This window comes from Mercenaria mercenaria, chromosome 7, assembly GCF_021730395.1.
Source record: "Mercenaria mercenaria strain notata chromosome 7, MADL_Memer_1, whole genome shotgun sequence".
Classification (NCBI taxonomy): domain Eukaryota; kingdom Metazoa; phylum Mollusca; class Bivalvia; order Venerida; family Veneridae; genus Mercenaria; species Mercenaria mercenaria.
Window position 1 is genome coordinate 20,078,857 of NC_069367.1, and position 144,179 is coordinate 20,223,035.

The following is a 144,179-nucleotide window of genomic DNA, read 5'->3' on the forward strand; positions in this document are numbered from 1 at the left end:
ACAAGAAAGTAGGTCAGTAGGTCGTGATTAAGACAATTCAAGATGAATATTGAAATCTGTATCAAACATTATGCTTGTGGTCCAAATTTCTTTGCCACTGCTTCAAAAACAGATAAGTCTATGTAACACAAGGGACCGCCCGGGTGTGACCTATACTAACCCCAGGATCATAATTTGAACAATCTTGGTAGAGAGAACCACTAGAGCATAACACATTATAAACATCTAAGCCTTGGGCCTTATGGTTTAAGACAGTTTTAAAGATTTTCTGTATAATTATTAAACATGGCCTGGGTGGGCATATTTGACCCAGGGTATTGAACATTGTATAAACCACTGATGCTACTATAATTAAAGTCTAGCTTGATTGGCAAGAGATTCAATTTTACCATATCTACTAACATGACCCGGCGGGCATTGACCAGGGAATTGAACACTGTAAGACACTAATGTGCTACTACCAATATCAAGTAGGCCCTGTTGGACGAAGATTTTCAAGTATTCCTATAAGTCTATGTAACAGTGACCGACAGGGCAATTGACCTAATATTTGATAATCTGTAAGACACTAGAATGTACTACCAAATATAAAAGCTCTGTGGCCTGTAGTTTTGGACAAGAAGATTGTTAAAGCTTTTCCTTGCGGTTGCCATGGCAACCAGAGTTCTGTATGGAATTCAATTCTTTGAACAAATTTTAAAGAAGACTATCCAAGGAACATCCCTGTGTAGTTTCATCAAAATTTGCTTTGTGGTTTAGGAGATGTTGTTTAAAGGAAAGTGTGGACGGACGACGGACGAACGGACGCCGAAAAACGGAAACGGAAATATACAAACGGCAATAGTAGAGATAGAACACTGTGCAACTCTCAATAAAATGCATCAAAGCATATGGGGAAATCAATTTGTGACTCAATCCAACCTTTTTCAAAACTTTATTACCATTTTCTCTATTATTCTTTCTGCAAAACAATGGTACTGACAGAATGTTTTCAAGGAGTCTGAGGTGAAATTCAAGCAGTTTTTTTTTCAAAATTCAAGTACCTTTCCATGTTTTTTAGGTTACTGAAAATATGAGAAGGGTTAATATACAAGTGTTCAAAGTTTAAAGTAGATACCTTTGATGGTGTACAAGATATTATCATTTCAAAAAAAACTTTAACCAACGCCAATGCCGGGTTGAGTAGTTTAGCTCTCCATATTCTTCAAATAGTCGGGCTAAATATGGTGCCATAGTTACAGACTTTGTGCCATATGATGTGGGAGATGATGTGGAACAAGTATTTTAGGTTTGAATCATATACATTTAAATAGTAAAAGTGAAAGTGCACCAAAACTTTAACCTGAAAATGCTTAGTAAAAGGGGGAGAATTCATGCAATATTGGTGCAAGTTATGGCCCTTGTGTCATATGATGTACATGATGATGTGGAACAACTATTTTAAGTTTGAATCAAATCTTTTCTGTAATTACAGAGATATAGTGAATGCATTAAAATTAACCTAAAATTCTATATGAAAAGAATAAGAATAAGAATAATTTGAACGATCTTGTTAGAGAACCACTAGGCAATGCTGCATACCAAATATCAAAAGCCTAGGCCGTGAACTTTCAGTGAAGAAGATTTTAAAAATGATTTTTCCAGTGTAAGTCTATCTAACACTTTTGACCCCTAGAGCGGGGCCTCTTTTTATCCAAGAGGCATAATTTGTACAAACTTGGTAGAGAAACACTAGGCAATGCAACATGTCAAATATCAAAAGCCTAGACCTTGCAGTTTCAGACAAGAAGATTTTTTTTTTATGTAAAACTTGGGACCCCCTGGGCAGGGCCTCTTTTCACCCAAGGGGCATAATTTGAACAATACAATACAATACAATACAAATTTTATTTATTGTCGGTATGGCATAACAAATCAACATTAGCTATGAATAGCAATTGACCGACTTAAAAGAGAACCAAAAGGCAACGCTACATACCAAACTTCAAAGGCCTAGGTCTTTTGGTTTCAGACAAGAAGAGTTTTAAGTTTTTTCTTTATATAAATATGTAAACTTGGGACCCCGGGACGGGGCCTCTTTTCCCCCCAGGGGCATAATTTGACCAATCTTTACAGAGGACCAGTAGATGATGCCACGTGCCAAATATTGAGGCTCTACGCTTTGTGGTTTGGACAAGAAGATTTTCAATCTTTTTCCTATATAAGTCAATGTAAACCATGTGACCCCCCAGGGCGGTGCCATATTTGTTCCTAGGGGAATAATTTTGTCAATCTTGGTATAGGACCACTAGATGATGCTACATGCCAAATATTAAAGCCCTATGACCTAGGGTTTTGGACAAGAACATTTTTAAAGGTATTCCTTTCGTTTGCCATGGCAACCAGAGTTCTGTATGAAATTCAATTGTTTTAAAAGTTTTTAAAGAAGACCATCCAAGGAACATCCCTGTGAAGTTTCATCAAAATTGGCCAAGTGGTTTATGAGAAGATGTTGTTTAAAGGAAAGTGTGGACGGACGCCGTACGGTGTGTGTGATCACAATAGCTCATCCTGAGCATTTGGCTTATATGAGCTAAAAACAATTGTGGACCACAGATGGAAGATAGACTGGTAGACAACTGACATCTAAAAATTCTTTAACTCACCACGAGTATGGCGTGCTCAGATGAACTTAAACTAGAATGTGTCTGTAGGACACAGGGTGTGCTCCCCACTGGTACATTTGTCACAAATAAGGGGAAATCATTCAAATGTTTGCAGTCTTAATGAGGTATAGCCTAAAAAAAAATTATGAAATGGATTCATTATTCTATACCATATACTTTTTGAGCTGTGAGCATCACAAACAAAAAATCCACTATTTTGGCTATTTCACGGGCCATAACTCTGTAATAAAACACTAAAATTCTCAAGAAGAATGCCAAGTGTGCAAGGTCACATTATGATAAAGGCTCAAACAAGGTTTCATGAATTTACATTAAATACTTTTTGAGTGAGGCACATAATTAGGTGAAAATGTGCATTTTTTGACTATTTCAGGGGCCATAACTCTGGAAATAGGGGGCGGACCCAGATAAAAATAGGAGCTGCGCAAGTTCATATCATGATTAAGATTCATGCAAGGTTTTATCAATTTATATCAAATACTTTTTGAGCTAGGCGGTGTCATAAGGGGAAAATGTGCATTTTTGATTATTTCAGGGGCCATAACTTTAGAAATAAGGGGCGGCCCCAGATGAAAAATATAAGGTGCGCAAGTTCATATCATGATTAAGACTCATGCAAGGTTTCATGAATCTATATCAAATACTTTTTGAGATAGGCGTGTCACAAGGTGAAAATGTGCATATTTTACTATTTCAGGGGCCATAACTCTAAAAATAGGGGGCGGAGCCAGACGAAAAATATAAGGTGCGCAAGTTCATACCATGATAAAGACTCATGCAAGGTTTCATAAATTTATATCAAATACTTTTTGAGCTAGGCGTGTCACAAGGTGAAAATGTGCATTTTTGACTATTTCAGGGGCCATAACTCTAGAAATAGGGGGCGGACCCAGATGAAAAATAGGAGGTGCGCAAGTTTATATCATGATTCAGACTCATGCAAGGTTTGATCAATCTATATCAAATCCTTTTTGAGATAGGCGTGTCACAAGGTGAAAATGTGCATTTTTGACTATTTCAGGGGCCATAACTCTAAAATTAGGGGTCGGAACAAAACGAAAAATAGAAGGTGCGCAAGTTCATATCATGATAAAGACTCATGCAAGGTTTCATTAATTTATATCAAATACTTTTTGAGCTAGGCGTGTCACGATCTTCGGACGGACAGACGGACACACGGATGGACGGACGCATGGACGGTAGGACGCACGGACAAGAGCAAATCTATATGCCCCCTCCACTCATGGGGGGGAACAAAAATAATGCCGGACATCGGACACAGCGCCATCACAACAGCTCATGCTGAACCTTTGGTAAGATAAATAATTATAAAAGTTACAGTTATGGTTCTTGTCTTCTTATTGTACAGGTGAGGGAAGGAAAAATCAATATTTTTAGATAAAGCTGTGAAGGTCTTCCCTTATTGTCATCTATCATTTCATGTTATAGATATTAAAGAGGTAGGTTACTTTGTTACCAGGATAAATTCAAATTAGTTGAACCGCAGTGATGTTTTGTATTTCGTGTAATTTAATGTTTTAACTGCTACAATTTCAGTTCCGTTTATCTCTGTCCCTTCAAGTACAGTTTTTATCCAGGTTTGAAGTACATGACCCTCTTAAGGTATTTTATATAGAAAGAAGAAGGAAAATACGGATATTTAACACTTTTCAGTTTATTTTGGTTTCATTGTTATCCGTAGAAGTCTGCATAATTAATAATTTTACTAGTATGCGCATTAGCTTTTTAATAAAAGCTTAAAATGTATATGTCGCGGGGCTCGTGTTTCCATGGTAACGCATTTTCTCTCATTTTTCAACAATTATGTATGAAAACGGGTTTTTCGACGGCTTCAGTGCCATTCTGTTATTGACCAACATGGAATATTTGGGTAATATGATTAGCAAAATACCAAGAACTTTACATGGTACTATGTTTTTCTTAAAGTTTAGAGTAACCATGGCAACAGAGATGTTTAAAATAGCTTATATGTTGCTTTTTATCGTAATTTCTTATAAAAAAATATTATATAAAATTATCTTTCTTGTTAATGTAGCTTTAAAACATCTTATTTCTAACGTTAGTAATATTTTCGTGTGAATTGCAGTTAATTTAACAAATTTCACAGCTTAAAATACTTACAGCAGTGCCCGTCGTCTGACATTTCTATTGAAAAATCGTTCTGCATGCTGCTATTATTCTCATGGGTATTGTTGAAATGAAAATAAAAAGCCGAAGCTGTGTTCCTTAAATGGACCAGTGTCAACGCTTTTGAATTTTACAATTAGACATATAGGTCACGGGCTTCGTTTCCATGGTAACATCAATTTAATTCAAGACATCACAATTTTATACTGAAATTTGAACAATTTTAGAGCTTAGTTTTAGTATTTAAGTAACAAATCATCAACGGAAACTTGGAAATAGGTATAACAAATCAAACTGCCCAATTTGTATTTGTAAATGACCGTAATAAGTTACATTTCAGCCAACTATATTCCCAATCACATCAGTTACCATCATCTATTTTCTTACATTCCGCATAACATTTCAATATAATTACATAAAAGAAGCAAAATATTGATCATTTTTCCGAGCAAAAGACTAATAAAAAGTATTTCAGCAAATAATGGCTGTTTAAAAATAGTTCAAATAAAGAAAAAGCACAGAATAACGTACTTTCAAAATAAAAGCTATTAATTTTGCGCGGTAACTGACACGTAACGTCATGACGTCAATGACGTCATTTTAAGGCAACAATGTTTTGAAGCGTTTCTGCGGCAATTCATTCATTATTTCTGCATTATTAAACCATTAAACATAAGATTGGAGGCAGGTTCAAGATTTATTTCCAGAAGAATGGATATACAAACACATTTAGTTTGTCGTAAACGTCGTCGTAAATCGTCACGTTAGCTTCCGGTTGGACATGCGCACTTACAAATATCAAGGTAACCTACCGCCTTAAGAAAAAAGAAAACAAGAGGGCCTAGGTCGCTCACCTGAGAAACACACCATAACAGTGTAAACATGTTTGACCTAGTGATTTCATAAAAACGAATATTCTGACCAAGTTTCATTAAGATTGGACCAAAATTTGGTCTCAAACAAGTATTTTCTTTGATTTGACCTACTGACCTAGTTTTTTGGCCACACGTCACCTAGATTTCATCAAGGCAGCCATTCTGACTAAGATCAATTGAAAAATACAATCTCTATCGCATACACAAGGTTTTTCTTTGATTTGACCTAGTGACCTATTTTTTGACCACAGATGACCCATATTCGAACGTGACCTAGATTTTATCAAGGAAATCATGCTGGCTAAATTTTATGAATATCCAGTAGAAGAAGCAGCCCCTATTGCGTACACAAGGTTTTTCTTTATTTTAATCGGGTGGCCTAGTTTTTGACCATAGATAAACCTTGTTCATAATCGACCTAGATTTTATCCAGACAAATATTCTGATAAAATTTCATGAAGATCTAGTGCAAAATGCAGCCCCAATTGCATACACAAGGTTTTTCTTTGATTTGACCTAGTTTTTAACCACAGATAACCCATATTCGAAACTGACCTATATTTCATCAAGACAATCATTCTGACTAAATTCTATGAATATCCAGTGTAACAAGAGCTGTCCGTAATGCAGCGCGCTCAACTTTTCTCTTGACTCTGAATTAGAGCTTTGCCAGTAAAAAAAAATCCAAGTTAAAATTCAAATCAGAGTTATGGGGATTGTTTTTCCTGGTGTAGACTTTGATGGTAAATAAGTATTTTTTAGTTTCAAGTCAATAGCTTTGATAGTAACAGCGATATTTGACTTTATCAAAAACTATAACCAAAAATTCTAAGTAAAAAAGGGGCATACTTCTGTCAAAACTCAAATCAGAGTTATGGGGATTGTTTCTCCTGTTGTAAAATTTGATAGTAAATAATATTTTAAGTTTCAAGTCAATAGCTTTGATAGTAACAGAGATATTTGACTTTATCAAAAATTTTAACCAACGGCGACGCCGGGGCGAGTACAATAGTTCTACTTTTTCTTCGAAAAGTCGAGCTAAAAAGGAGCCCCTATTGTGTACAAAATGTTTTTCTTTAATTTGACTTGGTGACCTTGGTTTTGACCCTAGATGACCCATATTCAAACTCGACCTAGATTTCATCCAGACAAAGATTCTGATCAAATTTCTTGAAGATCCGGTGTAAAATGCAGCCCCTATTGCATACACAAGGTTTCTCTTTGATTTGACCTAGTGACCTAGTTTTTGACCACAGATGACCCATTTTCAAACTAGGCCTAGATTTCACCAAGGCAATCATTCTGACAAAAAATCATGAAGGTCAATTGAAATATACAGCCTCTATCGCATACACAAGGTTTTACTTTGGTTTGACCTAGTGACATAGTTTTTGACCCGAGATGACCCATTTTCAATCTTGACCTAGATTTCATCATTTCTGACAAAATTTCATGAAGACCAGTTGAAAAATACACCCTCTATCGCATGCAAAATGTTTTTCTTTGATTTGACCTAGTGACCTAGTTTTTTACCCCAGATGATCTATTTTCGAAATTGGCTTATTTTTTTTTCAGGGCAATCATTCTCACTAAAATTCATGAAGATCAATGGAAAAATACAGCCTCTAACGCATACACAAGGTTTTCTTTGATTTGACCTAGTGACCTAGTTTTTGATTCCAGATAACCCATTTTCAAACTTGGCCTAGATTTTATCAAGGTTATCATTCTGACAAAACTTCATGAAGTTCGGTTGAAAAATACAGCATCTATCGCATACACAAGCTAACTGTTGACGGACGGCAGACAACAGACAGACAGACGACGGACGCCGGACATCGAGCGATCACAATAACTCACATCAGGTGAGCTAAAATCGTTTTTTTTTTTTTAATCATTTACCTTTAGCCATAATCTTGACAATAAAGATACACAGTACTAAGCAGATGTTGAATGGTGACTTTTAGAATCAACCTAATAAACCAATTACAATATAAAAGTTCCAGGCATTTAAAAGAGAAGACATAATGTTATGGATGGAAATAAGGATGAATTATAGACAGATGGATGGACAAAAAGATGGATAAACAACTTTCTTAAAGTCTCCCATCCACTTCATTGCATGAAATAGATATTAAATGTATACACTGCAAATGGTTAAGACAAGATGTCCAAGTATAAAAGGGGATAATTAAACAATGACAGCAAGAGTTATGTGATTGAAGACACCATTCCTGATTTTATTTCTGGAATTTGAAGTCTGGTAGAACCGTTAACTACCATAAAAGCAAGCTAGTAGATTGGAACTATGCTTCAAAGAATTGGATCTTAGACTAAGACTGAAAACCTCAAGCAGTTTAAAGTCAGATACCAGACAGCTACCATTTCCACCACTATTTCTTACCCTCTCTTTAATTTATCTCTGCCAAGGCCTTAAACATGATATTCTGCCTTGTCTCAAACGTCGTTCTGCCATTCCTCTAACATGACATTCTCCTGTTCATCTAATAGGATATTCTGACATGACATCCTGACATTTCTCCTACATGACATTCTACTGAGTCTCTAACATGGCATTCTGCTGAGTCTCTTACATAGCATTCTGCTGTCAGAGGCCCAAACATGACAATTTCAGACACCCCATCTGCCTCTGATAAATAATCATCATCTCTACCACTACAAAACATAGACCAAACTATTAGAACCATCTTTTTTCTCTAGATTTGGAACATGTACCTGAAAAAGAAAACATTGCTTTTTAAGATGAAATAATTTTGATCTATTTAAACTGTGAGTTGTTGCAAGAGCATGAGTAAATTTCCTGTTATTTCATTTTGAAAGGTAATAAATGTAAATCTAAACTTAAACTTATTTCGGGTACAATGGTTTTCCGGGGGTTTGTTGGTCATAGTATGTACCGTAATGCTACTACCCATTAAGAAGACGTTTCCCGTTTACCCGAGTTTGCAGCGGTTTACTTGTGAATCACTTCAAACACCTATTTGCCCACCATGACCTCTGTACATGTCTTTGAAGCTTACCCGACATGTCATCGAGAGTTGTGAGTGTACATTTCAGTATGGGCGGAGTTTATCGATAGACATGTTTCAACACTGGGCTAAGCCCAAATCAATTTTTTTTTATTTCTATTCATTGCTATATTCGGCAAAAAGCTTTACGTGAATTCTGTTTTCTCAATACATTTTCTGGAATAAAAGATGTAATAGATATGTGTTATCGGTTTAGTTAAGTGTGCCATGCACTAATGTAATAGTCGGCCAAGTCTGTGTATTTGACTTGGGCATGCCTACTCATGTACAATAATTGTGCATATGTCTAGAGATGGTACCTACCCAAATAAATCAAAGGGGGACAACTCTGAATTGACCAATAAACTGAAGCCAACATTAAACATTGGTCAAAAGTGAAAGAAAAATCAGATAGGTCCTTTTTCAAACAACTTATCAGGCAGACAAAATATGACCTACATTTGTTTAAATCCCTTTGTATTCAATATACAATATGCACGCTTTTCTCATGACTTACACAGACAGTTATTTTGTAAGTTGTAGTGAGGCCCAGATAGAAAGTTTAGTAATGCATGAAGATGATATAAAATAATGCATAAATTCCTTTGAGGAAAATTAACGACATTAAGAAACGTTATTAAGCCAAAGTTATTTATTTATTGTTCTCAATGGTGATACATTGGTTTACACAACATTTATATATCAAAATGTAAAATGTATATATCCAACAATGAGAAATAACAAAAAAAGTTAAATTGGTAACACAAAAATTCATTGTCATCAAATATAATTACAATGTTTTAAGGTAGTGGTTGTAATTACTACATTTTAAGGTAGTTGATAGGTAAAGACTCTATGTAATGTATCTTAAGCAATTCTCAATTTAAACATTCTCTGGTGGGAACTAGCACGAACACTTGCTTTCCTTGAAAAACGAATAAATGCTGAAAAAGCATATGGAGATTACTCTATTTGATGATTTTCGTTACAGGTCAACTACCCTAATCAAACTAAACGGTGTTTTAATTATGTTGAAAACAAAGGAACCGGGTAACTTCAGATATCAACGTTAATTTACAACTTAAACTGTTTACACAACTTGAAAGAGGTTTTTGTTGGGGCCTCACATTTACAAATATATCAACAATTATCACCTGAATTGAGTGCATTCATGAGTGGAAAATATTGATGGGTAAAATGGTGTAGGGGTTTGTTTACAATATAAAATCTTTAATAACTTCTTTAAGGTACATTTTTGGTATGGTTTTGGTAAGCTTATAATAAAGAGCATGTCATTCTCTTTCACTCAGAATTTTTTCATGCGTTTCAGACTCTTGGCTAGTCTTGGAATTTGACTTTATTAAAAGACAAAAGGAAATTCAGTATAGGCTCTTTCAAAATGTTGAAAGTAGTGTAAACTTACTTTATACTCTATTGAATTTATTTAGCTGTGGGAGCTTTTGATATAGACTATAATTGGGGAAGTCCTACAATCTTTGAAAAACGGTCAGTACAAGAGTTGTCCATTTTGCTTCAGATATTTTGAGAAAGTCATTTTTTAGATATTAAATATTTCTATTTTTGACATGGAGAAGAGGAAAACCATAAATATATTTAGAAAATTGGTGCACTTAGCTATCATTTCACTCTGAAAAAACCCTGTAAAGACGAATTTGAATTTTTTAGGTACCATCTCTAATATGTCATGTATAGAAGAGCTCTTTATTGAAAACATTCGTCTATTGAAAGAATGCCTTGAAATAACATCTACTTTTTATTATTATTGTGATTTTATTTCATTGTATCCTGCAATAGAAACAACAAAAACTAAATCTGAATTTAATTTAATGTAAATCAAGTCTGCCAGTTTGCGCTATGTCGAAAAGGTCCTGTTTGAAAATATAGCAGCGAAATTGAGAGAAAAAATAACACACTGTCGGAAATATTGCCAATTTTAATCTGTGAAAATTATATTGTTACAGTCCGTTGAAAAATGAGGGGAGGTGCATTCTACCATAAACGAGGGAAACATAATATGCTTTACATGTTTACTTTGCAAAGACTTTAAGAACAAATTGGATGTAACTATTGCGCACTGGAAATTGTACCTATTTTTCAGTCGAATCATCTCGTCGCCAAAGTCAGTTTGCATCTCGAACTGTTTCTTTTAAGTTGCTAAACATGTCATACAGACTATTTTCCTAGTGAGCTTATTTAAAGTAATCAGTTGATAAATGACTGCAGAGATATTCCTTTTTCCTCATTCGAAATACTTTTGACAAGATCAGTGTGCAAAGAAAACTGACAATTGTCAAAAATTCAAATTATACTTTAATCAAAACAAAAGTAAGACTACCTGTGGAATATTTCATATGCTTTTCTAAACAGTTTCTGTCTTATAACAATCGTCAATATTAGAAATCGTATATCCAAAATAGTGGTAATTTTCACATTATAACCATCTAATATAAAGTTTATTTAAAACCTATTTTGCCGAGACATGCACCAAACGATATCCTAATCCAAAGTGTTATGGAAGTAACGTAATCGGGAATATTTTCAGCGTCATGACACACATGTACCATTTTTTAAAATTAAGATGGAAAATTGTATTTTATTGAAACAGTGCCATATACATTATCTACAATAATGCCATTCCGCTAGTTATTATTAAGAACGATAAATTTTCTGAATGTCTCGTAAAACAAGAGCTAGTTTATACGTATTTTGGTGGGAAAGCTGAACCTGACTTCCATGATGTGCCTCCAGTAGACTGCATGTACATAAGGTTATATGTTGACATTACACTTTCGTGTAAATATAGGAATATTGAACTTTCATACTGAATTGGAACAGTTATCTTAAATAAGAAACCAAAACATAAATTAAACACACACAAATAATTTTTGATTGGCCTACACAATCGTCATTGTAAGAGTAAACGGCAACTTCTGGTGACTGTGACGTATATATATTGCAGTGATATCAAACTATCGGTTGTTCGAAGTGAAAACGCGGACAACGCGTCAAACGGGAAAGATGTTCTTAAGGTTTAGCCGTATATCCCAAAACAACAGATTTTTTTAACGAATGAACAGCATCTTGACACACAACTTATCTGTCCAGTACATGTTTTACTGTTCTGTCCCACAGAGTTGGATACTTAAAATATTCTTAATGAGTTGTCCCCCTTTAAATAAGAATGCCATTTGTAAAGAAAAAATGTAAACAATTGTCAAAAACGATGTTTTACCTAGTTATGTAAAGTTTAAACACTCGCACGATGTTGCAAATGCATCAAACATGTGAAAACAGCTTTTAAAAAATGGTGAGTTTTTAAAGGCGCTGAACTGTCCAGAAGTGTGGCCCCTTCATGCAGTCCCTTTCTGGAATTCAAATCATATATCAGTAAATTGATAATGGTTTTGTAGAATAATATAAATGTTTTATATGCTGTCAAATTTTCAAGTAAAACAATGCTTTCTTTCCATGATTTGATGACGTTCGAACTTTTTTCTCTGAAACATGGACCTATACCTTAACGGGTAGTAACTGTTTGTGTACAAGTACATTTGTGATGTTATTAAAAATATGTAACAGGAGTTATGAATTATTCAAATATTATATGGAGAAATACTTTAATAAACATTGTAAAACTGTTCCGTTTGTTGCTGAAAAATAACAATTTGCCAAGTTTGTGTAATTTCTTTCAAACATTGCCATCATAAAGTTAACACAGATCTACTTTCTGCAGCTACATGGAATTAATAAAACTTTATATAAGACGACTCTATTCCTGTTTTATAGACTCAGATCAAAAAAATATCGTGGTACTCTTTCAACAGTAAATGCTATACATGTATACAAGGTGGTTTGTTTTTTTTGCTAGACCCAAGATCCCCCTCCAGACATTAGTTTTTGACAGGATGACACCTGGGTAGAGCAACCAACCTTCCTAAACCCTTATCCTGCTAAATTTCTGAACTTGTCCATCAATTTGGACAGTACCATTAACTGTTAAAAGGGGTGCATACCAAAAGGATACCGACGGAATGCTGAATGGCGAACAGTGCAGATCATGATCAGACTGCACGGACATGCAGGCTGATGTCGCAAAGGCAGAATCAATCTCGTCTAGCATGATAAGGGTTAAGTTGGCTGGATGGCTTCCCCCCACTTGAAAGAATTCTTAATCCAAAGTGAATTTTTGACCCGCAGCGGCGGCGAATGCGGCAAGTGATTCAAAGTTAGCAAGTTATCCACTTGACCACCTAAAATATAACGATATACCTAAGTAAGAATAAAGGTCGTCATACCTTAAACCCTTAAATTATATACACATACACTTTATGGAAATGATCATTCTATAGGAAATGAATAATTTGTAATTTACGGTAATAACTGTATCTTGTCTTTTTTTCAGCATATTTACACTGCTAATAAATATGTTACACATGGATGAAAAAAAATGTGTACCTGTTTTACCATCATTACTACCATGGTCGCTACACAACAAAGAACTATCTACCAAGCAACCATCTTCTCTGCCTCTGCTACAGTTAAACAAAGAAGTGTCTACAAGGCGACCTGAGCTTCGCTGCTTAAATGCCTGAAAAGAGACAAAGTGAAAATGTTTTCCACAAAACCTGTTTTCTTGACTTAGTGTATGTGTTAAAATTCCACATGCACATTTCATGAAAGCTGGTACACCATGCTAAATGCCAAAATATTGACTGTCAAATGGTAATTTGTCAAATGATAAATGTCCAATTGTTAACTGCAAAATGTGAAAGTCAATAAATGCCAAATGCTTATTGCTAAGAGCTTATTCCAATTATTAGCTGAACATAACAAGGGGTGAATGCATCTTTTAAATAGTCATTTGCCATTGTTTCATCACGTTGGCTCTATTTTAAACACTTTTTTCAAAATATTTTAAACAGTTTAGGTGCCATGCACCCAAAACCAGTTGAACATCATCAGGTATTGGTTTAAGTCAGACCAGTACAACATTATATCTTTTGAAATAACTAAAAGTTTCAGATCATTTCCTCATAAAGTTGGCATTTATCATATAACATTAAGTGTATGGCATAAAACATTTTGTGTGTAGCAATTATTTTAAAGCATTGTGCATTTGGCATCAGCATTAAGTAATAGGCATTAAACATTTGTCATTTTAGCATTAATGGTAATTTGCGTGTATTGAAAGCAGGCTAAGCTAATTGCCAAATTCTAAATGACAACTATTTTATGCTAAATGCAAGGTATCATACTAAATAGCAAATACTTAATGATATACTCAACAACTTTTTTAACTCCACACCTGGCTTTTTGTTTTTATCTCCGCTAAATTTTGACAGTGACAGATTTGAATGAAATTTGTACAGAATGTTTAATGATTATTTTATTATAATAAAACATAACAAAGGTAATAGCCTGAATTAAATTCATTTAACCGTAAAGGTAACAATAAGGTAACCCTTAAATCAAAAGTCACATAATTAAAGTAAATTCCAAATCACAGCAATACCCACTGAACCTATGATTTTGATGAAAATCAATTTATTATAATTATACTGAATGTTTAACTCTGCTCAGTTAATACTAGATTCTAATTGTCGATGTCTTTAAACTCTCTTATACTAATGAATGTAACTAAAATGCATACTGTTCCAATTACAGGTTCTACTATCTTGAGACCATCCTAAGGACTGGAACCTGGTCAGTTTTTAATCTAAAATGTTTAGAAAAAAAAAGCTTTTAACAGAGAAAGTTTTGTAATGAAGGTCAATGACTATTTAAAGGAGATCAAAAACCTGAACAGTTACTAAATCATAGTTTAATATGTAAACATAAAATTAACAAGTTTATGCATATTAAAAGTACCGGTACTATTTATTAGGTTTAAAGAAAAAAGAACACAATGTATACATGTATATAGCCAGTGGTTTCTTTTTGCTATTTTTTACAGCCGAATACGACTGTTTCCCCAAGCCAAAAATAGCCATATTTCCCCTAAACTTGTTATATTTTCCCTCAAAGGTAATATTTTCCCCTTGGATAAAAGAAAATGTTCCGTAATAGTTTTTATAGAGAATAGCTGTACCGAAGTCAGCGTTTATGTATTTTTCAACCCCAATTACCCTTATGCTGCTTCAAATTTACAATTTGTGCAGCTGTTAATTGGACTGATAATTATGTCGCACTATAAATGTTTACTTCTCATCAGACGCCAAATTCAAAAGACATTGGAATCAGTTCTTACATATATTATCATGAAAATCAAATGATTTGTATTTACCCTTTTTGGGGGTTTATCAGGCTATATTTCCCCTTCAGAGAGCCACAGGTTGTTAAAACAAGAGCACCACCTTGCGATTTTTTGTCTTTGTATAATAGAAATATTGTCCTACCCATGATTTTCTAAGTCCAAAAGGGGCAATAATTCTTGCAAAAAGCAGGATGGAGTTATGGTACTTGCTGTGCAGAGTCAGCTTTTAATGGTGAATAACTGCTTCAAGTTTTGAAGCAATAGCTCTGACCATTAAGGAGAAATGTTGACCTAAATGCAAAACTTTATCAAGAAATCTGATATTTTCTAAATACGAAAGGGGCCATAATTCTTGCAAAAAGCTTGCTGGGTGGAGTATGTTTCTTGCTGTACAGAGTTAGCTTTTGATGTTGAACAAATGTTGCAAGTTTCAAAGCAATATCTTTGACAGTTTAAGAGAAAAGCAGACCTAAACATAAAATTTAACCAGACAACGCCGACACTAGCCTAAATAATGAGACCTCCGTGGTAGACCAATTTTACATTCTGATATTTCACATTGTCTAGCTCGGAGAAGGATATCAACCAGATGAGTAAAAAATATAATGATATTCAGCTCTCCAGTACAGTTATTTGGACTACGCCGACACCAAACAAGTGATGACATTTTATCTTTTTTTTTTCTCAAAAAAATCAGATTAGCTAAAAATGAAAAATCAACAAAAATCACTGATTATTAGCTATAAAATATGTATTTTATACTTCGTTTGTAACACTTTCAACTCCCGGAGTACCTGGAGAAATATGTAAGACACACGATTATAAAAGTAATTACAAAATACTTTTGAAAAAGAAACTTGATATCTTCTACAAAACAGAACATGAACAGTTAAAGCACATGTGATATAAGTCAAAATGTGTTGTTCAAAAGGGATAACCTGTCTTGAAAGTTTCTTCTACTTATTATGAACAACTTGGTGTATACTTTATGATTATTATGAACAACTTGGTGTATTCTATATGATAGACTAAGGTCCATGTGGCGTAAAAAGCTAAAACAAAAATTCATCCGAGGGGTGGTTTCAAAAGACTTTACATGAACCTTAATGTCTTCGTTTTCCTAACAGTAAAATGCAGATACGGGTAAGGCTTAGCGGGATGACAACTATAAAATATCAGATAATAAAATAAGTCATCCCGATAAGCCAAATGAGTAAGGCTACGTTTTAACGTGCTGTTACCTACTGCTTCCATATATACCATCGCTGAAAAGTAAAATCTGTGATGCCTGTTTACTTACCTAACGTTTCCAATCAGGTCCGACTCGACTTTTACCATCTGTCCTTTTCCCTCAAACAACATAAAACAGTAATGGCGTCAACTGGGTGAACACATTTATAATTAACGTAACATGGTCATGCACGAACTGCATATGTGTACGAAGATCAGGCGTGATTGCCTCGGGCATTAACCAGTGTTGTTTGCGAGACCGTTAGGTCACCATGGCCACATTACTTGAACTCGTGTATTGAATAATCTGCAATATCGTTTGCGCATTTAGCACGCTGTGTATTCAAGCATATTTCATGACATGACTTTTTTTTCGAAAATAATATAATAGATCTGTCTAGAACATGCGGTGGCATAAAGGTGACATGTGAATTTTTAGTTTTTTTCTAAACACAAACAAAATTGTGAAACTAACCAAGGTTTCTGTGATCTGCGCAGAAAAAAAAAATGAAACCAAGTCGGCCGTGTCAATTTCTTTAAAAAAGAACCTATATAAAAATATCTAAAAATACCAATTCTACACTAATTCTATTCCAGTGAAATAGATCTAATTATCAATAGAGAATAGTGTTTAATCATAATGCAACATTTTATGCTTTTATGCAAAAAAGAAACAGTATCGAATTGATTTTTCATTACGCGGCAACTGTTGGGGGTTTTTTGTGTGTGTGTGTTTTTTTTTAAGTCAGTTTATTCGAGTGTCTGCCCGACTGTGACCGTGAGGCCATCATAACTGGCGTGACCCTGGCTGCAACTGTTGGTACCAGATGAAAAGCACAAAATTCAGGCCCGGATCCAGGGCCTGACCGGGGATGGGATGGGGTACAGTTAGCTGAGAAGTGACCTATACTTATCAAAGTTGCACTAAAATTCTAGACTCAAAAATGCGCCAGAGGCCACAATAATATATCTATGTTTAAAAATAATATCCAGGGAGAGACTCCCCCTACCGCTCCTAACCCGTAACCACCCCCACTCGCTGCTATGAGCCTCACCGATGACACCTTCGTTCAAAACTGCATGCATGGTACCCCCATACTAAATATTTCTGGTCCGTGCCTAGACTTGTTTCGAATGCTGATGTACGATTGCAGATTTGGTAACAACGAAGTATTATTGGCAGATAATTTAATTTCACTCTACGACACATACATAACTGGGTCTACACTAAATGTTAATCTACGACTTGAACAATTTTCAAATATTGATCTACGACCTGGACTTTTTCCAATGTCGATCTACGACCTAAAATAGTTTATTTACTTATTTCGATATCAAAATAACGGCAAAACGTAGTCAAAATATTTGTCCGGCTACTGGTTTACCTCACGGGGAAAATAACTTCTTTTTGTGACCCCATCTGAGGCCCCATGGAACCCATATTTAACGTCACAACGCGATGTTGATTACAACATCGGATGCAGAAGGAGCTGAAGTTCGTGCAGTGTGGGCTTCATTTATGACAATTTTTTTTAAGGAAATAATAGAGCCGAAATAATGAAAATTTGTCCGGCTACTGGTTTCCAACCAATAAAGATGTAAATATTCACAAATTTAAGTTTGTTACGAAAACTCTGATGCTTACCCCCTATCATAAATTTGAATAAGGTTTATAACAGACTAAATATTTCCAATATATTTTTGTTAAATACAATGGCATGACTAACATTTCTAAAAATTGTTGATATCCGTTCAGTACTTTCTGAGATATTCAAAGAAGTGTAAGTTATCCGTAATGTCTGTCCCCGTAATGTCCGTCGACATATAATATTTAATCATTTTACTCTATTCACGATTTGTATTCTCTTTATTTCACATAAAATAAGTGTCAGTGTTAGTGTTTTAAAAACTCCGATAAAATATTTATGTTTTTTCGTATATTTTAACCCTTAGCTTGCTGGCGGCAAGTGATTCTACCTTTGCGACCAGTGCAGACCAAGATCAGCCTGTACATCCGTGCAGTCTGATCATGGTCTGCACTGTTCGCTATTCAGTCAGTAAATTTTAAGTAAACACCCCTTCAGATGATAAATGGTACTACCCAAATTGGAAGATGGACCAGTCCATTATAGAAATTTAGCAGGGTAAGGGTTAAACAATCAGGTATAACAAGTTCCGATCGAAATTCTCCCAGAATGTATGAAGAGTTTTACGTAATCATAATTTTATGTAATATATTAGTTGAATACAACGTTCTGGCCAGCAATTTAAAATCAAGGCCTTGAAAGGACTGGTAGCCAATGCTTATTGAGTGATATTTCAACCTATACAGTTTCATTGTGCCGGTCAGGCTTTGAACAATTGTACGAGTCCACTAGACAATGCTACATGCCAGATATCTAAGCTCTTTGCATTGTGGTCCAAGACAAGGTTTTAAAGATTGTCCCGATACAACTCTAACCTAACCCTTTCTTGAATCCTTTGCAGCTTGTTTTTGTTGTTTAAAACAGTAGTCCTCAGTTGCTCACACACTCACCTCATACCAAGATTATCAGGAGAGGTTGCAGTCTTTATATTCATCGAATGACATTATTCTGGGAAAGTGACTTTTACATGATCAAATAATAGTTACTGAAGTATTAAATACATATGTGTCTTGCCACTATTGATAAAGCATTGTTATATCCGTCCCATTTAGGCAGTACTTTATTTTGCTCTTTTCTGCTCAGATAAAAAAGATGAAAGCATACATTTACAACCTCTCCAGAGCAACCTTCTCTTCTGCAAAAACACCCCTATATAACAACACCGTAGAAATTTTCCTAAGCTGAAATATACTATCAAATTTACCTCTCCAGAACAACAACCTCCACATAATAGTCAATATATGTATCTCCCAAAAGGTGTTGCTCTACGGAGGTTGCACTGTATTTGATTTCATTTTGTGAGCTACATTGTTGATATACGCATGTGATGTTTTTTTCTGTTAGATAAATGTGAACTTTCGAAAACTAAATAAAAATGCAGTGTTTTGTAAACAAAAGTTTATTTTGATAAGGAAATTTAAACGATTTAGTGTCAATTTTTTAATCTGATGTGAACATGTCAGGTAGGAAGAGAATAAAGTAAAAAACAGCTCTTATAAAATGTGAAATTATTTTCAATATGAGGCTAACTCATTGATATTATAATGTCCGTTCCCGACTCCACCTAGTCACCATATTTCTTTAAAAAATAAGGGATAAAATAAACTGTTATCTAACCCTGGTCCAAGTCATATCAGACGAAAAAATTAACCAGATGTTTTACTTTGACGCTAATTGAATTGTACACTTTACTGTGCAGTAGGCGATTTGTTTTAGTCCGGTTTCAGCGTCAAACTGAAAGTCCCTGGCATTTTCTAAGACTATGATAGATATGCAGATATATATATATCAGATTTTTGCTGGCTTTCATTCAAGGGTCTGGAAGGCAGATAGTGTATTAATGAAATACTAGTATACTAATAGGATATTTGATATCCTTAGGACTACGGGCACATTTTTATGCAATCTCGCCAGGCATACGTGTATTTTTGACAACACAGAAAATGACTTTAGACGACCTTCATCTTTTTCCTGAAGTAAAGAAGGCTAAAGTCGCATTTGCATTGGTCTATAGTCAGGGGTCTGGTGGGTCAATTTTCAGCACTTTCTAATGATTTAAAAATACATGGGCTTATATCAGCTTTTCATGTTGAATTATTCTGAACAGCTGTGTTCGAACCTGCATAGGATTAAATTTAATGGCGATATAATGTTAGGTGATCGACAGTCGTAAAATTCATTCCATGCAGGTTAATGCTATATATATTTTATTGCTTGTTATGAAACAAACTAGACGAGTTTATCGATCGAACGATATAACGCCTTGTTATATCAAACAGACGTGCGTCGCGTCATACCGTCGCGCGATGAGGGTGGCAAACAAAATATTATGATTCCACACCGGTGTAACATGAGAATTTATTCTTTTGAAAAAAATGACTCCCACAAGTTATTTTAACCGTTGAAAATAGACACGTGTTTAACACAAAGAAGATTAAAAACGTTGAAAAAGGGATCGCTGTAGGGTAATTTCATACAGGGTCAAATCAACAAATCAACTCAATATCACCTATGTCATGTATGTTGTTTTGAACGTGTAAGAAAATGATGATAACGAAGGCGATGATAATGGTGATGGTGATGATGTTAATGACGACGATGATGACGATATTTTGCACGAGTTTATTTAATTAAAATGATATGTTGATCACGATCGAGATAGGGAGCTTTAAAAGTAGCATGTACATGTTTTTCTTCCGTATACCCCTATTGGGCAACTATGTACGCATAAATATCTTGGTTGAGCTTTATGCTGATTAGTCGAACTATTCCGACGCATACAGTTCGTTTTATATTGTGACGGTCAAACTGTAACGTCGCGGAGGCTGCACATGTCAGAAAATTAAAAAGCAGCAACTCAGCGACAGTAAGCTTGTCTATATGCTGATGTGAGGTACTGATATTGCTCCTTGGGGACAGTTATCCATAGGGAGCGTGGTACGGACTGAGAATTATATGGCTCGTTCTACTGCATTTTTACTGGATTTTATTACAAGTAACTGTAATTTGTATTGACAAAAGGATATAATTCAGTCGAAAAAGAAAAACAAACCACGGCAGCCTATGTATTTTTCGTATTTGTAATAAACATAATCAGTAATTTATACGTTTCCAGAAAATGATGAAGATCTCGACGCAAGATATTTAATTATAGAGGAAATTAAAGTTGTTTCCCTTCTGGTGACATTTACTAACTCAATTTGATTTCCATGTTTTGCCTGAAAACAATGAACAGTTTCTTTATAATTTCATTTTGTTCTAAGAAATGTAATATTATGAAACACCTATATATGTTTCGTACAAAATGAAATAAACAGTTACGTAGTTACGTTCTGGTGTGTTTTTTTCTTCAGTTTTTCTGTTATGTTGTAAGTTGTGTCACAAATAAAAATTTCTAAAACTCCCTAGTAAAATACTTATATAGAAATATTGCTTAAACATATGTGCCGAATTTGAAAAAGAAATACTCAAAAGTCTCATTGGAAATTTCTTGCTAATGTATTTACGAAATCATCAGTACATGTGATCGATACCACTGAGTTTAGGGATGTAATGGGTTTCTCTACGAACATCAATGTGTGTAATTACTGTTTCCTTAATAACATTTTCAAAAAGTCTGAATCTTCCAAAGTCTCTAGATAATGTCTCCAATACTGTTGACTCTATTATTTTGTTTTACGATTTGATTCAGAACAACTTACTCAATTGCGATTTAAAAATATTCAGCTTCACCTTTAACAATACTTTTGATTATGCTCCTAAGTATTGGCGCCCCAGTAACCTTTCTTGATCTTTGTCCCCATCCCACTCCATCCTACCCCCACCATAAAATAAAAATAATGATAATAACAGACGAGATTATTACCAACTCAACAGTATTCAATAGTCGTCACGTCTTGTAAAAATTATTTGAATCTACCCGACCGCCTGTTCCTGATAGCCATGATATATGGAAGGGCAACTGTCTTCTTTCTCCAACATTTAAAATTGGAAAGTCGACATAGGAAATAGAATAAATACGAACAAAATAATGTCGATAAACACTTCCCTTTGTCTTATTTGTACGAAAGATCACAATGTTAGAGGTGCAACAATCTATCACTTTGCTGTTTTCGTTCAGTATCAGATACGTTGTAGTCGCTTATATGCATCGTAGAATTATACGCATACATGTCGATGTTTGAGTGGAAACTACTTCTTATACAAAAATATCTAGGGTAATGAAAGTTCGTGTAAGAGAATGTTACGATCCATTAACTCAAAAGCTATAGGAGATATTGAGGTACACTTCTAAATTTTTTCCTGCATCATTTATCAATTAATACAGTAAAGGCCGTTTGGCAAGGAGGTCAGGTTGGGCGATTTGTATTGAAGAAATTATGCAGATGCGAAGCAATATGTCCTATTGCTACCTTTAAAATATGGGTCTGTGATTGTTCATTTCCTCCTTAAATCGGAAATATTTTAGTTTTTGAAGTATCCCTTTACTGTATGATACTGTTAATGATGTTAGAATTTGCAACAGTTGCAGTTTTGGAGCAAAGTTCCAGAATTCTCGGTCCAATACCCTCTGAGCCGGTTCAGAGACCCAGCTATTATAGACCAGCTAGCTACTAGTCCGAGGATAACTGTATGTCTATATATCCATATATCTTTGTTATATCCATATTAAAGTTTCCAGCGAGCTTTCACATTTAGATTGCAACCTGTTGAATATTTGACTGTACTTAAGTTTTCCTTCAAAGCTAGTATGGAAAAATATTATTGACACAAGTATTTTATTAGTAGAATAACGATTACTAGTAATAATAAACAGACTTAAGTTAGAACCAATTCTTACTGCAGGAAAACAGCAAAAACTATGGTTGTTGGCCAGAAAAACGCCAAAACTGTTATATAATAATTATGTTTTTGTATTTCTTACGAACTACGTAGGCTCTATGCTATCAGCAGACTATATACAGAGATGTAGTAAGTGCACATAGTAACCGCACTTTTGTCCCCGAAATGAATATCGGTACGTGCTCAGTTGTGGGACTCGGTCATAGACTCTTGCGGAGTAGAAAGGTTAAAAGCTTTTGTTCCAATTGTCTCCGAAAGATCAATCCTGGTTTTTTTTATACAGCTCGCTACAGATAGCAATGGAATACTGCTTTAACCTCTACAACATAATTAAACATATACTGTTAAACTTAATTATACAGCTATATTTTCTTATAGTTAGAGTAATATACAGCTCATTTAGAATGTATTAATCGTTAACATTTCTTTGATTTTTAAACGGGAAATGCATAAACTCCTCGTAATATTTTTTTCTCAAAGCACTTGGTATCCATGGCGTTCAACTTTGATTTCGTTTATTTTCGATTTTCACTTTATTCAGCCCATGAATACTAATGCTTTTTATTTGAAATAATCGTGTAAATAATTGTTCTTTTTTATGTATATCATTGTGCATATGTTGTTCATGTATATACGTTAAGTTCTCCATTATTGGAGGAAATAAAGAAATATATCTAACTTTATCTATTTAACATACTTTCCAGTAGCTCAAAAACTGACTGTTGATGGGTATATTAGAAACAGCATTTGCAATGTTAATGAAATGATCGTTTAAAGCTTTTCTAGTTTATTCGACGCCGCCCTGAAGGCGGTGTCGAATATATGGGATACACTTTTATTTCGGACCCTGTAAAGATGGTAATGAATAGTTTCGGAGTGATAAACTGAACACAGTGAATAGTTTGTAAAAGGATCAACGATATTGCACAATACATTTTAGTGAATAAACAAACAATGGCAAAAAGAAAACATAAAAAATGTATGTAATGCAACTTATTATGTGATTTAAAACAATGCTATCTGTCTTTCCTCTCCTTATTTGTAGAGCAGAACATATTTTTTTATTTACAATTTCGTCAAAAATGTTGATCCGATTTATTGATAAGGGAGGTTACTCTGTAAGTCAAGTTTTCTATTTCTATTCTTAGCATGACCTACTTACCTATCTCATTTTCTATAAATAGAACACACCGCAGATATACCATACTGTATAACGCGTGAATCGCCTCGACAAGGGAGCGTTCGTGTATTTTACAACTTCGAAGAGAATATTTAAAAAAAAAATTATGGAAAATTACAATTTGCCTGCATAAAAATTCCTTGGAAAAAAAACGTATTTACAAAGTAAATAAAGGAATCAATAAGCATAGATATGTTAAAATGAACGAAGGAAGTGCCGCTGTTAACTTATTTTTAACCTTTTTGTCTTATTTTCTTTGTTGATAGGTACAGTGATGTAATTTCAGAATGCGCACACTTTTGCAAATTCCTATTTCTAATTGGTTTTTTTTGTTTGTTTGTTTTTTTTCTTTTTTCTTTCTTTTTTTTTTTTTTTGCTTATGTGTCATATAGATCTACTCATTGTTTACAGATATACACTGTCAACTAAGGTGTGCAATAGGCTAAAGAGCATTTGGCTGAATTTGTCAGTGACAAGTTAATACTTCTTTAAATGTGGTTAGCGTGGCCGAGTGGTTAGAGTCGTTGACTTCAAACCATTTGCCCCTCATCGATGTGGGTTCGAAACCTCATTTGGGGCATAGAATTCTTCACGTGAGGAAGCCATCCAGCTGGCTTACGGAAGGTCGGTGGTTCTACCCAGGTGCCCGCTCGTGATGAAATAGTGCACGGAGGGGCACCTGGGGTCTTCCTCCACCATTAAAGCTGGAAAGTCGCCATATGACCTAAAATTGTGTCGGTGCGACGTTAAACCCAACAAAATAAATAAATAAATTAAATGTGGTTAGATCGAAATATCAAAAGCCACGGGACCATAACTTATCAAAGCATCAGTGACTTTAAAATAGAATTCCTTGTTGAATTTATATGTTCATTGATCTTATATGACTAGTCAGTTGCTCTGGTTTTATTATATCTTGTTACTTGCTTCTTTTTTTCTTTTTTGTTTTTAATTTAATAGATAGTTTTTGTATTTGTCCGTTCCTGACAAAAAAAAAAACAACAAAAAAACATTTTCATTGAAATATTTTCTACACTTTGGCATGGGTTATTATGCTTGCTTGTAATATTAGATTTGAACTGACACTGACATACTCCTAGTACCTTAAGTTCTACAGAACTAGTTGAAAATATTCTTCAAAAAAAGTATTTATATAGAATAACATAAAGTAATAATAAAAGATTAGTTTGAACAATTATGGGGCAAAAAGATTAAACTATGTTGTTGGCCAGATAAGCCATAACTTTTATGAAAATATGTTTTGTTTTTTAGATGTAGGCTTATGGTATCAGCAGACTATTGCGGATAGTAAGTACATGTAACGCACTTTGTCGAAATGATACGGTAGTGCTCAGTGATGGGACTCGTCATAGACTCTTGCGAGTAAAAGGTTAAAAGCTTTTTTCCAATTGTCTCGAAAACAATACTGGTTTTTTTATACCAGCTCGCACAGATGCATGGAATACTGCTTTACCTCTACAACATATTACATATACTGTTAAACTAATATACGCTATATTTTCTTTAGTAAGTATACACGCCTCATTATAGAATGTATTAATCGGTTAACCTTCTGTTTTTAAGGGAAATGCATAAACTCTGTAATTTTTTTTTGCAACACTGTATCCATGGCTTCAATTGTATTCAGTTTATTTTCGATTTTGCATGTATCACCATGATACTAATCATTTTTATTTGAATATGTTAAAAATTGTCTTTTATATGTATATCTTTGTGCTATGTGTTCATGTATATACGTTAGTTCCCATTCATTGGAGAAATAAAGAAATAATTACTTTTATTTAACTACTTTCAGTAGCAATAATGATGTTGATGTATTAGAAAACACATTGCAGTTTGAATGATCGTTCTAAAGCTTTTCTAGTTTCCTTTAATGTGATGTACCCTTTCAAATTCTGTTACTATGGAAAGATACAGCTTTGTTTATCATGCATTGTAATTTCGTTTGTTTAAAGAAACGTGTAATGACCTGCTGTAAATTGCTATATTTCTTTCTCAATTGGTATTATATATCATGCGACTGCCTTCAAGCGAAGTTGAATACAAACAAGCGTGATAAGTGCGACTGGACACTCTCCTGAGATTTAATGTCTGCCACGAGAAATTACCGGCGGGAAATTACATGAGAAAAATATGTATCAGGATTCATGATTAACGTCTTTCTTTGCATGTATATTATGGGTTCTACATTACACGGGAACTTATTTGAATGAACGAGTGTTCCAGAAAATAAATGCAGAATATTGCCAAGTGAAACATTATTGTATTGTATCAGTCCTCCGTTCAATGTTCACAGTTTCACAACAGGAAGACGTAGATTCCACATTCTATTTATTTTGTTAAAATGTAAACTACTAGTTTATTACAAATATGTTATCCATCTACTAGTGTGTGTGTGTGTATATATATATACATTGTATATATATATGTACGAATTTCAAGGATTTTCTTAAAGGTCCAATACTAAGGAAAGTGAACATTTTAATTTCTTTTAAAAAGCACAGAAACTATTTCATTTTATTGGAAAATGAAAGTTGGTATGTAGAAATTCGAAATAAATCGCAGTATATGTACAATATTTTTTCTATGAAGTATGAAGAAAGTTAAAAAGACCTGGGGGGTCATTCTGTCGATTCATTGAAATTTCAACATAATACACATACATTTCTTTGAGTTCCAAAGACCTTCTGTAAATTTTGACCTGCCAATCTTCATTATTTAGTGTCTTGCAGAAGTCTATGCACTGGCTATGAAAAAAATTGCCAACTCACTTTCCCTTAGTAATGGACCTTTAATTAAAAGCCATAGTATTAACGTATTACATCGGAAGTGTTAAGTTTCAAGATTTTTGAATGAATAAATACTTCCGTTTAATAGCAATGCGGACAGTAGCAATGTATTTAAACGAATAATGCCAAGTTTCAAGATTTTTTGATTGTATAAATACTTCCGTTTAATAGCAATGCGGGTAGTAGCAATGTATTTAAACGAATAATGCCAATCTTATAAATAAATATGACATTACTGAACGATTGAATGTTACAAAACAATCGTGAACAAGCGTAACTCGTAGTAGGTAGATCTATTAGCAGAAGGAAAAAAAAGAGTCATTAAACGTGTCACATGAAGAAGTATGATCACGATGAACGGTACATGCTTCATTTTCTTACTAATAAATGTCATAGAGGATATTTGTTTGTTTCAGTGGAAGATTGTTCAAAAGAACACCAGATGCAATATTTTCACGAGTGTCATAGCAACGAGTGAAAGTTATTTTGATCTTACATTAAAAACAAACAAATGTTCTTTTTATTTCATGGTTTGACTAAATTTACCCATTTTATATTTTCTTACTAGTGAAACATATATTTGATGTGCTCGTGTTTGACTGTAATATTTCCATAATTCACTGAAAAGCATGTAATATTAGTTACACTGCTTGTTGGTGACAGGATACGGGATATACGATGTATCGAAAATCCATATCAGGCTCGAGCTTCGCTCTCACTTGATATGGATTTCCTCGACAGCGTCACCAACAAGCTGTGTATTGATTTTATCTTGTCAACTATACCCTTTACTTACACGCTATAATCACCATATTTTGTAAATTAACAAAGGTACTTACAGTGCAGACTGGAATCCTACAATCGATTTGTTTGGTCATCATGTTTTGTTTATAGTTGATTTACACCAGCCATAAAATGCACAATGACCTGTATTTTGGTTAAATCACAAAACATAAAACTTATTTACACAGGTTATGAACTGGTTTAGATCAGAAACACTAAAAACGCTTCTTGTTCAATCCCTTCGAAAGTCACCAGATTTCACGATTTCACAAATGTCTTGATACTTCGACTTTCATCCCGTTTCCTGTTAAATCATTTATCTTGCACGTAGATTAATTAAATGATCCTACAACAAACTACTGAGTAGCAAATATGTCAACGATGATTTAACTTAAAACAAGATTTCAACGTCCGTGTATCCCATACAGAGTTGTTCCGCTTTTACGGCTAACTTTTGTCAAACTTCATGATACTATCGCTGGAGCTAATAAATAATCTAACTTGATTCAATTACGCTCGCAGTGTGGCAGCCATTTTGTTTTAATCAAAATTCATATGGCCCCAAAGTACAATTAATTTCCCATAGGGTTACATACAAATATATCAATGCAAGGCGTTGACACAATGTTCTGAAGACAAATGCAAATACCTTCTCCTTAGAAATCTATCCAAGAGAAACACAAAAATCACTTTGAAGTGACCTGTTGACCTGCTACTTTTCTCCTCACATCTGTCAGAAGGAATACTGTATTGCATTTTTACAAAGTGAAGCGGTCCAGCCTACTTTTTGTACAAATCCGCAGACAGTCATTTGCACAAGAAACCATGATTTTCCAGATTTTTTTTACCCCTTTCTCTTCTTCATTTACATCAGATCTATAAAATTTGGCTACTTTCAGAAGCTCAGAATATCTATTTACAATCAAATCCATCATGAAATGAGGGACCTCTTTTCTCTCGGATACACTTCCTTTAGTTGGGTAACGAAGGGCAGGTAACTGTACCTTGTTACCATATCAGGATATGAAATATATCCTGTCTCCACGTGACGTCTATTCACCAATAGAAATGCAAGAAACTTGTAGCAGGCAAGATAATAAATGTTCTCAATACAGTTTAACACCTTTAACAAACATACCCATATTTTGAATGCGCAATTTTGATATGTTGATACATGACTTCCGCCCGTAGATCTTTTAGAATGAAAATTCGCCGGGTATTGAGTTATGTTTTCCATAGGTTAGACGGAATTTACATACTAACAAATTATGAATAAGACATTAAAAAGTATGTGGATGTCTTACGCTTCAATTTTGAAGATTTAGAGCTCAGAAAAATGCCGAGAGTGTGATATAAGAAAAACACTTCAATTACACTCTGGCGCATTCGTCAAAATTAAAAGTGTTTCAGTATGGTCAATTACTAACTACATCCAAAGATTACAGTTTAAAGTTTATTTTATACTCTCAGTACAAATACAATTGTGACATAAGCAGTGCTCGCGCTGCCAATCGACCATATCGCCAAATGGCGATTATAGTTCCTTCTCAAGAGAAGGAACACTTATGGTGAACATGTCACACTTGACTGAGCATGTAATGGATACAAGGGTATATTCAAAGGAATCCGATTTCCCGTAGGGCGCCGCCATCTTGGACTCATGCATATGGCATGAAGGGGGCAATTAGCCGGATTGCCTCCGTGGTCCACTCGAATGTAGTCCATATCAATATATAGTGCAATTTTCCCGCCTAGTAAAGGCCATTTTCATGCCAGATATAAGCTTTATTGATGCTTGATTGTAAAAAGGAATGTCCGCAGATGATTTTAAGCTACGTTATATGCTTCAAAAGTTGATTTGAAGCTGCCTTGTAAAATGAAAGTGAAAGTAGGTATTTCCTGATGTCTACCTACGCAATATTAGCGTTTTCATCACGTGTCTCAGTCACTGCATTATGGTCAACACCATATTTTTTGAGTATATTTTGATTGCCTAAAGACGGACCTTCAAGACAAGGGTAGTCTCGCAGGAAGTGAAAGGCTAGAAATCTTGATAAAAATATGTTATAAGTTGTTAATTTTATATAGAAAATAGTAGCGGAGGCATTTAATACCTTCATACCATATTCATTACAAGTAGCATCAATCTTTATTACAGTCTTTAGTGCAATACAACTACGTAAAATAACAGAGCAACAAGACACAATAATAAAGTTTAAATCATATATCTCCTCGATTGAATATATCATAGTAAAGAATCGAGATTAATTAAATGAATATGCATCATCTAAAAATAGACTCCTGCCAAAAAATTTACGTAATGAAATTGTCCCTGGTCACGTGATTTTTTTAGCTTCTGCAAGTGCTTTCTTTTGCGTACTTTTTTACTCTTCCTGATTTTTTTTTCGAATCGTAAAAGCATGTATGCAATTTCTTTGTGTTAAGTGTGCAGGTACTCACTGGTGTAGTCGCGTGATGAAAATATCCGGAAGTGAAATACAGACTGCAAGACAAATACTTCCAAATAGCATAATATGCACTGCACTTGCTAAAACTTTGGGTTATGATAAAACTGTTATAATACTTAGATTAGTTCTTAAATAGTTAAGTTTGTTCCAAAAATGACAAAACATATTTTTCTCATTGCATTATTAAACATTTGTAACATTATGCTAAAACAATATCCCGTAAAAAGAATATTTTATATGCGCTAGATGGAACCTTTAGGTAAGCTAAATCTTGTTTTATTCAAAAGTCGATTAAAACGCAATTTTTGGCGATAGAAAATGGCGATTAATTAATAAAAATGCTACAAAAATACTGCAAAAAATTGTCCATAAATAGTTTTATCAACAAAAACGTGCGAAGTCGTTAGCAGGAAGTGTATTTGCCCCCTCAAAACGTGACTTTGACAAGCTTAATTGCGCTTAAGTGTCGGATTCGACCATGTTTCATCTTCGGCGAAGTGTCATATTCGACCAAGTGTCATATTCGACCAAGTGTCGTGCATCGAATTGAACACAGTCTGCTGTTTATTAAATGGCCAGTAATTATCGGCAATTAGCGTGACACCTCACACACAAAAGAAAACATTTATACACAAATACATCAATTTGCCAGGCTGTGTGTACGAACAAACACACAAAAATGAGAATTTGAGATGCACAAAAAAACAAAAAACAACATAAAATATCACTTAAAGGCTGAACATATAAAATACTGCGGTTTCATTTATGCTTTTTTTTATATACAAACTGTCATAACAGGAAGTTGATACTGATTAATGAACCCACATCGAGAAATCATGACAAGACACATGGTTGTTCTATTCTGTTCCGTTCTGTTCTGTTCTGTTAATGCATTTTGTATATCTTTATCGCGATGGTTCTCGGGATGGCAAACGACACGCAAGCTAGATCGCATAACGGGACCACAAATACACTTACAAACAGTTTATCATGTCTGCATGTTAGATATTTTCACTAAATTCTAGAAAAATAAAGGATAAATAATGACAAACTTAACCGAGTGTGAAAACAAGACACACTGTCTCACACTTGCATGATGCGTTTTTAGATGTAGGAGGTGCTGCATATACTATTTGTATCTCAAGATGTAAGCCAAATATTGTTTTAATTAGCGGTTGCTACACAAAATGTATACAGGGTACCGACAACATTTTAATTTACAACTCTGTTTTTGAGTCTATGCTATAATTTGAGCATGATACGCATTGACAATTGTATCTCGCGCCGTTATAACAAATCATATTTCCTGGCCAGGCTGTATCCCTGCCTTCCTATACATTTTCCTATAAGCTCTTTATTTCGATGATGAGGTATGGCTGACACTGTGCCAAGCTAACAGTTTTTATCGAGTGCATATCGGAAAATATATCGTATTGCAGGGAACCACAATGTTACAGTAGAAGCAGCAATTTTGCCGATATTTCAAGGAAATGTACACGTGCGGATACCTAAAACTCACTATTGTGAATAGTCGTTGGATAAAATAAACTGTTATGTGTATCGTGTGTCTCTCTATTATGGATTATTATGGATTTTACAGTTATTCTACAGTTAATATATTCCGACGATAAACACAAACATTCTGCGAAAATAACAGGTTGTGGTTCACAGAGATGGATTTTATGAATGAAAAACAGAGCTGTGTACTGTAACACGCCTGTAGAAGTATGCTTCCAGTCTGAGAGAGTTTTATAATTAATTTTACAAGATAGGTACGATAGTGCACATTCATGTATAACACTATGACAGACAACAACGTATCTGACCTATTGGATACAAACTCTTCCTTCTTTTGGACGTAAAATGTCGTAGAAACAAAATAGTGAGGGCATAACGGTGGAATTTTAAAGAACACAATATCGACCAATGATACAGATAAGGTTAAACCGATTGACTACAACATGTTTAGCAACATCTGGCGAGAGATGATGTTGATTTAGATGTACAGCCTGATAATAATTATACAGGTAGGTAAACCATTTCTTATATGTTTTATATGATATATGCTGATACAGATGTTAATAATGCTAGTAACGATAAAATAGCGATAAATATTCTCTCAAAGTTTGATCATGTTTACATGCATATCTCTTTAAATCACATTATGGTGATATGTAAATCCCTTCAATACATAACGTTTGAATATTATCACTTCTCTTAAAAAGAAGGGGTTGCCATGACTGTGGTTAAGGTTCCTCACTTCGAATCACTTGTCCCTCACCGCTGTGGATTCGAAACATTGCGGGACTGTGACGTTAAACCCACCGAAACATTGCGGGACTGTGACGTTAAACCCACCGAAACATTGCGGGACTGTGACGTTAAACCCACCGAAAACGCCTTTACAAAGTTTTGAAATACTGCACATTTTTGTTGTGTGAGAAAACACTTTATATTTTGATTTCTAGAATCTATCAAAATGATTAATGGCAAATCTTTTTTCAATACCTTTAGTGACTTTAAAGTTGTCATTGTATGTAGTTTTCATATGTATATTACATTTCTGATTGAGATTTTGGGCTACATTCGCGTCACTGGCAGGTTAAAATAATATTATTAAATATATCAACTTAATAAAATGATGTTCGTGAAGTTAACAGCCTAGCAGTCTAGGTACATGTATTTTTGAAAATGTATCACCTTAGTAATACATAGATGTTCATGAATGTAAACGTTACACATTTGATATACATTTTAAGAGAGTTAAAATGCGTACTAACAGACAAAATATTGCTAACTTCTAGGTGTAAACGGTAAAACTTCGTATATTTTAACAGTAAAACTAAATAACTTGTACGCAATTTACTGTGAACTTTGATAATATAGGGCAAAATAGCCTAAAACAGGAAATGAGCTTACAAAACAAACTACGACAGCTATTTTGGAGGAAATTTAAGGGCTGACATGCATTACTAAATAAAAGCCTTAAAAATTAAAAACAGTAATCGAGCTGGAACATGGTATTTTGCTCATGCCTTTACGGGTACAATTTAAGTAAAATACAATTCATAGAAAGAAGGTTTTCCTGAAAGGACAATTTTCACCAAATAGGAAATGACTGTTCAGTGTTACGAGTGAAGTAGTCCAAAATGTAGTTCCGTACGTAATTGATGAAATATGGTGTAATGAACCATATGAGGATACGCGATTATATTTTTTTTGCTTAGTGTTATTGTTGATTGTATTGAAAAAAAACATGTGGATCACTTTCATTTCTAAATTCCAGTTTTTATTTTACGTAAAGTTTGTTCGTTTATTTAAGTCTCATCATTGTACAACATTGCATTATACATTTTATAAAAGTACAATAAAAAAAAAAATGATGACTTCACATTTATGCCCAATAATCAAATTAACCGGTTATGCAAGGAAACATTCTGGATTCATAAGTTAAAAACACTCGATCCTGATGGACTTAATTCAAAAACATTGTTTAATGTGTAATGAATTTTACATGTATATGTGTTTGTTTAGTACTATTGCGTTTTTTCCTATTTATGGTTTTTTTATATATACTGCTATAGGAAATCCTGTATTCTTATATCCGTAATGTACTAAACTTGCTATTTATTATTCACATTAATTTATGTAATATTTTAAAAAAACAGTAGATCTATACGTTTTTCCGCCATTCAACGTAACGTTTACTCCATGACGTCACGTCCGTTGTTTTATTATGTATTTATCCTGATGAAGGCGTAAGCGCCGAAACGTTGATAAAAGATAAATATTCACGTATTGTTGTTGAATTTTACCATCGTATAAAAGTACAATGTCATTCAATATTTGAATTATAAGAGACTGTTTACAATGTAAAATAACAAGTCTTACAATCTTGACAAAATGTACAAAACTTAAAGTTTAGAGACAATCATTATTCAGGAATATTAATAACTTTCAGAGTGTAGTTATGCCTGAAAGTTATCTAAAACTAAAACCTGTAAATGGTTATTTCTTTTTTAAAATATGCACATAATTAAGAAATGATTTCATCTACAATAAAGACAGACTTAGAAATAACTGAATATTTCATTTATAAACATGTTTAGCATAATGTGCATATTAAATCTAAACAGTTTAAAAACCAACCTGTCTGCTAAATATATAAATGTTCATACCTTCGTCTTAAAATATTAAAGCAGGTTTTGGCTAGTATACGAATATGATTTTGACTAGAAAACAAGTACTTATTAAATTGGTCAGAGTTAGACAACCTTGAAAAACTTTCATTTGATGAACATATGTTATCAAATAAACTAGATCTATTTCTTATGTCATCATATAACTGACATTTCATATTTATGAAACTCAGATTAAGCCTTGTTAATACAGAATGGACACAATCGTTCATGCAACAGGAGTCTTTCATATCTACCAGTCACGATTCTAATTGACGCTACATCGCATCTAAATTTTGCTAGAGCAGATCTATGTGCTCTAGACATAATCGTTTTACACTATTCTTCAACCTTAAATTCAGTTTTAAAAAGTTTATATGTTCTCAGTTTACTTCCACCAACATTACTACTTCCAATATCTGAGTTTACTTTATTTTTTCCAGTCTTTAACAATTTTTTCCATTGAAGTTTTCTTTACCTTTTCAAAAATACTTTGTTTAGATGCTACAACGTTCAGAGTACACAATTCATTACATTTGATTTCTGGTACCATTGCTTGACTCTGTAACACCTGTTGTTACATCTGTTACTACTTGTATGAAAAGTATAAACAAATATTCTATGGTTTATTCTAGTAGCTGACATTTAACAAAGCCTGAACCCATAAATTAGTAATTGATGACAACTGTCTTATTGTTGTTAGTTGTCAACCCATATCCCCAATTAAAGCAGCTGAAGGAGTGTACATTTTGGTACTCCTTAAAATAAACGTATTGCTATATTCTGAATGGCATCTATGCCTGGAAACTGACTTGTACCCCAAATGGCAGTTACAGACCAAACTAAAGAGTCGAAGAGTTTAGAAAACACATTGTAAGGCATTCCATTAACTAACTTGTATTTGGCGGTCAGCAATCCTAGTGCTGTACTGGCAGACTGTGCCACAAACTTGGCCGTTGTATTATAATTTAAGAATTCATCCAAGGTTAAACCTAGATAAACTTATTTATCAACAATAAATATATAATGATGTTTCCCCACACTTGGAATTTAAATTAGTTCTTTCAACACTCCTTGTTCTAAAGTAAACAATATTACTTTTTGTAACATTAATACTTAACCCATTATTTGTTATCCATTCATAAAGATGGTCTAACATTTTTTGTAAATCGTTTTCACTTTTGCTACTAAAACCACACCATCTATATATAACAAATCATCTATATATAACAAAAAAAAAATATCTTCTCACATACGCGTGATTACTCAACAGCAATTTTCATTGTTGCGTTTTCAGAGGGTGCTCAATAGCAATTTTCATGGTTGCGTTTTCAGAGAGTGCTCAATAGCAAATTTCATGGTTGCATTTTCAGTGTTGTTTTACAAAACGTATTATTTTCTTTATGTCAGTTTTTTTTCCATCTTTGGTAAGGAAGTGTAATAAACTTTATGGCTATACACAGTTTTCACATCACTGAAATTCTCTCTCTTTTATATTACATATGTTTGAATGTGTCGCAATAACTGCATCTTGAAATGGATCTGTTTCTGTTAAAACATATTTTATAATATAAGTTCTTTATCTACATGATTGGCGCTTTATCAAGTCATTGAATGGTTGATATTTCCAATGAGAAAAGAATACATTAGACCACTGTCATCTGTAATCCCTGAAGCTGATTTTGGAGCATGTGAAATTTGATATAATTCGATTTGGGAATGCCAGCTTAAATTCGATGGCATCCGGTCGATGCATACGCATGCTGCACAGTTTTTCAAATATAACTTTAATAATATAATAATAGTGTTGTGAGTTTCTAGCTCACCTGAACCAAAGGTTGAGGCTGAGCTATTGTGATGGGGCTGTGTCCGTCGTCTGGCGTAAACTTTTCACCTTTAAACAGCTTCTTCTCTTGAACCGTCGGTAGCATCCTTATAAAAGGTAAAAGGTAAGGGTATATTTCCCGGAAGCACAGATCACCCCTAACACGGCCATATAAGGTCCTCTCTCAGTTTTATTCAAATGGTTCTGCTTGAATGATTTTAGGGTCCCAAGAGCTAAAAATAGAAATAAAACCTTTAAATGAATTGTTCCCAAGAACAGTTTGTTGGGCCATCATTAAAATTGGTCTTTAATATCCTTGTAACGTCTTTTCAAGTTTTATTGAAATGGTCACGCCTGACGGATTTTAGGGACCGCCAGAGGTAAAAATTGAAAAAAAAACAACAACTTTAAACGAATTGTTCTCATGAACTGTCCAAATTTGGTCTGTAGCATCCCTCTAAGACCCTCTCCTACATTTGTTCAAATAGTTTTGTTTGACTGATTTTAGGGTCCACCAACAGCTTAAAGTATAAAAACATTTAAACAATTTCTTCTCATGAACCGCTTTATGGATTACTCCTATTTTTTGTCTGTATCATCCTTGTACTCCCAGTTTTGTTATAAAGTTCCGCTTTAGGGGCTGCCAGAGCTAAAAATAAGGAAAAAAACACACGACTTCTTATGGAACGTTTGATGGGTGTCTACATAAGGTCTTCTCCTATATTTGTTCAAATTATTACCTTTTATTGAATTAAGCCGGGGCTGCCAGAGCTAAAAATATAGAAAAAAACACATTTAAACAAATTCATTTCATGAACTACTTGATGGATATTCACCAAACTTGGTTTGCATCATCGTATAAGGCCATTTTTCAAATTTATTGAAATTATTCTGATTGACTGATTTCAGGGACTGTCAGAATTTAAAATAGAAACATTTTTAAATGACTTCCTATCATGAAGCATAGGATGGATCATCACCAAATTTGGTTTGTAGCATCCTTATAAGGAATTCTCTCAAATTTTTTCAAATGGTTCCAACTGACTGATGATGTTAGGGCCCCTAGAGCTAAAAGTAGAAAAGCCTTAAGCAATTTCTCATTAGGGGCTGCTAGAACTAAAAATAGAAAAACCTTTTGTACTAAATACAGTTATTACCATTCATGATTTAGTGTGTTATATATTCAAGGTCAAATTGTCAGTTTGTACCTCTGTAAATGTTAACAATTTTCACAGAGATATTACCAAAAATTAAAATACACAGTGGCATTTCTTTGATATCTGGAACACGTGTCGTGGCATTATATTGTTTGACAGAAATACTCTGTTATTACTATTTCTTTATATTTATAATTGATGTTAAAAGTCATATTTGTTTAATCGGTTTAAATGGGTTAAGAATTTTCTCTTTGCAAGTTCAGCTTAAAAATGATAAAAGTATACTTTCTAGCATATTCTTTTAAAGCTGAACATGGAAAAAGGCCCAAAGGCGTAAATCCATATTTGCTAGAAAACGCTCAGGTTTACCATGATATGATTTATGTACAGTGTAAATGCAGACAGACACAATGTTCGAGAAACAATGAGCTACAGACTTGGTAATTTGTTAGTTCTCGGTAAAAGAATTATTGTTTATGCTCCCACGTAAAGAATGAAGAAGTGTTTTAGCACTGGGTCCATAAATATTGGCATTAAAACTAAATTACTGTGCCTGATAGCGCAGAGAAAGTAGCAAAAGGTATTAATAATAAATACACGATTTCTATAAAAGTATGTAACCGTCAAAATTTATAGCCATATACTAGTTCTATATCAACAACAGATAATTTCTTCTGAACTCCCAGCCAATGCGTAATACATGTCTGTCGTGAGAAATGCATAATTAGTGCAGTTATAGAGGCAAAACAATCAAGTTTTTGTTTTACTGAATCGGTAGTAGGCCAGTTTATTCTTTTACGATTAAATGTGTTTGGTTATCAACCATACTATAACAGTGAAATGCTACAAAATGTATAGGATCAAAGCCATCCTTACATGTTCTTTTCGGTAGAAAGAAAACAGTCTCGATAAAATGGTTAAATCAAAGCACTGAGAGTACTGATGGGGCGGTGCATTTCAGCTGTTTTTGTAACATTCTTAGATGAAAGTCAAATATTGAGATAGGAACCTGTGGTTTGCGCAAGAGACTTCGTCTGACTGACGATGACACTCATGCCAAATATAAGATAGATTGCATGATAAAATGTGAAACACCACATTTTATCAATTATATTCAAAGAGTTTAATAAATTCAACGTGGATAGTCACAAATGTAAGATGAATTCTTTATATCACATGTTAGCCTTTCTTGTCGAAAACACCAAATATTCGACTTTATTCTGCTATATAAACAAGTCAATTTGACCGACGTCGCCTATACTATAAATGACGTCAATATCAAAGCTTTATTACAATAGTGTAGTAACGTTTTTTTTAATGGCTGTATTACACTCCTGCAACGTCAAATATGTAATAAATAGAGAATATTAGGTTACTGTCATATAAATTTAAATTTATTAAGCAAGTCAGAGAAAATGTAAACAAGAGGGCCATGAAGGCCCTGTATCGCTCACCTGAGCTATTGACTTAAAGATTATCAAAATTAACATTCTGACCAAGTTTTATTAAGATATGGTCATAAATGTGGTCTCTAAAGTGTAAACTAGCTTTTCCTTTGATTTGACCCGGTGACCCAGTTTTTGACCCGACATGACCCAAGTTCGAGCCTGACCTAAAGATCACCAAGATTAACATTCCGACTAAGTTTCATGAACATACAGTCATAAATGTGGCCTCAACAAGCTTTTCCTTTGATTTGACCTAGTGACCAAGTTTTTTACCCCACCTGACCCAAACTTGCACTTGACATAAAGATCATCAAAATTAATATTCTGACCAAGTTTCATTTAGATATCTTTATAAATGTGGCCTCTTTAGTGTAAATTAGCTTTTCCTTTGATTTGACCTGGTGACCTAGTTTTTTTTATTCTAGATGACCTAGATACAAACTGGACCTTACGATCTTTAAGATCAACATTCTGACCAAGTTTCATGAAGATATAGCCATGGATGTGGCCTCTACAGTGTTAACAAGCTTTTCCTTTAATTTGAACTGGTGACCTAGTTTTGACCCAAGATAACCTGATATCAAACTCGTCAAAGACTTTATTGAGGGTAACATACTGGCCAAGTTTCATTAAGATTGGGCCCAAATTGTGACCTCTGGAGTGTAAACAAGCTTTTCCTTTAATTTGAACTGGTGACCAAGATTTTGACCCCAGATGACCCAATGTCAAACTCTTCCAAGATTTTATTGAGGGTTCCATTCTGCCCAAGTTTCATTAAGATTGGGTCAAACATTTGACCTCTAGAGTGTTTACAAGCTTTCCCTTTGATTTGACCTGGTGACCTAGTTTTAGAGCTAAGATGACCCAATCAAGAACTCATCAAAAGTTTTATTAAGGGTAACATTCTGACAAGTTTCATTGAGACTTGCTCAAAAGTGTGAAAATTTCTGCGTGATAACTGTTCAGATTGGGAAAAAATTCCATTTATGGAAAGATGTTGTTAGTGTAAAATAACTTACGTAGTTTTCCTAAAAGTTGAGGGCATCTACGGCGCTATTTAAATCATATGACATTTAAAACGGTTATTCATTTTCAAAAGATATTTGAATAACGAGACATGAATATCGTTAGCATTTCGAAACATTTTTGATTTTTTAATATCTAAAAATGAACGAAATTATTAAGAATTAAAAATTCTAATCCCATACACAAACAATGTAAAATTATTTTTTGCCCACCACTAGATAAACAGGTGTTGATGCGTGACGTCAGGGTGATCTATCCTATTTGATAAGAAAAAACTGTGGCTACAAACAACAGTTGATTTCTTTCTTAATTAAGATTTAATTCGACATGGAAAAGGTTGTGAAACCAAAAATCGGTCATGTGGTTTACGGAATACCTAAGTTATTATCGATTCCGAAAATGGAAAATCGACAGGATACAGTTAATTGGAGTGGTATTTGTTGCACAAACAATTTGTTTTTCAGTGTACACTAATAGAATGAGGTCCAATTGATTGGATACCAATTTGTAAAAATGTGCGTTTTGTAATATTATTAAACCGAATGCGACTGGAGCCGTACACCTGTTGACTTTCAAAGAACAACTATCTTTGACAATGTAATTTAATGCTCGTTCATGATCATCATCAAATACATTCGACTATGGTACCTTGCATAGAAATCTGAAGATTAATACGTCAAACCGTTATCTATCTATTTATACTGCATTACCCCTCTTTACGAGTATTATGTGCAGCTGCGCGCCTGTACAAGAAATTTAAAAGTAGAATTGACAGTAGAATACTAGAATACACAAAAAGCTAAATTATTGAATAGAGCCTTTGAAATAAATCAAAAATATTATAAAATCAGAGTAGTCCAAAATATTAGATGTGTACATGTACATGCTCATTTTACTTTCAACATTCATTATTTTATATTTCATTTTTAATCTGCATTGTAACATCTAAAACGGCCCTAATATGTAGAATGTAGCATTTCTCAAACGTAAAATATACGATGTACGCAGATTTAAACAGTTTAGCCTACCGTTATTTATCATATTCTAGTAATATATCATTTAAATTTACCTTTAAAAACCCTTATATCCAATATATGTCAATTGTGTACAGTTTTCAATACACATTCCGCCATTTTTCAAGCATATGCAGCAGGTTATAATATATTTAGATGCGACTTAGACGACAAACAGCGTGAACTATTTGCCAAGTGATTTAGAGCGAAAATATTTCGTCTAAAATTGATTCTCAAAATAAATTGTATTTACACAACATTCGGAATAGACCGGCAATGTTGCACAACATAACACAGATACACAGCGATACATACAGTGGAAAGAAACAACTCGATATTTATACATGAAAAGTAACTTTTATTTTGTAATTATTCACATATGCAGTTGAAAAAAGGATTATTTTCGGTGTAAGTAGTGTTCTTTCACATAGGATTGGGTTATGTTGTTCGTAATTTGAAGAATAAAGGCGACATGATGTGTGTTCACTTCTGACTACATGTTATAAATGGCGATCCGATAAGACCTGACATAACCGACCTGACATAACCGATAGACGTCAAAATGTTAAAATATGTTATGTCAGGTCTTATTGATAGGACTAAAAATATGAGCTGATAAACAAACGCTAACCTTGTTTAACTTTGTGCCCGACCTCTCTGTTCTGCTTAACATTCTTGAATAATTTTGATTTGCTGCCATGCAAAATTTTGTCCGAAGTTCAGTTGTTTACCGAATTACCCATCTTCACCAAACAAACGAATGACGTGACTTATACACACGCCATAACGCCGCTTGATAAAACAAATAGGCAACCCTTATCCTCGATGATTTTATTCAATAACACTCCATTCCAGATGCAATATCTTCCTAGATTGAATTGCAGAAAGCTAAAATCCTGAACAAATGCTAACATGAGTCACTTTCCGTTTCCTCAAGCGTTTCCGTTATAAAAACTTTTATGTAGTAATTGCAAATACGGTATGCATACACTATACATTTGTACCATGGTCTCAAGAACCTAATAAAAGTCCAGTTTATAATAATAATCGCGTAGATATGTTTTTTTGCAGTTATTCGAAAGAACAAGATGGTGTCGTTTTAAGAAAAAAATTAAAAATGTAGTCCGCCAGGCTACAAGTCACTGACCTGTATATATTTTTAGACAATTCAGATTAAAACCAAGTGGGGTTTTCCCTCATGACGTCAGAGTGTAAAAATAGTCTAAAATAGCCGCAATATAGGTCATATTCATCCGCTTTGTTTTAGGTGCTCTTCTTTATGAGAGGATGTAGAAAGTGGATGCGCTTTGCCGTTTTGCACTAAGAAGTGACGGGCTTTCATTTTCCCGTCTTAATTCCATTGGAGGCGGAGCTTACGCACCGCCCCAAAAACGTATTCAGAGAGAATGTGCTAACTTATGGCTGTTTCATTTGAAAAGGCGAACTTTAACTTCAAATTTAGTCGACCGGTTTCTAATAATAGCTTTAGAATATGGAATGTTGACAAAAAATAAAGAGAAAAATATGTAGGATTATGCAATAATGCGGTCTTTCAGTGAATATAATTATTTTTTCCTTCCATCTTTGAGATGAGAAAACACGGGTGAAAGAATAAGTATCATGTCTGTGAACGTAGCTGAACTTCCATCTGTCTTCATAGGCTTAATTACCAAGAAGACGGAAATCAATGTCTGGTCAATTGTTAAAACCTTCTAATTCCATAGCAGAGTAGTCTCTAATAACTTTCATTGTCTTTCTATCTATGTTTCTAGAGAATTAACTGAGAGAAAAATAAAAGAAAATAAAGATGCCGTACAGTGTTAGCTGTTATAGCGACCCGTGATGTCAAATGGGCAAACATTTAAATTTGTGCAAACGTCAAAAGAGAAATAACAGTACAACAGAGCATAACACAGTACAGCAGAGCATAACACAGTACAACAGAGCATAACACTGTACAACAGAGCATTAACATAACCTTAACTTATTAGCAATTAGGAGTGACCTGTCGCTTTTATTTTTAGATTTGTATTTTCCAGACTGTTCCATTTATTAAATAAGGGATTGAAAGATATTTGACGTTTTTAAAACTATAAATACATTTCAAATAATGTACAAACTAAAACTGCATCGGTAGCTCAGTTGGTACAATTGAGGAATTTTGTTAGTTAGTGATTTAACTTTTGCGATTAGGAGGCTGTGGGTTCGAATCCCACACTGTGGGATTTGTTTTATGATTAAATTTGTTTTATTTACATTTTCATGTTGTTTTTTATTACAATTTATTTTATCATTTCAATTTCATTTTTTATTTCATTCGTACAATTTCAATATATTCAATACATTTCAAACACACGCGTCCAATGGAGCATCTTCACACTTGCTGTTGGTGTAACTGTTAGTTTCCTCCGAATCAGCGTCATCAGCTAATTGAGTGACCAAATTGTTAAGAGCTTTGTCAACCATGCTGAATAATTCACAATCAAGAAGATATTTGAAAAACCTATATTATATTCGAAAATAGCAAAAGGATACAAGTAATGCGATTCAAATACATGTTTAACATTATCATCATTTTAAAACGTATGTTAGCAAAATATAAAATGAAAAAAAAATATAAAATGAAAAAATAAAATTGATCTCCGTCGGAATTCGAACTCACATAAGTTAGATTCTAAAGCCATCACGCTTACCACTGCACCAATGCGTCTTATTGTCGAAGAAGACAGTCATTTAAATATCTATTATAAAAGTAAGTTATAAAAAAGTAGGGTACCCCTTTACTGAAGTGGTTTATTCCAGTAACCTTTCAAATCTATTAATAAAAGCGACAGGTCACTCCTAAATGCTAGTATGTGTCATTGTATTTGTAAATAAAGCTGTAGTTCTATTGTCCCTAAATATTGACCTGGCACTCATTAGTCTACGCCAATATTTTCGGGCGTTTTCGTTAATTTACGCAATATTACTATCCTGAAAGTATCTACATTACTAAAGTAACATGTAAAGTTAATCGATGACACGGTGGCGTAGAGGTAAGCTGACTGACTTCCACGCACGTTCACACGGGTTCGAAATCACTTAATGAATAGATCTTCTTTTTTTCCAATTTATTGTATTGTAATTTTATCGTTTACATTATTTTATGTGTCATATTTCATGAATTTTAATTGTTTTCTCTTGTAGTATTTATTTTCTGGAACGCTGGTGATAGATAATTTGACATTTAAAACAGTTTTATTCCACTTTTTTACAACGGGTAAATATCTTTATTTATATGATTACTCTTAATAAATGAACCATAAATATCACGATACCTTTGATCAAATGAGTGGTATGTCTGCATAAAAAAAACTGGTGGAAAAAAGATATGGTCAGACGTAGGACTCGAACCTACAATCCTGATATTGGCAGGTAAACGTTTTGTCCGCACAGCTACCTGCACATGCGAAAGTATATCAATTAAGATCGATATATGTAATATTATACAATTATCGACTTTTTCATAGGTTGATAAAGCCTGATATATACCTATGAAAAAGTCAATAATTGTTTTATTACATGAATAAATGTATAGTCAGTCTTGTTATTACAATTGTATCTTTAATAAAGAAATAAGGAATACATTTAGACCAAATCAGGTTGATATTGCTTTTCCAAGCACCTACTTCGATCAATTTTTATTTTTGTACTATTCATAACCGAAGATAAATTGATATGATCTGTACTCATTACTTTTTCGAATCGTTTTCAGCCAATCAGAGAATTCAGTCATGTAATAATTAGTTATATCGCTATTTATGTTCGGACACCGAAAATTAATTTATGGAAATATACGGAATATTCATGAGTGCCAGGTCAATACTTACGGACAATAACAGTGAAAATCTGTCTGCTTAACCTATAACAATAATCAGTTAACGGTTCTTTTATATATTAAACATTTCATTTGAAATATAAACAATTATGCTCTTTGAATCACTTAACAAATCACACACACACACACGCACGCACGCACGCACGCGCAAATTCATGCGTTATTGTTTATCTACTGGTCTATTATAATTTTGGCATTCCTAACTTACAGAATAGCTAATGTTTTGTCAAAAAAATGTTCATGTTGCAACTGATGGGAATGACGGAATGATGATGACACCGACAGCAAAGGTGCTTATCCAATAATCACGAAGTACGAATAGGTATCAGCAAATGGTCAGCTTTTTCGGCGTGCCGTATTAAGCACGATTTTATGACATCGTATGACCTTATGCCGCCTAAATAATATACCAATCGGATTGCTTGTTAAGGTATTCTCGGTATTTTCAGCCATAATGAGAGATTTTGTAAGAGGGGCGCTGATTGGAGGAAAGGCTGAAAATGCTTCACTCTGAGTCATGTGTGACACTGAGTGAAATGACAACGCGTTTGTCATCTATAACCTCTATAAGTAAAGCACCATCGGGTTGTGTGCGTACCACTTGAACAGGTGTGCGTAAGCTCATCCGGACATATTTCTGTTTTGTTAAGTTTTCTTGTTAAGTTATTTCTGTTTTGTTAAGTTTCCTTTCCTTAAGTTTTGTTTTTACAAAAAGGTTATTTGTTTTATACAGTCATTAACTCTTATCCTGCATTACAGCAACAATATCTAACCAGTGTAAATCATTACTAACCTGCAACAACATGTCCGATACTGTTAAACTTTAGACTCTAAATTTTAAATTAATCTTTCCGGTGAAAACAGTACTGTACATATTCTGAATGATAGACGAATTTGATAATAAGCTGAAGTAGGTTAAGGGTTCATGTTGCTTCCAACAATTCCAGAAATAAAGTATAGAACGTATTTCAATATTGTTTGCTTACTGTTAAGCCTAAAAAATTCTTTGTTTCCGGTAATATGCTCAAAAAATTAGGGTAAGTAGGTCGGAAACAATTTTTTTTGGATTTTTTTTTTATTAAGGGAGACTTTTCGGAAATTATTTTTGTGTCAAAAAATGAATACAAATAAGGGGGTAATGCCTTTAGAGCATCAGTAAGTTGATTTCTAACATCACTTGCCATGTTTAAAGCATAAAAAGTGCAGTTTTGCAACTTTTTGTTAAAAAGTTGAAAAAAAATATTCTCCAAGGCCATAAAAACATATAGGGTCGGGCCAAAAATTTAGGGTAGGTCGGATACCGGAAACAAACAATTTTTTTAAGCCTTACCACATTTTAAGCACCAAAGGCTCAAAGTGAGATTTTGTGATTGTTTGGTGTCCGTCGTGTGTCCCTACACAATTTCTAAACACAGTTCTTCAGAACTACTGTCCTCATTTGTACAAAACTCCACAGAGGCCCCTTTCAACATTGCCAAAAGATTTCAAATACAGGTTTCTGCCCATTTATAACTTGTGCTTCAGTTACATCACGCCGACGATCTTTTTTAAAAATATTTCTTGTTGACAATTACTGACAAATCTTTTCATCGTGCGTTTCATTTTCACAAATGAAATAGTTGATAAAATAGTTAAAAGTGTCATCTTTATGACATAGTTACGATACTTCACAACTTGTCTATCTTCACACTACATCTTTTTATTGTAATGTCTGCCAAATATTGAATATTGCAGACTTGTGCACAGTATTTAAATATGAAAACGTAACAACGATAACAATCGGGCTTAAACTCAGATAACCGCCACTGTTACAATAACGTAACCATAAAATAAAAAGTCATATAATTAATGCAACTTGCCGCTTTCTGGGAAGTATGCCATCCACAGTAGTCAATTTTCCGGCCAATCCCCTTACTTAGATATGTAAACGATTCTGCAAGTGTATATTTATAGATTCTCAGATTAGTAAAGTTCTGATGCGCAGACATTGCGCGATATAATGGGAGCATTATTAGTCCGCAAAAGAACGAGTGCATACTTCTTAAGTTAAAGTTTATGACTCTTTTTTTTTAACTATAAATGATATACAATTGTTATTTTGGCTGAGTAAATTATATATTTTAACCCCTCGAAAAATATTAAAATAAAATATTTAGGTAATATTGATGTTTGAAACAATATAAATTAATCAATTCAACCTGCAATCTTAAGAGATTTACTCATTATGTGAATTTGATTACTTTACTTTTAATATAAGTAATAAATTTCCGATGTGTTATTATTGTTTTTTTTATGTTTTATCAACGAACGTTTGAAATTTGTCCAATATTAAATTAAATTTGTCAAAAATTGGCACAACAATAAACTGAGTGTGAGTAAGAAAAGTTGTTAGTAAAGTTACACATTAAATATTGCAGTAAGTTGAAAGTTTTAGGAAACTCGGTCGATTTATTGCAAAATAACGGAACAAATACCCGAGTATTACTTTCTTAGTTTCTACCTGGCGCGCGTAAAATCTGACCTCTGTGTATTTCTGCATTTGATTTGGACGCGTGATGCCGTATCAAATTTAGTCAATATTTACACGTTTTCAATAAAATGAAATGCTTCAACACATTTCCGGTAAGTGTTTGTTAAATATACAATGGATTGCTTCTTTATAATATATGTAACTTATCTAAATTACGAAGTGTTGTTTCAATATGCATAAGTGTAAATTTATATTCAGATGAATCTCTATGATAATGGTCACGGATGGAAAACCAACAGGAGAACTGATTTTCTTACCGATGTGCTAAGCTAGATAATCTCAGAGTCTCTGGGCAGCTTCAGAAATTGAAATACAAAAAAAGATATAGATCTTCAAGCATGTCCTTGATTATAATTATGTCACGTATGTAAATTTATGCATACGATTCTGGCCAGTCTGATATAGACTGATTGGCACTGCGTGTCACTTAACAGAACTGTTCTTTTTTGGACACCATAGCTTGTAATACAAGGAATCTTTGCCGCCACACAGTTTGTACAAGTGTTGGCAATAAAAGCCATTTATTCTTCTACAAGAAACATATATTTGAGTTATTACCCTCTGTCAATTTCTAAGCTGCGTAGATGGAAAGCCGTAAAGACTGCCAAAAAGCTAAAACATTATTAAAGTTCAATTTCCGGACATTGAGCATCACCTCCAACAATGATTGAGATATTGCGAATTGAATTTATAGCAATTTTATGATGATGATGTGCAACTGTCCCGATACTGAGAAAGCATCAGTGTATAATATGAACACAAAATCCCATAAAATTCTCTGATTATACAATAAACTTGTCTGACTTTTCTCCATCTCCGTCTACATGTGATAACTCAAAGCCTTATTTGTTTAAAAAGTACTGTGATGCCAGTAAATTTTGGTGAACTACCATTTGTCTTCTCATGCTTAATTATAGGGAATTGAGAAATCAATGTCTGGACAAATGGCGTTAATCTAGTACGACAGCGGTGTTCTCAAGTTACACACTTATTACTTTGATTGTCTCAAGATCAATGCTGTTGAGCAATTAGTTAGAGTAACTGCCTAGCTGTCCTAATATACAGACTGCGCTCTCTTTGGAATTTGTACAGTGTACTCGGGTATGCCGAACCAAGTTTTTGACAATATAATCAACTTTTGCCAATAAAGAGACATCTCATTTATGAGATACCGCTTACATTGCCGTATGATTGAATTTTCTCGACCTCCATGAACGCAGCTATTTCGAGTCGTTTGTTCCGAATTCCGAATCCCTAATTCTGTTGTAGATGTCTACCTACGGACATTGTACCAACTTTGTGATCGATAAAATAAGTTTGAATAAAAACGTAAGACCACAAAGAACGCTATCACATTTTACTTTTATAATTTCAACATAAAGAAACAAAACATGTAATGTAACATAGAAGTATATGACACTGTGCAGACTACTGACATTTTCAAATGGATAATGTAGTGTTGGTGAACTGAACGAGATAACGGAGAATATAACTGAAGCACATGTTATGAATAAACAACTGTTTGGTACAACATACAGAAAAATGTGTGGTAATTCTTACTACCCTATATTTAATGAATTTTATTTGAAGTAAAGAAATTCATCAACCAATATTTCAAAATTATAGTATATAAAAATTAGTTTGCTTGTTTTGAGTTTAACACAGTTTTTCACTTACTTAACGGCGGCATTAACTTTACCAGTGTTACAAGATTCTATACCAGTACAAACCTGTTCTCCGCAAGTAACTGCCAACTTTCCCAGCTTCATTTAACTTTCTTGAATCAGACGAATAATTTCAGCCACAATTTCTTTTATCAATTCGTCACGGAGGACATTCGCCCGTGGATCGAACTCTCGGCCCCGGGGTCCGCAGATCTGCGCTCTCCCTACTGAGATAAGTATATGGGCAGTATATAAACATATATGATATATTTAATGTTCATACCTCATCATTACATTTTCACGGTATGTATTATCATCTCGAGTCAGTCAATACACGACATTCTCAAATGAAACAAACAATACGGTTGTTGAGTGCCCGGTTACAAAAATTACTGTTTTCTATATTGGTTGTCATCAGCTTTTTAAAGAATTATCCGCATTTTAGACTGATTCAGTTCACCCTAGTAGACTTTTTATAGATTTTATCAAACTATACGTTTCCATTTGGTAGTAGATCTATAGCATAATGTTTTGGTTCTATTTCGTATTTCAGGAATCGGGTTTCGTTGAATTCTAAAAGATTTAATTTAAACTTCTTGATGAAAGGAAAGGTTTTATCAAATATTAATCCATGACACCAACATTTTAAATTGTAATAAGTCAAATTCTTTATAAAATCCATAAAATGTGCTTCATTGGCTACAGAATGTGCACAAATACATGCACTTCTATCACAAGCAACAGTACAACACCAAGCTTGCTATGATAAAGAAAAAAATGTTTACAAACACTTTATCCTCATTTATAGAAATAATTGAAAACAGGCGATCCAGCGTTTTGCAATTCCAATGAGCTTTAGTATTTAATCTTTTGAAACAGAAAACATCTAATTTCAGCTGTAAGTCAACCAGGTATTGTACCCTACTCTCCAAATCCAAATAATACGGCATGTTGATTTTGAGGTTATATAATTTTCCAGCAAAATTGAATGCAGATGAAATTTAGCAATTATTGTAACTACGGTATTTTTGATTGACATTCCTATGCTGTACTAAAATACATGAGTTATTTGTAAAAAAAACTCTGACACAGAGCATAAACAATAAGAATTTGAATTAAAATGAAAAAGTTAAAGAAAATTAAAACGTTAAACTTTTGAATAAATTTATTATATGATAACATCTGATTGACAACCTTCAGCGAAACATTGTTATAAAATATTGAATGGACAAAACAGAAATAAGGCCAACACTGATTCTAAACACACTACTCAGATTAGTAGATAGTTGATCACATGTGGCCGGCAAAGCTTTGATTTTCTGTCAGTACTATCAGTTTAAATTTTCATGTTAACACATTAGTAAACGCAAGTTCAATAAAAATTAACTTGTTTATTTGTGAAGTAAATTAAACAAGAATATCTTTAAAAAAAAGACACTGGGCGTTGGTGGGATTTAATGTATTGAAAATGGTGGATCGCATTACAGGTAAAGAACAGTCTCCCGCGTGGATCGCATTACAGGTAAAGAACAGTCTCCCGCGAGTTGTTTACATAAGAAATACATTACTTCTTGACAAAATTATGACGCTTAATAATAATAACTTTATTTTCTGAAGGTTACATACTAAGTGTACAAATACAGTTATTATACAACTTATTTCCAGTATGGCCTTCAACTGATATACATTCACACATACACACAATCATACAATCAATTTATAATTAAACATTTAAATACACATATCAGAATAACTTAAATTTTCTCGACAAACACATCTCAAATTAAAGAAGTCTTAAAAAAACGTAATGTAACAATAACTACGTTTTAAAAGAATTACCATGCGTCACAAAGATTATACATGACAATTAAGATGTACAAAAAAGGAAGTCTGTCCCATAAAATAATAAATAGTTCCAGATTTGAATAATAAGGTAATATGAATATCATTATTATTGGAAACGAATTCAGTAACATCAATTCAACAAAATTCTTCTAATTACTATTAGGTTATTTAACATTGTTCTGTACAATACGGAGATATATTTGGACGAGTGCTAGGCGAGTTCAATATGGTTTCCTCAGCTGGGTACGAGTCCAAATATATCTCGTATTGTACAGTACAATGTTAAATAACCTTTTTTATTCTATATCTATTTTATCTTACTATAATAATAGTTTAAATTAAAAATGTTTCACTGAATATTGTATTCCTGCCTTTTCTAGTTTTTCCCAGCTTGGTATGAGTGCAAATATATATTATACAGAACAATGTAAGACCTTAAATAACCTTTTTATTCTATATTTATTTCACTTCATACGTAATATACGTAATTCATTGAATGTTGTTTTTTCTGCGTATCATCATTAAAAAAAAGTACATGATGCAACCTCCCTACAACAGCCATTTGGCGATTTGGGTGGTAATAATACTTGGCTGAGATATTATGCCCACAAGCATTGTCAGCGTGTTTGGTGAAGATCGGATGAAAACTGTTCGACTTAAAAGAGCGGACAAGGCTAAATTCCCCGTTTTTCGAGTAATTCAAGGACTATAATCAAAGAGTGCCTGGTACAATCTGGCTGGTTATCGAAATTGGCCGAGATCTAATGCCCACAAACATTGTCAGCAAGTTTGGTGAAGATCCGACGAAAACTGAATTATAGAGCAGACATGTTTTGGATGCTGACCGCCCGTCCGCTGCCATTCATAATCTTCTCCATTTTGTTTCTTAAACGTTAAATAAAAACTGCTGAGGTAGCTATTCAGACAGTCAGGGCTGATATTAATTTCTAGGTTTCGTCCGGAACGGCTTCTTTTAGCGACTTTTCAAATATTCCAACATCTGATGATCCTTTTTACTGTATTTTTAAGTTTTTGATTATTAACGAACGTTTTAATATCTAAATCAGGTAGCATTGTTTTCCCTTGAATTGTTTTTGTGTGTTGTAAACAAAAAAAAAAAAACTCAAATTAAATACAGAAAATACAGGATTTTTGTACGCACGTGCAGCCAAATACCGTAATATATTGTACGGTCACATGTTGCAAATGAAAGTTCGCGATTGGATAGATAAAATAGGTATAGAATAAAAGTAATTAATTGCTAAAAACTATTGTAACAAGAGAAAAATTCTTTAAATTATGCTTGAAAGTAGTTATATTATTATTATGAAGTTTAATGTAAGAAGGAAGTGATTTCTGTGCAGCTTCGTAGCTAAATGTTTGTTTCAGGTAGTTCGTTTTAGGTTTAACAATAGAAAGATTCGGTTGAGCGCAGACTATAATGATCATTACGAACAAAATGTAGTAAATCTGAAATGTATTTAGGACAATCTCCTGTTTTACTTTTGTACACTAATAATGAAATATGGTATTTGCACCTGTTCTCAAAAGATAGATAGTTTTGAATTTCTTAATACTTCATCAAAGTTGCTACACTTTGATTTTGTAATTATTTTTATAGCGCGTCTCTGCAAAGATGTAATTTTATCAGTGTCCGATTTGTGACAAAGTCCCCAGACATTGCAACAATATTCCATGGTTGACATAATATATGCATAATATGTGCATTGTAATACAATAGTTTCATCTCGGTTTATTGGCCACGGTACTAACGTTGGAATGCCAAGACAGAGTTTCATCGATATATACACCTAGAACTTTCTGACACTTCACGTTTTCAATGACCGAACCGTCTAAAATTAACTCAAGTTTTTTAGTACAAAAAAGTTCGGATATTTCTAAGATTTTAAATAAATACTGCATTTCTGACATTTTTCCGTTGATATATCAGCAAATAGATGGCATTTGTTGATTCAAAGTCATATCAAACACTTGCAGTTATTACTTAGCGGCGGGAATCAATCCGCAAGTACATTACGGAGATCATGGAGACACTTTCACCGTCAACTACACTATGCTTAAATAGTTACGCAAATTCGGAATTCCAAGATAGATTCGTGTACTAAAAACCAATGGTGATAAGGTGAAACTCCAATATTACGTGTATAGTAATCTCTTGTGCTTCTCCGATGAACGTCATTAGCGACATTATCTTCTTTTCTTTGTAATACTCTGATGAAATGTAATGAAACTTTTTAAGAAACAGTATATTAATTTCAGCCAATTAAAAGTTTCTATCTAGTCATGCTGTTTTTATTGGTGGAAGGATTAAAAATTTACAACTTTCATTGTGTCTTTTAAGTACAAATGTAGGTCATAAGTTGACCGAAAAAATGCACATCGCTGATTTGAAGACTACCCGTAAATAGGCCTCAGTTTCACCAAAAGCGTACATATAACTTGATAATGTAAGCTTTGAAAATGTCAAATGATAGAAATAAGGTGCATATTGACAAGTTATATAGTGACAGAAGTTCTCAAAAAATTCCTTTAGATTACCTACCCTGATAATTTTGGCTTTTCGTGAGTTATCTCCCCTGAAAACTAGAAAAAAAAATTTTTTCTCCTTTCCCTACCGCAAAATTTTCTCGAAACTCTAGTTCAGATTCTTATAATCAAAGAAATTATATATTTATCCAAAGGTACCAATGTTAACTTCAATAACGATTATCTCCCCCAAAAAATGACAAAATTTGAAAAACCTCTCGGTGAAACGTTTTTAATTTTGAATGTCTTTAAAATGACCAAATTTCATTTAAATATTACCATCCAGTTACAAGATATGAAATATGGCTATTACACCATGTTATCCTTAATGTCAGTTATATAGATAGTATTGGTACGCATAGAAGTCCTACATAGTTAAATAATGTGAATCCGAGTCTCAGAATACATTTATGAAAATTGGGCTCTTCGCATTAAATATCTGTTATTAGATTTATAACCTGCAGGGGAAAACAGACTGGATCATCTACCGGATCAAGTGCATTCTAGGACGGTTACTGCAGTAAAGAATCATTATATTATATCTTAAAGTGGTCATTTCAGTTATCTAAGAAAGAGTTCTGCAATAGGATAAAACGCAGTCATTGTATGTTGCAAGTAGATACAGTGTCTGCTTGAACATTTTACCGAAAAAGTAAAAAAAAAAAAACATTTATCCGGTATAAATCAAACATTATAATTAACGTTTATTAGTATCTTACTGTAGAAAGTTATCACAGAGGCTTCCATGCCAGAGTGGTTACGGTCGCTGACTTCGAATCACTACCCGCTCACTGTGGTGGGTTCGAGTGAAACCTCGCTCTTTGTGTGACGAAGTATTCCAACTGGCTTACGGAAGGTCGGTGGTTCTACCAAGGTACCCACTCGTGATGAAATAATGCATGGGCGGCACCTGGGGTCTTCCTAGAACATCAAAAGCTGGAAAATTGCCATATGACCGATAGACGTTAACACTTCCACCAACCTCCAACAAATAAAAAAGTTAAGTCAACACAACCTGTACCTTGCAGGACTGCATTTCAGAGGCCCATTTCAAAAACTGCATCGTCAGTATTTTCACATGAAACCTTACAAAAATCTTACAACGTCTTGAATTCTGACATCCGATAATACATCAAGTAATAATTATTCAGGACTTTGTAACCACATACCAATGCCCAAGAGAAATGACAAAATTATGCAAATTTTATGCATACACTTCTGGCTCTGGCCAATTCTTCAGATTTAATTATTGATATAGATGAATTGACAGGGCTGGTCACTTAACAAAACTGTCTTGTTTCAGCATTATGGCGCGAAAGACGTATGGATTCGGTCCAGAGTGTATATGTATAATTTCATAACTAAAGGCATCTTATACTGATAGATCTACAAAAAGCATCAACGTTATTATACGGTAATGCTCTTCGTCCGTCCGTCTTACCGTCCGTCCGTCACACATTTTGTTCTGAGCTAAACTTAAAATATTGATTTGTTAAAACCCCACTATTAACAAAGTACATTTTCAGATCATTTTATTCTAATGTAGAATTTGATTAAAATGGCCTCCTCCGTTGCCAAGTGGATAAGGTTGGTGGCTTCAAATCACTTGCCCCTAACCGATGTGGGTTCAAGCCTCACATGGGGCGTAGAATTCTTCATGCGAGGAAGACATCCATCTAGCTTAGGAAGATCGGTGGTTTTATCAAGGAGCCAGCCCGTGATGAAATAATGTTTGGAGAAGTACCTGGGTCATCTTCCACCATTAAAAGCTGGAAAGTCTCCATAAGACCTCAAATGTGCCGGTGTGACGTAAAATTCAAAAAGAAATAAAAAAGAATTTGAGTAAAAATCAAAAGATAGAGATTATAAAAAGGTAGGTCGTACGCTAATTTTTTTGCAAGATTGATTTGAAAAATTTATACCTCAGTCAAATTTTCATAATGGGAGTTTATGGGAAAATCACAGTTTTGATGATATTTTCGCGTACAGAAAAAATCTACAATGCAGATTTTTCTGATTTTTTCAATATTGTAAGTTGACGTATTGTCTTTCGTTTTGTCAACTAGAATATATATAGGTATACGCGCTTTTTATACGCCCGTTTGAAAAACGGGACGTATTATGGGAACGCCCCTGGCGGGCGGGCGGCGTCCACAGACTTTGTCCGGAGCATATCTTTTACATGCATGAAGGGATTTTGATGAAACTTGGCACAGTTGTTCACCATCATGAGACGGAGTGTCACGCGCAAAAACCAGGTCCCTAGGTCTAAGGTCAAGGTCACACTTAGAGGTCAAAGGTCAAATTCAAGAATGACTTTGTCCGGAGCATATCTTCTTCATGCATGGAGGGATTTTAATGAAAGTTGGCACAATTGTTCATCATCATGAGACGGAGTGTCATGCGCAAGAACCAGGTCCCTAGCTCTAAGGTCAAGGTCACACTTAGAGGTCAAAGGATACAAGAAAGAAAACTTTGTCCGGAGCATATCTTCTTCATGCATGCAGGGATTTTGATATAACTTGGCACAAATGTTCATCACCACGAGGCGGAGTGTCATGCGCAAGAACCAGGTCCCTAGGTCTAAGGTCAAGGTCACACTTAGAGGTCAAAGGATACAAGAATGAAAACCTTGTCCGGAGCATTTCTTCTTCATGCATAGAGGGATTTTGATATAACTTTGCACAAATGTTCACCCCCACAAGGCGGAGTGTCATGCGCAAGAACCAGGTCCCTAGGTCAAAGGTCAAGGTCACACTTAGAGGCCAAAGGTCAGATACAATAATGACTTTGGCCGAAGCATTTCTTCTTCATGCATGGAGGGATTTTGATATACACCATCATGAGACGAAGTGTCATGCGCAATTCCCTTCTTTAGAATTACTTCCCTTTGTTGTTACTATAAATAGCTTATATTGTAACTTTTCATTACTAGTCATAGGGAAAAATCGAGACCACTTTTCTGTAGTCCACATGCATGCTACATCCAATTATGAGGTGTATTTTGACTAATCTCTACCTGGTAAAGATTTTTGTGTGGACTTACAATTTTTTTTGGGATTTTTTTTTTTTTTTTTTTTTTTTTTTTTTAAGATTATCTTCCCTTAGTTGTTACTATAAATATCTTATATTGTAACTTTTTTATAATTGACCGTAGGGAAAAAACAAGACCACTTTTCTGTGGTACAACATGGATGTTACTTTCAAATTTTAGGTGTATTTTAAGGTATCTCTACCTGGTAAGGAGTTTTTTTGTGGACTTAGAAAAACAAATGAAGTTACAATGATTACTAAACAACCACAAAATTAAAATTCCATTTGCAAATACAGGTGCTAGAGTAAAGAAATTTGCTGTGATGGGCGTATATTGTGACATTCTGGCACTCTTGTTTATGATATATTTGCTCTTGATCCCTTAATTTCACACTGATGTTATATCCTTATATATTACTTAAACTTTTGACAATAATCAAAAGTTTAAGTAATATATTTAACCTTGAGAAACCTTGCCAGTTTTACCAGTATTTACAACAGGTGTCATTTAGTTGTGAACTGATGTACGTTTTTATCTGCCGGTTCTAGGCTATATTATATGTGTTGCGGATAGATGAGGTTACACCTTTTCAAATATGTTTGAATTCAGTGTACAAGGACCAAAACTCTACCATTCTTACTTTTTAAATACTGCTTCCTTTCCATGGTTTCCTCATAATCGTTTTGTCCCGAGCATGAATTAAAACCTATCTAATGAATATTTTAAAGCTTTAGAGAGACTTTTGAGAGAAAGTGCATTGTGCAAAAACCATAACTCTATCTTACTTACTTTCTGAATTATCTCCTTTTTTAGTCTTACTTACTTTCTGAATTATCTCCTTTTTTAGTCTGGTATTGAACACTTTTCTACTCCGAATATCTCCAATTCTATGCTGCAAGCTAATGTGGTCTGGTGGTGTTTACTTTTATATCTTGTAGTGTGAATAAGGTTTAACATATGTTACATAGTACTGAAACTAAATCTTTCAAGCAAAAACGATTATCTGTTGTTTAACTGTCTAGGTTGAAATAAATAATGTTGTCGATTTCTAAGTAGAGTTTATTTTAAAGAATCTGTAAGATTGGACCAACAGACACGCAACCATAAAATGATGAATCATTAACTGTAATGGATGTAACATCAATAATTTATCAGACCCAGAGCTATTCCCTAAGTAACTATTTGAAAGATGAATATATCATTTACTTTAATGTGATGATAGATTGACTAACACGGTAGTGGTATAATAAAACAGCTGATACAAATGAAAATCTAGTCTGAAAGTAATGAATATATTGGAATAACGTTATAACAGGGTATATGAATATTATGTCCATTTCGAAGAATATCTACATAACATAAAGTTTTAAAGATGTAGCTTTTAACATTTTTTAACCGAGAAGCCTATACTAAACCTCCGCAAGTTTAACTCCAATGTGCTTAATCGTTGATGTTTCAGCTATCAAGAGTCAAATTAGCCAACTATTTTACAGTCATAAGAACGTTAGAAAATAGAACTTTGAAAAGAAATTGAAATGTAGGATTATGCAACAGTGAATATAGCTATTTTCCTTCCATCTTTGGGATGAGAAAACACGATTGAAAGAGTAAGTATCATGTCTGTGAACGTAGCTGAACTTCCATCTGTCTTCATAGACTTAATCACCAAGAAGACGGAAATCAATGTCTGGTCAATTGTTAAAACCTTCTAATTCCACAGCAGTAGTTTCTAATAACGTTCATTGTCTTTGTATCTATGTTTCTAGAAAATAACTGAGAGACAAATAAAAAATATAAAGACAGTGTTACCATTTTAGGTAATGGCTGTTATAGCGACAGAGTAAGAAAATCCTGTCAATATATTTGGTGTGATGCAGCGTGGGCAATCATTTATGTTAATGTGCACATCAGAAAATGGCATATGTAAGAATGTCACGGCCTCGCACCATTTACACTGGCACGAGCCTGATATATCTGAGTTCCAGGGGTTTACAATTGGACTATTCAATAAACTCGTTAAGTCTTTTATTAGTACCACAAACAATATCGTACATCAACAACGGTTATCTAAAATTAACAATAACATATAATAAGTAATAGTACAGAATTAACAAATACAAATAAACATGTTTAATATAACGAAAGGTGAAAAGTTTAAGAAACAATGTGAAAAATGAAAATCAGTTCTAAATTCTAACAAAGGACTTCGTGAACTTGTCAAAAACAATAAGTGAAAAATGTTGTTTGCTCATTACCGTATTTCTTTACTAAAACTATGCAAAAATAATTCTAAAATTATTAGAAATAAAAAGTTAAACAAAATTCAAACTTACTGAACAATGCCACGTATTTCCCTCGTAAACTCAGAAAAACAAATCTATTTTAACAGACTAAAAAGTATGTCTTTCGCTTTCAGTGTATAAATTCTTAATGTCCGTTTGGACGATTTTTTGTACATGCGCGATGGCTATTGTTTTCAAAAATATATATTTGCGTAATAAGCAACCAATGAAAACTTGAAAAATACCCTTGGATACAAACCTAAGAATAGATTCCACCAAATATGGACAGTGCTTAGTTAACATTTTTGACAAATTCCAAACAACAATGAAAATATTTTAGCAATTACGCCTGCCAGATGCAATATTATACTAGAGATAAATTCAACCAACATTATCAGCCACTTCCCTTGTTAAAGATAGAAAGGTCAGCAGGTCTCCTTACAGCATGAAACGTAAGAGATAAAAGACGAAAGTCAGACAGTTAATTGTTTATTCAGATTCTATCAATGTTTCAATAGATTTAGCTGTTAGGAAATAATACAGCATATGGACTGAAATTTAAACAATAACAATATCCATAATAACAGACATTAAAATGTAGTGGTAGAAATGTAATTACGATAAGATTCAATGATATAAACAGTGCATGTAGCAAGATCTGTGCTAGTGTAAGAGTAAACAGTGCATGTAGCAAGCTCTGTGCTAGTGTAAGAGTAAACAGTGCATGTAGCAAGCTCTGTACTAGTGTAAGAGTAAACAGTGCATGTAGCAAGCTCTGTACTAGTGTAAAAGTAAACAGTGCATGTAGCAAGCTCTGTACTAGTGTAAGAGTAAACAATGCATGAAGCAAGCTCTGCTCTGTGCTAGTGTAAGAGTTAACAATGCATGTAGCAATCTCTGTGCTAGTGTAAGAGTAAACAGTGCATGTAGCAAGCTCTGTGCTAGTGTAAGAGTTAACAGTGCATGTAGCAAGCTCTGTGCTAGTGTAAGAGTAAACAGTGCATGTAGCAAGCTCTGTGCTAGTGTAAGAGTAAACAGTGCATGTAGCAAGCTCTAAGCTCTGTGCTAGTGTAAGAGTAAACAGTGCATGTAGCAAGCTCTGTGCTAGTGTAAAAGTAAACAGTGCATGTAGCAAGCTCTGTACTAGTGTAAAAGTAGACAGTGCATGTAGCAGGTTCTGTACTAGTGTAAGAGTAAACAGTGCATGAAGCAATCTCTGCTCTGTGCTAGTGTAAGAGTTAACAGTGCATGTAGCAAGCTCTGTGCTAGTGTAAAACAGTGCATGTAGCAAGCTCTGTGCTAGTGTAAGAATAAACAGTGCATGTAGCAAGCCCTGTGCTAGTGTAAGAGTAAATAGTGCATGTAGCAAGCCCTGTGCTAGTGTAAGAGTAAACAGTGCATGTAGCAAGCTCTGTGCTAGTGTAAGAGTAAACAGTGCATGTAGCAAGCTCTGTGCTAGTGTAAGAGTTTACAGTGCATGTAGCAAGCTCTGTGCTAGTGTAAGAGACACTGTGCGTATATCTAACGTTTAAAATTATTATAAACATATAAGTCCGCCGTAATTGTGAAAAAGTTATTTATTTTGGCAGTTATCGTTTTTAAAAGAAATACAACTTTGTCTCTCGCGCGCGAGCGTGTCCGTTTTAAATTATTTTATTTTTTACTCTTAAAAGGAACGTAGTTGTAACTAAAAGGGGATTGGCAAAGATATCCAGACATTTGTTTTATTCTAATGGATTATTTCGAAGTTGATGCATCATTTAGTTTTGACATTCAACCTTTTTCTGTATATTAATTTATTGCTTCTTTCAAAGCAGTCTCAAGAAAGATTTCAATTTTGTCTTTTAAAATAGCAATAACCAGTGACAGACAAAGTTTAATAACGTTCCTTTATGCAATATATACATTGTTCACGTGTTTGTAGTATCAATGCATTCGAAAACCGTTCTATCATTAGTATTAATGTATTCGTTATCCTCGTGTCATTAGTATTAATGTATTTGTTATCCTTCTGTTATTAGTATGAGTGTACTAGTATTCCTACGCTTTTACTCTTGTATCAATATTATCAACATGTTCATTACCCTAGTGTCCACTCGTTACCCTTCTTTCAGTAGTATCAATGTACTCGTTAGTTCGCCTGTAAATCGTATTAACCTTTCGTACTTTGTAGAAAGAACCGTTAATTTTCACATTTTCTAACTGATGTATTCAAATAGAACAGTTGGGTCTGTGAGCTTAAACAAGCTTTTTTCAGTAAAGACATTTCAGGAGAATTTTGCATCGAATCAACCAACAAGTATTCCATATTATATGTTTTCGGATTTAACAATTCTACAAATAGCGCACATCAACGACGTTTTATCCTTTTATTCTGCTAAATAAATATAATTTGTTTGAAACCGTAATAGAAAATGAAGTTTATTTATCGCCACATTTATATTTTGTTCTACTTTGTATGAAAAAAATCTACTAGAACCTTAGACATATACGAAGACGCATGCAACAGTTATAAATGGAATGCTATATATGGTTAAAAACGATCCTTGTAAAATACATAGGAGGAGCAAAGAAGTATAAATACATATGATCATAATTTGTTCTTTTACTGGTTTTCCAATAAAATTAAAGCTCCGAAACGATTACGGGTTTTCTTGAACGGGTGATAAACAATGCTTTCATGGTTTTTAAAGCGTGGCAATCAATGCTTGCAATGTATATACAATGTATTCCTGCGCGAGGTAAACAAATAGCTCTATGTTGCAGATGTGTATTTAGTCATCTTTTGCTAGTAGACGATAAATAAAAAAAGTAAACAGTACATAATGAAAGGGTTATTATTACAGTAGCTTGATCTGGGATACTGTATTCGGCTCTCGTGAATTTTGTGAGCCAGATCACACTTAGCGCTCCCGCGCCTCGTGATCCGACCTGATAAAATCCACTCGAATCGAATACAACTTCCCAGATCTAGCTACTATATAATAACCCTACTATATACTTGCGGATATATAAAAAAGAAGCTATAACATATCTAACAAGAAAATAGAGGAGCAAAATACAAAAAGTAGGTTATACTGTATCTTGAGCATACCTTTGACACACGACTCAGCCTGGAAAGAATATGTATGCACTTCTGCCCAGTCCTTCAGATTTAACTATTGACATAGATGAATCGACATGGCTTGTCACTGAACAGAGGGCTCAGTAGAACGGTACATACTAAGAATTACTCCTTTCCACAGAGGACTCAATAGATCGCTATACACTTAGACTTTTGTACGTTGTGACTCAATTCTAGCTAGCTGACACTACTAGCGGGAGGGTTTATTACGTATATGATACAGTTTCTTTTTGTAATATATAGATCTACATCATTGCTGTTACGAACACTTGAGGGGCCCCGGGAGTGAATTTCAGATTGCTATGTATCATTTGTGTCCTAGCCATACAGAATCATGCTTCATATAAGTTTGCAGACAGCTGGGACAATTAGCACCTATTTTTACAGTCTCAAACTACATAATGCAGATCTATGTCATAGCAGGTCAATATAGACACTAAAGGGCAAATGTGCTGTTTGCAATAAAAAAGTTTTTATTCATGCTCAGGCATTTAGTGGGAAAGATTAAAATCTGAATTTTATCTCTTTAATACAGATCTAGTCTGTTTTCCATTTAGAATAGGAAGATGATATATGATGACATTGGTATCTCTTTTCTTTTTCTATGATAAAATTATCAGCAAAACTACTACTTCTGTTCTTCAGTATTGTAAAGAAATTTAAAGACATTTTCAGGCGACAGACAATGTATCAAATGGCTTCTATTTTAGACCAGCTACGAAGTAATAACTGTCCCATAACATCGGAGAACCATATCATCGGAGAAAGTATAGACATGATTGAAGAAATACGCCAAAAAACCACTGAGCATACAAGTTTTGTATAAATGACGTCAGTAAACTGAAAACTGATTAAATTTCAGGAAGATTAAGTCAGTCTCTTGTCACATAGACTTTAGAAATAGTTTTCTTTGTGTAGCGACAAAGTCTTATTTTGAAACAAGAGCTCTGTGATAACCGTACGTCATTCGCCTGAGTTTCCCTGCACGTACAGGTTTAATCTAAGCCTTTTTTATCAGTTAATTTTGACAACATGCCTTTAGGTTCTTAGGAGATTTTCAGTTTTACGTTGAATCTGATTATCATATAGGGAAAATAAGACCCATCACTAGTAGTCACACTTCTTGGACGAATCAAGGGGTTTTTAACAATAATTCAAAGAACACTTTTTAAGTATATAGACCAATGGTAAAGGCGGAGATGACGTTTAAAGCCTTCTGTTTTTAGCTCGGCTGTCAGGTTTTTAGACTAATCAAAGTATTTTGAAAACGCTCTTAGTACATGCTTACGGAAGAAAAGTTTCTGTGATAATATTTCAAAATCAAACCAACAGTTTCTGATAAGCAGATTTTAATGTTCCCGCAATATACATATAGGATAACTAGCGGCCATGCTTTTTGACGAATCAGAAAAATTTCAAGGCACTTCGAGGTGGGGGGTGGGGGGCACCCAAAAGACATCAAAGGGTCATTTGTGTGAAAGCATCGTAAAGCAGAACAGCGATTTAAGTGAATTCGTTGAAGAATTTCTGCTTTTAGCTCAGGCGGCAATGTTATTAATGAATGAATCGAAATAATTTGAATACCATCTGTAGATAGTCACCAAAAGATCAATTTTTCAATAATATTTTTGAATTGGGTTACATGTTTCTGACAAGAAGATCCTTAAATTTCCTACTATATATACTCTTAGGATAAGTGAAATTATTTTAAAATCGAGCCAGCATGTTTTGTCATCAAACTTGATCACGCCCACTGGAGGCCATGTTTCTGACAATATTGAATTATTTTTTCAGACTTTAAACACAAAATTTTGTTATTATTAAAAATTAAATCATTGGGTTGTCACAGGGTTGATAGTTCATGTCAATAATACCGATAGTAGTGCAACTATTATTTTGAAATTTATTCACATTGGTTCGTTATTTTACTTATTCCTTCTAGATCTGAAAATTGATCACATAACCACTACTGCTTGACTTAAACAAATTTTCATTGCACACACAGACTTTACTCTTTGAAAGCACGGAAATGTCTTTCTTCATATTTTTATTTTTCAATTTATCCCTGATTGTAAAATAGAGAGTTGGAATTTTGCGTCAGTGGGATGAAGTCTAAATTTACTGCTGCTTGTTTTCGGACGAGTTCTCTTTGATTAATTCTAGGAATTCAAGGACGCAGTAATTGAAATCATTAACTTCTTCTATGAGATATTACCCAATTTAAGACGGTCGGAGTACTTGAAATATCAGATATTAATTTTCTCTGCTTAAAGGTATAGAAAGGTGGTGTAATGGATAAATAGGTGCTTTTAATTACAGATAGATGTTTTAGATAGATGTTTCTTATATTTTTATGCCCCCGAAGGGAGGCATATAGTTTTTGAACCGTCTGTCTGTCTGTCGGTCTGTCAGTCTGTCAGTCTGTCGGTCTGTCCGCAATTTTCGTGTCCGGTCCATATCTTTGTCATCGATGGATGGATTTTCAAATAACTTGGCATGAATGTGTACCACAGTAAGACGACGTGCAGTGCGCAAGACCCAGGTCCGTAGCTCAAAGGTCAAGGTCACACTTAGACGTTAAAGGATAGTGCATTGATGGGCGTGTCCGGTCCATATCTTTGTCATCGATGGATGGATTTTCAAATAACTTGGCATGAATGTGTACCACAGTAAGACGACGTGCAGTGCGCAAGACCCAGGTCCGTAGCTCAAAGGTCAAGGTCACACTTAGACGTTAAAGGATAGTGCATTGATGGGCGTGTCCGGTCCATATCTTTGTCATCGATGAATGGATTTTCAAATAACTTGGCATGAATGTGTACCACAGTAAGACGACGTGCAGTGCGCAAGACCCAGGTCCGTAGCTCAAAGGTCAAGGTCACACTTAGACGTTAAAGGATAGTGCATTGATGGGCATGTCCGGTCCATATCTTTGTCATCGATGGATGGATTTTCAAATAACTTGGCATGAATGTGTACCACAGTAAGACGACGTGCAGTGCGCAAGACCCAGGTCCGTAGCTCAAAGGTCAAGGTCACACTTAGACGTTAAAGGATAGTGCATTGATGGGCGTGTCCGGTCCATATCTTTGTCATCGATGAATGGATTTTCAAATAACTTGGCATGAATGTGTACCACAGTAAGACGACGTGCAGGGCATAAGACCCAGGTCCGTAGCTCAAAGGTCAAGGTCACACTTAGACGTTAAAGGATAGTGCATTGATGGGCGTGTCCGGTCCATATCTTTGTCATCGATGGATGGATTTTCAAATAACTTGGCATGAATGTGTACCACATTAAGACGACGTGCAGTGCGCAAGACCCAGGTCCGTAGCTCAAAGGTCAAGGTCACACTTAGACGTTAAAGATCATTTTTCATGATAGTGCATTGATGGGCATGTCCGGTCCTTATCTTTGTCATTCATGCATGGATTTTAAAATAACTATGCATGAATGTGTGACACAGTAAGACGATGTGTCGCGCGCAAGACCCAGCTCCGTAGGTCAAAGGTCCTAAACTCTAACATTGGCCATAACTATTCATTCAAAGTGCCATCGGGGGCATGTGTCATCCTACGGAGACAGCTTTTGTTTATGATATGCTTTTTTAAAAATTTTGTTGTGGGAGGAAGTACTTAGAGCTGCCCTTGTCAGTCCGTCCGAATTTGTGTCGTGCATATCTCAAAAGGTGTTTAACGCAAGGTCATCAAATCTTACAGGATTATCATTCAGCATGTGAAGTTGTGCACCTGGTGCTTTAATTGGAATATCACACAGCCTGATCAGAGTTATGGCCATTTACTGCGTCACAAATATGCATAAAAGGGGCCAAAAAGTTTGTGTCACATGTATTTCAGAAATTATTTGGCCTAAGATTAGAAAGCATTTAATTTATAGGAATACTATTTAGCATGTGACGTTTTGCACCTGGGGCTTTGTTTGCGATTTCACCCAGTCATAAAGGGCTTAAAAGTTTGTGTCGCATGAATTTTAAAATGGATTTGACATAGGGTCATGGAGCAATACAGAATTATTATTCGGCATGTGAAGTTGTGCACACGGGGTTTTTCTGTGGGATTTCTGTCTGTCAGACTAGAGTTATGGTCCTTGATTTAGTCAAAAATATGCATAAAGGGCATACTAGTTTGTATCGCATGTATCTCAAAAAGAATTTGACTTAGAATCATAAAACGTTAGAAGTTTGTTATACAGCATGTGAAGTTGTGCACCTGGTTTTCTGTTCAGGATTTCACTCAGCACGACCAGAGTTATGGTCCTTGACTTAGTGAAAAATACAAAAAGTGCTTCAAAGTTTTTGTTGCATATATCTTAAACCATATTAGAAAATTATTCAGCAAGTGAATTTGTGCATCTGAGTTTTTTTTATTTCACTATGCAAGACCAGAGTAGTCAAAATACTTGTATGCATAAATGGCATTTATCTAAAAACAGTATAAACCTAGCGACATAAAATATAATAAAATTGTTTATATATCATGTGACATTGTGCTTTGCAATTTCACTCGGCCAGACCAAAGTTATGATCCTTGACTTAGTGGAAACATACACATAAAGTGCTCGAACGTTTCAGTTGCATAATTATATCTCACAAAATATTTCACATAAGAGTCATAAAACCATATACAGTGGCGACACCAATGTCATGAACATTGCAATAAAATGGATTTTTCTCCGCTTTTTAAATGTAATTTATTTTCAGTATGGACAAGGTAAAATGATTTTAGAGTTTCAAGTTCAGATTATTGACAATTTATCACATGTTTTCACGACTTCACCTGTAGTCATACAGAGACTACAGTGACTATTGTAGCAAGATTTAATTTGACAAAACAACTTCTTTCTGTTTCCTTCAATTGACTAATTAATTTCGTAGATCTATGCCTGAGTATTCCTTTACATTCCTTGGTAAATGTTTTCTCATGAACGAGAATGGCAAGCCAATTGTAACACAAAGTAGAACATTACCAGAATATTTCTTGATTAATTACGATCTCTTATGTCAATAGGTTACATATATAGCAAAATAATGGAATTGTTTTGTTTGTTTTAGTTTCATTTTTTTATTAGCTCACCTGTCACATAGTGACAAGGTGAGCTTTTGTGATCACCCTTCGTCCATCCGTCCGTCCACAATTTCTTGTGAACACGATAGAGACCACATTTTGCAACTGATTTTAATCAAACCTGCATACAACTTTCATTGACATAAAATCTCGATTCTTTCCGAAAACTGACCAGATCCCATTATTGGTTCCAGAGTTATAGCCCTTTAAAGGGCCAAAATGTGCTATTTTGGCTTTTGCAGCCATATAGAGACTTCATTTATGGTTTGATATGATGCAAACTTGCAAAATATCATGGGTTCCAGAGTTATGGCTCCTTACAGGGCCAAACTGTGCTATTTTGGCTTCTGAACACGATAGAGACCACATTTTGCAATCAACTTTAATGAAACTTGCACAGAACTTGTATTGGCATAATATTTCAGTTTCTTTTGAAAACTGGCCAGATCCCATCATTGGTTCCAGAGTTATGGTCCTTTAAAGGGCAAATGTGCTATTTTGGCTTTTGCAGCCATATAGAGACTTCATTTATGGTTTGATTTGATACAAACTTGCAAAAATATCTTTAACAATAATAGATCTTGGATTATGGCCCCTGATTGACCACTGAAAGAGCCAAAATTTGTTAATTTTTACAAAAAAACTAGGTCTGGTATCAGGACAGATTAAATGCCAGTTTAAAATAAATGAACACATATGAATAACAGAGGATCAGATCTTTTCTATAGGCTTCAATAAAGGATAAGTAGTACCACTAATACCATGAAATATTTTATACCAAGAGAGGAGCTAGATAACATTCTTTCATCCTACTCCATTTATTACTATTTCGACGAAAAGATATATTTAAACTAAATTTGACTATGAACGACTCCATAATTAATGGATTGAACCTCTTTATACCTTTACTCAGTTACATCTTTTCAAACTCATACAGTATTTACTTCACTTTAAGCAATCATTTCAAACGCTTATGTTTAAAAGAAGCAAATCTTGTATACCTTTTATACAAATCCTTTGCTATTTCTCTGTACCATCGGTCCAAACACAAAAAGAACCATAGGAAAGCTAACTTGGGGTTTGTGTGATATGTTAATTACGAGCAACATGCCACTAACTCGTCTAAAATAGAGCTGCAGTGACATCTTTGATTGTTTTTTTTTCAGGATCTAGTTGCCTACAGTGTTAACAGAGATATTAAAAATAAAGTTTAACAGACTACTAGTACTTTTTTACAGAATTATAATTAATACATTTATATTTCGTGAAATCAATGAAAGGTGCAAAAATGTTTCATAATTATCTCCACAAATTATAAACATTGTATATTGCTGATTTCACTCGATTTCAATTACATTAAAGTTTATCTGAAGTTAGAACCGCAAGTGAAAACTAGTAACTAATAGTACAACCATGCGCGTCTGAATTCTCCATTTTATAGCCATTCATCACAAGCACAAAATAATATGTTTCCTCCTACGTACAAAATGATTGAGCAAGCCGATCACACTGACGTATTTCGTGCGGGCTATATATCAAGTTGTGGCTTCCATTTCTCAGTAATCAACATATAAGGCGTAACTATAAATATTCTGCTTTATTTTCTAAAACGTCCGAACTAGCATATCCTTACCTTTTACTCATTAACTTGCTGCGTACGATTTCCTTGTTTTTATTGTCGAAATTTTGATTAGAATTACTTTTCTGTCTTCGGAACAACTGCTAATTTTACTGAACCATAGTGCGTCATCAACAATAATTGAATGACCTTGACGACGAAAAATTCAAGATTGGTGCCATGCAATAATCATGTGTTGTAAAGAATCTTTCCTTCCTTCGAGAGACTTAAATAATAATAAAAGCATAGAACGTACAATTTTATCAGAGTCGGTTTCACTGAGACTGTCCACGAAAGGCAATAAATTGTCCAAACGTCTTACAACACTAGCACCGACTTAACATACTGCATGTTTGTTTGTTTTGGGTTTAACGCCGTTTTTCAACAGTATTTCAGTCATGTAACCTAACCAGTGTTCCTGGATTCTGTACCAGTACAAACCTGTTCTCCGCAAGAAACTACCAACTTCCGCACATGAATTATCAGAGGTGGAGGACGAATAATTTCAGACGCAATGTCTTTCATCAAATCGTCACGGAGAACATACGCCCCGCCCGAGGATCGAACTCGCGACCCCGCGATCCGTAGACCAACGCTCTCCCTACTGAGCTGAGCGGGTGAGTTAAGATACTGCATGATCCCAAGGGACCAATAAATATAACCTCAGTGTCCAAGTCCGAGGAGATATTTTACAGCCGGTGCACAACACTTAAATACTGGTGTTGTGGTAGTTAATAAGTTAAAACAAGGAACTCATTTGAAACGGCAAGTCAAATATTAGCAGATGACTCGGTTTAATTGAGCCTTCTAAAATTGTTTAAAGTGATTATTACTAAATCTGAAACGTATTTAAATGGTTTAAAAATCTGTAGACGATTCCTTGGAAGCATACAACGCTGGCTGACTGGTACAAAAAATCAGAACAAGGCGCATTCAGTACTTTAGGACAGCCTAGTCGATTACTCTGACTAATTACCCAACTACATTCATCTTGAGACAATCACGCGAAGACACAAATGGTAATTCAAATACCTGTATTGGTTTCACGGCAAGGTTTTGAACTATAAAAATACCATCAAAGAGAAAGAAATGCAGAGTTTGTAGCCAGACAAGTTCTAAACATAGTGTATAATCTTAAAGTTATATGCGATACATACACCATACAGGCAATTTCTCAAGGATAATTACATATTTGTATCATTATAAGATTGCTATAAACCTCCATTAATTAACAATATCCTTGAAGCATTGCCTTAACATATGATTATGCCTTGAAAACAAATGACACAATTAGGGCAATTTTATAAATACACACTGCAAGTCGCAGCTTTAAATAGTGATAGAGATAGATTGACATGGGTTGTCACTTAACATGTTTAACAGAACTGTTCTATTTTGGACACAATAGATCGTGATATGCAAGACTTTCCACGCTTTTCATTCAAGTATTGACGATCAAAGCAATTTATTCTTTTACAAGATATATACATTAGCGTTATTGTCTCTGGCAGTTTGGTAACTGTAAAGATGGTAAGTTGTTAATGTGGCCGTCTAACTGGCAACACAATAAACTTGTATGGCAACAAATCTCTGCTTTTCTTTTTCTTTGACTCTTTAGTAACACAACGCCATATATAGGAGAAAAAGTCTAGTAGGACAGCGTGGTTGCTGTGTACCAGGGTTGTTCATGCAATACGTTGGCTGATGCCATAACTTCAAAACTAGCCAATAAAAACGTCATAAGTTTGCATCATTTTGAAAAATGATATATCTGCTACAAATGTGCCAGATTAAATTGTCACCTTGCATTATATCTGTTTTGTGGTCATTTGATCGAGTAAGGAGTATGCATCGCGGACCATGTCAGCGGCGTCTTCATAACGTCAACTTTGTTAACAATATTTTTCGTAATCAAATTGATTATTTCTTAACCTGTAAAAATATACTAATACCTTTTCTTTTTTAAAATAGTGTATCTTTCGAAGAATAAGAACTAGGTATAAATTTCTGTTAATGTAAAAACTATATTTAACTTAAGCATGTAGATATTAGACTTTTTGTCATTATTTCTGTAGAAATCATAAACAACCTATTTATAGGTGTATTCTACATTATCTGTTTTAAAAAAAAAAAAAAAAAAAAAAAAACTATTGTTAATTGGTGAATGGGCTATCGCTAAGTTCAGGTCAACTAAAGTTTTTTACAGTAATTCAGAAGTGTCTGTTGTTGATTGATTATATCAGACTCGAATGACCGATTCACGTTAAATTTTGGAAAGAAAACGTAATGTGTTAGAAAATATATTCATTGAGTTGGGGTTATTTTCTACTGCAGACATTTAAGTTATTTTATTTGCAGTTATTGGGGATTCTACATATAAGATATGAAAACGTCGACTGTGCCGCTAGGGCGGGACAATGATGGTTGTTAAATAACCTCTAATTCTGTACTTTTTGTGCCATGGCCTCTTTTACTGAGTTAAGTACAGTTGCTAGCGGACATGTTACTAGTCATATTAACTTACATGCAGAAATAAAGCTGTAGAATCAGTCTACGTAGTTATTGAAAACTCCTTGTATTATACCGACTATACTTTATATCATGAATACATCAGAATGTGTCTCTAAATTGTATTCTGATACTTACAACATGTGTCAATGTTGAGTTCTGCTCAACCCGGGACTAGAGGGTGCGGACGGTAGCTCAATCAAACCGAGCCAGCAACATTTTCATTTATGTCGTGTTGGCCGGCATGTGGTTTTCCACTTTTTCTATTTTATTATAAGTTATGTTTAATCTGAGTAAGCAAAATTTCTTGGTCATTTTCATTGTCGAGAACTCCTGATAAGACTAAATCAGAAGAAAGTGTATATAAAAACATAATTATCTCAACTAACATGCTATTTGAGTTTGCCTTATACACTCTGCATAATACCCCATTTTTCTTATCATTTACTCCACAGTATTTATCACTTATTTAGGTCCATCATATCATTTCATGAATACTCACGACATACATGCAGACCAGAAAGCGGTCCTGTAAAACAACCGGTTTTCCTTACACAGAGTGAGAATAATCATTGCGCAATTGACAAATAAAAGAACGACCGGAAGAAAAGGATAAGAAATTTAAAAATATCCAATGAACGGTAGCGACTATACTTACCCGTATGTCTTTGAGCTGTTGATTACTAAGCACTGGATATTGTATGACACAGCTTGATTTGTAGCCCGCATAAAACACGTCAGGGCTTGTTCAAACAATGTGTACATAGTAATTCTTTTACGAAATGGGGGAAATTTTGTATTAAATAATTTGTTTATACTATTTTCTAAGTCAGTTCAAAGAAACAGAGCTTTTTATCGACTTTAATTTTGCTGCAACATTCACTCCATGGACCGTTTTATGTGAAGTTGCAAAAACCATGTTATGACAAATCGTCAAATTAATAATATGATACGGTGGTATGTTTAGGACATGCATTTTCTTTTAAGATTAAATTATCTCGTGCTCACGACATCTTATCTCAAGCGAACGACATCTTATCTCGAGTTATTTCGTGCGCATGACATCTTATCTCGTGCGCTCGACATCTTATCCAGGCCCGTGTGCAGGATTTGTTTGCTGGGGGGGGGGGGGGGGGGGGGGGGGGGGGGGGGGGGGGGGGGGGGGGGGGGGGGGGGTTCGGGAGGGATATCCCCTCCCGATTGCGAATTTTTTTTAATATGGCACATGAATAGATGCATTTTCCTGCTACCTGAAACACCTTTAAGGATGCATGAATGTATCATATATTTAAGGAAAAGTCTACTTTTTAATCATTTCATCAAGCCTTTTTCAATATATGTATGATTGTACAGTCACAGTGTATGGACTTATTTTTCTGTATGATACCCAGTTGAAAAAAATGTTGAAGTTTTAAGATGATTATTAAGAAGACTAGCTCCTAGACTATGATAATTTTTTTTCCACATTTCTATGATTTCATGTAGTGAACTGAGCCAGTCTATATACTATGTCCAACATCAGTCCTCTTAGAAAATCTCTAGAATAGACTGGCTTTTGTCTCTATGATTATTTAAGATGATTATTAAGAAGACTAGCTCCTAGACTATGATAATTTTTTTTCCACATTTTTATGATTTCATGTAGTGAACTGAGCCAGTCTATATACTATGTCCAACATCAGTCCTCTTAGAAAATCTCTAGAATAGACTGGCTTTTGTCTCTATGAACATAAAAAAGAGAAAAAAATCATAGAAACTAGTGGCTAGTCTAATTATTAAGGGTATCCTATTTGCAAAATGGCCAAATGTTTTTAGATTTCCAACAAAACAAACGAAGTATTATGACAATTACTATTTACATCATAGATTTCAAATGACAATGAACTCTTAACTGTACCAAAGATCTATAAAAATAAATAGATGTGTATTTTATACTTCTTTGACTGTACAAACTATAACATCACAGCACATATTATTACATGATATTTTTATGTATAAACCCCTCATAAGTAACGAGTTTTAGATGCGTTTTGTGAGATTTACTGAGAAACTACTTTTAAAACTATGAGAGTTTTTAAGTAAGGTTATTAGACCCAAAAGAGTAAAATTGATACAGTAGTTTCAAATTCATAATTGTTGTAAAATAAAAAGATAGGATAAATATCTATCAATTTAATAAATTTGGGGAATGTGCCTTAATGTAGAAACAAAATTCAACCATCATAATGTTTCAATTTTCAGATTCATTTTAAGATTTACTTAACAAAACCAACAATGTTCTGATCATTTTATAACACTTCCAAAAGAGTAAAAAACATAATAGTTTCTCCACTACCCAATCAAGTACATGTACCGATCAAGCAATCAATGAAGCATGCACAGATAAACTTTTACCTGTGACATGCCTGGGGCTAATTTCCACTACCTGACACGGTTTTATGGCTCTTTAGCCTGTGTATTGCTGTCAAATCAAGCCAGTTGCGCTGGTGTATAAATTTGTTAATTGAGGGGCCCATAGTAATAAAAATCGTAACTAGGCAGCCAGCTGGGGGGGCCCGGGCCCCCTGGCCCCCCACCTGGACACGTGCCTGTTATCTCATGCACACGACATCTTATCTCGAGCGCACGGCATCTTTTAATGTTCATATAGATATAATTGATACCTTTATTATCCGTCTAGTCGCTAGTCTACTTAACAAATAATCAAGGCCTTCGAGTGGTTTAACGTCTGATTTACCACGGTTCAGAGTTCAGATGCGTAGGAATTGAACCACGAGGGCGTTACTGAAGCATTTGAACGATGAACCGTGGTAAATTAGACGATAAATCACAAGAAGGCCTTGATTGTTTTCATTCTGACATGCTCATTGATAGATTTTAATAAATCTTATGCTGGGCTTCATTTACGCGAGGAGTAATGTATCGGACGTCATGAAAAAAACATTACAGAATAGCTCTAGTGCATTTTGATGTATATTTGGGTTTTCTTTAGATAAGAAAAATGAAAACACTCATGAAACTTCAAAAATGACTTTCTCTTAAAACTCAGCAGATTGCATGATTTAGTGTTTAAAATACCAAGTCAGATTTTTTAAAAATGATTCCATTACTCTGAAAGCCATATTCTTTGCTTTGAAATTACTTTTAGATTTAATATCTTGTAATTAAAACATAAGGTAAGTATGTATATTTTACCCTTTTACACCCCCTTCCCCACCCCCACCCCCACCCCCAAAATATCCAATAGTCGGCCCCTTACTTTATCTAACTTAAAAGGTGAACAATTTTTGTCTTTTTGGACATCCTTCATACTGTTCAATTAAACGCTTTGAAAGACAGTAATTATTCTTGTAAAATGTCCGTCTGTTTTCTGCTATTGTTATAGGCTATTTATCTACGTCCCTATAGCATAAATATGATATTTAGTCATGCATTCTTCCGATATCTATTGTAAAACATTTAAACTAAACCGATAATGGTGTGCCAATACATTAATTCCTAAGTATCTAAAAAGAATAATACATAAACTTATATAAGTCTGAAGGAAAGAAGCGAATGTCAAATAATGTACTGTGTTTTTCTATTCTTTTTTTTTTAAATTGACAAAAATTAAGTGAAAAACTTTACTTCTTGAAAGACTTTAGAATCTTTGGACTCATTTCTTTCAAAACTTAAAAATTTACAAAGAAAGAAATGAATCTTCGGATGTGATATCTGCATAAACATAAATTAAATATGAAAGATAAAAGGTAAAGGTAGATTTCCCAGAAGCACAGAGCACCCCAAACACAGCCATGAAGTTTCAAAATACTTTATGAGTTTTTGACATCTATTACATTCGTCCGATTTCAGAAACTGATAAAAACAGTTTGAGTACCAAAATAAAACATTTAGCCCCGTGTTCGCTTTACTAAGACAAATCGATACCAGATCATTCAAGTTTCCCTAATACTTCTTTAATGGGACATGATTGCCTGGAAGAAGTTGAACCACTTAATTGCTGCGTCCTTAAATTTCTAATTACGTAAACAGAGAGAGAAAAAAACGCTCGAAGAAACGCAATAAATATAAACTTTCACCCACTGACGCAAAACTCTAACTCCGAATTTAACCCTGTAATTTTACTATCAGAGATAATGTGAAGAATAAATTTTAAAAAGAATGTTCCCATCACTAAACATGAGCGTTGTAAAAGTTTTATTCAAGGTAAGAACCGATGTGTATGGACTTTTTTCAGATTGAAATCGCACGTCAAAATAACAGTCGCGAATTAACGTTAAAAATCAAAACAATAGTTACACTAGCATTGGCATTACTAACAAAAGCTAGCATGCTAGGTGTCTATGGCAAGGTAATTTGTCTTTAATGTCTGTTAATTTGGTATATGTTTAATTTTCAATTTACCTTTTATAGAGAAACAAAGCAGGTTTGTATTATTATAGTTTGCCAAGGGAGATACCCTAATAATTAGTCGGAACTTTAAGTTAAGAAATTAAATAAGAAGCGACGCTTTTTGGAAGACTACAGCAACCTTTATCTGGATACAAGAAGATTGCGACAAAATTTCTCTAATATTAATCAGTTTACTGGCGTCGTAAGTACAGTTTGTTCGGTTTTTAGCCGTATTTCTTCAATCATGTCTATTGTTTTTCTGTTGTTATGAGACAGAAATTACTCTGTAGCTAGTCTAAAATAGAACTCATTTCACATACTGTCTTCTTAAAAGTTATTACCGTCTGGAAAAGTATTTAATTTGGTTTATCATGATTGTGGTTTTCTAACAAATGAGACGCATGATACTTGATATGTACTCGTAGGAATTAACAGGCAATCTAGAAAGCTTTTTACCCTGAAACTGTTTATGTAATAACAATATTATTGTATCGATGTGTACCTCCGCCCAGGCATGTATTTATATATACGCCTATACAATATTTGACAAGTAGATAATTAGTAGTTGTCACATTCAATAATATTTCGTTTTATCATTTTATCTTCCCGACGTCTTAATCAATACTTTAAGCTATACTTTGCGACATTGAATATGACAGCAGTGGTGCAGATATAGTTTCAGGGCATTTCTTAACGAAATTTAGTGTGTTCGTCCATACGCAATGAATTTTTTTATAGACTGCATTATGTAACGCATCAAGTAAAACGGATCGTCAACAAAAACGGTATATCTATGGTGGCTGATTTCTGCCATTTCGCGTTTTCGCCCCGCGACCCCGCCGAACGAAAACACGAGAATTAACAGGTTAAAATGGCGGGGGCGCGGGGCGAAAACTCGCTATTTAGCGTGGGCGCGGAGCGAAAACTCGCTGTTTAGCGGGGTCGCGGGGCGAGATTTAGTAACTGGTATGTCGGGGGCGCGGGACGAAAACACGATAATCAGCGCTGCTTAAACGTCGATTTTTCGCACCGCGCCCCGACATCCAGTTACTAAATCTCGCCCCGCGCCCCCGCTAATTATCGTGTTTTCGCCCCGCGCCCCCGCTAATTAATTTTCGTGTTTTCGCTCGGCGAGGTCGCGGGGCGAAATCTCGCTATTTAGTAGGGGCGCGAAGCGAAAACACGATAATTAGCGGTGTCGAAGGGCGAGATTTAGGAACTGGAATGTCGGGGGTGCGGTGCGAAAACTCGGAGTTTAAGCAGCGCTAATTATCGTGTTTTCGCCACGCGCCCCCGACATACCAGTTACTAACTCTCGCCCCGCGACCCCGCTAATTATCGTGTTTTCGCTCCGCGCCCCCGCTAAATAGCGAGTTTTCGCCCCGCGCCCCCGCCATTTTAACTTGTAAATTCTCATGTTTTCGCTTGGCGGGGTCGCGGGGCGAAAACGCGAAATGGCAGAAATCAGCCACCATATATATCTAAATTCGGTATTGACAAAAGAAAATCGCCAGAATTACTTTCAGTTCCATCTTATGTATCAAATAGGTCTGACGGTTACAACATTTTTGGAGTCCTGACTCATCGTAAAATTCAAGCTTTGTCTACAGTGGATCTCCTGTGAGAAATCTGAGATGACCAGCGCTTGTATCTTTCCAGGACAGTCTTCTCTCCAGTACGTGTTATCACGAGGTGGCTTCTATTCTGCCAGACTTAATTATTGTCCGCTAAATCGGATTCCTGTCTTCTCTTTCTATATTCAGTATTTTTTTTGCCCGGCGAGCTCATAACGGTCACAGAAAAGTCGTGCAGTGCTCCATATATATTATTTGAGCGTCTGATTACATGTAGTTAAGACAGAGAAGGACTTTGAATTAATTATGTCAAAGTAAGAGACTAAGAACATGATAATAATAATAATAATAAGGAATCGGTAAAACCGAATGATTCTCCCCGATGCATGTGCTTGTCCCAACATGGGGAATAACGTATTAGAAAAAAATAGCCTCTATCATGTTGTGAAGTTTCAATGAAATGCCATAAAAAGGTAAGGTAGAGTTATGGTTCTTTGACACTGCACTTCCATCAATGGTTCTATCATTCTGTGAAGTTTCAATGAAATGCCATTAATACTTTTTCAAGTAATGCTCCGGACAAGCCTTATGTTGTATAATAAAGGGAGATAATTCAAAAACTAGGTAAAGTAGAGTGAGATTCTCGCGCTCACGTGCTGTTATAACACATTTTTATATAAGCGCGTTCCGTGGCAAAGCGTAAACGCATTACGGGCCCCAAAACGAAAAATTCAATATGAAACGAAGTCATCGTGACAAAACAACGTAGACTTTACCGCACATTTCATGGAAATTCAATGACGTTGAGGGACAACATATTAATTCACATGTTTTTAGCGCGTTTTCTGCTAGAATAGCGTTAGCGCATTTCTTTTCGTATTATAAAATCTTCAGAATCCCTCGGGAATCGTTGATACCCTTGCCCGTTCAGGTACCAACCAATCCCTCGGGATTCTGCAGATGTAATAACACGAAAAAACATGCGTTATCCCTACATTATAACATCTGCAGAATCCCTCGGGTACAAACGATTCCCGAGGCATTCTGAAGATGTTATAACACGAAAAGAACATGCGTTAACGCTATTCTAGCATAAAACGCGTAAAAACAGGTAAATGAATATATTATCCCTCAACGTCATTAAATTGCATGGAAGTGCGGTAAAGTTTACGTTGTTTTTTCACGTTGACGTTATTTCCTTTTGAATTATCCGTTTTGGGGCCGTGATACGTTTACGCTTTACCACGGAACGCGCTTATATAAAAGGTGTTATAACAGCACGAGAATCTCTCTGTTAACACACGTTTTCTCTCCTGTTAAAACACCCTCGAAAAGTGACAATAACAGCAGTTTTATGCTAGAATACAGTCTTATTATTCTAATGAGGGTCTTCTATAACATTGACATTTTCTGAAACTTGGTAGTCTTCTGGATAGAAAAATGAAATTGCGGTTTAATATGTTTTTCAAAACGTTTTGAAAGAGTTGGAAAAAATAAAAATAGATGTTCCTATGTATATTGTGCAGGAGATATTCCTTTTCAGTCTTTCAGTTAACATATCTCTTTGAATAAAATGTTTGTGTAATTCCATTGTCACCCTAAGCTCAAGTTCAATACCTAGAGTTCAGGAATCATATTCAAATACTGTCATTATAGCACATTTTTATGCTGTCTGGCGCCGTGAGAAAATACTGTCTCATAATGCATTGCTCTTTTTTGCCAATCAAATTCATTAGAGGAGTTATTTGCATTTTTCTCCAAAAGCGTTAAATTGTGTAAACTTCACATATCCATGCTATCAAAGGCTAAGACATCCATGCTATTAAAGGCTCACACAGACATGCTTTCAAAAGCTCGCAAGTCCGTGCTTTCAAAGACTCAAACATCCATGCTATCAAAGCAAATCCAATGTCGGTTGTCTTAGAGAAAGATCACGAAAGATTTTATGAGAGAATTCTATCTTAAATTGTTTTACGGCTGCCTGTATGACACAAGATCGTGCATCAGATCTAGAAATCTATTCCTAAAGCAAACAGTCACGGCAATTTCTTGTTATAAACTTCAGAATCAATTCCCATCGCAGCAGTATATCAAATTTGTGTTTATATAATGCTGCTTTATGGAGATATATTTCTTGAAATTCTAAGCATACACATTTCAATGAATGTTGAACCCTAAAAACTATTTTATTCAATATATTGATATTGCGGTACTTGAAAGGGTTAGGGTTTACGGATGGTGTTGGGAATTATAGTGGTGACTTAGTGTAGAGTTTCGGATTTTTCATCTCAAGATGTGAACCCATCTACCGTATTGTATATGTAGATAGAAACAAATCCTTGATATGTCTGCTACTGATGTAGATATAAATTTATACATACCGATATAGCAGGCTCAGTTTAACTAAAAGTTATAAAACACACGCACACGCACACGCACACACAAACGCATGCACGCACTCACAAACAAACACATGTATACAAGATTTTAAAGGACATCATCCTTTGGACATTTTGAAATTTTCCAAGGAGCCTTTCATGTTGAATCAGTTGTACCTTATACAAAGTGATAACATTTAAGTAGCAAGTTTGTCCAAGTAGAGAAACTTAGCGCAGGTATTCAACGTTTTATATCCTTGTAAGAAAGGCATCTTTCAACGAGATAATTTTCCCAAAGTTAAATGTATATAATTAGATGGACGGAGAACAAAATATCTATTCCCTAGACTGAATTGTTGTGTAACAGAATCAATGATTTTTCATATCGAGACGCTCACATTGTTGGTATTATATTATGTTCTAGCACTGCAGAAGGAAACATTATGAGAGTGTCGATGATACCATGGACGGTAGAGAATGAACACGTGCATCAACAAAGCATCATTTGGTTGTTTAATAAGATAAATGAATAACAACTGAAGAAAACTTCACTTAAACCTTTTTAAAATCATGAATATTTTCTTCTTTAAATATTGAAACTTGCGCTGTAATGACTTGAAACTTGCGCTGTAACTTTTAAAGGCATGCTGTAAGCTGAAATCAAAAGGGCGACTTCCTTTTTCTTCCCATTATTAAATATACTGTATATAATATATCGAGAGAGCAGACTGTAGATTTTCTCGAGTAGCTTCACTTTTCACTGTCTATGTCCAGGGAGCGGAATCTAATTTGTCCTTAGCTTTCGTCATAATTGTTGACTAAATATCTTGAGAAATATATAATTACCTCGGGAGCGGATGTAGACCGGCTCTATCTTGGGAGAAGACTTTAGATTGTCTTTATTGTGGAAACGAATTTCAGACTGCCTTTATGCTGGCAGAGGATTTAGAGTTGCCTAAAATTATACTGGCCGCGGACTCTAGACTGTCTATACGCGTGTAGTAAAGTTTTAACAAGCGGACTATAGATTGCAGCTTTCGTCGCAGACGATATATTGTCGCTTTCGTCACAAGATCGAACAAGCGGAATATATGTTGTCTTGGAACCATGTATCTTCTCTTTTTGTAAACTTGTGCTCACTCTACCCTAATTAACATTTAAACATTAAAGAAACTAACAGAGAATGTCAAAACAAAATTTTAAGGTCTTGAAATTAAGGTAGGTCAGTTAAAAATATGATAATAGAAAATACCGGTAATCAAACAGTATTCTCGTAACTTTTATCATGGCAGAAAAAAAAACTTTGAAAAAAGTAATTGATATATTTCGTTTTGAATTTGAGGCAAAGAGCCTTAGGGATCAAATTTAGGTCTGGAATATATTCGTCCAATTCATGCATAATCGTTAATTGTTAAATATACGTGTTTTGCTGTTAGGATAAGGAACAAAATAAATTGTCATCTTACGAAAAAAAATACTTTTGACAACTTTCCAATTACGTTTATTGGATATATAGCGTGTTTATAGCCAGTTTGTCATTTATGTGACAATTGTATTGAAGAAAAAACATATTGATGTCAAGTAACTATGGCGTTCCCTCGGGGGATTCCGATATCGTACTGGTATACCATCGGAAATAAGTCTAAATGAAAGTTGGAATACTTGAAGATTTTATGCTAAATCTGTTAGGCAATGTACTTTATGTAGTGAAAAAATACGGAAGAATGAAACCACGATTTTTTTTCGTAGTGGAACTTACAAATGACCGCTTCGAAGAAAATTTGTATCTATATTAGATGCTTTTGCCAATCTAGATTTTCTTGTACAAGGTGTGACTTCAAATGAAAGAGCATGATAAAATGTTATTATCAAACGACGGCATACTTATAACCTATAGGAACTACTTTTTGAAGTGAAGATGTTTAAAATAAGTTCACAAGTTACGTGTATATGAATAATTATTGCACGCCAATGTGACTGTAGCGTGCAACAATAAATCATGTAACAAGTGTAGACAAGTGTACACATGATAAGAGAGCTTACCTCATGTACATGTCACTTGTAAGGCGATTTAAGTTTTCCTACCGAGATAATTAGAATAAGAAGTGAACTAACTTTGTTTGAAAGGGATTTTTATGAGTTTATAACTAAGGGATCTTGTATCAAAGACTGTAGACGATTATTTTCTGGACTAAACTCGTAAAGGTATGTTAACCACTGTTTAGACGTGAATGTTTATTTTTGTACTTTAACTTTATATCGACAGTATCAATTTATCACATTTCACCTTTAACGGACGCTATGAACAGAAATCATTTTTAATTTTAGCATGCGTAAACATGTTTATCATATGAATATGACCTACATGTCAGCAAACGTTGAGAGAAAAACTTTCTTACGTCAATATGCATAAAACACTGATACATGTATAGAATTTTCTTTTTGTATAAATATGCTAGACATTCCTTTCGAAATATATACAGTAACGGTATGTTTTTAAAAGAAAACAGAATTCATATTTGCAAAAATGTTGCTTAACCTGTGTTTCTTATCCATATGAAGTAGAGTAATGCAACTTAAGATAAGTTTTATACCGTAAATTCATATTACTTACACCGGACTTCTGATAAAGTGTTTTAAGTTGCTTTTTGTGCATTCAAACTTTTTGAGTTTCTGAGCTATGTTTGAAAGTAGAATCATTTGAATATCGAAGACACTCTGTCCTTGTTCACGAATTTTCCTTTTCTAGAATATATGAACATTACAATATTACGTTGAACTTTAGTGTTGTTATATTTTCTGGTCCTTTGGGATCATGGAGTCCATTCAACATACGTGTAATAGAGTTCCGCCTTTAAGTCAGTGCTAGGGGGCATGAGAGGTGTTGCACATTTCATTACCTGTCATGAACAGACTCGATCAAACCGAGTCTGCTATTATTCTTCTTGGTTTCATTCTTTGCTTTCAAAGAATCTTTTTACAGATCTGGTGGCAAATAAATATAATATCTTTGTCTAGGAACTTGAGCAGTTTGTTTTAAATCCGTGCCACCCGAATCATACATGTACTGCACCTGTAATAAAGTCCATAAAAATATCATTTATACCAAGCAAAATAATAACCAAGCTGAGTCGTGAGCTGTTCGTGAGAGATAACCGTCACCCCACGTCCCTTAGCAATTACTTGGACGAAATTGTAATACTTTCACTGTGAATGGCCTCCAAATATCATTCTATGTAGTTTTATCTGGTGATCCTTGTTATTTTCTACTTTATCAACTGAAATTCTCTCCTGTCTGAATCATTGGGTTTATCTCAATTAGTAGCCTCTTATATTGACAGCCGTGGCGTGTTTTCTTGGTGATCCGGGCACTTCAGTGGAAAGTCTCATTAGTTACCGCCGTCTTGCTGTCTTTTTTCAGTAACAAACGATCTTTGTATTACAACTGTAATTTTTCTCGGTATCTGCACATTTTTGTCGAGCAGAGATAAGTTTTTGTAATTAATAAATGATATAAAAATTGAAATATTGGTCAATGTATCAAGGATATTGTAATGGTATCTGCCGTTGATATTCTGGCTATCATGTATTTGAATATGTGGTGAAAATGATGCATCTCTCCAAAATGTTTACAATGTGTAAATCGTAATTTATTCACAAGACTATCTGATAGATTAAGCCAGAAAATTATACCTTAATTTAACAAAAAGGATATGATTATTTTTTTATATTAAATGATAACACAGCTATTGATATTTTCAGACTTCTCTATATTACAGTCAAAGGAAGGAGAGAAAATGAACAAAAACAGCAATATCGTCAAGAAAAAAATTAAAATTTCATTGGTAACAAAATGTGCTGGCAAAATGGTAAAAACAGATAGTTTTACAAAAGTTAAATTGAATTTCAAACATAATTTCAAACATAGGCCCTTTCCAAGTTGTTAAAATAGTCCCTCCTTTAGTAAAGAAATCTGGAAAGAAATTTCATTTTTGCACAGATTGTGAAAATTGACTTAGTTTTCATACCTTGTAACTTAAACAGCAATTGCTTTTGTCTTTTAAGTATCAAATAGCACCAAACACTGTGTTATAGCGATACTTTTGAGTTTAAACAGCGATTTTTTGACAAAATCTAATGGTACATTTTTGATATACAAAACGTGGTAATATAGCAAGAAATGGATTATATATTTGTAGCATATCTAACTGGAGACTTTATCTGCTTTGAAATATTCTCAACAAACGCTATGATAAACGAGCACTTTTCCAAGTTGAACCCTAGTTTCTTTATTTCCTAAAGCAAACACAGTTTTCCTCAGAAAAAATATTCCCCGTGGAAATATTATCATTTTCGTTGACAACTTCAGCCCTTCGCTAGAAAGCTCTTTTTAGCATCAGATTCTCTTGAGTTGAATAAAGAATGAAACAGAATCACTTTCATTAAGTCACTTTTTTTCTGCTTGAAACGCTTCTAATCTGACAAGAAATATGCAAATATTTCGAATTATCCCGCGAAACTATATAGTAAAAGCGTATGAACTTGCAGTCACAATGTACTTATGAACACTTCTACCCCCTCTAAGACCGAGTATTAAAACCGAAACGATGATGTGCGGAATTCCGCAGTCTCTACTGATTTTTTTTGTCATTTTATCCAGGCATTACTTTGAACCTTTAACATAATTATGTCTCCCCCAGGAGACATATTGCTTTTGCCCTGTCCGTCCGTCCGTCTGTCCGTCCGTCCGTACGTCACACTTCATTTCCGAGCAATAACTGGAGAACCATTTGACCTAGAACCTTCAAACTTTATAGGGTTGTAGGGCTGCTGGAGTAGACGACCCCTATTGTTTTTTTGGGGTCACTCTGTCAAAGGTCAAGGTCACAGGGGCCTGAACATTGAAAACCATTTCCGATCAATAACTAGAGAACCACTTGACTCAGAATGTTGAAACTTCATAGGATGATTGGTCATGAAGAGTAGATGATCCCTTTTGATTTTGGGGTCACTCCGTCAAAGGTCAAGGTCACAGGGGCCTGAACATTGAAAACCATTTCCGATCAATAACTAGAGAACCACTTGACCCAGAATGTTGAAACTTCATAGGATGATTGGTCATGAAGAGTAGATGACCCCTTTTGATTTTGGGGTCACTCCGTCAAAGGTCAAGGTCACAGGGGCCTGAACATTGAAAACCATTTCCGATCAATAGCTAGAGAACCACTGTACCCAGAATGTTGAAACTTCATAGGATGATTGATCATGAAGAGTAGATGACCCCTATTGATTTTAGGGTCACTCCATCAAAGGTCAAGGTCACAGGGGCCTGAACATGGAAAACCATTTCTGATCAATAACTGGAGAACCACTTTACCCAGAATGTTGAAACTTCATAGGATGATTGTACATGCAAAGTAGATGACCCCTATCGATTTTGGGGTCACTCCATTAAAGGTCAAGGTCACAGGGGCCCGAACATTGAAAACCATTTCCGGTCAGTAACTTGAGAACCACTGGACCCAGAATGTTGAAACTTAATAGGATGATTGGTCATGTAGAGTAGATGACCCCTAACGATTTTGGGGTCACTCTGTGAAAGGTCAAGGCCACAGGGGTCCGAACATTGAAAACCATTTCCGGTCAGTAACTTGAGAACCACTTGACCCAGAATGATGAAACTTCATAGGATGATTGGTCATGCAGAGTAGATGACCCTTAACGATTTTGGGGTCACTCTATTAAAGGTCAAGGCCACAGGGGCCTGAACATGGAAAACCATTTCCAATCAATAACTTGAGAACCTCTCAACCCAGAATGTTGAAACATCATAGGATGATTGTTCATACAGAGTAAATGACCCCTATTGTTTTTGGGGTCACTCCGTTAAAGGTCAAGGTCACAGGGGCCTGAACATTGATAACCAGTTCCGATCAATAACTTGGGAACCACTTGACCCAGAATGTTGAAACTTCATAGGATGATTGAACATGCAGAGTAGATGACCCCTATTGATTTTGGAGTCAGTCAATTAAAGGTCAAGGTCACAGTGGCCTGTTCATGTAAAATCATTTTTTGGAAATAACTTGAGAACCACTTGACCTACAATGTTGAAACTTAATAGGATGATTGGACATTCAGAGTAGATGACCCCTATTTATTTTGAGGTCACTTGATCAAAGGTCAAGGTCACAGGAGCCTTGAGAACCACTAGGCCCAGAGTGTTGAAATTTAGCGGGATGACTGGACATGCCAAGTAGATAATCCCCATTGCAGCCAACCATCAGTGTCTCTTTGACTTTCGCTCCTGACCCCTATTGACTTCTTGTCTATAGGACTTTGCATTTGGGGAGACATGTGCTTTGTTATAAAAGCATTTTCTAGTTTACTCGATGTTTGAGACATAAACCCATATTATCTTATATTATATCAGGAAACCCGTTTTCAACAACCTCTAATTTTGAATTCATTGGAATATCAAATTATCAAATTAATATATAAATACTAGCGGCATTGTCGAATATTTTTGGCATATTTTATGAGGTGTTCAAGTAAACTAGATAATTGCCCGCGCAAGTTTTTATCAAACTATATACAATGTCAAACAGCCATAAATATATGCACGGTGTCCTTCCTATTCAATGTCTGAAACATTGCAGCATTCGAAACTGGAAATTCTATATTATATGATTATATATAATATTCTATCTATTCCATGTACTATTGTAGCAATGATTTATTAACCAAATGCCGAGTTCTAATTTTTTACCTTAAGTAATCAAAATTTTTAAAAACGTTTCAAAGCGTACCACATACAAACAATTTCTTCATAAAAATAACATGTGTGGCAACGTTAAATGTCGCAACGCCGCTAAATGTCGCAACCACCGTTAAATGTCGCAAGGTTGACGTTAAATGTCGCAACCACCGCTAAATGTCGCAAAATCGTCTGCCGCTAAATGTCGCACCTTTAACGTTAAATGTCGCAGAAATTTGCCCACCGTTATATGTCGCAACACCAACGCTAAACGTCGCACTTCCTATTTGACACTATGACTATCAATTCCTTGTGTATATTTACTTGTTTGAGGGAAGAAAAATTAACAGGTTTATGTAATACAAATAATTATCTTAATGATAAGTGCTGTTACGTATAGCAACAAGAGGACCTTGTTGACCCTAGATCGCTCACCTGAGTTCCAAACCTTGCTTGAACATTCACGCAAGAAAAATATTTGTGAAATTATTTTGTAATAGGGCCAGATTTAGGACAGAAATATTCTGAGGTTTCTTCTAACTAAATACGATTTTGTAATAGTGTTGTATGTTTGTGGGGGTTTGGTATGGGTGGGAAAAGGGGTGAATAACGACACAGAAATCTAAGACACAAACACACATCACCAAGATAATTAATAGAAAATATAAATATTTACATTTTTTGAAGTGGGAGGGGAGGAGAGGGGGTTATGTGTTGGTAGGCGGAAAAGTAGGATAATGAGGGGAATGAGACTAAACCAAACAATTTTAAGAGACTAAATGTAAAATAATATCAAAATTCCCGCTTTATCTAAAAGAATGTACAGAGGGCCACATAGGACCTTTCTCCGCCTTTGAAGATTGATAGTTACCTTAGAAAATCTTCGTTTTCTACAGCTGGTACATATCACAGTATTCGTGTCGCGTAGTTAAACATCCTGTTGTGAAACAGGCCTGGATTGTTGCGCGAGCCGATTCCCCATCACCCCAAACTCCACCCTTGTTGGCTTACTAGTGACTTATACTCAAAGTTGCACCCAGCTATTTTGGAAATAATATTTTCTCAAAATGTAGACCCAAAACGCCCCTGAGGCGTTTATACTTATATTTCAAAATTCCCCACGGGGAAGAACCGTTGATCCCTTAAAATGGGGGAGTACCCCTCCAGTACCTTAAAATTAAGAAATTTTGAACAAAAAATGCAATAAAAATCCAGCATTCCATACTTGTATTTCAACATTGTCAATGGGAAAAGGCCCTAACCACCTAAAATAAGGGGAGTGCCCCTCTAGTACGTACCTAAAAAATAGACAAAAATGCACCACAGGCAATCATACCTGTATATAAAAAACATTCCCACAAATACGGACAGAGAAACCCCGTACCTACCGCACGTCGCCGGTGACGCTTTTGTTTTAAACTGGTGCCCACCCCCACCACCCCCCTCCCCACTCCCATCCTCCATCAACAATTTCTGGCCCCCGGCCTGTTGTGTAACGAAATTCAGGTCGACTGAAGGCATGCGATACAACGCGCGACAATACGGAGCGCGAGCTTAATGTCTCATGAGCTAAACAGGACTCCATAGAATTACATAGTTCAGACCTGAAATAAATCTAGTACTGTGGCGAGTACCACGTTAGCGCTCAAACCTTTAGATATGAAATATATAACGTATGTATGGTGCGGAACCACTGAAAAGCAAACGTGCAGATTAGAGTGAAAGGTCAATTCATCCCTTCCCAAATTAAGCATACATTACCTAGTCTTATCTCTAAGTTGTGAAGACTGTTTAACTTACCTTATTTTGCTGTGCGACATTTAGCGTTGGTGTTGCGACATATAACGGTGGGCAAATTTTTGCTACATTTAACGTTAAAGGTGCGACATTTAGCGGCAGACGATTTTGCGACATTTAGCGGTGGTTGTGACATTTAACGTCAACCTTGCGACATTTAACGGTGGTTGCGACATTTAGCGGCGTTGCGACATTTAACGTTGCCACAAACATGTTTATGTGTATTTACAGCACTATACATTAAGTTTAAAATAGTTAACACACTAAATACATGAACAACTAAACACAATATAGATGTGTACTACCACTAAATATCTGGATGATTTTTTTTTAACTACTGCGTGACATTTAATTAAAAAGAGTAGTTCATACAGAATTTATATTTTTAATAAAGTCTATTACATTTGAAGGGGCTTTTTCTACATTTTGGTAAGTAAAATATCTAAAAAGAGCAGTTAGTGAAAAAGTTGAGCATTGGATAACTGTATTCATGAAGGTATTTTCTTCAGACAACACCTGCAATAAGTTTAGTCATCAAATTTTGGTTTCATATAATTATAATCGAAAATATTAAAACTTATTTATAATTCTACATTTTTTCAATAGTTTCTTCTGAAATTGATTTCGCAAACTTAAGAAGCGTCAATATTGTAACAAATGTCTAACAGCACGTGAGATAATGTCTATTCTGCACAATTTTCTCGTGGATACCTTATACAACAAGGAAGTAATCATCATAAATCACTCTCATTGCATCCGCTTGATAAAACGTCTTCTATTTTGTTCTATAATTTTCTGATCTCAGCTGTCTGATGCAAATTAATGATGATCTACAAACATTTCATCTGCATATGATCTGATACACTAATTATAAAGAAAAACATGCCACTCCTAGTGCTGACGTTTTAAATAAGATAGTAGGAATAAAGCTTCAATATTGCAAAGGAAATGCAGCTCTTGAAATTCGAAATGTAATGGTAGCCTTATATTGATATTTTCGTTTTCTTCTAAAGGCTATCTTTCTCTACCTTATATACATTTGTCAAATTTGACAATTTTCAATGTTAGTTCAAAGAAGAAATATTTTATAGGAGAATATATTTCCCAAGAGTCGCATACCAAGACTAATCATATTCGTATTCATCGGAAAACATTTTATGTTTTCATTTTCATCTAGGAGTCAATAACCTTATTCTTAAACTTTTCCAGTACTGAGTTGTTGCACGTTTGACTGGTAAAACAGTGATTTGTATGTCGTTATTGCGACAGATTATAAGAACACGAGTATTTTCTTCGTTTTATCTAAATTTAATCAGTCGGTCCGTTCTATTTTGGACAAATGACACGATTGAAGGTACTTCGTAAGGTCATATCGATAAAAGTATGGCGTTATTCAGGTTCAGTTGGAAATGGAGTTAGGATGTGTATTGAACAGTGCCAGCGATTCTAGCGAGACCATTGAGTCAGGCAGTCATAATTTCAGCATCGTTGGATTGTTATAGACTCTAGTTGGATTACTTTCCAATATATTTACCGGCTCTCTACTATCAGAGCTTCAATAATCAATACAATCGGAATTAAACTTGTTGCTAGCGTATTAATTTGTCATTTGTTTAGTGATTATTCTTGGCGACCATGAGACACTTAAATAACTAGAATATTGGATTTCTTTATGGTGAGATAAGATAGAAGCATTGTTTCTAGAAGAAGACGTTGCTTTTGTAGTTTTAGACTATTCTGATGTGTGTAGAACAAAAAAGGAAATTTACCTTTCTACTTCCTTAGGTTAAGTTTAAGATAACACCAAGTATGATATTAAATTATATACTTGAATACTACCAGAGCATGTTTCCTATACATTTATGGATTTATTAAAAGAGATATTTAATGATATATTAAATGACATATTCAAGTACAACAGATGACTTCTCAATTGACTCGAGGGGAACACTAAGGTGTTTAATGGAACAGAATAATAAGGGATAACAAAATGTACCTGTAACGCTTGGTGGTTCGTATTATTTTCCATATTATAATTATAATATTGTTGTTCTATTCTGTTTAAAATTCTATTGCAGCTGTCTGATATCACTTGTGTGGCATGTCCCCTTTATATCCCTTCGTTTACAAGAGGCAAGATATGGTTTTACCCCTATTTAAACGATCGTGCTGTTTTCCATCTTTTTGCTGTAGCTAATTGTTTCCTATCCAAAAACAGTTGGTACTTGTCACATTCATTTGATACTTTTCCTTGTTATTTATTATCATATTGAAAATTGTGCTTTGTCAGTTAGAAGTACGTAGATCTGCAAGAAAAGTATTGAAATAGTGCTCTGTCGGTAAGTAGTGCGTAGATCTGCAAGAAAAGTATTGAAATAGTGCTCTGTCGGTAAGCAGTGCGTAGATCTGCAAGAAAAGTATTGAAATAGTGCTCTGTCGGTAAGCAGTGCGTAGATCTGCAAGAAAAGTATTGAAATAGTGCTCTGTCAGTAAGCAGTGCGTATATCTGCAAGAAAAGTATTGAAGTAGTGCTCTGTTGAAAGCTCCAGGTCTTAGAAATAATTCATAATTCTTTTCAAGCTTTGTTTTAGATTTCATATTTTTTCATATTGTTTCAGTATGAGGTTTTAGCATATAATTAAACAGAATACTGAAGTTTTAGTGTACCCGCCTACCAAAATTGTCCGGGTTAATCTTCGTCTTTACATTCTTTCCAGTTTTGTCTATTTTCGTACTCTCAACTTTTCTGCTTTATATCCGGAGTAAAGGATATCTCTTCTATATTTTTGACTTCAGAGAATGTATTATTACATTATGTTTCCTTACTACTGTGCGTAACCAAGGCAACGTATGACAGTTTATCTAATACAGTTTTACCATTTTGAAATCATTTTTTGTCTACAGCGTATTCAGGTGTACCTTGATCAAAAACATAGGCAAAAATTACTAATGACATCGTGAAATCTTTAAATCGAGAAATCGTGAAATTCTGAAGTTGAAATCGTGAAGTTGACAATTCATGAAGTGGAAATCGTGAAAAGTTTCATTTGAAATGTCACTACCGGTCTTTCGTAAAATACTGTTGTGCTTCAGTGTTTTCTTATTACGACAAAAATTCTATTAATATATTATTTGTAACATCTATTTGTGAGCGGGATTTAGCGAACCTTTAATGTGTTTACGAAATATATGTGACCTACTCAAATAATGCACTTTGTTATTTTAACTCAGACTGTGGCTCTGTATAAGACAGAAAATATGCCTTCATTAGTGAACAATACTACACCCTGTCGTGTAAGAGATCATTTCAATACCATAAAGCTTTAATCACGTAACATGTTTATTTGAATCAATGTTGTGTATTATAAAAAAAAAGACTGCTTAACTGAAGTATTTACTCAATGCAGTATAATGAAGTGTATCGTATGTATTTACCAACTTGTTATACATGCTATAATATGGTTGAATAAATTACAGTGATGAATAAAACTTTATGCTTATGAATGGTAGGATTTATACTTTGGAAGGACTTGAAACATTTATATTACCGCTTTTAGTAAGTTTCGAAATGTGTTACTGGAAAATGAGACGGATAAAGGAGTGACCTTAAATTTATACAGCGTTGATGTAAATTGTGTAACCATTGCGAAATCATGTACAAAACTTTTTATATAAAGGAACATTAATCAGCTTGAAAATCAGATTCATATCTATTATCAACACAACGCTGTAATATAAATGGTGGATGTATATGGAATAAATTGAAAGGTAAAAGTGTCACACATATTTTCTGACTGAGAAGTTCAATACTAACATTTCTTTTAAGACGATCTTTTGTTTGATAACCTCCCCTCAAATTTATTTTCATTTCGGAATTTCATGCGGAGTATAAGTAAATTCAGTTACTGTTAAGACAATGAAGCTTTATAATTTTAATGACATGTCAGAGACTGTTTCAAAGGTGCTTGCTGTTCCGCAAACCACTATACATGTATATGAAAATAATATATTTTTTGTTTCGATGAAAGTTTGCCTTTTCTATCTTTAAAATGGTAGGAAAGTTGGTATGTAAAAATTCGAAATAAATCGCAGTATATGTACAATTATTTTTCTATGAAGTATGAAGAAAGTTAAAAAGACCTGGGGGGTCATTCTGTCGATTCATTGAAATTTCAACATAATACACATACATTTCACAATATTTTAGTTTACTAGCTGTTGTTTTCTTTACCTTTCTTATACAGTAGTTTGGAATTTATTACACGTAAGGATCTGACAAAAATTGTTGATCTATGAATGCATAATACTTGTTGACCTGTTCTGTGTTTAGCAGAATCATTTGCATTTTGCCAATAGAAATTCTTGAATTAAACAAACTTTTGTGTCAGTTATATGCCAACATTTATACGACTGAAAAACAATGCATATCTTTCTCTCCATGTTATTGTTACACCGTTTTTCATTCAATGTATTTAGATTTTTTCTACATTCTTTAATCTTCAAAATATAGGTGTTATAAAGTTATATACTTGTTATATGATTTTAAATATATACTTTGGCAATAATCTGTATTTGTAGAGAACACAAGAAAACAGAGCTGACAAATATACTTAGCACTTTTATATTTCAAGTAAGTGTTTTTCATTCTTCAGCCGGGGTACATACGTAGGTTTGTCAGACAAACTTTGTGAAGCAAATGCTTTAGAAAACAGTTTTCTGTTTGCTTATAAAATGCAATGTTTATATTGATCTTAGAATAATTCGTATATATATATATTGAATATCAAAGGTCTATGAAATTTAAATAAAAAGTCAGAATTCATTTTAGGGAAGGTAACTAAAGAAATGCGGTTGCATTTCAGTACAAAATAAGCTTTAAGGTATTTATTTTCGTATTTTATTCCTGTGATTACTTGGAAGGTGCTCTTTTAACCTGCAGGGTATTTTTTTTCATGCCACTTCTGTAGTCTTCATCATATTGCATAGACTCTTCCTTATTTTTCGATATATCCCTTTGTCCTATCCGTATTAAGTAAACTAAGTTTTTACATAGCACTTCAGGTGAGAAAGACGATTACATTTAGTTTTCATCATTAATAACTCAAACTTCTTCATGAATAATCCATGGACACTAGATCGATATAAAAAGATTGGCATTGATAAACTTCTATTCTCTTGAACAAAATAAAAACTGTTTATAGATTTACTGAAATAGCACGTGGTCTACGCCAACTCTCATCATGTGACCATATCAGATCGACATTGAACTCGCTCACTCTGCATTTTTATTTTTACGAGTTCAGCAATACTTTATATAGACATGTAAATCTTCAGGGGAATAGACGGACAAAATTATGGAAGAATAAGACAAATTAAACAACATGGTACAAACGAATTACAAGTTTAAAAAATGCCACCGACTAGAACGGTCAGGTTGTATTGAAGGAAAGCACTAATCCAATCACTGTTGCGTAGGTGCCAGAGGTTTGACATGCTCGTCCATCCATCTTAATGTACGATACAGAATTAACTTTACTTCTTTGCCTAATGATCGTTGCGAATGAGTAAATCAATCATTCGTGTACAATTTGGTAACAGAAAAAAAGTGAGGGAGTGTTTTAGCAATTTCGTAAATCAGATTTGCTGGATTGCTGATAATAACCTACCAGACTTGATATAATAACTTATCTCCGTGAATGTATAATTTGATTCGCTTTTAGCCATAAAAATCACGTTTCTTCTCAAGACGGCATGGAAACATTTTTATGGAAACTGAACAGGAATAGCTAAACGTTTTTCTTTAATTTATTACTAAAATTATGAAATTTCTGTGTGTTGTCTCAAGGATATACTGCCTCGTGGCAACATTTATGCTTTGCTATTATTTGCATCTTGCCAGTAACTATGTTTCGTACTTTTACGGGACCTACAATGGCCAAGGGCTCACGTACGGAAAACACGAATGCATTGATACTTTTGGATGGTATGCTTGTTTGTGGTGGTCGGATAAAAATGGAATGCACGAATCACAAAATAAGGAAACAAACATCCATAACATCCTTCAACATTTAAGATCTAGTTTACAATTGTATAACGTAATTAATCTGCATGAAAATATGCGTAAACAAGCATGTTAATTACAAAGTAAACATGACAACTGGTGATAACAAATGATTCATGTCCTGTTGACATCAGAAGGGAGGTCATGTATTGTTGTTAGGTATTGTAATGACCGACAATATAAGTCTGGGTAAACTTAATATCAATTTAAGTAACACTACCAGATAAGAAGATGTAACGGGACAAAAGGGGGCTCGGCGGCAGCAACAGTTTCCACATTACTTATCCATAAAGGCACTTCACATTAATTTCAAGCGAAAACAAGCAAAAACAGTATTAATGTATAACGAGTCGTGAAGTAACTTCTTTTTCGTTTTGCTTTTAAATTTTATGTCATGATTATTTATCACTTACTTTTTCATTTACGTTAATTCAGTTTTGCAGGACAAGATTCCGAGGAAGCAAGTCAGTTTATATGTTGTGCTAATTATGAACATTGTTAACGCGCATTTTGTCTGGTGCAAAAAAGGATAGCTATCGCTTATTTTGAAATACTTTCTAAATTAATGTTTTGAAAAGAAAGGTTCGTACAAATATCTTTCGGAAAAAATTATGACGAGTTGAAGCTCGTTTGTAATTTATATAATGTCCTCTATTTAGCATAGCGTTTTCCCAGGAAAATGTTTTGCAAACCGCATAACCTATGATGTCACAATTCATCAGAAAATGTTATCCGAGAACATTAAGTTAAGAAATGTCGTTCTAAATATTTAGCTGAAATAAGGAATAGAACAAAGTTGTTTAACGTGCATGTGTGAATCACAACCGGTACTTATTGCTCAAATGTGTTTTATGAGTTTGACGAAATACTAACATTTGTGTTTGTGAAGAAATACCTCGTGATTAATTTTTTTTTGCATGGAACTGTATGGAAACGTGCTTTATATGTAATAAGTTTGGTGTTCTTTCGCTCTAAAATGTTTTAATTGATAAGATCCCCGGTTGAGAGGTAGTATGTAATGAATAACTGATGCGTATTTTCATTTATTGGATTATTCTTATTTTCTGCAACCAACGCGTACAACTTAAGTAATTATTTACTACAAATACCAAACAAGATCATTGGAAACGATCTTCGACAGTTACGTCATAGAGAGCTAGTTTGCAGCTTCACACTCTGTTAAAACAAAATTTTTGTTATTGTCTTTTTTTTTTCAGTTTTTATCATATTGCACGCATAGAAATACAAAAGCTACGAATGATAAGAAAAGTACAGTGTTTTATAATATAACATCTATCTTTGTCTGTACCAAAAGCAAGGCTGGAAAAGTAACGGATCGTGTGTTGGCTAATCCATTTATATGTTTACGACGTCCGCTTAGCTTCTCTCTATAAATTTCTATGGACAATATCTCTCTGTTGGACATGAAGCTAAAAATAAGAATAGAAAATATTATAATAGATTACTAAGCTGTATAACTTGATATATAAATAGATTTTTCTGCTGCACAACATATATTGCTTATGTTTTACATTTATTGCGATACCGTAAGTATTCAGTACACTGGCACCAGAACAGAAAGAAAATGCCTCTGTACATGTTATACCTTACCCCTAGGTATTCTATAAGAACCATGGTCATGAACGGGAAAATACACTAACCCGTTTCAATCGTACATTTCTCAACTTAAACGCGCAGTTCGGTGAATGGGTACCTAGTATATTGAACAAGCGATAATTTATCTTCCAACGTGCACTAGTCACATTGTCTCAATATTCCATATTGCTGAGATTATCAACATATCTTATGCTTTCGTCAACGTTACAGAAAAAACTTGCATGACCTTCCCTAATGAACATCCGGTCTAGAGGTCACGGCAGTGTGCACATGTTAGGCGAAACGTAAACAAACAAAAACAGAATTTAAAAAAAAATCACAATTTTACACTAAAACTCGAAATGATGAATGAAATTCATCTTGTAGACCTATATGATTTTTAATTTGAAATCATACATTGGTCTACATCTGTTCTGTTTATTTTATTCATTTTGCACATTTATGCTGCATTTTCACATATTAGCGAACACATGTAGTAAAATGACGATGGACATACATTTTCACAACAGCCAATCAGAATGGTTTTGTAATCTAGAACGGAACAGGGAAGGTCAAGCAAGTTATTTGTGTAACGTTGAATAAACTTTAAACTACGCATTGTTTTGTAAGATAAGAAGTATTGAAGAAATGTGACCGGTACACAATTAAGAAATAATATATCTCATCCAGTGATTTGTCGTTGAATAAATCATTGTTTGGAGTTCAGATGCGAAGGAATTATATCACGAGGGCGCAGCCCGAGTGATATAGTAATGCGCATCTGAACGACAAACAATGATTTATTCAAGAGCAAATCACTCGATGAGATATATAATTTCGATTCTAACACGTTTAAAAGGATTTTTAAGTACATCCTTGACGACATTCATTAAATATTTGCCCGTTTTCAATCGGTTTCTTTTCTAGCGCGCCGCTATGCCGTTTGACGCCATGACGTAATAACTGTGACGTCAGAACAGTGATTTGTTGTATTATAATTCACTGTTTTCTGCCTTCTTTGTTTAATAAGAAAATGAATCGGATCATGTTAGAATTGAAGATAAATTACCACTTGTTTGATATCCATAGTACACATTTACCGGACTGCGTGCTTTAGGTATGAAATGCGGGATTGAAACGGGTTAGTATATTTTCCCTTTCATGACCATGGTTCTTATAGAATACCTAGGGGTAAGGTATAACATGTACAGAGGCATTTTCTTTCTGTTCTGGTGCCAGTGATTCAGTATTAAGAAATAGGAATTCGCTCTACGATCCTTTCTCTTTCTTTGATAAATAATAAATGGACATTATATTGAACACACATTCAGACATGAAATCATTACATGTTTGAGTTTGCAAGATAACTTGAAAGCAAATAATTTCTCGTTCTCCATTAATTCTCTCACGCATTAGGGAAATAACCTTTACAAGCTAGTAAATTGCATTTTAACTTTTGTGTATCCTAATGCTGAAATGAACATTCACTTCGCATGGATTTCAGTATTAGATAAGGGAAAGATTCACAAGATCACGTGTCTTTAGTATGCACACCCATTCTATTGGCTGAATCCCTTCCTCCTCTGTACAACGTATTTTATGAACAACAAAACTCATTTACTTACTTCCCTCGTTAACTTACGTATACTGCTGTTTTGTTGACATTCAGTTTTTTGTTATTCTTCTGACATTTTACTAGTTCTTTTTCAGCTTGCCTTATTAGTCCCCTACTGGTTGAAAACCAGTTTCGGGGACTATAGGAATGCGTTTTCCGGTCATTCCGTCATTCTGTCATTCCGTCTGTCCGTCCGTCCGCAATTTCGTGTACGGTCCATAATTTTGTCATCCTTGAATGGATTTTAATATTACTTGGCACAAATGTCCCCCATGGTGAGACGACGTGTTATGCGCAAAACCAAGACCCCTAGCACAAAGGTCAAGATCACAATTAGAGGTCAAAAGTCAACGGGCCTTTTTTTCCTGTCCTGTCCATAACTTTGCCACCCATGAAGGGATTTTAATAATACTTGGCACAAATGTACCTCATTATAAGACGATGTGTCATGCACAACTTTCAGACCCCTAGCTAGTCAAATGTAAACATGGCATGAACAGGGTCTGTTTCGTGTCCGGTCCATAACTCTGACAGTCATTAAAGGATTTTAATATCACTTGGTACAAATGTGCCCCATGGTGAGACGACGTGTTATGCGCAAATCCCGAACCCCTGGCTCAAAGGTCAAGGTCACAATTGGGGGTCAAATGTCAACAGTGCTTTTTTTCCTGTCCGGTCCAGAACTCTGTCATCCATCAAGGGATTATAATATTTCTTGGGATAAATGTTCCCCATGATGAGACGACATATCCTGTCCAAACCCAGAACCCTAGCTTAAAGGTCAAGGTCACTGTTGGAGATCAAAGGTCAACGGTATTTTTTAACTGTCCGGTCTTTAACTTTGTCATGCAAAACAGGATTTAAATATCAGTTTGCACAAATATTCCCCTGGATGAGACAACATGTCGTGCGCAAAACCCGGGCCCTAGGTCTAAGGTCAAGGTCAAACTAAGAGGCCAAATGTCAGATACAAGAATGACTTTGTCCGGAGCATTTCTTCTTCATGCATAGAGGGATTTTGATGTAACTTGGCACAAATGTTCACCACCATGACCCGAATTGTCATGTGCAAGAACCAGGTCCCTAGGTCTAAGGTCAAAGTCACACTTAGAGGTCAAAGATCAAATTTAGGAATGACTTTGTCCGGAGCATTTCTTCTTCATGCATGGAAGGATTTTGATGTAAATTGGCACAGATGTTCACCACCATGAGACACCATTGTTTTTAGAATTACATCCCTTTGTTTTACTATAAATAGATTATATTGTAACTTTATTATTACTGGCTGTAGGGAAAAATCGAGAACACATTTCCTTGGTACAACATGCATGTTACATCCAATTATCAGGTGTATTTTGAACTATCTCTACCTGGTCAAGAGTTTCTTGTGGACTTATATTATATATATATAGATTTTTGTTTTACTTATATGATAACTTTTTATAATCGGCCAAAAAAATCCATAATTATGAAAACAACTGTATGTTTTTATATATGCAAATTTTAATCCAAGTGGTTTGTTATAACATATTGTATATACTGGTTGGGAACCATTTTCCGGACAGGACCAGTTTCCGGACACATGTAATATCGGCTTTATTTCGTTGTTATTCATGTAATTGTTTCATCTAGATCATTTAGATGTTTGTTCTTCATGTCTACAACAAACCACTATTTTATAAGGCTGTATAATGTTTGGGGTTTTGATGATAACTTACCTGCGTTTACAAAACAACTTTCTGTCTAAATGGGGCATGAAGATAGCATTGCGCATGCGCAATAGTTCACACATGCCGAGGTATCAAGTGGGGAAGAAATAATCAAACTGCATAATGATTGTCTGCTGATAACATGTTCTACTTTTAATTTCACGCTAAAAGTTACGTAAGATGCAGGGCTGTTGATTTTTGCACTAATTTTATTCTATATCTATTGGAATTATCAAAAATTCGTATAAGACGAAATTCGAGTTTTTTTATAGTCAACCTCGGTTTGCTTTCGTAGCTGCTATTGAACGTCGGACTATGTTTCATGTGCAATTTTGAAGAGATGAATGATAAAGAAATGTGTAGAAATAGTTTAATTACTTATTTTGATATCAAATTAACAACAAAACACCGTCAAAATATTTGTCCGGATACTGGTTTACCTGACGGGAAAAATAACTTATTTTAGTGACCTCATTTGAGGCCCCATGGAACCCATATTTTACATCACAACGTGATGCTGATTACAACATCGGATGCGGAAGGAGCTAAAGTTTGTGCAGTATGAACTTCATTTATGTAAAATATTTTTTTAGGGAATAATGGAGCCGAAATATGAAAATGTGTCCGGAAAATGGTTCCCAACCAGTATACTACAATATTGTTTATACATCATCGACAGATATCAGTTCATTATGTTATACATGTACTGCAGTAGAGAAAATTAGGTGCCTTCAGTTGGGGACTTTGTATTGCATGACAATACTTCATTCTGACACTTGTTTACAATGTTTCCTTAGTATGTAGGAGGGTTTGTACAATAGTGGTGTAAATAGTTATAGCTGTATAGTTTATTTCTCAGAAATTCCGGGGGCATTACTAACATTAACGCGACTCATTCCATGACCTAAATGTAACCTGTTGTAATTAAGCGTCTTTTGATGTTTATAGACTCCAAGGCATTTTACATGCTGTCTGCTGACACCGTTTTCTGTAATCAATACAGTCACCATTAAACTTGTTGCATGTATATCAGTTTGCTGTTTGCTTTGTAATATTCCTCGGTGACACTATAATGGATTTTCTTACAGTTTTGTAATATTCGAACTTTTTTGTTAATGAAGTCACTTTCGTTTATTTTTCCTATTTGTGTATAACTAAGGGATGTTTAGTATAATAGAATATTTTTTGAAATTTACACAACTTACAATCAATTCTAGCAGTCTCAGTTTTATTTGGTCTTTTATAGAAACTAGGAACATATGTAAACTAACGGGGATCAAAAGAAAAAAAATATACTGTTAACTGTTCAGTTTTTTTCCTAAAACTATTTCAGTTTATGACTTTTATCGTTTTTGTCTATTATTCTGTATGACATTAATTTTGCTGATTGAAGTTCACTGCCATTAAATACTGTCTTAGTTCGTGTGTTTAAATCAGTTGTTATACTTTTTGGTCCTTTGGGTCCATGGAGAATATTAATTTTTACTACAATAGAATTTCACTTCAGCCGGTGCTAGGAGGGCGTGCATGAACAGACCCAAACCGTGTCTTTGTAGCGTTCTATGTTTCCAAAGGATCTTTTCACAGATTTTATTTATAGCTGTTTGTGTTATTTTCATATATGGTTTCTGTGATTTTCATATATGGTTTCTGTTATAGCAAACAACACTAAGCAAATTCATTTTCCAGAAAATATTTCTTCTGGTTATTTGACCGTTAGTTTTATTTGTAATCTACGTCCTGCGTTTAACCTCTCTCAGTATGTTAAAGGAAGACAATGTGTGGTATGTCACCTCATTACATGATTGCCATTCAAATATTTTCAGAGTTGTTAAATCTCCAGGAACATGAAGAAATTTGTAAATATTTTTAATTAACCGAATTAGATAAAGACAATTTTCTTTTCATGTATCAGCTTATAAGTATCACATCCCTCTATGCTTAATTTATTGATTGACCATACGGTTAGCGATATAAATACTGCGTTTCCTGGAATCCTGTTTTTCAGTCACTCTCTGGTGCAAATTAATAGACGTAGGGAATCAAGTAGACTTGTAGAATGTATGCAAGAAATATGTTTGAAATGTTTCCATCCCATATCAAATTTAATAACATATATGAAATCTTCAATTAGATTGTTAGATCCACAGTTATTTTTCTCCTTAAGCAAATTCTTCCACTCCCATTAAATGAGACATTTGGTCTGGGTTTTTTTTCCTGTTTTTAAAATGCTTCAAGAGTTTCTATTTTGTTAAGCTTTATGTACTATTCAAGCATCCGAATCAATATCATATATGACTATTTCCGGAATAAGTTTCAAAACAAACTTGTAGAATGGAAACTGTTTGTTTAGGAGAAATATACTTGTTTGCTTTAATGATTTCTTTCATTATTTATTTACTTCCTATAGAAACTTACATGAGCTCGCACAATAAAGGGGATTTGGCGGAATTATATTGATTTTGCACTAATTGCATAAGAAACGCTTGAGATTTTAGTTCTAACGTGATAGGAGCATCCAGACATGGGACATTATTACATTAGAATAAACGTCACATCAATATATAATAAAAGGAAATAAATACGATCTGTCAAATATCACTCATGTTTTCCATAATTGCATTTATATATGAGTGTGCGTTTATTTGATACTTTTAATTATTAGACTATCATATATGCCTTCGAATAAAGCTTCCATAAGGAAATAAGTATTTGAATATACGTTGCACATGGGGTATAAAATAAGTCATCAAATCAATGGCCCTATGAGTGTTTATGTCTATTTCATACAACTTCCTTTTTGCATCAGGTGACAAATACAAATGCCAGAGTTCCATTTATAGATAAAGGTGACACTGCATTTAGCGCTATTTATCACTTTATGCTACAGATGATACCTATTTTTGTACCTGTTTAAGGATTCAGCTTGTGTTCTATTTAACAAAGGTATTGTTGCGTATAACACTGATAATAGAAGTAATTTCGGCCTGGTAATAACTTTTTATCACCACAGTTATCTATGCATTATATCAAAGAGTTATAGATAAAAATTAAAGGCCTTTATATGATATGTGTTCCCTTTTCAGTTTATTGCCAAATATAGAGATGTACGTAGCTCACTCGTTGTATTGTATATTTTCAGTTTTGTGTGTGAATGATGAGGCTAGGTTGCCATGTCCTACATATAGCCATAGTTATTCAACAAGGTAAACTATTGGGTTTTTATATATTCTTTAATTTATCAAGATATTTTATTGTCTCATTTTGCACACTCTTTATCAACATGGGAATAGTTAAAACCATAAGTAGTACACTATAGTAAAGCTAAATATTGCAGTGTCTTAAAATATAAGAACTAGAGCTATTTGAATAAAATTTTATGACTTTGTAGATCTACTAGAAAACTTTTTAATTAACGAGAACGCATCCTTTTGCACCATTTATATATCAGTTCACGTAGCCTATTTATAACGATGGTAACGTTTTAAATAGCTTTTTTATATATCGGCCGTTCCATGAGAAAACCTGTATTAGTGACATAATATAATTAAACAAAGAAGGCTGAAAACAGTGTGTTACTATTCAACAATTTATGACGTCACAATTATTACGTCATAGCGTTAGACGGCATAGCGGCGCGCTGGAAAAGAAATTAACAGAAATCAGGCATATATTTGATATAGATCTAGATACCGTCAAGGACGTTCATAATAATTCTTGATAACGTGTTAGAATCGAAATAATATATCTCAAACAGTGATTTGCTCATGAATAAAATCATTGTTTGTCGTTTAGATGCGTAGAGCGGGTTCGGGTCTGGCCGGCCGTCGGCAGTAACCGGCCACTGGGCAGAAACACTCTTATATTTAACATTCGACATGTATAATTTATTAAAATTTCAAGGTCAAACAAAATGTAGTTTCGAGGAATCGAGTTTACAATCTTATCAATCAGTATCGTATAATCTATGTTCGTAAACGCTTGATGGAGGTTGAAGATGTTTCAAATCTATTTTTAGAGTGGCCGAGGAAGGCCGACGAAATTTTTTTAATTCTTGTCAACTCGGACACTTGCACAAAAAAAATCATTTAAGAGAAAAAAAGTACTTTAAATGTTATTTTGATATCTACAATAAAATGTTATATACCGATATACATGACTGATTGTATAAATAATTGTTTTAATAAGAAGAAATCACGCATTAAAGATCCCACTTAATTTGCTCTAATTAGTGTTAATTGGCATCCATCGAGTTTATAATTCATTCGTCAACTTGTTTATTATCTTGTTTATTGTTGATTATCAACTTGTCAATTTGCAGGTAGAAAAAAAAGCTAGAAAATTTCAGACTGGATTCCCATGCTTTTCAAGAGCAGTGTTGTTTGTTGGTTACTACTGGTTACATTCTACCAATTCAATTCCTTATTTATTTCATATTAATAACAAAACATTCAGACCTCATTTTCAGCACTTTAGAGAATTTCAATGATATGAAAACCATATATGGTCATTTAGTATAACATGTCTTCTTATCAAAAATAGAAAAATATTGACATGTTATGTTGAATATAAGAAAAATAATCTGTTCTGAGAAACATCACCCTCTAAAAATGCCCCCATGGAAACAGCCGTTTAGCAGTTACGCGTAGGTAGACATTTTTCGCAAAGAATAAAACTTATTCCAAGAAATTTACAATGAAAATTGTCTAGATCTATTCTCAATACTATAAGCAATAAACGTAAGCCAAAAATTTAACTGTCACCTCCTCATGTCACTCATTATACCAGATTTCATCTGTAGCATGGAACTACATTTTGGACTACTTCACATGTAACACTGAGTAGTCACTTCCGGTTTGGTGTAATCCGTCCTTAAAGAAACATTTTTCATACTCAAAATGTGTTATTTTCACTTAAATTGTACCAGTAACCTAAATGCATGAAAAAGAATACCAGTTTCAGTTTGATACAATCAATTTTCAAGGTTTTATGGCTTTTTCAGTAACGTATGCTAGCGCTCCAAATTTCCTGGAAAAAAGCTGTCGCAGCATTATTTTTGACCACCTTTCCTTGCTTGAGCTTATTTTTCATCCCCAGCTTTTATTATATTCCACTGGCTTATCGTAGTAGGTTGTCCCCCTTGAAAATTATCCGATATTCAATATTGGTTTCCCTGCTGATATTACTTTGAGCAATAGATTATATAGGAAATTTATATTCAATGATTAATTTCAAATATGTGTTTTGGTTTGTGAATATTTTACCAGATATGACAGAATACATCAATTTCTTCTCTTCAATTTGATGTGAAAATATTTATTCTGACTTAACATCTTCTTGCTTCCAATTGTGTTTAAAAGTATCACCACACTTATATTAAACATATAGTGAAAATCACTAAATTTTTCGATTTCTTTTACTTTAGAGGCAAATAAATTATATTTTACAAAGCATGACAATTTATTATCACATATGTAGGTATTCGTGACTTTATAAACAATACAATAGTATTATTAAAAGTGTAATATGGTAAAGGCTTCTTGCTTCCATTTAACTTCAAAGTGTATCAAGAAATAAAAACTTGTGGATTTCTTAAAGTTCTGATGTAACTTAAACGATGTAACGAGTTACGGAACTGCATATACCAACAATTGACGTACGATTCAATATAGTCTTTTGAAATAATAATGTTCATAATTGTCTCATAGTCAAAAAATAGAAAAGAAATGAACAGAACAGAATAGAACAGAGCTTTGATTTTTAACCAAACTGTTTATGAGAACAATACGAATCAACATAGGTTACAGTTTTTCTGACTGAAAGCTAAAATCTTTGGAATATTGAAACATTCGACGACAGGAGAAAAACTACGCCAAGGAATAGTTTTCTTATGAAATGGTGTAATTTGCAAATTAGGCGCTCCTTGAAAGCTGGTGAGTGGGGGAGAGAATGTGTACATTTATTTAAACAAAAGACACAGCATGGTTTCCACGCTTTGCAAAGAAAGGATGAAATTAACAGACGCGCAATGAAATGAAAACCAAGCTTGAAAAAAAAACACAAAAAAACATTATAATAGCGTGCTTTCCGTGAATTTGCACGGTAGGATTATCTCTTTAGTACGACCTACATTTTTGTCACAGTTTGTTCGTGGAAAGCATGCAAAATAGCCACCTTTACAGCCGAAGACTTTAGTTTTCACGGATAAATATGATTTCATGATTGCATTGTATAGTAAGTACAAACACATATCTGAATGGCATATTTGATATATGTATATCATTGATTATACAAGACGGTAACTTAGACACTATAGATAAGTAAACAAGGTGAATCAGAGCTAATTTAAAAAAAAAAAGATGAGTTCGGATCTCAATGATACACATACACCAATGCTGATAAGAAAATCAGAAACTTGATTCATAATTAATAGATTCTTTCTTTCTTTGATTTCTATGGAAAACCTAGGATCAAGGCCAGTTAATAAAACATGTGTGCGTGTTTTACTAACATGTGTGTTTTCTAAAAAGAAAAATTTTTTTTTTTTGCCATTGCCTGTCAAATACAGTATTGTTTAGTTTATTACTTTATTTTATCACGTTTTAAAGAGTAAACTTCTAGGCGTGAAAGTCAAACAAAAGTACCGTTATATGGACAAGAACATTCAAACAAAATCGGAATACATGTACATGTATCTTCACACAAGTTTCGTTTTTCTCGAGGAAAAACTATTATGCAAGTTTTTGTGGGAAAGCTCGTTTATGAAATAATTCTCGGATTTCAATGTTTAGCGACATTCAGAGTTTCAAAAGAAAAGAAAGGAAAAGAAATTATATAATGTTTTCATTTTCTGTTACATGACAACACGAATTTCGCAATATCACAAGCTAACATAATAGTTTCTTTTTTTTTAGAAATGTTTTATATCTTTACAAGAATAATGTTTCTATATGAATCTATAAACAACATGATTTATAAAAAAAGGCTACATGTTTTGTAGTTTCTATGGAGTAACATGCGACCTTAAATTCCATGTATAACCCAAAGCAAAATTTTAGATCAATGCAAAATCCATGACAAAGAATTATTGACTTGGGTCATGGCTTTAGCTAATCTAAGGGAGACAATCCAATATGAAGGGAATTGCTTTAACACAGTCAATAATTAAGGGAGAGAATTCTTGAAAATTCTCGTTAAAAGCTGACCATGTGCCATATTTTATCAAGTTTTACCATAAAGTGCACTCAAATCACACACTGTTACTGTAAAATATACCCAAACTCACCCCTGACACCTAAAACATACCAATATTTAGTCAATAAATATGCATTTTTTGAAAAAGATACACCCAAAACAGTGATTTTGAAACATTTTTAGTTTTTCTTCTTTTTCTCTGCTAAATTGCACTGAAATTGTCATCTTCTATCATAATCTGGCCCAGCTAGCCTGTTTACAGTCACATCTAGACAAGTTTAATTGTTTACCCCTTCACAACTTATAGGTTACATTCTACCAATTCAATTCCTTATTTATTTCATATTAATAACAAAACATTCAGACCTCATTTTCAGCACTTTAGAGCATTTCAGTGATATGAAAACCGTATATGGTCATTTAGTATAACATGTCTTCTTATCAAAAATAGAAAAATATTGACATGTTATGTTGAATATAAGAAAAATAATCTGTTCTGAGAAACATCACCCTCTAAAAATGCCCCCATGAAAACAGCCGTTTAGCAGTTACGCGTAGGTAGACATTTTTCGCAAAGAATAAAACTTATTCCAAGAAATTTACAATGAAAATTGTCTAGATCTATTCTCAATACTATAAGCAATAAACATAAGCCAAAAATTTAACTGTCACCTCCTCATGTCACTCATTATACCAGATTTCATCTGTAGCATGGAACTACATTTTGGACTACTTCACATGTAGCACTGAGTAGTCACTTCCGGTTTGGTGTAATCCGTCCTACTGAGGCAAATTTTTCGATATTTTCCGGTTCCGGTTTTTGTACACGCCGCAGACTGGTTGTCTGCATGATTATTCGTGCACCCCGAATCAGTCACAAAAATTCGTAAACCGCGCCAACATGCTTCTTTTATGTCTTTTTTCGTAATGCAAATTGTACATGCAACTGAAAAACACTTTTAAAACAGCAAGGAAGTGTAAAGGTCATCAAGTTCCTGCGAGGAGTGCAAACAAACAAAATTCCTAGAGCCAGTGCGAGAACGCGGTGACTTACGTCACCGTCACGGCTTCCCATAAATTTTGCAAAGTATGATATTCGCTGTAAGAGGTATGATGACACTAAATGTAAATTAAAGAGCGAGGTTTTTACTTTCTTTTGAGTGTTAACTATTTCTTTGTAAGTTGATATATATAAGATAAATCCCCGTGCTACGCGGTGCCTTAATTCATATTATAGATCTACATATTTGTCCAGATATGAAAAGAACATATTATAACTTCTACTTTGTGTGTTTTGATCTGTAAATGTACACAAATGAATTCCTTAGAAAATTTAGCCTAATAATACGTTTGTGGGTATTGAGGGCCGGTCGCATTAATCTTTGGGACAACTCCAATTCTATGAAAAAAAAATATTTCATTATTTTTCTGTCTTTTATATACGAGTCGGCATTTAGGTAGTAACCAGTGTGCAAAGGGCCGGCCGCGGGCCTCCGTGGCCAAGTAGTTGAGGTCGCAACCACTTGCCCTTCACCCAGTTACCCGGGGGCCTTTTTCCACCATCAAAAGCAGGCAAGTCGCCATTGTGTCAGTGTGACGTACGTTTAACCCAACAATCCGGTGTTCCAGAGTTTACTTGGCATGTGTTGCATTTGTGTGAAATTGTGTTGAAATTGAATGACGAACAGCTAACATTATTTGTGTGTGTCTATTGTTGATTAGATTTTTCAAATTTTAGGAATGTAGACAAAGTAATAGAAGTTTCACATAGAGCATGGTCACTATCTTAAATGATTAAGGATACTGACCAAGCTACTTCTGTTACTTTGTCTACATTCTTAAATTCTGAAATTGATTCGGCATTAATTTTTAAAGGATTTACAGCATGTGACATGTTCTTCGTGTTTGTTCCCGCGAATTTATGTCGTAGATATGTTTCAAAAGAATTTTGAGTGCTTAATTTAATTCATTAAACAATTATTACGTTTTCTATCAAAACAGCATTGTCTTTTTAAAAAAAACTTTGTCACAGCCGGTGAAACCCGACTGTGTGGCCGACCAGCATCGAAAACGGCCGACATGGGACGACGGTACTAGACAGTTCTTGCATTGACTGGTTATCAATTCTTACAATGTTTTGCCCCAATTAACCCCTGAAAATGTGCGGGACAGTCCGATCTATATTTAGACTCACTAGATACGAAATCGAAACTAGAATGTTCCCCATATGGTATTGAATTAATTAAACGGCCGAATAACCCCGAACCCGCTGTATTATTATAATATCACGAGGGTTGCGCGCGCCCTCGTGATATAGAGCTAGGCCTAATTCTTTCGCATCTAATCTTCAAACAATGATTTTATTCAATGACAAATTACTGTTTGGGATATATTATTTCTTAGATAAATAGTTTAAAATCATTGTTTTTCTTATGTTCATGTAGAAACTAGATCTGGAAACAAATGTACGCCTATTGTGTTTGCATATTTTGTTATCTCAATTTTTATTTTTATGAAACGGCCCCTTTAAATTAACCTATATTGATTAATTCACCAAAGACATGCAGAAGAAAAAGAAACCACCGTGCCTAAATTCAAGATGCATTTTAAATTGTTATTGTCAATTGCTGACGCTTCATTCGCATTGTACAGGGTGCATGTACCACTTGACTTTTTCGCTAATCTGGGGTGCCAAAAACATGGCGGATTCCTCGATAAAAGTGACATTTTCTAAAATAGCTTTTAACCAACTTGTTCAAATAAAGGGAAACATGGATGAGTGCCGTCTTACATAAAAATCCAACACTCGGCTACAAGTTTTTTGTTTCAAAGTCCGTTCGTTTTCTCTTAAAGTGCAACCGCGCAACTGAAGTGAACAAAGTTAATGATGTTAAGACGGGGGACATTTTCGTAAATTCAATAAATTAACCTTTTAAAAGACCGAAAAAGACTACTTTGCGACACATATAGTTGTATGAATATTCTCGCGACATATACACCTTAAGAAATTACAAAATAAGAGCCTTACATAGCTTCCGGGGCCAGATTTATGTAATTGCTAAGTAGGGGTTCAGTTTTGTTAATGCTAAGACGGGGGCATGATTCAACGATTTGGTAATTGAAGTCCTTTGTGTTTCATAAAGTCGCTTCATTGAAGTTTTTCCATGTTGATACTGCTCATTATAGAATAATCCCGTTATATGTATCTTAAAATTAAAATAGTCATGACAAATGAAAGCTTTCTACCGACTTTAAACTGCATATTTTACCTAAAGTGAAATGCTTAATTTGACTGATTTAATGAAATATGCACCAACTTTCACTCTGTGGTGTCGGCCCGGTACAATTTCTCCTTCTTTGCTGTATAGTAAAACAAACACTTTTGTAAATGGATTCAGCGGCGAATTTCACAACAAAAAGTTTACAGCATTGAGAGCTCTGTATTTCTGATCGTATTCAATAAATCACAAAGAAACACTATCATCAACAATGAACTTCTTTGCTACATATCAAAGTACTCAGTCACTCTTTATGATTTCCAACCCACATCTGTCATGGCCGCCAGTCTGGAATAGCTTTCCGACCAGAAATGTAGTCCTGAAAAAAACACACGAACAAAAGAACTGTTAAAGACATCAGAAATGACACAAAATGTTTAACAAGTCAAAGTAGAGATGGCTTCAAATTGGGAACTTCAAATTTCAAAGAACTGCTTCCTAGGATACAACGACCCGGAAGTACTTCAATACCTGGGTGACACCCTATGTGTCAAGTTGACGCTTCTTAACAATATTACTACATTTCCACAAGTCGGCTTTTTTATCGCATTGGTTTTGTCTTCATTGTTTAAGTTAATTGGTTTCTTTGGTTTAACTTTCGATAACTCTAGGTGAAACAGGTCTCTAATTATTAAGAATGTGAACCGTTCTTGCTTTTGCTTTGCTTCTGAAAATGGTTTAGAATCTGCACAGCAATGTTAATCTCAAATTTTTTCTTTTTAGATCTTGTATGCTATTTTTACGGCTTTTATTTGAATATATATCTAAACTGCAGTTTGAAATGAAATAAATTATCATACTTTCAAAGTCTTAATAATGTTATTTAGATACGTGTATTGAATTATCAGAGTATGTGCCGGTAATTTCTTCACATGTGTTGTGAAATCATAGTAAATGTTCGAAGGTTAAAGTTTAAAGAATTTTTTTAAACCATTGAATTACCACAGAAGAAAACATAATTCAGAGCCAATATTTATCATAAAACACATTGCAAGTTTAATAGACGCAGTGATCATTTTGATACTTAATCATACTATAAAGAGGTCAAGTTCTTAGATCTCTCTCACAGACGACCGTGATTCGAAGCCCGAAACCGACCATGTCTCTTATGAAAGAAAGTGGACATTTTCTTTAAGAAGATCTGAATATGGTGCCGGTTCTTCCCAGGAACGATGGTTCGATAAACTGACCACAATACAACTGGCATTAAATTTCATAAAATGAATAAAGACTAATAAGTTGAAGGTAAAATCATTTATGAATGCATGCAAAAACGTTGACACTATCTAGTTTCTTAGTAAGTTGTTGCAAAGCTAATAGCACTGAAAAAGAATTAAAGCCAATTTCAGTCCCTTTCGATCTACAAAAAAGATGAGAATCGGTTTCAAGCGTATACATCGCAGACCGATTCTTCATTCAAACGACTTGCCATGGGACATTTACAGGCTCAGTAAAATGATATTCTGCGGTCTGTGTAGGCTATTCGATACAAAAAAAAACATATATTTTTACCAACAATATCATCGAAACAAAAACGTGCCTAGCAACAAACTAACATTTTTGGTAACAATAATTTCAAACAATTTGGTTACAATCAAGGCAGTCGAGTACAATCATTCCAGGTTGTAATGCCTCAATTCACATTCAAAAATAAAAGAACTCGTATCAACAAGAATTTTTCTTAAATACATTTTTGTCACAGACTTTCCTTTTGAACCCATTTATTAATATACTAAATGCACTTCAGTTGAAATTAATGAAGAACAATAATTAATAAAAAAAATAAAGGGGAAAAGCGCTACCTTTCCGACCAAAAGTAAATCATAAATGACCATATTTTGAAATTCGAAATGATTTTCAAATTTACTTTGATTGAGAAGTTGGGCACCAGATCATACTAAGGGTCATTGAAACACAGGACCAAAATATCCACCCTTTACGGTCTCCTGCAAACCACGGCAGTATCAGCTGTGAAAAATGTAAAGTAATCCAAATTATAGTCAAACCAATTTCTAGAAGTAAGAAGAGATGGACAAAATGTGCAATGCTTAAAATATGCCAATGTGAGATCGTAATATAATAATGTTATTAGTCTCACCGGGAAAGACCGCTCGCTGCAGTTATACATGTCCAAGATTTCTGTGGCCTCTTTCGTGGCGCAGAAGGCTTTTTTGGAATTATAAGCCCTTCCGCATTCCTGGCACACAAATGTTTGAAATGTAAATGCGCTTTAGTACTACAATGATAATAATAATTCATATTTTTAAACCAAAAAGGACATTCTGAACAAAATGTCTTAAAATAAGATATCTGGAAATAACATATACATTTCGATTTCTTTCGACAACTTACTATCGCTAATGTCAGATGCGCAAATGTATTTTATTCAGCCTAAAAAATTAAAGTTAACGCGGATGAAACAGAATTCAACATAAACTGATGCTTTTTCAAAAACTTAACAGTATTCTTTACATGGTTACTATAAAATTATCTAGACATGACACTTTAATCGCGTTAGAAATGTAGTACATAAAATGAAAGTTGATGCATTTTCAATTAAATCAGTCAAATTAAGTACTAAGTAGTTCACTTTAGATAAAATTTTACAGTTTACAGCCGGCTAAAAGCTTTCATTTGTCATAACAATTTGAAGTTTACCAGACATATAGCTAGATTTTTCTTAAAGTAAGCAGTATAAACATGGAAAAAAAAACTTAAATGAAGCAGGTTAATGAAATACAAGACTTCCAATAATATATCTTTTAATCACGCCCCCGTCTAAGCATCAAGAAAAACGGACCCCTGCTTAGCAATTTGATAAATCTGGACTCGGAAGCTATTGAAGGCTCTTAATTTGTAATTTCTTAAAGTGTATACGTCAAGACAACACTCGTACAAATATCCGTGTCGCAAAGTAGTCTTTTATGGCCTTTTAAAGAGTTTATCTATAGAATTTGCGAAATGTCCCCCGTCTTAACATCCTCAAATTTGTTCACTTCAGATGCGCGGTTGCACTTTTAGAGAAAACGAGCGGACTTTGAAACAAAAAACTTGCAGCCGAGTGTTGGATTTTCATATGAACGGCACTCATCTATGTTTCTTTTTATTTGAACAAGTTGGTGAAAAGATATTTAAGAAAATGTTACCGTTATCGAGGAATCCGCCATGTTTTTTGGCACCCCATATTAGCGAAAAAGTTACGTGATACATGCACCCTGATTGTAGCTCTAGTTGACTTTAAGCATTTTATTTCTCAGCGTTCTAACAGATGATCTTTTAAGCAAAATTTGCAGAGTCATTTCTTAAGACATGCAAGTAACGAAGATCATGATTGTTCCACTTTTGTTTCATGTTCCTCATCTTTAACGATATCTAATAAACCATAAAAACAGTTATTGATGGAACCATGAGAAAGAAAATTGATAATGCTAACGAGAACGATAATATTTCAAATTGTCTTTGTAAACTAAGTTGGCTGAGGGTTAGTCATTGTTAGAAATAAGTACTCCAAGGAAAATGCATTCATTCAAAATTATTCACGGGCACGATAGTCTTTTTTTTTGTCTCTAGAAATTACAGAAAATAAAATGTATCTCCTCAACTATCATTTAATTTTGACTGCTACAATTTAAAAAAAAATGTCAAATCATGGTTAACATTACCAGCAAAAACACATATTGACATTACAGCGAGTGACGTGTTGGGGTTGTCTGGAGAATGGACCCAGTGGGGACAATGGTCCTCGTGCAGCGTCACGTGCGGGTATGGTGTACAGAAGAGACAGAAAACATGGAAATTACGAGAAAAAGTCGGCAAAAAAGGAGATGATTTCATTTACGAGGACATACTCGAATGCATTACAAATAAGCCATGTCCAAGTAAGTAAAATATATTTATATTATTACAAATCAACTTGGAAAGTGTTGTTTTTTCATTCAATAAAGTACGTATTTAAACTAAAAAATAACTTTAGCCCAATTTTTTCAGATACGTAGAGTGTATGATACATACACATGAGTAGAAGGAAATACAAGACAATCTATAATAATAATAATTATAATAATAAAAATGATGATGATGATGGTGATTATGATGATGATGATGATGATGATGATGATGATTTATCAATATATCCTCCCTGACCTCTGTTAGATTTCTGGAAACTTTAAGGTGTATTCCGTAAGACTTAATGCTGTAGAAATTACTTCTTTACCTAGGAAAAAAAAAGATAACAGTAAATCACAGTTATATATATATATAACCTATGGGTACAGGGACGACGATAAAGGGTTTTAAAGATTGTATTTGAAATACATTGAAAGTGCATTTGTAAAATCTTCTAATACGTAAGTTCATACAAATCTGTTTCAACTACAAAACAAGCAGCTCACGTGTACGTACTGAAAAGCTAAAGGAGTTGTATTTCCAAAGGTAGCAAATTTGGTAAAGATTTGATCAAGTAGTACAAAGGTTTTTGTAATCTACTTATTATTTTTCAATTTTCTGATTGTATTAGTCTGCTTTTGAAAATATAACACAGAAAAGGTTAATATGATCATGATAATGCGACAGAAAATCAGTATCAAAACATGTTTGAACATTTGTATGCGATGTTCACAGTGTTTGCCAAGTCAAAGTTGAATAGTTTGTCATAAAAGTGTATATGGTAAAAATGTTGACTGAAAGGGAAGGGTGGAAAAAAGTTTGTTACTGTCAAAAACGGCTATGTTGTTTACTGATATGTAAACGGCAAAATGAAATTTTCATACGTGTTTGGTCTTACTGGGCAAGTTTAGATAAATGTATTTATTCGCTGAATGTTTGCCTTTTTCCATGCAACGTTGTAGAAAACGGCATTTCTGGTCGAATTTTGTGAGGGGTAGTCCACTTCAATACTTAACAACATAAATATGCTATGTCTTGTTTTTATTAGTCATTTGTTTCGTTTTACATTTTATAAATTGAATTTGTATTGTACAAACCTTATTGAAGTTTGACCATGTTAACGTTAGGACCAGTTACAGAAGAAATGCTTTTTTTTGTTAAAAGTTGAAATTTTCTGAATTTTCAGAATAGATTGGGTTTTCTACAGTCTGAAACATGAAATTAACCAATTTTCAATAGCAGTAACATTTGATATACATTTGTAACTGAAACCTACTTTTTCGACTGGGACGAACTTTTCTTTCACGCTTTATGAACATTTGAATAATATTGGTGCAATATAACACAAAATATTATAACGAACTAACCGTCTTAGACACATAATACAAATGATTTTTAACTCGTATGTTCACAAATATATTCTAGGTTTTTTTTTCAAATCTCTTAAAACTATAACTTCATTTAGAACAATGTATTAACAAAAATATTAATAATGTCCACCTCAGCCAGGCTTTTTATTCCATATATTACAAGCAAGTTTAAATTTTAAATGGACAAAAGATCAATTCGAGTCTTATATTTAATTTAAATATTTGCAGTTGATGGTTCTTGGGGATTTTGGGGTCCATGGGGTGAATGTACAAAGATGTGTGACGGTGGTACAACTACGAGAAAAAGAGAGTGCAATGCTCCTGAACCACAGAATGGCGGTCTGAAGTGTGAGGGAAAGGATTTTGCTACAACTACATGCAACGATTGGACATGTCCTGGTAATATAAAATGTTCTATAATATATCTTATGTTAATGTTTTAAATGTTCTGTTCTCTAGTTGATTTTACTAAAATTTGCTGAATACCGAGAAAGGACATTCTAAGATCTAAAGATCTTTATCATATCAGAGAAAAAAAGCTCAGAGTTCATCAGTTAAATGATATGAGGAAATCGTTGTAACTTTGAGATACGATGGGTTTCTTACGCAAATATATTACTCTACTTTGACGCCGTACATATCACACTGAGCCTACTATCAAGAAATACACAAACGTACCATATTATAGATTTGCAACCAAACTGATACATACTAATGTAGTGGAAATAATACGTTCTTGCTATCTTCAAACTATACGTAGCTTTACTATAATTGGTCTAGATTTGCCACCACACTTTGATATCGAACGAGACAGGGGGCACCAATGAATTTTCTCCTTCTTGAAACTATACACTTTCGTGCTATATATCAGATTTCCAATATACTTTGATAACGAGGAATTAGACAACAATACATTCCTTTAATCTTGAAACTATACACAGATGTACTATATTTCAGATTTGCCACCAAACTTTGATATCAAACAATGCAACGAGACAACATTTATGTGCCTCAGTGGACAGCAATGCATTCCTGAAGCTAACAGATGTGATCATACGTTACAATGTCATGACGGCAGCGACGAACATGACTGCTTTTATTATAACTGGCACAATGGTAAAACATCTACGAATATAAACATATACTTCTTGAAAACAATTTTAGAAGACTTATCTAATACTTAAAATATTGTAGTTTCAAATGTTTTAACTATGCAACAGTTCCTCCATTTTATGTATTATTAAATATTATTTCGTTATTGCATTCCAGTGTTTGCTTATAATCGTTTTTTTTATCTTTACAGCTGCAGGGACCAAAGATCTTTCCATTCTCCGTATATTTTGGACCACTGTATTTATTATAGCACTGGCGTTTTTAGGATCTTGATACTCATTTCAAACTTTGGGAGTGTTACTCAGTACATTGTGTTTAGAACGTAACGCAAATAAACATTTGATATGTATAGCGAACTCTCAGTGATGATGGTTATACAGGACATCCGGTTTTGAAAGACGTATCGTATGAACAATACTTATATATATTATTATAACATACTTTTATAGTACAAGTAATTGGCTGGAAAGATACAGTTATTTACGTAACGGTAACGTTTCTATTCATCGACAGTAAAAAGAATGCAATTGCTGGAATAAAAGTTTCAACAAAAGTGTTCTCAATGGCTTTGAAAATCAGTCAGTGGATGTTTAGATATACATGTGTATTACGCCGAGACTGAGACTTATTATCTGTGATATAACTCATGCCACTTGGAGGTTCGTTTCAGTAAAGTTATTAACCGTTCTCCAGTGAAAACGGACTATTTATTGATGTTTACGAACGTCAGGACATTCTGTTCGTTTTACCTTAGTGGACACGTGAAATGTACAAATAAGAAACGTTTGGGTAAAAGTGAAAGTATAACAGTTGATTGCACTCGACCGTGATAAAACAGCTGTTTTCTTTGACAATATACAATGTTATGAAGATACGTCAAATGTTGGGTTGGTGATTGTGTCACTATACTCATGACAATTGTCAGAGAACAGCAGGTATACGTAGTCTTGCATTTATTGTAGTTGATAAAGAAAGAAATCATATTCCAGATATAATCTGTACAAACTGTACAATGCTCAAAGTGTGTCACACAAAGTCAGACCTGTTTGTACCTTGTTTAGTCATATTTTGAAAACGGATGAATGTAAGAACAAAAGTAGGGGTCATGCATCTTTTGAGAGAGATGTTTTTCGGCTTATTAGTTACTGTAGAATTTAGCTGTGACCTTGTGGTACTGATACTGACATTGAATTTTAATTCACCAAGAACAACACCCCATTTCATTTTTTACTAATAATTTACATGAATCCGTAATTGTATTTAAGGCAAAACTGGCTCTTACGGGTACCTCTTTAGTAATCTTATTTGGAGAGTGCTATTCCATAACCAGTCTGCCATTTTGCGGCTAGACGCAATGATACCAAGTCTAGTGATGCCTTTTGTACCTTTGTATCAATAATATAATAGAATGAAATAAACAAACACGTTATCATGGTTATATATGATTGCGTTTTATGCTATCTCATTTTGATAAGGATTATGCAAGAACGTGATTAAGTTATTCATAGGTATTTCTGGTAGAATGGTTATTATGATATTGTATTAAACTGTTAAACATGTACATGTTACATAGGGTGTTTTCTGAAGCAAACCCTTCTGTATGACGAATTCATTTTTAAACAAAATACTATAAATATTGATGAGAAATTAAGTTGGAATTAAACTGACTGCAATTCTAATTCTAATTTATTTTTTGGCATTCATTGTCTCCAAAATAGTTATTATTCTAAAACCAGGCAATTGATATAGTATGACTCTGTTATTTATGCAGTTCTTACTAGCACTGGTAGGCCTAAATCATGTAAAAACATATAGTACTCTTTATTCAATGCAACGCATTATATTTGGTTAATACCGAATGTCAAACTAAAGTCAGATGTCTTTTCAAATGTAGATAATCTGCAAATGAATAACGAAAATTGTTTTGTATCTTTTTTTTTTTGTATTTTTATTGGTATAATCTACAGCTTATTATGTTATACTGAATTTATTTATGTCTTAATGTATACAAGGAAATACAAATGTTAACGCTAATTAATGGCAACCAAATGATTAAACACAGGTAATTATATCTGAAATTTACGTTTTACCTGAACTGGTAACAAACTATAGCAATATCCGTACTGTTAAAAAGAATTTTGTATTGGTTTATTTACATTAAAGTCGAAAATCCAAGATGTCCTTATCTTTTTTTAGTTATATACACTATGATCATAATATATATTTTTGAAAGGCTTGTCAGTTTATTGGGTTAATCCATTAGCTATCCACTTGAATCTCTTTCATTTATTTTATTTCCATCAATGTGACAATATATGAAACAACTGTCTATGAATAAACCATTTGTTCGAAACCTCGCTGGAAGGGTAGAGCTCTTTCACAGAGGGTGCCATCCATGTGGTTTACGTAAAGTCTATCGTTCTACCCATGGGTCTGATCATGCATGAAATAACGACGATGGGGGCGACTTCCTCCACCAACAAAAGCTGGAAAATCGTCACGTGACTTAAAATTTACGGCGAGGGTGCTGAAAACCTCCGAATACACACATTCCATTCATTTAAGCGAATGCAGTACTCCTAACCTAACGTTACGATTACATTTCGAAATCTCATCAATACGAGTTTTAGTTTTTTTGGCGAACCATTCAAAATGTAAGATATTTACAACTTGACAATAACGTCAAACTGTCGAAAAACTGAGTAAACGCCATTAAAAATAAAAACTGTAAATCAGGTGGGCTTCCTTTTCAGGCCAAAAAGACATCGTGGCAGGGCGGCAATATCTAAGAACGACTCTTCCTGAGCTTAAGTATTCATATCCCAACTAACCATAGCCGTTGTATGTTACTAAACAAATGAAGATCTAATTGTTTTGTCAGTGTTTTCTTCCTTACCATATCCGTTTATTTCCCCAGATTTACTCTAAACTGTGTGTATGTATTTATATATCTTGAAGAGAGATTAGAAATTTGGTCGAATGACTCATATGTTTGATTGGATATGTTCATATTTTACTTCATGCATCATATTTATGAATCACATTATACCGCATTGGTTGATTGTACAGTGAATGTAATGCAGACTTTAACTTGAAATTACATTTTTATCATTGTTACCTCGTATAAAATGTTTTAAGCTATTGTTAATTGCTTATAATATATAAACATATTGAAATATAGATATGAAATTGAAATAAGAGTTGTTTTATACTATAGTCCACGTGGCCACATTTGAAGATGGAGCTGAAAGGTGAATGGTTTTAGATAAAGTACATACTGAAATTTTGACATCTTGTTGTATTTCATCTTTTGTGACAAAGGCAAGTTGTACACGCTCTTGAGAAACAGAGGGGTTTTATTCATGTTTGTGTGTCCAGTGACCTGTTGAGGTCAATGAAAAATGGTATAAGAGAATAGGTCGGAATCATAATAATTAATAGCTACCGGACTTCTTTTGTAATTTCATAACGTAGAATATACCTTTAGTATTAGAAAGTGTAAACGAATACCTTAAAACTCTTTACCGTTTTAAAATTACATCCCGTCGTTTTGGAACCTTCTGCATACAGTCCATATGTATTGGAAAATACAATAGGGTTATTATAATAGTAGCTCGATCTGGGATGCTGTATTCGGCCCGAGTGGATTTTGCCAGATTGGATCTCACGACTCACGAGGCGCGTAAGCGCTGCAAAATCCACGAGAGTCAATTACAAGGTTCCAGATCTAGCTACTGTTATAATGACCCTTTTATTATATACCTCCACCTTTTTGTTTGTTGTTTTGTTATCTCGAAGGAAATCTTCAATGTTTATCGATGTTAAAATAGAACTGAGTGAAGAATTTATGTGCGATATTTATACAACTGTATCAGGTCATGTATATTAAATGAAAATAGTCCAGCAACATAGAATACAAAAGGTACGATAATGATTTTTTTCTGCCTGTTCATATTTACTTGTGAAATACAAGCCGTATTTGACAGAAGTTATAGTATGGTTGTTCTGTACTCTAGAAATAAATAATTTGTTTGAACAAGAAATGGAAACTTTACAAACACGTGTAATGCAATACTGAGAGGACGAAAATTAAAAATGATATATTCTGCATATTGCGAATTTATATGAAGTTTACTCTCAAAACATTCCAGTTAATAGAAGATCGAACAATTTGTTCATTGCCACAATCTGTTAGAATAAATGGTGTATTTACCATTGAATAAGTTTGGTTTTGTTATCTGGTTAGTATCCCCTAATACTAATTTAATCTATTAAACGATTCTCACTAATTGATGTTATCGAATTAGTTAGACTGGATAAGTATATTACTTTTTTCTATTTTGTCTGCTTTAAGATTTTTCTGTTGTATCCGACATGTAGTTTGTCTTAAGATTTAATTTCTTCTCAGAAGGTATTATATTATTACATTCAGCGTTATTCTTTTTGTGTATAGCCAAGGTAACGTATGACAATTCATCTCAAGTGTCTTAATGTTCTGTTTTATTGCATCTTGTCTTGCTTTCTATGTATGCAGCGTATTCAGGTGTACCATGAACAAAACCATAACAAAATTTATTCAATGCAAAAATGGTTTAATAATTGTTTCCTTATGATGATAAAGAATTTATTTATTTATTTATTTGGGTTTTACGGCGCACCAACACAGTATAGGTTATATGGCGCCAAACAGGACTACAAAGTTTGGTTTCACATGTCATTTACATCGAAATAAAATCATAAGGTATGGAATCAAAATTTGCACACCTGCTGGAATCACAGAGTTACAGCAAAACCAAGTGTTAAGACCCAATTAGTCGCCTCTTACGATCATGCAAGGGTAAGGCAGTGGTTCCAATTCTTTTCATACACAGATCGTCCCAGAACCATATGGGGCGATGATAAAGAAGAAAAAAGGAATGGTATTTATAATCCTTTTGGTATGACCATACCAAAGGAGTTTACAAAGTTTTACGTTATAAAATAAAGTTCTTTCACAACGTTGGTAAATTGTTTCGCCTCAGCAAAAACTAGTTCAGAAGCCGCGCCACCTAAACTTGCAGAGAACAATTGCATTTCTACGACCATATCTAGAGCTTTCCTACTTATTTTCAGTTCTATTTTTTTTTTGTGCACGGACTAGCAAAAACATTTAAAGCACACTTTTATAAAGGTAAACAAAGTCGAGAGTGGTACTACCAGCCAAACAGCTTTCACCATCATCGAATATTCTATAAGTTCCCTAGCTAGTACACAAACTCAACTTGTTCACGAATTTAATGAAATGGTGGAGTACATCCATAACGATAGTCGAGAAAATTTAGCAAACTTTTATTCAAGCTTGAAAATCTTCAGCTTGATGGGAACATCGCCGCATGATCACAAAATGACCGGAAGTGTCAAACGTACATGTAAGGTAAGAGAGTTTCTTGTTCAGTCAGTTTTGCCAAAATAGTATTGTTTTCAGTTTTGCATTCATGCTAGATCGATATTTACATAATTGCAGATTACATTAGCCTTCTCAGGGTATTTTAGTAACATAATGAACAACAGAGACATGTGATAATATATACAAACATTTATGAAGGAGACAAACAACAAAAATGGTTAAATGTTATATCGTATCAATAGCGACACGGTCCTGTGAGGCCACTCCATTAAATTATTCATACTCTGCCAATCAATATACTAGTTCATAATTAAATCACTTGTGTATAATTTGGTAACTTGAACAATGCAAGTGAATATTTTAGCAAATTCATATATCTTATTAGCTAAATTGCCGACAACAAGGTACTAAGCACGATTTTTAACTTTTCCATGCGACTACTTCTAGTTGAATGAAAAGGTCTCCAGTAATTCGTTTGTTCCATGCGACTACTTCTAGTTTAATGAAAAGGTCTGCAGTAATTCGTTTGTTCCATGCGACTACTTCTAGTTAAATGAAAAGGTCTGCAGTAATTCGTTTGTTCCATGCGACTACTTCTAGTTAAATGAAAAGGTCTGCAGTAATTCGTTTGTTCCATGCGACTTCTTCTAGTTAAATGAAAAGGTCTGCAGTAATTCGTTTGTTCCATGCGACTACTTCTAGTTAAATGAAAAGGTCTCCAGTAATTCGTTTGTTCCATGCGACTTCTTCTAGTTGAATGAAAAGGTCTGCAGTAATTCGTTTGTTCCATGCGACTTCTTCTAGTTGAATGAAAAGGTCTGCAGTAATTCGTTTGTTCCATGCGACTACTTCTAGTTGAATGAAAAGGTCTGCAGTAATTCGTTTGTTCCATGCGACTACTTCTAGTTGAATGAAAAGGTCTGCAGTAATTCGTTTGTTCCATGCGATTACTTCTAGTTTAATGAAAAGGTCTGCAGTAATTCGTTTGTTCCATGCGACTACTTCTAGTTGAATGAAAAGGTCTGCAGTAATTCGTTTGTTCCATGCGATTACTTCTAGTTGAATGAAAAGGTCTGCAGTAATTCGTTTGTTCCATGCGATTACTTCTAGTTGAATGAAAAGGTCTGCAGTAATTCGTTTGTTCCATGCGACTACTTCTAGTTGAATGAAAAGGTCTCCAGTAATTCGTTTGTTCCATGCGACTACTTCTAGTTGAATGAAAAGGTCTCCAGTAATTCGTTTGTTCCATGCGACTACTTCTAGTTGAATGAAAAGGTCTGCAGTAATTCGTTTGTTCCATGCGATTACTTCTAGTTTAATGAAAAGGTCTGCAGTAATTCGTTTGTTCCATGCGACTACTTCTAGTTGAATGAAAAGGTCTGCAGTAATTCGTTTGTTCCATGCGATTACTTCTAGTTTAATGAAAAGGTCTGCAGTAATTCGTTTGCTCCGTGCGACTACTTCTAGTTAAATGAAAAGGTCTGCAGTAATTCGTTTGTTCCATGCGACTACTTCTAGTTTAATGAAAAGGTCTGCAGTAATTCGTTTGTTCCATGCGACTACTTCTAGTTGAATGAAAAGGTCTGCAGTAATTCGTTTGTTCCATGCGACTACTTCTAGTTTAATGAAAAGGTCTGCAGTAATTCGTTTGTTCCATGCGACTAACTTCTAGTTTAATGAAAAGGTCTGCAGTAATTCGTTTGTTCCATGCGACTACTTCTAGTTTAATGAAAAGGTCTGCAGTAATTCGTTTGTTCCATGCGACTACTTCTAGTTTAATGAAAAGGTCTGCAGTAATTCGTTTGTTCCATGCGACTACTTCTAGTTTAATGAAAAGGTCTGCAGTAATTCGTTTGTTCCATGCGACTACTTCTAGTTTAATGAAAAGGTCTGCAGTAATTCGTTTGTTCCATGCGACTACTTCTAGTTTAATGAAAAGGTCTGCAGTAATTCGTTTGTTCCATGCGACTACTTCTAGTTTAATGAAAAGGTCTGCAGTAATTCGTTTGTTCCGTGCGACTACTTCTAGTTTAATGAAAAGGTCTGCAGTAATTCGTTTGTTCCGTGCGACTACTTCTAGTTTAATGAAAAGGTCTGCAGTAATTCGTTTGTTCCGTGCGACTACTTCTAGTTTAATGAAAAGGTCTGCAGTAATTCGTTTGTTCCGTGCGACTACTTCTAGTTGAATGAAAAGGTCTCCAATAATTCGTTTGTTCCGTGCGACTACTTCTAGTTGAATGAAAAGGTCTCCAGTAATTCGTTTGCTCCGTGCGACTACTTCTAGTTTAATGAAAAGGTCTGCAGTAATTCGTTTGTTCCATGCGACTACTTCTAGTTAAATGAAAAGGTCTCAATATTCGTTTTGTTCATGCACTATTCAGGTGAATGAAAAGGTCTACAGTAATTTCATGCAAATGCGTACTTTAGTTTTAATGAAAAGTTCTATAATTGGGTTTTCCGGCGCACCAACACTAGTTTAATTCAAACAGGACTCAAATTTGTTTTCACATGCACACAATAATCAGGTTTAATAAAATTTGCAGTGAATCAGGTTAGCTCCAGTGTTAGACCATTACTGTCTTAGATGAAAGGTCAGCAGTGTTCAATTCTTTTATACCATCGCGACCATATCTAGTGTAAGAAAAGGATGGTATATAATCGTTTGTTCCATCGACAATTACTAGTTGTAAAAAAAGGTCTTCCATAAGTTGGTAATGTTTCGCCTACTAAACTAGTTAATGAAGGCCCACTAACTTCGAATTTTCTACGACTATTCTAGTTTAATGAACAGTTCATATTTTTTTTGTCACATGCGAAAACTTCTAAGTTTTATAAAGGTTAAACAAATTCGATTTGGTTCCATGCAACTACTTTATTCATGAATAGTCTCAGTAATTCGTACTGTTCCAACTACTTGTTAGTTTAATGAAAGGGGTCTCCATAACGGTTGTTCGCGACTACACTAAATGAAAGGTGTCACACGTAATTGTTGGGTTTCATGAGATTTCTGTTCTAGTTTTGAAAAGTTCAGTATTCGTTTTGTTCATGCGATCGATCATTTAATAAATTGCAGTATTCGTTGTTCCTGGGATTTTCTAATAAAATGAGACATGTGATAATTTATCCAAACATTTATGAAGGAAAAACACAAAGTAAATGTTGTTCGTCTGCGACTACGTTCTGATGAGGCTCATAATTAGTTTGTTCTCTGCAACAACTTCTAGTTTATAAAATCTGTAGTATAATTGGTTTGAACAATGCGAATATTACATTCTATATTTATAGAAATTGCATAAGTTCACCGTTTACTTTCCATGCGACTACTTCTAGTTGAATGAAAAGGTCTCAGTAATTCGTTTGTTCCTGCGACTATTCTAGTTGAATGAAAAGGTCTCAGTAATTCGTTTGTTCCGTGCGACTTTCTAGTTGAATGAAAAGGTCTGCAGTAATTCGTTTGTTCCATGCGACTCTTCTAGTTGAATGAAAAGGTCTGCAGTAATTCGTATTGTTCCATGCGACTACTTCTAGTTGAATGAAAAGGTCTGCAGTAATTCGTTTGTCCATGCGACTCTTCTAGTTGAATGAAAAGGTCTGCAGTAATTCGTTTGTCCATGCGACTCTTCTAGTTGAATGAAAAGGTCTCCAGTAATTCGTTGCTCCGTGCGACTACTTCTAGTTGAATGAAAAGGTCTGCAGTAATTCGTTTGTTCCATGCGACTTACTTCTAGTTGAATGAAAAGGTCTGCAGTAATTCGTTTGTTCCATGCGACTTCTTCTAGTTGAATGAAAAGGTCTGCATAATTCGTTTGTTCCATGCGACTACTTCTAGTTGAATGAAAAGGTCTCAGTAATTCGTTTGTTCCATGCGACTTCTTCTAGTTTAATGAAAAGGTCTGCAGTAATTCGTTTGTTCCATGCGACTTACTTCTAGTTGAATGAAAAGGTCTGCAGTAATTCGTTTGTTCCTGCGACTCTTCTAGTTTAATGAAAAGGTCTGCAGTAATTCGTTTGTTCCTGCGACTTACTTCTAGTTGAATGAAAAGGTCTGCAGTAATTCGTTTGTTCCTGCGACTACTTCTAGTTGAATGAAAAGGTCTGCAGTAATTCGTTTGTTCCATGCGACTTCTTCTAGTTAATGAAAAGGTCTCCAGTAATTCGTTTGCTCCATGCGACTCTTCTAGTTGAATGAAAAGGTCTGCAGTAATTCGTTTGCTTCCGTGCGACTACTTCTAGTTTAATGAAAAGGTCTGCAGTAATTCGTTTGTTCCATGCGACTACTTCTAGTTAATGAAAAGGTCTCAGTAATTCGTTTGTTCCATGCGACTTACTTCTAGTTAATGAAAAGGTCTGCAGTAATTCGTTTGCTCCTGCGACTACTTCTAGTTTAATGAAAAGGTCTGCAGTAATTCGTTTGTTCCTGCGACTACTTCTAGTTGAATGAAAAGGTCCAGTAATTCGTTTGCTTCCGTGCGACTACTTCTAGTTGAATGAAAAGGTCTCAGTAATTCGTTTGTTCCTGCGACTACTTCTAGTTGAATGAAAAGGTCTCCAATAATTCGTTTGTCCTGCGACTACTTCTAGTTGAATGAAAAGGTCTCAGTAATTCGTTTGTTCCGTGCGACTACTTCTAGTTGAATGAAAAGGTCTCCATAATTCGTTTGTCCAGTGCGACTACTTCTAGTTGAATGAAAAGGTCTCAGTAATTCGTTTGTTCCATGCGACTACTTCTAGTTGAATGAAAAGGTCTCAGTAATTCGTTTGTTCCATGCGACTACTTCTAGTTGAATGAAAAGGTCCCCAAATAATTCGTTTGTTCCATGCGACTACTTCTAGTTGAATGAAAAGGTCTCCAGTAATTCGTTTGTTCCATGCGACTACTTCTAGTTGAATGAAAAGGTCTCAGTAATTCGTTTGTTCCATGCGACTACTTCTAGTTGAATGAAAAGGTCTCCAGTAATTCGTTTGTTTCCTGCGACTCTTCTAGTTGAATGAAAAGGTCTCCATAATTCGTTTGTCCATGCGACTACTTCTAGTTGAATGAAAAGGTTGCAGTAATTCGTTTGTCCATGCGACTACTTCTAGTTGAATGAAAAGGTTCCAGTAATTCGTTTGTTCCATGCGACTACTTCTAGTTTAATGAAAAGGTCTCAGTAATTCGTTTGTTCCATGCGACTACTTCTAGTTAATGAAAAGGTCTGCAGTAATTCGTTTGTTCCATGCGACTACTTCTAGTTTGAATGAAAAGGTCTCCAGTAATTCGTTGTTCCGTGCGACTACTTCTAGTTGAATGAAAAGGTCTCCAGTAATTCGTTTGTTCCATGCGACTACTTCTAGTTGAATGAAAAGGTCTCCAGTAATTCGTTTGTTCCATGCGACTACTTCTAGTTGAATGAAAAGGTCTCCAGTAATTCGTATGTTCCATGCGACTACTTCTAGTTGAATGAAAAGGTCTCCAATAATTCGTTTGTTCCATGCGACTACTTCTAGTTTAATGAAAAGGTCTCCAGTAATTCGTTTGTTCCATGCGACTACTTCTAGTTGAATGAAAAGGTCTCCAGTAATTCGTATGTTCCATGCGACTACTTCTATTTTAATGAAAAGGTCTCCAGTAATTCTTTATGTTCCTGCGCTACTTCTAGTTTAATGAAAAGGTCTCCAGTAATTCGTTGTTCCATGCGCTACTTCTAGTTGAATGAAAAGGTCTCAGTAATTCGTTTGTTCCGTGCGACTACTTCTAGTTTAATGAAAAAGGTCTGCAGTAATTCGTTTGTTCCGTGCGACTACTTCTAGCTTAATGAAAAGGTCTGCAGTAATTCGTTTGTTCCATGCGACTACTTCTAGTTAATGAAAAGGTCTCAGTAATTCGTTGTCCATGCGACTACTTCTAGTTTAATAAAAGGTCTGCAGTAATTCGATTTGTTCCATGCGACTACTTCTAGTTAATGAAAAGGTCTGCAGTAATTCGTTTGTTCCATGCGACTACTTCTAGTTAATGAAAAGGTCTCCAGTAATTCGTTTGTTCCATGCGACTACTTCTAGTTAATGAAAAGGTCTGCAGTAATTCGTTTGTTCCGTGCGACTACTTCTAGTTTAATGAAAAGGTCTGTAGTACTTCGTTTGTTCCATGCGACTACTTCTAGTTTAATGAAAAGGTCTGCAGTAATTCGTTTGCTCCATGCGACTACTTCTAGTTTAATGAAAAGGTCTGCAGTAATTCGTTTGTTCCGTGGGACTACTTCTAGTTTAATGAAAAGGTCTCCAGTTACTCGTTTGTTCCATGCGACTAGTTATAGTTTAATGAAAAGGTCTTCAGTAACTCGTTTGTTCCGTGCGACTACTTCTAGTTTAATGAAAAGGTCTGCAGTAACTCGTTTGTTCCATGCGACTACTTCTAGTTGAATGAAAAGGTCTGCAGTAATTCGTTTGTTCCATGCGACTACTTCTAGTTGAATGAAAAGGTCTCCAGTAATTCGTTTGTTCCATGCTGAAATAACAGCATAAATGTCATATATTAAGTTCATGAACTATAATGTTGTATTATATGTTCTAAAAATAACCCGAATTCCATTGGCTGGAACTGCTCATCATCTTTCAAAATAAATTTCATGTTTAATGTTTAGTGGGTTTTCCCCATTAAACATTACTTTCTAAAAATAGAATAGAAGTTGAACTGACATGTAGCTCTAGTTACAATATAAATCAGCTACAGGTGTTACTCCAGCCAATGATAACTGACCAAAATGCTCAGGTTAGAGTCAATTACAATATATTTCAGTGATTCTGTATACACACTAAATGATTCCAGGAATTTTAAGTGTCTTCATTTAATTAATCTTTAATAAGGTTTCACACAGTTATTGTTACTTTCAAACACTAAATATGTTGCAACAAATATTAGTTACTTATTCATAAACCTGAACCCATATAATAAAACAGTTATTGACTCTTGAGCCATTGGATATGATGTGATATTCACCGGAAGAGAGCAATAGCCGAGGTCAATATTGCTCTCTCCCGGTCAATTTCACATCATATCCAATGGCTCAAGAGTCAATAATTGTATACTGTCTGATTATATTTAATACACAGCAAAATAATTTAGATATGAACGAAGTAACCATTATAAATTGCTATTTTCACGGCCCTTAGAAAGACCTCAAACAACAACAGTTAAGATGAAAACATTCATCTACTTCTTTATGTTACTTGTCTAAATGCTCATTCGCACAATGGAAATCTATTCCCCATGAGTATTGTATTCAATGGATTTTCTGCCAGTTGAAAAAGGTATTTTGTTACACTTGTATGGTCATTTCACTGCTGGTGGGACAAACAAGAAATCTGTGTCGGTACGTTTCACAAGGGTACGTGAGATAGCTCGGAAGTACTCGATAATACAAAATAATGTTAAGTTCCAGGTAAGAACACTTTTCACATTTTCTTTCTTGTACATTGTTGTTGTGCTGGGGCGGTAGCGTCAGGGTCTGTTATAATGGCATCAATAACTAACACACAGTAAGACCTTTAGATAAGCTTTCGCTGTTATTTAACTTTATTCTTATCAATTTTATAGACTCAATCGGATTACATCCCGCTCTCTATCATTGCGGAGGTTCTACAATCAATACTGCCAGAATTTAACATGTAGCTGCCACAGCCATTTGTTATTTGTTTTTCGAATGTATCAGACGACCGTAAGACAAACAGAGTATTCAATAGCTTAACTGTGGGATAGGATCACCGACATTTTTACGCAGCTGTTACCTGTCTCAGAATGCCGAATCAAACTTAAGAAACAAAGTTAAAATGGTGGTCCCTAAACTTATCGTAAGGACAAATCAATCTTGTTACATTTACCAATGATAACAGTTTACGTAGTCCTTTCTTTAATTTACGGATAAAATATATTTTCCACTCCCTGACAATTATACACGTGGTTGATGTTTGTTTAATTCAAATCATTTGCTCCGTTTAGATTCCTTAAAAACACATATATCTGTTACCATAATCAGTATTTTTACACTGACACGTTTCTATTCTACAAGACTGTACAAACTAACAGAAACTCTTGATATTCAATTTGTTTTGGTTTAATTGTGTTCGGCTTCGAGTCACAGAGACACACTTGTGGCTATATTATCGACTTTCTCCGCTTTTTTCTGGTGGCGTAAGACCCCAGGTGTCCTCCAGGAACTGGTTCAGGTATTGACTGGCACCTAGGCAAAACTACAGACCTTTCGTGAACAAGCTGGATGGCTTCCTCATATGTAATAACTCTACACCCCATGCGAGGTTTCGAACCCACAACAATGAGGAGTGAATGATTCGAAGTCAGCGGCCTTAACCACTCGGCTACGGAGGCCCATCTTTCTGGCTGTCGAAACAAGCTTTAGCGTAGAGTTATGACCCATTCATATGTGTAAACAGATGTTAAGCTAGTCTCAAATGGTGATAACGATTTATTGACATTCGTCACCAATATATCGACCATTACATGTGAAGGGACCAAGAAATTAAATTGTTGTAAAACATGAATAAATTATGAAACTTGTTTGTAGCATTATAAGCTTTATTAAAGTTACTATCGGCCTAGTAAGCATATCAGATGAGCTGTACTTAAAACTGGATGTTAAAGTACACAATGGCATGGCGATACCAACTTCAATTTTACTTCGCCAAAAAAGGATTGCATTGATTTACAACGGTCATAACAAAATTCATTTAAAAGAAAAAGTGAAAACTCTACGAGTCGCTCAACACGACAAAAATGAAAAATTTGCAGGCTCGGTTGATTGAGCCTCTATGAACGGAGTGGAAATGCATGCTACCATCTACGCCTTCTGTCCCCGGGGTGAGCAGAGCTCAACATTTACTCATGTTACAAGTACCAAAAACAATTTAGAGACATCCGCAGATGTGTTCGTAGGGCGGTTGCGTATGGCCCCAAGTTAAAATAATGGGCTTACCCTAAACGAGAAAACAATGGGCAGAACTAAACAAACTGGAATTTAGAAAGGGGATCCAAGGTTATGGAGTCTGCGTATCACAGAAACTGCCAAAAGACAAAATTATCAAGCAGGCGCTGTATCCAAGGGGTGATTATACAATACCCAAAGCTATGAAAGCGGGAATAATGGAATCCCCCAGGCCGAAATGTTCAAGCTGAAAAACTAGACAGTACCAATAACACAACATAAAAGTCGTGCTGAACGATCTGAAAAGATCAATATATAACAGGTAAGAGCGTTGGTCTACGGATCGCGGGGTCGCGAGTTCGATCCTCGGGCGGGGCGTATGTTCTCCGTGACTATTTGATAAACGACATTGTGTCTGAAATCATTAGTCCTCCACCTCTGATAATTCATGTGGGGAAGTTGGCAGTTACTTGCGAAGAACAGGTTTGTACTGGTTCAGAACCCAGGAACACTGGTTAGGTTAACTGCCCGCCGTTACATGACTGAAATACTGTTGAAAAACGGCGTTAAACCCAAAACAAACAAACAAACAAACAAACAATATATAACAGCTCTGATTGAATGTACATGGAGACATTTTACGTTCCTCACACGGCACAAACAAAACTGCTGTGACATTAATATAGAAAAGTGGAAACTCCACAGGTCGCTCAACACGACAAAATGTCAAAACATAAACGTACATGTCCGAGGTTCAAATTATAACGTGCAGTCGCCTTTGTATCAAGTTCAAAAGAAACAACAGAAGAAAAATATCGACTATATATATATAAATAATAGATCACGGAATAGCTATTACTTTTAAATCTGATATTATAATCGTTCGTTAATTGTTTATTTATTCTCCGTGTTTTGCAGGATATGCAGAGCAGAACATAAGTGCCAGACGTTAGTTATTTATTAACCCGAAATTTCGGGGTACAAACTCGAAATTTCGAGTTTCTACGCATTTCGAAATTTCGAGTTACTAACTAGCATAAACGTTTTAAACCGTGGTTAGTTACATTGCATAGTCTATGGGAATCATAAAAGGTAACTGAGCAATGTTCGTTTTTAAACAGGTGAACATTTATTCATTTAAGTATAAAAAAAAATGTGCAACCCAGTTATGACAAACCCTATATGAACGTGTAGTTGTTGATCCTAGCTTTCCTTTGATAACAAAATCGGGAACCTGGGGAGATCTTTGTTTTAATGACACTGTCAGGTGAAAGAATGTGACCGGGTAGTGTTTGAACTTAAATTATTTCATTTCTTTGACCCTTTCCAAAAGGTTTTCAACATAGTTTTCTTTCGAAATTTAAGTTACTTATGTCGAAATTCGAGTTACTAGGTCGAAATGTCGGGTTATTATTTCGAAATTTTTAGGTAATGAAAAACATGCATCTGGCACTAATGCTGTTCCGTAAACATGCGTTTAGGGAACACATACATATCTTAATATATATTCTCAGGAGGTTAAATTTGATAATTACTGAAATATTGTCCAGACATTCCGATGTCTGTTTAAGCTGAAAAATGGAATTGGGCTTCCTAATGCGTTTACCTTATCTTAGCTAAAAGCTACAGTTTCACCTTATCCTCATTTGAATGCAAATGATATCCAAAGACCGCTATATTTGCCCTATTATAGTTGCATTCTATATTCAAAGCGCATTTCCTCTGATAAATAACTTTTTCTGACTATGAAATCTTTTCTGAACAAAACGGGCTCTTAGAATTCTATTTACACATAATTATGACAAGTTATAGTTCGTTTGTCAATTATATGACAGTTTTGCTCAAGAGACAAATATTGCTGTCCTATATCTATAGCGTTTTCATGGGAATATAGTTCATGTCAGACCACATGACGAAGTAATGAAAGGTAGTGTTAAATACAATCCTTAAATCAAGAATAAAGTTTGATTTAGCACTGCTAATGAACGTATTTTAATGAACGTAATTTACGTGCAGGTTTCAATCGTAGCCTGTACTAATCTTTAATATTGAAAAGATATACAGCTTGTTACTAAACACTCACGGATAGATAAAAACTTGACTGTGGGGTGGTAAAAGACGTTTGTTAACTTTGAACATTGTATGCAAGGATAAATTACCAGATATATTTTTGTCTCTGTTATTAAGCAGTATCAAGTTTACAATAACCTAGGGAATATTTTAAGCATTTATTTATTTCCCAAATCACGGGTACGATGAACAAAAACAAACCGTTTTGAAAAGGCGTTATTTAATACATATCTGATTTGATTAACGTTATTTAATATCATTTTTATGTTCTAATTGATAAACTCATTAGAATAACAAAATTATATCTGGCACAGTCTCTATAGACCCGGTACTATATTACATGTAATATAAACCGCAAAATCTAATCCCTGTGGAAATATCTTCGACATTGTTGATCGTTGCTTCGAAAAACAGTTAGAGGAAACTTTTGATACGATCTATAGTAGATATGTTTGGCTGAGAACTGCACAATAAAAAGAAGCGGTAGAATGTATTTGAGACAAGTTCAAGCTTTCTAATATCAGCGTTTTCTAATTACAATGCAACCGGAGTGTGCGATTTAATTTATTTGTTTAATTTTCATTCGTTATACAGGCACGAATGATTTTGTTGGAATTCAGAGAAAATATGTAGCTGTCATAATGTTCTGGATTCAGATAAAATGAATTGTTTTTTCTTTTGTTTCCAAATTGAGTAGATAGAATTGAGTATTTGAAGATATAATCAATCATGTTAAGAAAAAACATGAAAAAAAGCAACAACAACAACACTGCGGGTGTTTCCTTTACACATATGCGTAAAATTGCCGACTGTATACATACAATATTATATCAAATGATGCGTGTTTACTTTTCGATGGTTTAAAGGACTTTTCACTTCATGGTATTTTAATTTTACTTAATATAACTTACTCACTGATAAGTACATCATATATGTTCTGTATATTAGTATCATGTTAATTTTGTGTTGTTTCAAGTTCAACAAAGATCAGAATCATCTGCTATTATATGAACATTGCATTCCTGAGACTGTGATATGAAAAGTGTTCACCGCGAAATATATTAATATCGACCGAGGCGGGGATTAATGATTCCAGACACTATATCGCCAGAGAAAACACACGATTCGCTCGAGTATTGAACCCACGACCCTGCGATCTGTGCTTTTCCTGTTGAGCTAAGCGGACGGGCCCGTAAAATGTTAATTGAGAATTCAGTAGAAACGTATTTGATGTTGCAATGCCTACTTAAGAATTTAGTACATACGTGGTAGGATCATCAAAATCAATACGTACCTTACGTAAATAATGTAAATAACAACTAACTGTACAGGACAATACAAGACAATACCATATAACCTATGACAATACGCGGAAAATGCACAACATGCAGTTATTTGCACGTCGCCTTATGCTGCAATGATCACCTAAACATACATTCGTAAGTCGTATGACAATAACCATTGGAATAAAAACATAGCTTCTACAAAAGTGTTTTCAATGACGGTTGGTGTTTATATATACACGACGTGTAAACGCCAAGACTGAGACTTATTATCTGTGATATAACTCATGCCACATGGAGTGCCGTTTTAGTAAAGTTACTAATCGTTCTTCCATGGTGGCTGATCTACACCATTCGTCTTTTTCACCCGCGAACCTGCCAAGCAGGGAAACGAGATTTAAAAAGCTTAAATGGCGCGGTCGCGGAGCGAAATCTCGCTAAACAGCGGGGAGCGAGACTAAAACCCGCTAATCAACAGGGGTGCGGGCGAAAATTCGAGATTTAGAACACAAACTCAGGGGTCGTTGAACGAAAAGTTGACACAAACGGAACGCTATTAACAGCGTCTTCTCTTTCCGCGACCCGCAATTTTTTGTGCCGCGCCTTCGCCATTTAGTGAGTTTTCGCCCCGCATCCCAGCGGTTTTATTTCATAAATCTTGACATACGCGAAGAAGGAATGGTATTATTATCCTTTTTCGTGCATCGTATTACATTTATATTGTGAGTTTATTCGCATTCAGAAATAAATAAAATCTTCAACTTTAGGAGAACATTTGCGAATGGTCTGAAAAAATGATTGAAACTATCAAGCCTACACATTAGATACGTGTTAGGCAGTAAATGAAACAAATATTAATATGATCTGTGAATCTAAAGGTAATCTGCCTTTGTTTGCTAACATCAATATTTTCCTCCCATAAAACTGTCACAGAAATGACAAACGGATTCTTCACACGCCGTATATTCAATACATAATTAGATATTTTGTCAAAAGATGTTCATAGGAAAATGAAATATTTATGAAAATACGTTGCAAGGAAACACCTAAAGAAAGAAATTGATAGCAGACTTCGTTTGATTGAGACTATTCATCAGAGATGAAACGCTTTTAATCGGAAAGCAAAATTCTGTTAATAAAGATATTTGAATGAACTCCATGATCACAAAGAACCACAAAACAGAACAACCTCCACACGACAGTTAAAAGCAGCTGTGATAGTTCACAAATTTATGGAAATCCTTTGGAGGAATAAAATGCAATTAAGCAGAGTATTAGCAGATTCGAGTGGACTCAGTTATGAATATAATGCTGCTAAAAGTGCAGTTATTGTTTTCAATGGCAACAAAAGTATTCATAGACCATGGTTTCTTGGGCCAGACCGTTTTCCTGAAGTAGAACAATATATACATTTAGGAACTATATGCGAAAAGTATCTTAAGTAATCAGACGTCGATGCAAGAAGCTGCCGTCAAACTCAGAGGTACATTACTCAGTGTCACAAGTAGTGGTTTGGATCCGTACTGTTTGAATGCCGTTTCTCTGCGCACCATTTACAAAATTGTGGTAATGCCAAAAGCCCTGTATGGGTACGAGTTATGGAACTCCTATTCTCAAACGGATATATCTCGACTGGAAATTTCGCATAGGTTTTGTTTGAAATACATGCAAAAACTATCTATAAATACAGATACAAACTTTGTATTATGTGTAATCAGTATGGAATATATTGAAGAGATAATAGATAAAAAGAAGCTTACAGTTTTTGGTCAGTTGTTTTCTCTACTATGCAACTTTCTAGCAAAGCATATTTTTGTGAATCGACTCACCCGATACATGAATATAGATCAACAATACAAAGGCTATATTCCAGACATTTATAGGTTGCTACCAAAGTACAATCTAATTCACGTTCTCATGAGCTTCTTAGATACCGGTCATTTTCCAAGTAAATATGCTTGGAAGAAAACATCAGAAGCTAATGTCTCGAGGACTTGCAAACAAGCACGGTTAAATGACGTGGTTGCACGTGAATCAGCAGTTGCACATTTGTTACACCGGGATAATCCTTGCAGTCTACTTACAACCTGTAAATCCAGATTACGTCCTCTGATGGAGAAGATGAACTTTGTTATCAGCCGTGTCTTTTCTAGAACATATCCTGTGCAGTGTCGAAATAGTGAATCTCTTACTGAAGATGTTGTAAGTCATGGACTGTGTTTTTGTCATTCTACGGATACGCTGAGACATGAACTATGGTCATGTATGATATACAGGGCTAGTATAGAAGCATACAATGATATTGTGGCCAAACCTCCACGAATACAGCTCGTCGCATTTATTAAAGTATGTACTCTAGGCGAGCTCAGTGGTCAATTACGACATATTTCATTGCTAAAACTGTTTTGTAAAATGTTTTCCTAGCTATGCTTGAAAATATCGATAGTAATGATATAATGTTTGTTTTGTCATTTCAAGACGAGGTTCCATCGCAAGCTTGTAGGAGCCTTACCATTTCGTTTCGGGTTAAGGTTGCTGTACACAAGCTTATGCTACTTTGGGTTGTATAGTTGTTGTTTTTTCTCTCAATACTTCTAAGGGACTCAAATTGATCAGTTTCCCTTCGCCGATCACTTTCGAAATTTCGAGTATCGATCGGTAATTCAACTACGTTTTACTAAACCTTTTACCTGTTGAAATGATTGATTAGCAACCAGATTATAGATACAGTCTCACATATATCTGTCAATATCATTACAGATGTAGGAATGATTGAAACAATTTCATATAAATGTATGAACAGTTGTTTTCACTGTCGATTGGTAATTCTTTGTAGATAGTATTTTAGTTTACATATATTGTGAATTCATTGTTTAATTCATTTGTTTGTCTGTGTATAACATGTAATATATGTTCTGCTCTTCATATTATAGAGGAAATAAAAGTATCTATCTATCTATCTAGATTTCGAAGATACAACCAATTGACAGCTGTGAGCTTTTAAAAAAATCAATGTCAAAAATACATGCATAGATCTTATTTTTCAAATGGATAAAACAATTATGGATGGACACATACCATTTTGTATATGTCGTCATAAATCAAGACCTCAGATTAACAATTTAATTTTTTTATTTCATAAGCGTATTGAATTTATAAGTTTAATTTGCAAGAAAAACAATACTTCCACAGAGCAACAAAAACTGCCTTGTAAAGCATTATCTTTCGTGTTTTATGTTACGTCAGGTCAGGAATCAATTCAAATAAATGATATTATCAGTGATATAAGAGGTAGTAGTATTTAAAACCTCAAATAGTACACGGCTTTATGACGTGGTTCTAAGAAAAATGATACGTTTCGTTCAGAGAGTTAATAAAATACTCTCTTACAATTAATCATCAGTAGTGTAAGACATTTAACTGCTTAACGTTTTCTAGTTACGTAAAGTAATTATTTGCACTCCAGGAGAACTACGTTCCAACGTAAGTCAAGTCTCATCGATTTAATGTGACATATCTCAACGATGAAGTTACGGTGTCGCTCCAAATGACCCTGTTAATTCATTTATTATGTGCAATAAACAATTGATTTCACGTTTTTTTCCTAATTCAAAAGATGAGTTTGATGTGTGGAAGATATATTAGCTATTTGCAGCATTTTGGAAGATACAACGAACTAGTTACAAATAAACTTATGTAAGCTACATAAATGTTGCAAGTCCGCAACGATTACAGACAATATGTGACGACGTCTCACATACAGTGTTACAAAGTCTCAATATCATAATTACCATTTGAACTTGTAGAAAATTCTTATGTTCATTTCATCTTTACGTCGAGAACATTTTTGTGACACTTTCATAAATGACTGGATGACGCGTACGTCTGAGAAAGGTACAAAAATTTAATCAGTATGACAAAACTATTTGTTGTCATCATTTTACACGTTATAGTCTTACGAAGGCTGGAGTAAAATTCTTTGAAATGGATGCATAAAATCACATACAATTTCAGCATGAAACTTTACAGGTAAAGTTTATACACTATAATAGAAACAAGTATCTTCAGGTGTTCGCTATAGAATTACTTTCATTTATTTCAAATTCCATGGCAATGTTGTAAGCATTGTTGGTGGTTCCTACACAATAGTGGTGTTCCGCTGAACCACTACTCATGCATTCAGTTTTGAAAAAGTGTATACATATTATGCATTTCATTTTATATTTTATATTTATTAAAAGCGGTCAGAGAACCTGAAAGGTTTTAATACCTGGAACAACATTACAATTTTATTGTTTTATACTTTACTGCACGTCTTTCTTCCTCGTTTTTTTTAAACAGGCGCATTTCCTGAAAATTTCATTATTTCGCGTTGTTTTCATCCCCGGATTTTCTTTTTAAATTCACAAAACTTGTGCATTTACTAAGATACGCCAAACTTATGCAGCTTATTGCATCACCTTTTTACTTTTCTTTTTCAAACTTAGTTAATAAAAGTCGTGCAGGAACTCGAATCTCTTTTACTTTGTCGTTTTACTGAATCTCCCTTTTCCTTTCTTTAAAAGCCATGCAGAGATAAGCATTATTTTAATCTCAGGCAGATTTGTATTTTACTGCGGCCCTTCCTCTAAAAGCAGAATATAACTTGCTTTTTATTTGTCTCATTAACTTTTCTTTTCTTCCCTTCAATTATGTTCGCAGCGACTCAAGTATTCATTCGTGATCATTTCGCTACTTTTCTGTTTAATCCCTTTGCTTTTTTAAAATTCACAATTAATTTGATCTTTTGATTATATTAAAATCCCGCGTAGTTTGACATTTTTCACTTATTTCATGTGAAAAGATGTGTTGCAATAGATTCCTTTAAATGATCTTGTTTTAGAGTTAATTTCTATTCAGCCAGATTTATAATATGATTTGTATGAATAATGGTCCGAGAAGCACCAAGGACGAACCTTAATATCTTTAATTATCTGATAGAGACGTAGAACGCTTCTTTGTTACTAAATGGTCTCAAAATAGCTTTTACATTCACACTTATTAAATAGTACGTACATTCGTACGCCGGTAATCAATATTGTATCTATAATCAGGATCGTGAAGCATTACTTCCAGAACTTTGCGAATAAATTGGCTATTTCGTGACAAATATTTTCGTCGTCATGTGCAGGCCTATTGCTCATTTCGTCCGCACAGGATAATCGTTATTACCTGCGAATGTAATTAGGAGCCTGAGTACTAACTCGCACTCAAGTGCCCTCAGAACGGACATATCTATCCAATTCTTTAACACATGACTGCAATTTTTCTTGCATATTGTATACAATTATGCGTTTCTAGCAGATCTTTTCTTTGTTGCATATGGTATAAATTCAAAGCAAATAGAAATTCTTTATTTGCAGTACTCTCAGTATGTGCGCCCAGCGCAGGAAATTAACGTCCGTAAACCGAACTTATAACATTTCAGTGAAGCACAATAACAAAGTTTCACTTTAGTTTTATCCTTTGTAGCGTAACGGTATGTTCTTTCCGTAAAATAACGTATTTTGGACCGAGAAATATATTACATGTAAAAAGGACGAAGAGAAGGTCTCAAGGTACCTGATACTGTCTTACTTCATATATAGAATACCATATATAATAACTGCATGAAGCGCTAATTGTCATTACCAGCACGAGAATGCAATAGGGGTATTGCAGGCATAGGTAAAACCAACGGAAACGCCAGTCCGGTGTGCAAGAAATATGTTTTCCTTATTACACACCTATTTTTTTCCTTTTTGTTTCAATGGACCGCGCGATCGTGCAATTTTTTCATTATTACATACCTAAAATTATTCTCCATTTAGTTTCCTAAAGTCGCGCAATATTACCGCTTCAGAACAAGTGCATATATCCACATACAAAGTTCATAACCTATACATATTGACGTTCCAGTTTCGTGTCGTCAATTGTGACGTCAGTTTCATGGGTGTCATCACGTTTTTAAGTTCTTTAACTAGGACATTGTCAGTTCCACTCTCGCTAAGAACAAAATTTATATCGTTGCTATAATGAATAATACACAATAATAAAGATTTTTAGAATTGCATCGAGAACTATGCATTCATTCTTCCTAAAGTCGCGCTATGTTGCTTAGTTGCGTCACGTGCTTCAAAAGATTTTTTTACAGACTTTATAACAATTAAAGTGTGCGCATATAATAGAATAACTCAACTCCGTGCCACCCCGTACATATTGCTTTCATTTGGACAAAGATATCTCGGAGATACCATTAAATGATAAGAAAAAACTAGGCCTACACACTTGGAACAAAATCTAATTTTCAGTCACAGACTTGCTGGTATGTTTTACTCAAATATAAGTAATGCGTTAAGTCACAAGACTTCGATGAGTGTCAGTAACGCTTGCCTGTGTCGCGTTTAGAGTTAGTAACATCATCGGTTAGAGTGAGAAACATGATATTAAATAAATATTGTGTGTTAATGATAAAGCAGTTGCAGAAATATATTTCTAAGATTAAAACTGGCATTGCCTTTAATCGATCATTGACTGTCTGTAAGTATTGCTTTTAAAAAAAAGTGTATATTGTTTTATTCTTGAAAATAGCAAAATGCTTTTATTTTCTTAATAACAGACACCTGTTTTAAAAATCTAAAAGTTCAATCTGTGCAATTACTTTTGGAATCTGAATTCATGTTCATGTCAAGACACAAATAAATATAATCAAAGTAATTAATATATATGAAAATTATGTAAGCCGTGTCATATTGAGCGATACCGTAACCAGAAGTCGTTGAGATATGTCACGTGATATCGTTTAGACATGACTTGCGTTGGAACGTAGTTCTCACGGAGTGATTTGGTTTGGTCACATTTTGTTGATAAAAAGAGCTGTTTGTAAAATGCATATATTTCCTTGTCTGAGGAAGCTGATTATGTATGTTGTAACCTTGACCTTTGGCATCCTGACCTTAAACAATGTGTTATTTACTGAATACAGACAATCATGCTAAGTATTTCAACGACTGTTGCCCAGAGTGTTCTCTACATATTGTTCGGAAACCATATTCAGTGTCAAGTCCCAGGGACCTGGACCTACTGACCTCTTTACAGTCCGCAAACAATCATCCTAAGAATTTGACGACTGTAGCTCTAAACGTTATTTTCTGTCTTAATGTCACTGTGGCCTTGACCTCTGACCTACGACCTACTGACCATCGTTTGACAACAGTAGGTCAAACCATTCTTTAGAAATTGATTGGCAGCTACTCACTGTTGCCTTGACCTTTGTCCTACCGATCCCATGAACAATAAAGGTAATTTACTGACAACAGGCAGTCTACCATGGAGTTTCTGTTCAGTACAGCAGCCGTTTCCAGTAACAACGTCATTGTGACTACCTTGATTCTACTGACCACAGGCAATCGTTGTATGAAACTCGTCACCTGTTGACTAAAGTGTTTTCTTGTTATTGATCATTTCGAATCTACTCCATACCTTTCTGGGTTGTTCGGCGCGCGTGCATGCATGCATGCACATTGATAGCAAATAGACTTTTAGTAAAGAACACAAGATAACAGATATTCTCAAATATCTTTTTTTGCAATATGAAAATACATTTTGAGAAAAAACTCTCTGTTCCTTGCAGTGACAGCTATACAATACGCTTATCAATATTGTATTAGAATCACAAATTGTATTATGTTGGTTACATCTTATATTTTCTCTCATAGAGGATTTTTATTATTCGTAGCATGCTAACACCATCCTAGACTTTGTTAAAATATGTCTTAAACTGTTTTAATCTATATTACTTCGGGTGAGACTGATATTGGCTGTTTCTTATTTAATCTTCATTGACGCAGAATGATGTTATAAGTAACAGTTCTCGTGAATAATGCATTAACACTAGATCGATGTAGACATGGTTGCAGATTATAAACTTCTTTAAAGCATTTTGATATCATTTTGAACAACAGAAACATGTATTACATGTATAAACATGTTTTACATGTATAAAGATACATGGAAGAATCGCATTGTTTTGGCCTGTTGACAACAAGCATTGGTAATAGACATATTGTATTAAATTGTGTTACTGTCCTGCCCCCAGTTCTTTAATTCCTTTTTAAGTACCAGTGTACCATACGCCTACTTTTAACAAATAAAAATAAACTTTGATCACGTATAGACTATTGTGAATGCAATGTGTGGCTGTTTATGTATGTTATGATTGTACAAAAAATGATGATTTCAGAAATCTCCAAATCTCCTTTTTATTGACTCCTTTACGCATATGTCAGTTGTTGACAGCGCCCAAGTCAAAATTCATATATTTTACTAAGAAGAACTCCAGAGGACAAATTACATATACTCTATAAAGTTATTAAAATAATAAGAATTCAAGATGGACAACAAAATCAAACAGCGAAGTACAAACGTATTACATGCCTGTGCGTTGCCGTAAAGAATATATACTGCTTCGTCACAAAAAGTAACACTTTTTCCATTATTTTTCTCGAACAACGCTGAAATCAAGAATTTATATAAAAAGAAAGTTTTTGTTATATCGTCATTGCATACTTTCTATCATAATGTGCGATTACATTTTCTCCTGGATATTACATACATCAGGGAAGTAATTATCATTAAACTGCTATTTTCATGGCTCTTAGAAAGTCATCGAACGGTTTCACTTAGTTAATATTTTCTAATTGACTTTGCTCAAACGAAAAAAAAAATACTTATCAACGTATTAAGTAATTCAGAAACAACTAACAACAACAATGATAAAATATTTAACAACTGCATTGCTTTCTAAATATTTGTACATTTTATTTCAATTAGCTGAGTTTCCTCATCAGTTGACATTGGAACTGGAGTTGCAGTCGTATATCTGAAAGCTCACTTATGATTTAGTTATACAAGTGCTCATCCTGTGAAATAGAAGATTGTTTAATTAATCTATACATATCATTATGTTATCTTTTTGTAACAATGTAACTAAAACTCGAAATTATAATTTTTCTCCCGTTAAATACGCCTTTTATCAACGCTTTCATGAATGTAAATTAAATACACGACCAATCAAAATCTCATTACGGGAGTGCAGGTGTGCAGTTGAATACTAAACATAATATTATTCCTAGCAATGCAATTTCTCGAGTGTCAACAGTTGGGTAGACGTATTTTGTGAGTTGCTGTTTTTAGGCGGGAAAAATATTAGTTGCAGTTCAAAATGGCGCCATTTGTTTACTTTCTGATATAACAGAGTACACATTTTGCAGTGGTAAGTGTGTTTATTATTTACGAATTTTCAAACGGTAACGCCCAGTTGGTGGCCGTATAATTTATCTTCACTCGGCTTTTGGTGTGACATATTTATCTTTGTTTGTAAAGAGAAGTTATCGAAGGTACTCATCAGTGAGTGCCAGTTTATAGTGACGAAAAAATCGTAACCGTGCATGAAAATATGATTCCTGTACAAAACGAACACTTTACGGGATGTTTATTGATTTGAAATAATTTAACATAATTTGCAGATCTATTTTAAGCAAGGATAACAACATCAACAAATAAAATTATGTCTTAATAGCATTTTACATTTATTTAATTCAATTCCAAATCCTAGCGCATTTATTTTTAAGGCAATGTCGTGTATATAACAGTGATAATGCACATTCTAGCCTCAATCCAATTTTTACATCAAACCATTTGGTCAAGAACCCATTAACTCTAATACATGAGCTGGCATTGCCACAGAGCGACATTATGGATAGAAACATTTTATTAGCAATACACAGTTCTGAGAGGCGATCCAACAAAATTCAGTTATGCCTTTTGGAAATCCATGAATGTAGCAAGTTCTCTTATCCAATCTAGACACAGTAGTAGACATTACGGACAATAAGGGATCAGTAATAAAGCGCTTTTTTTTTCTAAACCCATTCCGTTCATCAGCCAATAAATTTGCAATTCCAAGCCAACAAAATTCCATGTAATTCAATACAGAGCAATATAGCTTATATATAGATGGGGCTAATGTAATAACTCATAGGATCTCTAGAATCTTTAGTACTAAAGGGATAGGGTTAACAATATTTTTACATCAAACCACTTGAAACTCAATCAGCATTAAAAAGCTTATTATTATTATACCAGATTTATATAGCGCCCTTTTCATGATAAACACGTTCAAAGCCGCTTTTACATATAGCAAACGCAGCCACACAGGGCACGAAATTCATCCTCTACTAGTACAGACGCAGAGCTACCTGACCAGAGGGACAGAGTGAGATAAAGCCCCCCAGAACAGGTAGAGAGAAATCCTTTTTAGACACAGGCCTATCCGGCTAACTTAGCCTAGCTCTTTGCGAATAGACAGTCTGGCTCTTTCTGTGCCCGGTGTATAGCACCGATACACGCGAAGCCGTCTTTCCAAGGAAGAACCAGCACATGCCTTTTAATTAGGTGGGAGACACTCAAGAGCATCTTAGAAATTTCCAGTGCCTGGACCAGGATTCGTCCCCGGAACTATCGATTGACAGTCAAGCGTGTTACCACTAGACCACCGGTCCACCTTTTATGTAACACTAAACCTGACACATCATGTTTTTACATTTAGTACGGTTCAGTTACGCTTTACAATACATTTATATAACCCGAGAACCTGAAATAGAAAAATACCTTTAAAATGTATATTTACTACTGCGACTGAAAGAAGACTATGGAACACAAATCATTATTTTGCACCGCAACATCTTCAGAAGCTGTTATCAAACAACAGCGTTTTAGGAGTTAATAATCGACACTGGACGGAAGACAAACAACTCTATATAGGTATGATATTACAGAAAATAAAACAGTTTACATTTATTTCATTCCTAAAAACAGTGCGATATAATCTTATAAATTATAGCTTGCTATCTACATTATCAACTGAAATTCTCTCCTGTCTGAATCATTAGGTTAATCTCAAAGTGATCTCTAATACTGACAGCTGTGACGTGATTTCTAGATGATCCGGGCATTTTGTATTTAAATTGTCCTGTTGCATTTTTCTGGAAATAAACGATCTGTATGTCAAAACTA

The 144,179-nt window shown here is 34.4% G+C and overlaps 1 protein-coding gene across 5 annotated transcripts; it reads left to right on the plus strand.

The window, feature by feature from the left end:
• Positions 1-31,546: 31,546 nt before the first annotated feature.
• Positions 31,547-117,606, plus strand: LOC123554791 (thrombospondin-2-like). 5 transcript variants are annotated; one of them, XM_053547727.1, is made up of 7 exons: positions 81,113-81,261; positions 92,189-92,240; positions 101,734-101,797; positions 112,753-112,941; positions 114,547-114,717; positions 115,276-115,434; positions 115,622-117,606. In XM_053547727.1, exons 3-7 carry the CDS (start codon positions 101,746-101,748, stop codon positions 115,702-115,704), a joined length of 654 nt encoding a protein of 217 aa, XP_053403702.1. In that variant the 5' UTR covers positions 81,113-81,261; positions 92,189-92,240; positions 101,734-101,745; the 3' UTR covers positions 115,705-117,606. The 5 variants fall into 5 exon arrangements, with proteins under 5 accessions (XP_045201079.2, XP_045201078.2, XP_053403702.1 ...); XM_045345141.2 differs by lacking the exon at positions 81,113-81,261 and adding an exon at positions 90,988-91,378; XM_045345144.2 differs by lacking the exons at positions 81,113-81,261; positions 92,189-92,240 and adding an exon at positions 31,547-31,978.
• Positions 117,607-144,179: the final 26,573 nt, after the last annotated feature.

Bases quoted from the DNA above. Each gene is read 5' to 3' on its own strand.
- LOC123554791 (XM_045345144.2), top strand. From the start codon at position 101,746: ATGATGAGGCTAGGTTGCCATGTCCTACATATAGCCATAGTTATTCAA. The intron at 112,942-114,546 runs GTAAGTAAAATA...AAATATTTGCAG, and splicing joins TACAAATAAGCCATGTCCAA to TTGATGGTTCTTGGGGATTT. The intron at 115,435-115,621 runs GTAAAACATCTA...TTATCTTTACAG, and splicing joins TTATTATAACTGGCACAATG to CTGCAGGGACCAAAGATCTT.